Here is a 126,315-nt window from a genome sequence, read left to right on the forward strand (position 1 = left end):
GTTGTCATAGCAACGTGTGATGCGGTTCCCTCGTAGCTTTCCTTTCACTGCAAAGTTAACCTGAAACGAACTATAGTAAAGAATAGTTGAATCGCCTCAAGAATCCGCAGGCACTTGTATACTGGAGTGAGAACAAAATCCTGTAAGAAAATATAGTAAAAAATATTACTCATAAATAGGATTACATATTTTTATATCTCATTACATATTTTTATATCTCATTACATATTTTTCAGTTATCAGCATGGCAACACTAATTCATTTATATGAAATAAGTTCTTCCCTTTATTCGATTGAAAGCAGTTACTCTAACCCTAGTCCTTGAGTATAAAGATAATAATTGTTTAGTATAAGTTGATAAATAAGTTGATGAAAACCAAAAATTAATACAATATTCAATACAGTTGCTAAGTGACTATCTTTCTAGCCAACTCTACCGAATTTTATATATACAATGTACTTTAGAATCGAAGTAGTTTTGAAAAAATTAATTAGTGAAATATCGTTACAACAATACTCGATAGAACGATGCTTTTCAAGTCTTGTTTGGAAATGTTTACACTCTAGTGCTAAACTGATGCCTCTCGATATAATGGTAATCCCTCTACAACAATATATGTCAATTTTTTTGGTTCACAGATTATCGTTATATCAAGGTCTCGCCGTATTTTAAAACAAATAATTATTTCTATGCAGCATGAATGTAATTTTGCCAGGATAGATTTAGGCAAAATTTACACACAAATATATTGTATTCCGAAAATTATATAAAATCCCACAATATTTCCATTACTTAGAACAGGTATAAATTCTTTTACAAGATATACAGTTGACTGGGTGTTGTGAAGATATTTATTATTTTAGATGTTAAGTTTTTAAGGAAGGAAAAAAACTCATCTCTACCGGGAGTCGAACCCGGGTCACTCGATTGCCGGACGAGTGCTCTGACCACTAAGCTACAGAGGAGATAGAGATTTTCCTTCGCTAGAGCGTCTATATTAGCTGATCGGTTTCACCGTCCATTGCACGGTTCCGTTCGGCATATATACACTCTAGCGAAGGAAAATCTCTATCTCCTCTGTAGCTTGGTGGTCAGAGCACTTGTCCGGCAATCAAGGGACCCGGGTTCGACTCCCAGTAGAGGCAGAGATGCGTTTTTTCCTTCCTTAAAAAATTAACATCTCAAATAATAAATATCTTCACAACATCCAGTCTTCCGTATATCTTGTATTAACAAGTGGAGAGCGACATTCATGTCATATAAATTCTTTTGTTTTATTCATTGTAAATCTTATATGTAAATGTGAAAGTATGTATGTATGTATGTATGCTCTTTATACAAATCTACAGTTTTAAGCCAATCGTCGCCAGATTTTGCATATATACCAAACAGGACCGGGATTGAACCGTAGGCTACTACAGAAGTTCGCCAGAGCTGGGCAAATGCCCGAAATGGGCGAAAAACTGTGTGGCAACAATGGTTTTGGGGCATCAACAATCACTTTCGGAACGTTTACTTTGGTTACCGTGGTTCCCAACAATGCGTTTCAGACGTGTATATATGCCTTTACAATGGGGTTTGTCACACCTTCAATTCTGTTATTATAACAGTTTATTCCTTTATAACGGTTTTTCACTTTCCAATCCTCCCAGTAATTGAAGAAAATCCGGGAAGCGCCAGGTATTTCAGCTAGCCTATATACAGGGTGTCCTGTAAGTGATAATGCGGCCTTTATCTCATCAACCGCCCATTGTATACGCATAGTTTCAATTTAAAAAATGCATAAAAGGCGTTTGAATAATATTCGCTGCACAAGTTGGTCGTATGACGTCGCTAACAACAGAGAACAACAACTACGACGACAAAACTGGGAATAAAAATGTTCAACGCCATCTGATGAACTCAATGCTTGCCTCAAATCATCAACACTCTGGCACGAAGCTAAAAAATTATCATTATCTACCGACGTACGAGTTCAACTGCAAAATGACTCAGCACTGCTATAATTTTCACTTCAGTTGATCAAACTTGGCAATGGAAGAATTCCTGTAGAGACCCAAGCACTGGACTCATTACGTTCCCAAATGGATTTTTCCAGTTGTTAAACTCAGTTCAAGAACTTGCAGACAAAGTCTTCCCAAACATTGAACAAAATCACCGAAACCATGAGTGGCTTTGTGAGAAAGCGATCCTGGCATTCTGACAGTGTGAACAAGATCAACGGAAAAATCCTAAAAATTATTCCGGGAGACTCCACATCTTACAAATCGGTTGACACTGTCACAGACACAGCGCAGACAGTTATGTATCCTGCAGAATTTCTGAACTCTTTGGATATTCCGGGTGTGCCACCACACAACTTGACCCTCAAAGTCGAAGCAACTATAATGATTTTGAGAAATTTGGAGATACCGATACTCTGCAATAGCAACAGACTCTGTGTGAAGAAATTGCACAATTATATCATTGGAGCAACGATTCTAACTGGATGTGCCAAAGGAGAAGACGTCTTTGTTCCACGTACCCCAATTATCACTGAAGAAATGTCATTCACTTTCAAGCGATTACAGTTCCCGATTTGTTTAGCTTTTGCCATGACGATCAACAAAGCGCAAGGCCAGTTGTTAGTAGTTGCAGGTATCAACCTACTTGAGCCCTGTTTTTCACACGGACAGCTTTACGTCGCCTGTTCGCGTGTTGGTAATCCTAAAAATTTTTACATCTACACACCAGATGGACAAACAAAAATATTGTGTATCCACAAGCGATTGCCTGAAGTTTTTAATTAAAATATTTAAAAGTGAAAGTATTTTTTTCTTACTTAATGCAGAAATATTTTGATTAAGAAATAATTAATAAGCTATATATATGTAAATTTTTTACAGGGCGGGCAACGTCACCGGGTATCAGCTAGTAATGTCATAATTTTCACTGGTAGGGGTAAAAATATATCCAATAGAAATACTTACTCGAAAACTTTCGGTACTGATGTCCTTCCTTGACTATAGAAGCCGGCCTTTGTGATGATCGATCTTATTCTTCAGTAAATTAAAATAAGAGAAGCCTCTCTGTCTCTTGGCATCCACGAGGGATGATTAATTAAAATGGAAAAGAAATATAACACAAAAATAAATGTTAAAATGTCGCCTAACAAACTTAAAAACACTAACACCAACGAATAAAAAACACGTGCAAACATGTGGTTGATCGTTTGCTGCTTCGTCTTCCTTCAGCATCCACCTTTCTACGTCACTAGGTGTGACGTCAGCAGTGTGGAGGCTTTCTTATCTATAGGAGGGTGTTGATCCGGGTCCGCCTTAAACACCACAACGTTGGAGCTCCGTTCGAGGGAATCGCCAGGGACACCTCGGGACCGTCACCGTGAACCGCCCACGAGAGTGCTGACTTCTCGCCATCGCAGGTACTTATCCGAAACTCCAGACGTCTTGGGAAGGACCCTATAGAGTCGTGAAGAAACTTAACGATGTGGTTATTCAAATTCATAAGACTCTATCGTAAAATGCAAGGTGGTCCACCTCAACAGACAGGCTTCCTGCCACAACGAGTGACAAAGTGCGAGCCGCCGACTTGAAGACTGAATTATTGTCGGGACGATCAATTTTAAAAGAGGGGGGCAGTGTTACGAAAAATATCGGTAGCGCAATTTTTTGAGAGCCCCTCGGGATTGTAATCTCCGGTTGCCAAATCCGAAGTGTAAAGATAAACACTCGAATCTTCTATTATTCTTATAGATTGATCCGAAACGTCTGGTATGACCTCCAGACGGTGCCGCCACAAAACCGGAACTATGCGAGAATTCTAGAATTTTCGTCATGTCTATAACGATCATGCTATAGCCAGAGTAGGAGGTCAGTGTTGCTGTGACTTTATCCTCAATGCGAGATTGTGAATAATTGCAAATAGCTGTTTTCTGTGAGTAAACCTGCAAATTGTTTTATTCTCTGCTTATCTCCAAAAACTTGCGAGAAGTTATTCGGAACAATACTTTGTTATATTCCCAGACCGAAACTTTGCGCATTATTATGAAAACGCTTTTGACGAAAAATGACCAAAGGACTTTATCTACTGACCTGAAATTATGAACGAGTGTGTCTTCTACCTAAATTGTTCTTTACTTTCCTTTTACACACACACTACGAACACATACTTTCACTACTCTTGCCTTCATACGTCCGTACGGGGTCGTTGAAATTGTTACGTAAGAGGGAGCCTTAAGATTTGGCCTGGCCTGGAGAAAGCCGACTTGGACATTTCAATGCTATCTGAAAGCTATGAACCCAAAATTATCTTTAAGAAATTCATTGTGGCCCACCCTTTAAGCCATATATGGCACTAAACCCTTGACTCGTGGACCAAATGTGGCCCTGAAGGTTATCTGACGTGGATTACTCCCTCAAACCCAATTTTGTAAAAATGAACTAAGCGGCACATTTACAGATCGCGTAAATGGCCCGCCAACACAGTTCCAGAACACTTAAACATCCGTGGCACATTTAGAGATCCCTTGAGTGACATTATGTGGCACAATTTTAGAGCACTTGAGCGGCTTTCCCCCCCCCCCCCCCCCAGTGCGGTTCTACATCACTCAAGTTACCCGCGGAACATTTCCAGATAATTTAAGTGATCCGTGGCATAATTATGGATTATTTGAGTGATGCGTTGCACATTTCCAGAACACATTTCCATAGGTGCCAATTCGCAGACTTGAAAAATCTGTAGTTTATTCCGTGATGACACATTTCGCATCAAAGAAAACATCAAACAAATAAAATTTTATTTAGGGGACTTTTTAGAAATTTCGATCGGTGACCATATATAAAGGCCCGTTTTTCCAGGACGCATTTTTGGCTGTCCCGATTTTTTTAGCTACAATTAGCCACTACGCTTGCTTTTGGCATTATATTCGGCAACAATTATCAATTTTTCGTATTTGAGAAATCCTGATTTCCCATATTTTTCCTCAGGAAACGGGATCAGCCTGAAATTGCAAAAACTGAAAAGAGAATTTTCTTTAGGGATTTTCCATTCAAACAAAGCTCAGTTTTATGACTTCTAGGGATTTTTCTGTGAAGATACGAAAAATCGGAAGAATTGTATTTCCGACCGGAAGATTTTAATAGGGCTGAAAAATCGGAAGGCTTCGGGGTAAATCGGAAGCATTGGCACCTATGCATTTCCATATCACTTAAGCAGCCCGGACACATTTCCCGAGTGAGGTATATGAATTGACATCATCATCATCGTGCTCCCCCAACAATAATGACCATGCCCCCCAGACTTCCAAGTCTATCCCCGTCTATGGAATATACAGGGCCGGACTTGAGCTGGTGCGATGGGTACGGTCGCACCTGGCCGCTAAATTTTAGGGGCCGCAAAACGGGATAAAAATGTTTAATTATATTTTGAATTTAACTTGTTAAAAGTACGTAATAGCTTTAAGCCTCTGCCCAGGCTACCGTTAATGTTCAGAAATAGAACCTTCAGGACCAGGGCCGTAACTAGGATTTTTGCCGCCTGGGGCAAAAAATTATTTTCCCACCGCCACAACTTTAGAATTAGATAATTTTATAATGGTCTTCTTTGTTCCCAACTAAAATTGTTCCTCCAACTTTAGTTACGGCCCTGAATTCTTCCTTCAACGGACTAGGCTCCTTTCACGCGGATGCCGGTCCGGATCCGCATGGCCCTTTGACACGAGCACTAAAGATGTTCGCCCGCGTCTTTAGTTTTAAATTTGTGCATAAAAACTATTTTTATTTTTTTTTTTTTGCAATTTTTTTTCTCCTTCACTCCTGATTCAGTGCCTATAGGCAGCCTAGAGCCATTCTTTGGTGGTTTGATCTAGAGCCCCATAGAATTATGGGTATAAAGATGCCTTCAGTTCGATCCTCATAAGTAGTCGATGGGAGAAAATATCTTAAAAGATTTTTTTTTAAAAATCTGTCTTTTCAGAAAAATATGAAAGAAAAATTCCAAAAACATCCAATGTTCGAAAAATCCAACCGATGCGCCTATTGGTTGAATTTTTCAACTTTTATAAAATATCTTTTATAAAACTTTATAGCGTAATCCCGGCCTTCAGCCCGAATTACATTATAAAATTTTTATAATAATTCTTTTACAAATGCAATCAAATAGGCTGATCTGTTGCATTTGCTCGAAATGTAACCGATAAATTTAAGTGGTTGCTTTTTTTTCAAGTTTTATAAAATAACTTTCATAAACTTTTTAGAGTGAAATCCCATCCTTAGATTAGTCTCTTCTGAAACGTAAAATTTCATTTTTTTTTTTAAAGTTTATAGACTGAATATCGAGTAAAATATACTTGTAGGGGTATCGGGGGAACCACCAAAACTATTCAAGTGCTACGGGCCTACAAACGTCTTAATCAGGCCCTGAGTGAACGCCGTACGTGGATAACGTTGTTTAAGAAGAAAACGGAGGGATAGACGTATGTGGGTACATCATATTTGATGAACAGGGACCTTCATAAGGTGTTTTTAGGGGTATTTGTGGCAAATAATTGAAAAAACTCCGTGCAAAACCACATCTTTAAAAAGTAGCCAAAGATGCGGACGAATTCCACCCGGACACGCGTCGTGTGAATAGCTCAGTACAACCCAATGTACAAAATCTGTATGTGTGGATGCGGAGCCCGCACTTAGGTTTTGACACATGCGGACCCGCATGAACACTTCGAGAAGGTGCGGGCGCATGCCGCATCGTCTGCAAGGCTCCGTATATAAACCAATTGTTAAAACTTCTTCCGGACCCGTGTCCACATCCACATCCGCTCCGTGTGAAAGGGCCCTTATTAAAAGTTATATAAAACTAGCTCTAATACCTTGCGCTGCCCGGGTTTTCTTCAATGAGGCTTTTTGGATCACGTGATATCTCCATCTTTCTTTGAGGGGCATACAAACTGTGTCCCCCCCTCCCCAATATGGCGACTTCCTGCGCGCGACTCATGAAATTAACAAATCTAGATTTAAAGAAACGTAGAAATGGAAAAACAGTCGAATCCCGTTTTAACGAATACCGTTATAGCGAAAATCTCGTTTTAACGAACACGTTTCTAATTCCCCCAGATAAGAACACAGGAACAATGCAAAAACTTGGAATTCCTTTACAACGAAATTTCGTTTTAACGAAGTGATTTCTCCGGTCTCTTGGACTTCGTTATAACGGGATTCGACTGTATATATATTTTTCCTTTAAGGGGTGCTAGATATTTCGATTCCGACATTTCGCCCCCGTTGAACTTGCAAGTTATGCATCTGCCTGTTTCTGCTTCAAAAAATGCTTAGTTGAAGCTGTGGAATTTTTTCGATGTACTTTTTACCGGCCCATAATTAATTTTAAAATATTTTAATTTTAAAACCCACATGAATTCATGCAGTTGATATCAAAGGACCGGCAATTAGGTCTTTCCGCAGTTTTTGAAGAACTTCTCGGGACAGTTCTCTCCTGTTGCCAAACCCGAAATGTGAAGATATGCTCGAAGCTTCTATATTTGTCTCTGGAAAAACTCTTCTGACATTTTTGGAAAGTGGCACCACCAACTTGGTACTACGAAATAGAACTATATCTCTGGAAACTGTCTCTCGTGGGTTCCACGAGTCGATAAAAACGATGCACGGACAGAAAGAGAGTCACAGAATTGTTGGAGCGTATTTTCGGGAAATTGCTGCTTGTAAGTAATTGTGAATAGCTGACTGTGAATAAATCTCTGACCTCTGACGTCCTGTGCATTCTGTTTCATCCTGTGATCATTTCAAGGACTTGTGAGAGAAATTATTCCGGAACAATTTGGTGTCAGAGGTGGGATAATTCAAGGGCTTGAATGGTGATAACTAGAGGGATGGAAATGGACGAGATGAGAGAACGGCTGAACCAACTGATGTCTGTGGCGGGACAGATGGAAATGGGCATAAACTCGTCCGTCGCTGCCGTCAACTCCTCCATCGGCGAAGTCAAAGAAGATGTGACCAACGCTATCTAAGGGGCCATTCAAGTATTACGTAAGTAGATTTTCAGCCATTTTTGACCCCCCTCTCCTCCTTCCCCCCCCCCCCCCGTAAGCAAAATTTCGTCAGTAACTTAGAATATTTCAAGATATGAAATATTCTAAGGTAGAATAGGTTGGTAGCCTGGCCAAGTGCCGCCATCTTGGGACAGAGTGGGAGCCATGTTCTGGTTTGGTGGTGGCCAAGTGCCGCCCCGTACTCTATTACAAGGCGGCATGCGTGCATTTTGGTTCCCTCCTCCATGGCCCCTACAAGAGCCCGGGACAATTCTCATGATCTTTTGGCTTTTTCACGCTATAAATTTACTATAGAAAGGGCCGTGAGAAATCTGACTGGGTGGGGGGGGGGGGGGCTGCAAAAGATCCAAACCTAGGGGCCCTGCTCTAGGATGAGGGTCCATACCCTCACTCAGAATTTGTTCCACAATAGTCAAATGAAGGCAAAGAGAAATTTGGCTCTTCACTTGTCCGGCCCCTGGAATACCAGAAACACCTTTGGGGTCATTCAAGTATTACGTCAGCATCGATAGAGGGAGGGGGTTTCCCGATATGCTGACAAGGGGGGAGGGGGGTTTGATTAATGCTTACGTCATCAACCACCCTTTATGAAAATATGAAATATTTTTAATTGCATCTTACCCGGTACACCAAAAACGAGAAAAACCTTTCAATAGTTTGTGGGCACTTTAAGTAACATTCCCCCCCCCCATTATAATTGCCCTAGAGCCACTTTAGTGATCTCTAAATGTTTCGCGGATCCAAGTGATCTGGAAATGTGTCCGGGTCGCGTAAGTGCTCTGGAACTGCGCCACGCATCACTCAAGTAATCCGTAATTATATGCCGCTGACCACTTAAATAATCTGAGAATGTGGCGCGGGTAATTTGAGTGATGTAGAACCACACCTGGAAATGTGTGGTGCTCTAAAACTACGTCACATGTCACTCAAGGGATCTGAAAATTTGCCACGGGCCACTTAAATTCTCAGGAATTGTTCCGCGGGTCATTTAAGCGATTGTTAAATGTGTCGCTTGGTTTATTTTCACAAAATTAGGTTTGTGTGTGGGGGGGGGGGGGGGGAAGCCACATCAGATAACCTTCACGGCCACATTTGGTCTGCGGGTCAAGGGTTTACCATATAAGGCTTAATGGGTGGCTCACAATGAATTTCTTAAAGAGAAATTTTGAGTTCGTACCCCCCTAATAATAACATTGAAATTAACAGAAATCGATTATAATAACTACATATAAAGGTATTTTCTTTCGAAATTTTCATTAAAAAAAATTTTTTTTTCGTCTGGGGGGGGGGGCGACGCACGAGCCGCCCTATCCCCCTCCTCCCGCGTACGTTTCTGATCCTACCAATATGCGTTAGGAGGTAAGGGGCAGTGATGACGGAATTTTGCTGACAACGGGGTGGGAGTCAAAAATGGCTAAAAAATTTGCTTACGTAATACTTGAACGGCCCCTTACTGCTTAATTCTTCAGATTCAGATAATAAATGAAAGGATGTAGGAGGTACAGGTCTAATAGCTGAAATGATTTCTGGGTAAGCAACATTACCTTTGTTTTTGCTGTTGTAGCCCATTATGTTGGTCAAACAGAAACAGCAATCATCATGACTTGCTGGCTCTCGCCATAGAATAGCAAATGGAAGAGAGTTTATTTTACTTGGATCCATTTCCGTAAATGTTCAACACAAGTGTGACAGACTTTACGCAGGGCCTATTTCTTGTCCCGGTTGGCAAGTTGCTTACGAAAGTAAAGCCGGGTTTTCCAGGGAATAGGTGTTTTGCGCCGCGTGAACCGAACAGTATAATTTCACGTCGGCAGCAACGTGTTACCGCTACGCGTTTGTGTTTTCCTAGCGGGGCGCATCAGATCAGGGCGGCTATATTATAGTAGTATATGACCGTGGTTCCCAACTTCAAGGCGCGAATGCGAGCCGATCTCCCCGTTAAAGTCTCGCCACGGAGAGCAACAGGCCTACAACGTTGCAAATATTCAATCATTACACTTCACTCACAATTTGAAGTATAGATGGCATCACTGAAATATCATACACAACACTAGCTACACACTCAGACTGTTAGGTGCGCTCACTTTGTTCCAGACTCTGCCACGAAGCTGGGCTGGAAGAGATCTTGGCAACGGGATAAGTCCGGTGGCAGAGACCCTGGCGTTCATTCATTCATTGGTATATGGCCCTGGCATCAGCTACTCTGTCGCCTGCATGGTCCAGTTTGAAGGGAAGGGAAGGGAAACACGCAAGAGAGTAAAGAGAACATCGGCAAACTGCGCGGCGCACGATGCATTTGACTCCTCCAGAAGCAGTCTGCCAATCACGCCCAACGTAATGCGCTGTCATGAGCCGTATTGCGCTCTGTAGGAAAACAGTCATGCTGCTTTTCTTATTGGTGAGTGGACGGTGTGTCACGCTGTACGATTCACGTTTGCGCGGCACAGGAAACCTGCTCCTAGGAAAACCCGGCTTAAGCATGATATGCCTTTTTTATCAAAGCCGGTTATGCTACTCTGCCTTTTCTTGACAACGTACACAAATGTAACAAAAGCAGTCTGGGGTTATTTATAAAACTTCTGGATGCCATATTTCTGTGAAATAAACTAGCAAAATAAGCTTGTAATTTACTGCACATGCGCGAATGAAAATAGAGCACGATAATATAGAACATCGAGTGGCGCCACCCATAGCATTGTATTTTATATTTATTATCATCATTTTACTCAACAATTATAATTTCTAAAAACAATGTATTTTATTTAATCATATTTCACAATAATGTTATTAAATAGGCTCCCTCTGTTTTTTGATTTGTGAAAAATCTATCGGTGATGGGAAAAAACAAATGTAATTTTAGTGATTAGCATGTCTGATTTACTTAAGACCATCTGCCATTCTGCAAACCACAGATTCATGTTGGGTTGTGTAATCCTTAGCCGAGGTAGAAAAAAGTCACCAAAAAAAAAGTCTTCGTTAGTCGAAAAATTCGTAAGCCGAGTCATTAGTTATTAGCAGAGATATCAATGTGCTTTTCTTTAACGGAATATGGTCAGCCCTTTACGTGATTCATCCAGCGCGACACGCCGTCCACTCACCAACGATTGTTTTCCTACAGAGCGTAATACGGCTTACGACCGGCGCTTTACGTCCGGCGTGATTGGCGGATTGCTTCTGGAGGAGTCAAATGCGTCGTGCGCCGCGTGTTTTGCCGATCTTCTCTTCACTCTTGTGTGGTTTTTTTTCCCCCTTCCCTTCAAACCGGAGCATGCAGACGACAGAGTAGCTGATGCCAAGGCCATATACTATAACATAGCCGCCTGGATCTGATGCGCTACGCTAGGAAAACACAAACGCGTAGCGTAATTATGTAACACGTTTCTGCCTGCGCGAAATGGTCTAATTCGGTTCACGCTGCGCAAAAAAAAACCTATTCCTAGGAAAAACCCGTCTTTTAACTGGGGATTTCGCGAGCTATCCCGTATTAGGAATCTCGACATCCCGCATTATTCCCGAAGAAATATGGTCAATTTTGTGGTTTCTGCTGTTTTTTCTCGCTATCAAAAAACATGGCCGCGTTTCCCGCCTGACCTTCAAGCTCGGCAGGGGGCAGCACCAGCGCCCCTAGCAGCAGCAGCTGATCATCACAAAAGAGAAAGCAATTCGAGGGGAAAGAAGCCCTCGCGCGCTCTGGGCTTTCCTTTTCTCTCCGTCCTCCAATTTATATATACCTTTTATTTATTTATTCTCTCGTTTCTTTCTGGATAAATACCCCGTTATATAAAAGGGGGAATATTATTTATAACAGCCGCCACCAGAGATAAAAAATGAAATGGCCGCTGCCGCATATAAATCTCGCGGCTTATCGCAGGGATCCGTCTCGTCACCTCTTGTGGTGGAGGATATAAGAAACATCGCCGGGATTATTGTTGCTGATACCGTTACACAAAGATTTGCCTGAAGACGATGTGAAGAGAAATCCTGGGATCTCGTTAAACCATCAAAAAAGAAAAGTCATCGAGGCGTGAGTTTTGTTTTGTGCGCGGTCATGGAGTTCGAAGAGACCAAAGTGAATCCCAATCCGTGGACTGAGGCGAACTTTGTCTCCAGGTTGTTCTTCTGGTGAGTACACACTTTGTCCGCATTTAGAATTGCTTTTCATCCAATGGGTCATAGTTAAAGACGGACATAAGCTAAAATACCAGACCACAGAGTACGAAACTCTACAGTCTGCACGCGTGAACGTCATGCTGGACTCTCCTGTCTGTCCCGGGAGGGACAGAGCCTGGGTCGTGACTGGTCTGTCGGACTCTCTTCGTGAGGATCCAGGTTCGAACCCCGTTGACGGTACAATAGTGGTCAGCTGGAGCAGTGCCGTCTTAACGCATGGGCCCGGGGCCACAAGAGAAGAGGGGCCCCACAGGAATGAGATCTAGTTGAAAGTATTTGGAATTAAACACATAGGCGGAGATGGACTTGGAAGTCTGGGGGGGGGCAAGGTCATTATTGCTGGGGGGGGGCACGATGATGATGATGTCAGCTCATATATACATATATACATTAAATCAGTCGACTCCACCTTTGACGCTTGGGGGCGGGGGGGGGGGGGGCACTGAGCTGGAGTTGGTTTTTCTGCGGTTTCCAGCCTCGAGACGTGAATTATTCAATCATTACACTTCACTCATAGTGACTGGTGGCAAATGGCAGAGCACTACACATAACAAGCATTTACACAGAAACAAACCTCACGTCAGGTTTCACTACACGTGCACGCACATCCCAGCGTATACCAATTCGTTAGAGGTTCCGCAGAGGAATATGGACGAGGTACATGTATGGTTTAGTAGTAGTAGTAGTAGCCTCAAGACGTGAATGCGAACCGTTCTTCAATTTATAAAAAAAGTCTCTCCGCAGAGAGTGGGCGCTTTGGCAACGCAACCTACACGTAACAAGCGTTACACAGAAACAGTATGTAATGATGCAAAAAAAACATTAGTGTTAGGTATTTCTTTCTTCAAGCTCACCCCCCATCCCCCCCCCCCCCACTGAAATTTCTAAGTATTTCCGAAGGGGATCTGTGGACGCCTGTTTAAGAACTATTTCGGTCGTGGGCAAACGCAGTCAGAGCCACAACTGGAAGGGCGGGTCTGGTGCCCCCCGGGCGCTGCACTAAAGCGGGGGCGCATATAAACCCTTTAACTTCTCGTTCTACATTAAGGCGTGTATACACTAGCGCGCCGATCTTGCAACGCACGACCCCCTGCAGCGGTTCTAATCCGCTCGCGGGTACACAAACTTCCTTTGTGCTTCTCTCTTTCCCTTGTGTTCGTTGAAAAAAACCGATTTCAGGTGCGTCCAGTGAAAACAGCTCAAGAATCGTTCGCAACACCGTACAAATAGCTGAACAACCAATTGCGAATGCTTTCATTGCATGATCCGCGCGCTAGTGTATACGCGCCTTTACACGTGGTCATGGGCGGCACGCTGTTGGGGAAAGGAGGTAATTTTACAAATTGCTAAAATTTGCGTCCCATATTTTCCGGGACAGACCTGGTTTTTTCTGTTTTTCAGGATGCGGGAGCCATGGACGTAGATGATACGTTCGCCATGTGGCCCATTTCGTTACTTCGGGCACGTGCCTCAGAAAGAGCTTCCAGGATTAAAGCACGTCATCGACCACGTGGTCATCGGGACGACTTCCAGATAGACGCAGTGCCGTCTTAACGTATGGGTCCACCCGGGGGCCTCAAGAGAAAAGGGGCCTCACAAACATGAAAACTAACTGAAATTTCCGAGAATTTTCCAGGTAGGGCCTCAGAAGAAACCAATTGGCCCGGGGCCCATAATGCTCTTAAGACGGCTCTGGATAGACGTTTTTGGGAAGGTCTTAAATTAATTTTCAGTGATGTTCACTTTGGTAGAATGGATGGCCTGTGAACCAAATAAGGCCGCAACTAGGGTCGTGGGATCAGGTCAGGTCGTGGGATAAGTCTCGTGCTCCCTCACCAATAATATTGCCTTTAGCCTTCTGCCACTCGTTCTTCGACATTTAGAGAGTGCCAAATTGTTATTGTCTTTTGCATTTCCGGCCGTGTGGAACTGAGGGGTCAGTGGTATGTTCTTACAGATTAGAAACGAACTAAAAACGGCTGTACCGGAGTGACCTATCGATGGTCTTCGACCTGTAAGACTGAACAGAATCGATATCGCCCCCAGGACAGTCATTTCAACTTTTTCCAGGAGGGGGCGGGGCAAAGAACGTATACTTGACCGTATGTATTTATTTCACCTTGTTTGTCCATTTCTATTGTATTTTTTTAAAGCGTGGAGGGGGGGGGGGGGGGCTTCAAATGACGGGCCTCAATATCGCCGAAATTAATGATATTGATTTTTTTGGGGGAAATGTTACTTCCCGGTCTGTGGCGAGCCGTTATCGATCGGTTTTTCCGGCCCAACAGCTGACGAGTGTCTCTCTCTCTCTCGTCTTTCTTGGCAACGCTTCCGTTTCTCGTGTCGGTGGCGACGTGTATTTTTTTCGATTGGAACCAAGCCACAACATCCCGTAACCTTCAATCCAGATGTTCCGTTATCGCACCCGGGTTGTGGTCCGCAGCTGGCTCCTTTACCACGATTTTTCATAAACATCGGTACCGTTTTGGTCGTTCATTGAACACGTCAAATGAAAGTTTCAAAAGCGTTGTTTGATGGAAGCCCCGTTTTGTGAGCTTTAATTAATTGAAAGTAATTTTAGTTCCACGACTCGAATGGAATTCGTTCAAAACCGGGTATTTAAAGACCTTTTCGGAGAATTTTCGGAAAGGTACGAATTTTATCGTAATTTCCTTACGAGAAAAAAAAAGGCATTTGAACTAGGAAAGTAGCCCTAATTTACATTTCCTTTACGTCCATTGGTTAGGTTATTTTATTTGTGACTGTTTGGAAAATTAATACCTCATTAGTAATTAACCGCAATGTGTTTGGAATCATTAGTTGGCAAGTGCATGGCCGTTCATTTGGGTTCGAATAATACACGTTTCACTTATGAGTCGAATGGTGTCACTATCCCGGATGCCGCTAGGGTCATTGATTTGAGAATTCTCATTGACGAGCGGCTTAAGTTTTGTGAAACATTGTACAGCGGTGGTCAAAAAACTGAATAGAATGCTGGGTACCATACTTATAGGCCATAAGACTTGGTTGAGAGGACTCTCAACCAAGTCTCTTGTTGGCAACGGGGGGGGGGGGGCTTGAGCTATGAAGAAAAATTTGATTCCTTGAATATTGGAGGAACGCAGTCACTCTCGCCAGGATAGTATTTAGGGCGGTAGGTGAGCTTTAGCCGACCCTGCCTGGATACCTTGGTCATGATGCGTGGATCTCGAATGAGCATCATCCCTTCTGATCGCATGAAAAGATGATTACCAAGTGGTGACGAACATGAAGGTTGAATGGCTGAATCGTGTCACACCATAACCTTCAATTAATTGGATAATTAAATAGTAAATCGTCTGCACGGCGATCGGATCATTACCGTTTATAGAGTCAGTAACGTAAAGTGACATAATCCGCGACTTTAGTAACCACGTGGGTCTTGGTGCTGCTAATCACCATCTCGTTTGCTGCCCGCGTTTCCTGGAAATATAGTTATTACCTCATTTTCCTGTTGACAGAGTTGCGCATCCTCATCCTCGTCTTTTGGCGCCTACACTGGGCCGAAGGTTGTACAACATCCCTCTGGTCTAAGATATGGTTTCCTCAACGTGAGCGATGTCGTCTTTTGGAAAGGGGCGGTAAAAGCGCTGGTTGCAGGACCCGATTTCTGCTTGGGCAACATGGGCATTTGCCCAGGGGCCCCTCAAAAATTTATGACAGTATATACTTACTCAAATTCGTAAAATTTTGGAAAATCAAAGAGAATTTTCCCTAAATCCCATCATACTATTTCCAAAGTGCCCCTTATTAGCAGACCCATATTAAATACCAATTTCAATGTTATCCCAATTAGTAATAGAGTTTACACAGCATGCACAATGCACACCTATTGTAATATTAACTCCGTGACGAAGATATGTTTCAATGTGTCACAGTCTTTTTTCGATTCCTCAATTTAATATATTTTTGACTGAATATCCTCTTTAAGGAACGATGACAAGAAAGTTTGCATGAAATCTCCAAATCTTCATGAAGATCCTGTATATTTGCAATGCAAAATTCTATGCATCTGTGATCTTGCAAACACTTTTTCAGACAAACTGCAAAAAATTTTCATCCTTAGTTCAGGTTGGTGACACTATGCCACAAATCTATGTATATAAAATTGATTTTCTGTGTGTGTATGTATGTTTTCTGTACAAATCTACAATTTTAGATCGATCGTCGCCAAATTTTGCATTTATACCAAACGGGCCCCGACTTGAACGATAGGCTACTTTAAAATTTCTTCAGAGTAGGGCAAATTCCCCAAAGGGGCAAAAAACTGTCGGGCAACAATGGTTTTTGGGCCTCAACCATCACTTTTGGAACGTTTACTTTAGTTACCGTGGTTCCCCTAGCGATGCGTTTCAGACGTGTGTATGCCTTTACAACAATGGTCTGTCACTTCTCTAATCCTGTTACTATATTTATAATAGTTTATGCCTTTGTAATGGTTTGCCACTTTTTCAATACTCTCAGTAATGAGGCTTTTTGAATAGACGCCACAATCAGCATCACTTTGAGGGTCAGGCGAAGGATAATTCCCATAGAAATCAGTGTTAAAATTGCCGATTTTACTGTAGAAATGCGGAAATTTGGTGGGGTTTTCTGTCACATCAATAATTTAAAAAATTGTATTGAATTCTCGATTTTTGAAATATATTGAGTTCGCTTAGAGGATATACGAAGCAAAGGAGATTAAATAGGAAGTAACTAGCCCCTGACCTACTTTTGCGTTGGACATTCATGCAATAACATTGATTTCAAACGTTTATTTATATGTTCTCAAGCACGAAAATTAATGTCTCCGTATTGTCTTTTGATATTCAACTGCATAAATTCATATAGTTTAGTTGGTTTTAAATTAATTATGGGCCCGTAAAAAATACACCAAAAACATTCCAAAGCTTTAACTAAGCATTTTTGGAAGCTGAAACAGGCACATGACTAACTTGAAGTTCAGGGGGGGGGGGAATGGAAATACCTAGTGCCCCCCTAAACAATGGGAAAAAAATACTATATTCATTTCTACGTTTCTTTAAAGTCTAGATTTCTTTCATGAATCGCGCAGGAAGTCGCCATATTGGTTAACTTAGACACGGTTTGCATGTTTCTTAAAGAAACAGGGAGATATCAAGTGATCCAAAAAGCCTCGTTGAAGAAAACCTGGGCAGCACCGGGTATTATTATAGCTAGTGTTTAATAACGATAGAGGTTTAACCACTTTACGATCAAGGACGTAATGTTGCGTCCAAGCGCCAGTGGAATAAATTGAAAGAAGCCATCTTTGTTTTCTTTCCTCTCTCTACATCATCGCGAAGCTTTGTTGCGACCCTACAAAAGAAAAAAAAAGTAGTTCTTTTTGCCTCCGTGATGTATCCCTCTACTACAGCGTGATTCAGGAAAGATGGGAAAAACTTTAGGAGGTGGTAGTACACACAAAAACAAACAATTTTCATCAAAGAATGAAACTTTACGTTTCAAACGTGAAACGGAAACGCGCTAGTATGTTTTGAAAAGGGCCGCTCGCGAAAACGTTATTAAATGGCATTCCCGTTGAAATTTATCGGGAGGGGGGGGGGGAAGAAGCATGCAAATGTAACCTGGGGAAGAAGAAACCGTATGCAAATCTGCATCCCAGTGAATAAAAGGCGAGGACTCGGTATTACTAAAGTGCGTTACACGTTACACGTGTTAGAGCGGTTGCACGCTGGAATAACTTCACAGGGCTGACGTCCGCGCATTTTATTCTCTATGACGCATGCACGTTTGCGTTTCATGTTAGACCGTGCATTCTTTGATGACAATTGTTTGTATTGGTGTGCGCTATCACCTGTTAAAGTGTCTTCCGTCTTTTCTCAATCCACCTGTATATGCATCTAAGAGCGAAAGAGAACAGGTAGGTAAGGAGGGGGGGGGAAATGACATTTACTTCGTACCTGCTCTATTATATGTAAGTATCTTATCTCTCTTATTATACATCTCCCTCTTATACTTATGTACAAGGGGCCATTCACGTATTACGTCATCATCGATGGGGGGGGGAGAAGGTGTCCGATTTGCTGACTTTTGATGACAATGGGGGGGGGGGGGGTTTGGATAATGCTTACGTCATCAACCACCCTCTATGAAAATATGAGTTAGGATTGATAGGGGCAGAGCTGATGACGAAATTTTGCTGACAAGGGGGGGAGGGAGTCAAAAATGGCTAAAAATTTGCTTACGTAATACTTGAACGGCCCCTAATACTGTTTTCCTTTCATTTTTTTTTTTTTTACTTACTTTCGTTCCCTTTTTCCAACATGTGGTTAGGTTAGGATTAGGATTACCTGTTTATCACCGATTCTTCAAACAGAGATCCTCCGGATTTCCTGCAAATCGCTTGTAAGCGAGGCGGTTACGGAAATACGTTTCTCCAAACGTTGGGACAGCGTTGGATCATCATCGACAACATAACCAAAATATCAAAAACTGTTCTAGAGAAATATCATTCTTCGTATTAAAAGTGGTGAAATCATCAGTTTGCTCAAGTTTGTTTTGCAAGAAAAACTGTCATCTCTTTAGCTTTATTGTGTATCGAAGCTGAGATAACTCAAAAATTAAGATTTCGATGACATTATGAATGATTTTACTCCTATGAGAGTGCGACTCGTAAAGACATTAACTGTAAGATATTCCATGGAGAATTTTACAGTATATTTCTCATTTAAAACTGAAGTGAATGTCCTTTTGATCATGGTGTGTTGCAAAAAATCATCACCTGCGAATATAACCAGTCTTCCGAAAAAATCGTGTATTCCCCATGTATTGTATTTGCTGACGTACCAGACCTCGTCGACCGCAATCGGAGAAGGGGTGCCCAATTTTTATTTTGCCCAGGGCCCCCCATCAAGCAGGGGTGGGAACTCTGCGCCGTACTGCGCCAAAATTGACATCTTGCGCCATCCTGCTCCAATAGTGTATTTTTAAATAAGATGTAGGCCTACATAATATAAATAATCCCCTGATCCCTCTCCCCCTTTTCTTTCTTTGGTGGGAGTATATACTTATCATTATTTATTGTACAGATTATCTCCTGAATTTATATGCACATGACTTCAGCATAAATGTATGCTGACGGCCCTTGGAAGATTTAGTTTTTGATAGTTCCCCCTCCCCCTTCACGCCCTGGGCTCGCTCCCCCCTCCCCCCCGAAAAGCTCAGCTCCAGGCAATCGATCAAAAAATTTGAAAAAGTGGCAAAACAAACTTCGATCTGAAAGTAGGCAGTCTGCGTTCTACACTATCCTGCGAATTAATGATTGTTGAATGTTGTATGAGTAGCACTTGACCATTAAAGTTCTTAAACTTCTTAAGCACTCTGGGCGCTATCTTTTAAATGAAAAGCACTGTTAATTTTAATAAATCTGCACAAATGACATATGGCTTCACGCAACTCGCAAAGCAGATGGCGAAAATAGATGAAGGGGGTATGGGCCGCGCTAATACAGCGGCGATTGGGACCCCTACAAACCAGACACGACCCAGGCTCTGTCCCTCTCGGGATATAAGCCTTTTACCCAATCAGGTTGGGTCGCGCTGGGCGAGCGATTGGGACCCCGGCACACCAATTATGGTCATGGCCACAGTGTATTTTCGTTTTTCTTCTGCGCCAAATAGCCAAAATAGCGAATTTCGTTTCAGTATGCCCGGAATTCTGAAAAGGACACCAAAATTTTTTTTTTGTTCCTGTTTGCCGCGAAACGATTCTTTCCGGAGAAGAGCGTGCTTTATTCCTTCTTTGCTTAAACTATCGCCTTAATTTAAACTATCGGCCCCTCATCGGGCTTTCCATCGCGAAACCCCGATAATATCCGTGATAGTGAAACAGAAGATGGTTTGCGATGGTCTTCCAGCTTTAAAGCGCAAATGCGAGTCTGTTTCCGTTTTCCAAAAAAAGAAAAAAAGTCGCCCCTCTGGAAGCAGCAGACTACTGCAGTCGATCGTCACTGCATCAAATCCCGATATTTCGTGAAAAAATTTTTCATTCCGGAATTAATAAAAGAGCATGTCCGCCAAATTACGAATGCTAATTTAGAAACTAATAAAGAACCGAATTTCCACACCGTTAAATCGCCAATATTGCCAAATAACGAGTGTCAGACCGATAATCTCGCCAAATAACGAGTGTCAGGTCAACACCCCCTATAGATAAGATAGATCTTATCTATAGGGGGGTGTTGGTCAGGTCGCTGATCTCGCGAAATAACGAGTGCTGAATCGCCAAACATCGTGTTGATTCTTCCGAAATTCTTCTCTCCCATTTGCGATAATTTGTTTCCGAGTATAAAAAAAAATTGAAACTTATACAGAAAATTTTTGGCCCATTTGAAGTGCTGCTGTTGCAGACAGCAAAGAGTAAGCAAAAATCATCTTAAATACACTGCTGTGAAAAATTTTATGACATTCCACTCTTTGAAACAAGGTGTCAAAAGCCTGAAACACCAAAAACAAAAAATAAGCTGATGAAAAGTTGTTTGATAACAAAAGACAGTGCAGTTGTTTTATTTTGGAAAGGGGTGAGCATGGCCCCCACATCCTGAAGCAGGGCCCCTAGGCTGGGATCTTTTACGGGCCCCCGGACCAGACTTTTATGAGGCCCCCCTTTATGATGAATTTATAGCGTGAAAAAACAAAAGAATGATTAAAATCCTCCCGGGCCCCAGGGCTGGAGCCTTGTCAGCCCACCCCTTGTGGGGGCCATGGGGGTGAGGGTTAACGAAAATATTCTTGTAAGTTAATTTCGCTGCCCAGTTTATGCTCTGAAGCCTATGGAGCCATTCAAGTATTACGTAAGCAGGTTTTCAGCCATTTTTAACCCCCCCCCCCCCGTCAGCAAAAGTCAGCGAAACACTGACCCCCCTTCCCCCCGTCAGCAGTTTAGAATGTTTCATATCTTCAGAAAGGGTGGTTGATGACGTAAGCAACCTTCAAACCCCCCTCCTTGTCATCAAAAGTCAGCAAATCCGAACCCCCCCCCCCCGATGCTGACGTAATACTTGAATGGCCCCTATATTTTGCAGCTCCGAAATAGACTTCGTCACTCCCCACCCCTGCATCAAGTCAAAGTCAAGGCGTGTTGTTCGGCTTTCTTGTAATACATCAGCCTATAGAGTTAAGTTGCAGAAACGTCAAAACAAAATCATTTCTCTGTAATAGGGGGGCAGCAGAACATGAAAAGTCTGGGAAACACTCTGGTCTTGGGAGAAATTCTCTGGAAGCATTTCCTCGCAAAGAATTGATAAGAGAACCATCATCCCCACAGCCCCCACTTCTTCTGTCATTTGTGTAATAAGAGATGGATGAGTCGAGAAAAATGTGTACAAATAATTCCGGGTACCCGTATGGAGGTCCTGCTGAAGCAAAACGGAAAAACAGCTGCTGTGGTCTATTCTGTGTGTGCATTGTGACGTTGGAACGTCGTCCTTTTATTGTGGCGTCATTATGTTCCAAAAACGACAAATATATAAATATATATATATACACATGTAATATTTGTTTTTAAAGCTTATTAACGTACAGACAGACGTATTGCTTATATGTATTCTCGCTCAGTTGAGGAAACCTTTTTTAAAGTCTGTGTCAAGTTCCGCAAAAATAAAATGGAAGCGGTCACTACCGACCACACGCTGCCTATATATGTAGAAATTTCCACTTGTTAAATAAAAGATTCCTATCCAAAGACTGGTTATATTGTTGGAGATGATGATTACAGATAAGAAAATTTCAAATCTGCCCTCCACGGGGACTCTGGACCCCGGTCTCTCTTTTGCCGGAACAGTGCTCTACTAACCAAGCTGTGGAAACATAAAATATTTCTCCCTTGTGGAGCGTATATATACAGTCGCCCCCCACCCCCTTTATTGGACTTTTTTCTTTCAACACTCGGAAATGGTCATTCACGTGTATTGTTTACAAAATTTGAGTTGTGCATGTTTAGGGTGGCTCGCTAATGACATTACTGTCATCACTAGAGCCGTGGCAACTCCCAAGAGAGAAATAGTCACCTCGGGTTGTATTAACCTCTGGCCGCAATGTGCGCTAAATAACGCAACCATTTCTACGGAGACTACTGAAAAGACTATAAAAGACATTGTCACGTTAGCGAAACAGGTGGGTGCGAAACAGCGCTTGAAGAGAGCAAGCGCTTTGGGTTCAATGATATGGATACAGAGCAAGTCGAACAGCTAAATCAATTGCAATTCAGAGGCATTGACCGAGGAGGAATTAATGCAGCTTATACTGCTGCTGAAACTGAAGCTGTACCAGATGAAGAAGATCAAGAAATGGAAGGCAAGTTCACACACACACACCATGAGTAACAAACATAGCAGAAGGGCTTCGCACGTTCAAATCAGCTATAGATTGTTTTCGTGGCATAGATCCCTCTATGGTACGCTCTTGACGTGTAGAAAAATTTGTAGAGGAAGCCTTGTCAACATACTCCAACATATTATATGATATGAAGAAGAAAAAACGGCAAATAGAAATCACAATGTTCTTTCAAAAAACATCGCCAACAATCACTGCACCCTCTTTTACATTCCCTTATACCTCTGCGTTACTCTGTGCTCTTCTCATGCTGTTCAATAAACGAGATATGCAAGAAAAAAAACTATGGTTTTCGGTAATTCGCGGATTTCACGTATTCGCGGTCATCCCCGGAACGTAACCCCCCCCCCCTTCCTCTCCACGAATACGGGGGGACCGACTGTATATTGAAAGGCTCCGAACTAATAGCTCGTGAATGGCATAGGCCACCAGAATGGCGACATGTATGTAGAAATGTCCTCTCCACTTGTTAAATACAAGATTCCTCGAAAGACTGGTTATATTTTTGGAGATGATGATTACGATGAAGAAAGTTCATCTCTTTACTCATCTATTCGTATGGGCATATTTTTCCTTAGCCACCTCGTTGGGCATTTTGCCTGTTGTGGCGTTGTATTTGTACAGCTAAGTTGGTAGAGCACTCGTCCGGCAAACGAGAGACCGAGATTCGATTCCCCGAGGAGGCAAGGATGAATTTTCTTCCTTGTAATCATCTTCAAAAATATAACCGGTCTTTTGAGGAATCTTGCAGATGCTAAATGCTTATTTATACATATAACTTATATACAGGGTGTCCTGTATATAAGTCCAAGGAGAGGGAGGTTTGGATGATGCTTATGTCATCAACCACTCTTTATGATATGAAATATTCTTAATGGCATCTTATTCGGTGCGCCAAAAGCGGGGGAAAAAAACGTTTCGCTCGTTCGTGGGCACATGAACTAACATTCTCCCTATTGATAAATCCCCTACAGAGCCACTTTAGTGATCTCCAAATGTTTCACTGATCCTTCAAGTGCTCTGGAAATGTGTCCGGGCGGCTTAAGTGCTCTGGCACTGTGCCACGGATCGTTTGAGAGTTCTGTTTTACTACGTCGCGGGTTACTTAAGTGATCTTTGAGGCGTACTTCAGTGATCTTTGAATGGGAAAGTGATCTTTGAGGCGTACTTCAGTGATCTTTGAATGGGAAAGTGATCTTTGAGGCGTACTTCAGTGATCTTTGAATGGGAAAGTGATCTTTAAGGCGTACTTAAGTGATCTTTGAGGCGTACTTCAGTGATCTTTGAATGGGAAAGTGATCTTTAAGGCGTACTTCAGTGATCTTTGAGGCGTACTTCAGTGATCTTTGGATGGGAAAGTGATCTTTGAGGCGTACTTCACTGATCTTTGGATGGGAAAGTGATCTTTGAGTCGTACTTCAGTGATCTTTGAATGGGAAAGTGATCTTTGAGGCGTACTTCAGTGATCTTTGGATGGGAAAGAGATCTTTGAGGCGTACTTCAGTGATCTGAAAATTGTGCCACGGGCCACTTAAATGCTCGGGAATTGTGCCACGAGCCATTGAAGCGATTTGTAAATTTGCCACTTAGTTGATTTGTACAAAATTAAGTTTGAGGGAGCAAGCCACACCTTCAGTGCCACATTTCTATATGCAAATATTTAATTGTTACACTTCACTCATAGATGGCAGCGCTGAAAATTCAAAACACGACACTAGTTACACACTCAGACTGTTAGGTACGTATACACACCTCCGGCACAACTCAATCGGTAGTAAATTGCCCATGGCGATAGACCGGAATCGTGCCCGGTTTGAATGAATGAGTGAATCGATTCTTCGAGCCGTGAATGCGAACTGATCGCCTCGTTAAAATGTCTCGCCAAAGAGAGTACCTTCAATAACACAAATATACAATCGTCACACTTCACTCGATATTTTAAACATAGATGGCGGCACCAGCTTCGGCTGAAGTTGGTTTTTTGTGGTTCCCAACTTCGAGGCGCGAATTCGAGCCGGTCTCGCCACAGAGAGCAAGACCTACAAACAGTACAAATGTAATTCAATCATAACACATCACTCACTTCACTTCTGAAATATAGATGGTGGCACTGAAAAATCAAACACAACACTACACACGCACTCAGACTGTTAGTTACACACATAGTTACACTTCCGGCACAACTCACTAGGTAGTAAATCGCCCATAGATGGCGATAGACCTGAGTTGTACTCGGTTTGAAAGAAAGAAAGCACCAGCTTCGCAACCCCCCCCCCTCCCAGTCACCACAGTGGTGGTCGGCTGAAGTTGGGTTTCCTGTGTTTTCCAACTTCGAGGTGCGAATGCAAGTCAATCTCACCTTTAAAATGTCTCTCCGCAGAGAGCAACAGGCCCCACAACGATACAACTCTTCGGTCATTACACTTCACTCGTAATTTTAAAATTTGATGGCAGATGGAAGCACAGCACGTACACGCACATTCCAATGTGTACCAATTCGTTAGAAGTTCCGTAGAGGAATATGAACGAGGTGCATCTAATGTTTAGCAGTAGCACCAGCTTCGCATGTAACAGTAGATACGCATGCGCAGTGCACTGTTACGTGAAAAGTTTGTCCCCTCTAGTTCCGGCCGTGCTGAAAGCATAGGAGGCGAATGGGGAATCTCCCCCCCTCCCCATCATTCACTATACAGACCCTCGGTGATTCGCCTCCGTCCTTGAGAACACAGTATTCGCTTATGTTTTAAAGGGAATGAAACGGTAGTAACATAGCCGTTAATGGCGCGGATCCGAAGTGTTGTGTTGATTTATTGCGTAGGTTCGTTATGTAGACCCGTATTTTACGGGACAGAAAATTTCTTCCAGTACTTTTCGGTTCTTCGAGAGGCGATCGCCTGTTGGACAGTCCATGCCGAATTTCTTCTAAACCAGTGACAGTAGAACCTCGTTTATGCGTCGCTCAGTTATACGACTTCCACGTTTATGTTCGGTTGCATTTCGCTCCTATACATTTAAGTGTTAAAATAATTCATTTGTTCGACGCAAAACCTCAATTATTCGACGTTTTCAAAAAAACATCATTTATGTGCATAACATGCGCATGATTTTCGTATACAATAAAAACACGTTGCTACGACGGTTTTTTTCACATTGTCACCGCAAAAGCCATAAATTCTTAGGGGGTATTGATGACATATACGAAAATAGCCAGTGAGCTGGTTAATGACCATTTATAGTGGGACACTAGAGTGATTCGTATTTATTGCTTGTTTCTAAGAATACGCAGACGCGGCGAGCCCCACCCCCCTCCGCATAGAAAAACCAGTTTTTCAATTGTTTTGACGGCCATATGTCCTTTCCGAATTTTTCTTTCTTCAAATGTTGTCAGCGTTATTCTCAGAGGGTAAGAAAATCCACGCATTGCAAACATTTGGAAGGGCGCGGGTCTGCCGATGAAAGAAACATGCTGCACGCACGCACGCACACACACACACACACACACACACACACACACACACACACACACACACACACACACACACACACACACACACACTTCTTCCGATCGTTTCCCGTAGAATTTTCTTTCGTTGTGGTGCTTTGCTTGCTGGCAAATACACCGTTCGTAATGTCGACAAAACGAAAAACGCTTTTTCCAAAAAAAACTGCAAATTTTGGAAGAATTCGACAAATTAATGACGAAAAATGTTGAAAATCTTGCAAAACAGTTGAATATTCCCGTGTCAACTTCGTAAAAACTAATGCATAGGAAAATTCAGCTCGAATCGTGCTTATAATATTTTCGTGTTCGTCATTGTAATATTTTTTGTATGCAGTTTAGGAAAGATCTAAGCAACAAGATGGGTATTCTTCCTCCCAACCAAACCTCCCAATTCAACTGAAAGATAAACAACCTAGTCGCGGCAAAACCGTCTCAAAGAGAGAGTTCAAAACCCGTGTCAGAGCGCATCAGCTTTCTTCTTGTGTGAGTCAATGGATGTCTCTGTTTAGCCCGGTCTAATTAGCAAACTGTGACTCATTGATAAACACGTATGAGGAGAAAGAATGGCATTTATTAGAAGCCGTAAACATGCTTCGTCTCAATAATTTGGTAACACCGACTTGTAGTTACTCTGTTTGTCCTGGGAAAACGGAGGCGACGTTCTCCTGTCTAGCGACTTCTTTGACGATATCAAGAACGTTTAAAACCAGTCAATAAGCTGTTTCCGTGACACTAGACATAACAACCGTGCACGCATGTTTTTTTGTTTTGGTCCATCTACGTATTATTCTACATAAAGCGCCCGATGATGGTAATCGAATGAGTTGTGGATGAAGTAAGTTACACTCGTAGCGCGAAGAAGATCATCACAGTCCAAAGTGGCGATAGTTGTTCAAAGAATGAAATAAACACGTGATTCGTCGAATAAGACGGAATTAATTAATTGGTCGATTGTAAACGCCGGAAAAGCGCAAGACGGAAGAAAAAAAACCAATGCGCCTTTGTTCGTCTGGTAATTGAGAGCAATTAGGAAAGAGACTTGTCGAGTTCTTGGAAGTTCTTTCTTTATTTCGAAAAACTAGCTCGTAACGTTACGGGAGGCGTCTCCAGAAAGATCTCTGCATGGAGATTAGATATATCATCCGCATTTGGATGTGTCATGTTTCCCGGATGTTCATTAACAGCTGATTCCATCTTCCTCTCGTATATGAATAGGGTGACGTGCTCTTTGCGGGGCAAGATAACTATCCATATAGAAATGTCCTCTCAACTTGTCAATACAAGATTCATTGAGAGACTGGTTATTTGTGGAGATGAAGATTACAAGGAAGAAAATTCATCACTGCCCCCCACGGGGACTTTAACCCCGGTCTCTCGCTTGCCGGACGAGTGCTCTACCATCTAAGCTATGGAAGCAGATAGAATGTTTCAACCTTAGAGACCAAGCATTTCATTTCATTTCATTCCGTGCACCGCCCAGGCTCTATCGACCATTGTCAATTTTAGCCATTGCCCGGATGAGGGGCTGGGCGATGTCGGGTGCTTTATTATGCATATAAAATATAAAATACATGAACATTGAATATAAAAACAAATTAAAAAAAAAAAAAAACAGATTTAAATATTTCTATTATACAATATACAATTTATTCCGATGAGCTCTTCTGATGTCCTTTCCAGCTTTATTAAGCCCGAGCCCCCGTTCCTCTCTGTGGCCAAGAGCCAGGTCCTGAACCATGTTTTCCCTCATTGGCTTGTTGGCTCGGGTGAGCCCTTCGTGTCACATTGGTCCGACCAGGTGCCAGGTCCTTCAGCATGAGGGGAGGGGGTTGTTCGATTATTCAAAAGCTCCTCAGCTTTTGGTTGGGTGCTTCACAGTTTAAACACTGATCATTGGGACTTTGTTTCTTGATTACTCTTTCACTGGATCATCCTATTTGAAATCAGAGTCTTCCCATATTTCGACCGCTTCTTCTTTCTCCGATTGCTCTCCCTCTGTGTCGTATTCTTCGTCTTCTAATTCTTCTATTTCCTGGGAGAGTACGCTATCGACGCTGTCTTCGGCTTCTGCCCTTGCTCTCAGTCTTTCGCTCCTCCTCAGTTGTTGCGTTTCACGTGGAGTCTGGATGGTCTCATCCCTCTTGGTGTAGAGACCAAGCAGGTGGCCACATGCATATTGAAATGTCCTCTCCACTTGTCAATACAAGATTCATGGAGAGACTGGTTATTTGTTGAGATGAAGGTGGCCATCTGGTTGGCGTATATCATTCACGAGCGATTAGCTGATTGTTGACGCCGTCAATGTACGGTGCCTTTCAACATATATATACGTTCCAAGGGTGAAATATTCTGTCTGCTTCTATGGCTTAGGTGGTAGAGCACTAGTCCGGCAAGCGAGAGACCGGAGTTCGAGTCCCCGTGGGGGCAGTGACCAATTTTCTTCCTTGTGATCTTCATCTCCACAAATAACCAGTCTCTCAATGAATATAACTATCGTTGTGGTGTGTGGGGCAAAACCATTTTCTTTTTATCTTGGTTGTACAGAGCACGGGTCGCATAGAGCACAATTCGCACCATGGCCCCCACATAGGAGGGGCTGACAGGGCAGTTCTCATCATTTTTTGCTTTTCCACGCTACAAATTAATTACAGAAGGGGCTCGTTAAAAGTCTGACCCAGGGGCCCGCCAAAGATCCCAGTCTAGGGGCCCCGCTGCAGGATGTGGGGCCCATGACTCACGCACACACACGACACCTTCGGAGCCGTATGTGAAGCAGGGAGAGAAATACTACAACTACTATTTAACCGTTTAATGCATCTTCGTACACATTTCTCTGCGAAATTTCTAACAAAACAGTACATGCCGCAATGTGTATGTTCTGAGTGTTGGGCTCCCAGCACATTTATGTTATCAAAGTTGTTTTGCGTTCTTGCTGGTGCTGCCACCTGTCTTAAATATGTTGGAATATAGATGGTAAATGCTTGAATTTTTATTTTATGTAAGTATCGTGTTGAAGGTCTACCCGCTTTCTGCGGTGAGAATTTCTCAAATGGTAGACCGTCTCGCATTCACGAATCGAAGTTCCAAAACTGCAGAATACCAATTTCAGCCGGCCACCAACGGGGTTCGAACCCGGATCCTCACGATGCCCACACGACCGCACAGCTGCTGAAGAGAAACACTGCGGGCATCTGATCCAATATTCTGTCAATGGCCTCTTCGAACAGCTCTTGAATTACACCGTCGTAGTTACCAGTTTCCGCCATTCGTCTTGACGTGACGTGGTGACGTCAAGATGTCACAGAAGAATGACATACTTCTGTGGCATAGTGACGAGATGCGGTTGATCTCGTCACTATGTCACAGAATGAACATGCAGTTTTTTGAGAAAACACTTGGCATTGTAACATCAAAGAGATATCAGAATTTGTTCCGGGATAGCTAAATGATATTCGGTCGTGGTTTTTAGCGCCATCTAAATCTGTTTTTTCAACTACTAGTCTCCGGAATATTCGTGAGAATTTCCTGCCGATGCGTACAGGGAATCCCAAACTTTGTGCGTTCACCCCTGTCCGATTTCGAGACACTTTAGTCACACCCTAAATTTCCATTATAAATAAAAAAAAATTTTCCCCTTCGACATAGCGAGCAACCCGTGTGACCATACGAGACTACAGTAAAACCTCCCATAGCGGACACCTCCCTCCCCGTTAGCGGACGGGTTTTTGAATTGCGTCGTTTTTAATTTTTTAAAAAATGTTTTTGCATTTTTTCATCTGTGGGGAGGGGGGAGGCGCACGAAGCCCCCTATGCCCAGGGCCGCAACTAGGGGGGGGGAGCAGGTGGGTCTCGTGCCCCGGGTGCTAGACTCGAGGGGGCGCAAATTTCATTCTGAAACCTCTCCTTCAACATTACAAGGGGGCGTCAAAATGCGCGCTTGCCCCGGGTGACCAAGCATCTAGTTGCGGCCCTGCCTATGCCTCCTCCAGCTTACGTTTCTGATCCCACCAATATGCGTTAGGAGGTGGGGGAAGTGCTGACGAAATTTTGCTGAGGAGGGGGGGGGGGTCAAAGATTTCTAAAACTTCGTTGACGTAACACTTGAACCCAACTCTGGTACGCCCCCATGTGGCGTATCAGAGGCGAGATAGACGTGATATTATTGAAGTGGAACGCTATCGGATTGGTTTTCATTAAAAAAAAAGTCGTCGCATATTTTGTACGATGAAATCCTTCGAGTACTTCATGCAGGGGCGTAGCTAGAAATTTCGTTCGGGAAGGGGGAACAGAGTGAGAGAACAATCGATTTGGCCATCTTTTTTCCGCCATTTTCTCACATTTCGGGGGGACCGGGCGCGAATGAATAATAATAAATTCTTGCATTCCAGATTAAGATATGTTTTGGGGGTGCTTACCTGTGTATAAAAAGTTCATGGCTTGTTGAATCCTATTGTGAGTTTTGGTTAGCAGGAGCTTCCAAGAGGGGGTCGCTCAAATCCATTAACAGTCAGGGACTGATATGTCGCACATGCCCACTTATAGCGAGTAATTCTTCAACTATGGCTCGCGACCCAAACTTGATCGCAAGGGCTTGCGAGATCGGTCATTCAAATCCCGTGTACGGCAGGGATTTTTCAGCTTCTACTTAACTGTACACATTGGCGTACGCAAAGGGGTTCTAACCACCCCCCCCCCTCCTTTCAAGCCGGAATTATAGTGCTATTTTGTATGAAAAACACGTAACCCCCCTGAGAAGAAAGAAAAATTGAACCCCCCCCCCCGAGAAAATTTTGCGTACGCCTATGACTGTACATGCACCTCGTACACACATTCCTCTACGGAATTTCTAACGAATTGGTACATGTTGGAATGTGTGGGTACCTAACATTAAGTTCGTTCACGTCTACTGCTTGTTATGTGAGCTGCTGCTGCCATCTGCAACCAGTTTCCTCTAACCATGAGTGAAGTGTAACGATTGTAGAAATGTAACGATTGATTAATTGCACACCGCTGTAGGCATGTAGCTGTCTGGGGGGCGAGACTTCTTTCTGACGGTGAGATCGGCTCGCATTTGCTCCTCGAAGTTGGGAATCGCAGGAAACCAACTTCAGCCGACCACCACTGTGGCGACGGGACTGTTTAACTGTGGGGCCGCGACCCAAACTTTATTCGCAGGGGGCTTTCGAGATGAGTCGTACAAATCCACTTAAAGTCCTGGGGTTATAAATGCGTCACTGGTTTTCACTAAACTAACAATAGGTAATTTCCAAAAACTAGCAGTACCATGGGTCGCGAAGCTGATCTTGTTGTTGATTTTTGTGGTCGTTGCTGAAAAAGGTTAAGAACCCCCCCCCCCCCTAGATTAGAATACCAGGGCTCCTATTTTCTCGGTTTTTTGTCCTACTTCTCCTACTTTGTTTACCAAAATTTTTTCAACAAAATTTGTGTAATTGATTTTAATTGAAGAGCGAATCATCTATACAATGCCAAATAATGCAATTATGCAATTTCTGCTTTCGCAGAATCATTAATTGCAAAGTTATTCAGGGGGGGGGGGTGTATTTGGACCATTTGGTGGTTTATTAATTTTTCTTTTGCTCAATTTGAGAGTTCAATAAGTAGAGTATCGATTAAAAACTTACTTTTTTCCACAGTCGAATCCCATTATAAGGAATACCGTTATAGCGAAAACCTCGTTTTAACGAACACTTTTCTAATCCTCCAGATAAGTTTACATAGGAATAAAATGCAAAAACCTGGAGTTCCTTTATAACGAAGTGATTTCTCCGGTCTCTTGGAGTTCGTTATAACGGGATTCGACTGTATATGTTCCTGGTTGAATGCTTACTATTTTATGGTCTTGGGCAGTAAACATTCATCATTCAAAATTATGGCTCACATTTTGCCTATAGGTGTTTACATAACAAAGCAGGTGGATACATAGGCCGATTCTGGGTTTTTGATGATACCTATAATAGCATTCAATTTTCTTTTGTATTTTTAGGGCATGCAGAGGCATAAACAATATTAACAATGCTCAGCAAAGAGCTAGAAATGAAAGTGCTTCATTTGTCAAAAACGATTGCACTGGCATTGAGTGCTAAAATTTAAACAAGTCCTTTTAATAAAGGGATGGGCAAAATGCAGTAAAACCATCTGTAAGACCAGTCGAGGCCCCGGCTCTATCCCTAATGGGATGTAAGCCTTTTACCCCGAGGGGTTGGACCACGCTGGAGAGAGTTGGCTAAGCCAGGCCGAAGGGCCTGTGCTCCAAGCCCCCCCCCCGGTCCGGCGCTGCTGTCGCTGGACCCCTGCTGTCGTGGCTGATTGGCTTGAGTGAGCCCCCGGTTGTCTAGTAAAACCATCTGGTCCACCCTGACTTATATGTATCGGACCGTGTGGGTTCACCATTCGGCAACTATAGAAAGCGTACAGTCCATTAGAGGAAATTCTTACAGAAGTGCCCGAATATTGGGGAGGGGGGGGGAGACTTTTTTGGAAAGTGAGGTCTAGGTTTGGCAGTAAGGTCTGTAGAAAACTTGAGTGCAATGCAGTGCTGTCACATATGGAATAGAATATGTAATGGAACAAGTTTGACGAAGTTCGTCTTCTAAAATTGCTGCAACAGCAAGAGGTTTCAGTACCTCATCCATACGATGGGAAAAGAAATGACCGCCAATAAAAAGAAGCAAAAAATGGTAAGGATTCTTCTCGGGGGCCCCCCAGACTACACCCCTGTCAGCCCCACCCTATGTTGGTGCTCACATACCTGTCTTATTCACAACCCCCCCCCCCCCCGATCCTCATCCAAGAGCAAGACTCTTTCTACTTATCCAAATTTGAATTTAATCAAAACTAAATAATGAACAAAATTTTTTTAGAAATAGAATCGATTCCTAGAACCCTGGGTCAGTCACGTGTCCGGAAGAGGGAGGGGGATCATAATCACTCCCAAGAGTCTTATTATATGGTAAAAATAGGTCTGTTTAAAATACGGGACGATCCAACGAACTACACTGTAAATCGAACCACCAGACACATCACCCTGCGCTAGAGTTCGGTGAGCTTCCTTCTTTTGGGCGTTTTATGCATGGCCGTCTCAACATCGTTGGTTCCCAGCGTAGCCGGTCAATTTGTCGCGCTCAACTCGTCGCGCCTCAATTTGTCGCGGTACAAATTTGTCGCAGTGTCAATTCGTCGCGGTACAAATTTGTCGCAGCTCCAATTCGTCGCGATACAAATTCGTCGCAGCTCCAATTCGTAGCTGTACAAGTTTGCCGCCGTGTCAATTCGTCGTGACGTCAATTTATATATTACAGCGCAGAATCAATTCGTCGAACCGTCGATTCTTCACTGTACATGTTCCACGCGAGCTTGTATGTAGGTTTTTGTCTTACACGTGAAATAAAAACATGAACAAAAGTGTACACGCAGTTAACTGAAAATAATTATTTTTTGTCAATGCAGAAAGGCCATCGAAATTAACATTTACATAATCAATTACATTTAAAAGTTTAACTGCATATAAAAATTTAATTATTTGAAAATTCGGTTATAAAAATTTGAAATGTTAAATAATTGATTTTTGCTGTGATAAAATTTCAATATCATGTGGAAAAATTTCGGTTTGTATGATATTCCCCAAATTACAGTGAGCCTATCTTTAACGGTTAATTTTAATTTCGAGTGTCATGTACACGAAGTTACATACAATGGGCTAATTGAAAGTTTGATTTCATTCTTTTCACTCGAGAGTTGTTACTTTAGAGTTGAAAAAAAAAATATCAAAAATCGATTGACATTTGCAGTGGTGTCAGAGACAGAGATGCTGTTGGTGCCCAGGGTACTTTATGGAATGGGTATGAGCACCCAGAGAAATGATTCAGAAACCAAAATTTCCTACTTCAAGATCAAGACAAGAACCCTCCAGTTTCAAACACTTCTGGCATCCTTGGCCAGTCAAAGGTGCCGACATGAAGGAAACATTGAAGAGGGGGGGGGGGCTGAAAACCGCCATTCATTCCGTTTATAAGGGACTCAAACCCGTACTCAGGGACTCAAATCCCGACAAAAAGTGGGAAATGCGGCTTATACGGTGGAAATTAAAATTTAAAAATTTATTTGATCTCAATTTTTTACTTGGGGGAGCTCTTCAACATCCCTCACTGCGAGAAATGGAAATCCCGACAGAAATGCGGCTTATATAGTAAAAATTAAATTTTAAAAATTTAATGACTTCAATGAATACTGTCCTTCATTTGTTAAAAATTAAAACAGATGGGCAGGGGGAACATTTCCAATAAATGAGAAAAAAAATTAGTTCCATTTTTTACGCCTAAAGCAACTACCCTATTTATAAGATCACAACAAACATATGAATTTTAAAGCAATTCCAATTTGTCACGATGAAATGAGTCTGCGACAAATTTGTACTGCGACGAAATGAGCCTGCGACAAATTTGTACCGCGACGAAATGAGCCTGCGACAAATTTGTACCGCGACGAGTGTGTAGCACGACGAATTGACGCTGCAACAAATTGAATGCGACGAATTGTCCCGCGACAAGTTGAGCGCGACGAATTGACCTAGACCCGGTTCCCAGCAGGCCAAGTGATGTTCTGGGGCTTAGCCGGAATAACATCTTACATACTTACATTTCGAAATCATAGTAACAGATCTCATTGTACAAGCTCCCTATGGATATGAGGCGACGGGTCATGCGGGTTAAGACGGCCCCGGTTCTATGGACAGTTCTGCTGGAGATTCTGAACATAGTTACATTCTCCCCCCCCCCCCCCCGCCATATTTCACTTGAAAGCTTTTTTTCTCACAGAAAGCTGTCTCCTCCCCCCCCCCCCTTACCGCTTGTCGTTGCTCCCCCTTACATCTGATTTTCTGGCCCCCCCCCCTTAGAATATCACAGGACCGCAAGGGGCCATATGGCCCCAAGTTGAGAACCACAGATATAAATAATATTATAGTACTTGTATTTGTTTAGAGCTGTTTTAGGGGGGTGGATTCCACATATAGAGACACTCACCGTTGTGGTGCCAGACACGGCAAACATTCTGCAACCTAAAACCAATGAAAGTATTCATATCTATCGTATCGTGGCTGCGCATTCGCAGACAGATATTTTCATGTTAAAGAATGTATGCCGTGTCCCACACGACAAGTGTCTCAACATGTGAATCCACCCTAAATCCGAAGTCTAGAGTCTAGACACTCCGCCAAGTCCTTACGCACATTGTCCAGATTTCGGACACTGGCCACTTTGCTCGATTACCGACTAGTCTTGACTTCTGACATCGGTTAGTCAATGAATATGTTTAGGTCAAACACCTTTGGCCATATAGTTGCGGCCCCGCCCCATGGCCTCAACATCCTGGAGCAGGGGCCCCTAGGATGGGACATTTGGCGGGACTCCAGACCAGACTTATCACGGGCCCCTTCATAGTGAATTTATGGCGTGAAAAAATAAAAAAATGATGAGAATCGTCCCGGACCCCAGGGCTGGAGCCCTGTCAGCCTCCCCCCTCCATACCTGCTTTGCCTAGGATTCCCCCTTTGTGAAAGTCGGGCCTTGGTCCAATGGCTGGCCCCGACAGTTTGTGCACGTTTCAATTGATCCTACCCTGACGAATAGGAAAAAGCAAAGGTGTTCCTATTTACCTCGATTCTGGAAGGATTCTGTGGAAAGGTCCATGAAAATAAGGGGCCGTTCAAGTATTACGTCAGCAAATTTTTAGCCATTTTTGCCTTGTCAGAAAAACTTTATCTTTAATAAATTCATTGCGACCCACCCTCTCAGCCATACAATGATAAATCGCATAAAGGCCCTTGGCCTCCCGAACAAATATGGCCCTGGAGGTTATCTGATGCGGCCTGCGCTCCTCAAACCTAATTTTGTAATAATGAACTAAGCGGCACATTTACAGAGTGCTTATATGACCCGTGGTACAATTCCAGAGCATTTAAGCGACCCGTGGCACATTTTCGGATCACTTAAATGACCCGGGACACAGTTCCAGAACACTTAAGCGATCCGTGACACATTTAGAGATCCCTTGAGCGACATGTGGCATACTTTTAGAGCACTTAAACGTCCCCCATTGCGGTTATGCATCACTCAAGTTACCCGCGGCACATTCTCAGATTATTTAAGTGATCCGCGGCGTATAATTACGGATCACTTGAGTGATGCGTGGCACAGTTCCAGACCACCACAGTGGTCCGGACACATTTCCAGATCACTTGGATCCGTGAAACATTTAGAGATCGCTGAAGTGCGACTCTGTAAGGGATATAACTCCCAAGGCCATATTTGGTCCGCGGGCCAAGGGCGTTTATACGAATTATCATTATATGGCTTAGAGGGTGGGTCGCAATGAATTTATGGAAGATAAATTTTGTGAGTTCAAAGCCTTCAAATAACATTGAAATTAACAGAAATAATAATAAGGGGCCGTTCAAGTATTACGTCATCATCGATGGGGGGGGGGTTCCGACTACTGGCTTTTGATGACAAGGGGGGGAGGGGGGGGTTTGGATAATGCTTACGTCATCAATCACCCTTTATGAAAATATGGGTTGGATTCAGAGAGGCAGAGCTGATGACGAAATTTTGCTGACAAGGGGGGGGGGAGGGGATCAAAAATGGCCAAAAATTTGCTTACGTAATACTTGAACGGCCCCTAATTATAATAACGTATAAAGGTTTTTCTACCGAAATTTCAGTTTAAAAAAAATTGCATTAAAAAAATAAATTTTTGATCGTGGGGAGGGGGCACGAGCCCCCTATGTCCCCCCCCCCTCCAGTGTACGTCTCTGATCCCACCAATATGCGCGTTAGGATTCAGGGGGGGGGCAGAAGCTGATGACGAAATTTTGCTGACGAGGGGCGGGGGGTCAGAGTTTTGCTGACTTTTACTGATAAGGGGGATGGGGGTCAAAAATGGCTAAAAATTTGCTTACGTAATACTTGAACGGCCCCTTATCATCAAAAGTCAGCACATCGGAACCCCCCTCCATCGATGCTGACGTAATACTTGAATGACTCCTAACCTATTTTTGCTTTCTGAGAAATGGACTCGTCCAAACTTTTACTGCCTCACCTAACCTCCCATCCTGTCTCACCCATCAGTTTCTATATTGTATCATTACAAACAACAGTGAGCCAGCCCTTATCGTGAAGCTCGAGAGGAGCATTTGAAATCTATTTGATGGGGCGTCTAGGCTTGTCTTTTTCGTTCCCTCCTCTGACTAGAGTGTTGACAATCATCCCTCTCCCAGCCTTTTCACAATAATCTCATATATAACCCCCGTCCCCCATCTAGGTCGTCTGCGGCCGATTTGGCCGTTTGCTTGTAGAACCGTCTACGGCCGGTAAAGAATTAATGTATTAGTTAATTTTAGGACTTCCCTTTTCTCCGTATTCATATGAGAAAGAGAGAGGTAGGATACAAATACATTAAAACCTCGATAAGTCGTCACCTCAAGTTACCGAAAAATTATGACGGTTTAACCGGAGTTCCGTCAGTTTTAATGTGCGATGTTATGAAAATCGTATAAATTTAAAGTACATTAATATGACATTTATTAGAGTGTGAATCAAAAGAACAACATTTAATAAAATTTACAGATTGCAAAAGAAAAAATAATAGCACTTTGCCGCTGTGGTGGTAGAGTGGTTACAGTGACGGACTCGCGATGCGAGGATCCGGGTTCGAACCCCACAGTGGTGGTCGGCTGAAGTTGGTTTTCTGTGGTTCCCAACTTCAAGGCGCAAATGCGAGCCGATCTCCCCCCGTTAAAAAGTCTCGCCACAGAGAGCAACAGTCCTACAACAATAAATCATTCAATCATAACACATTCACTCATAGTTAGAAAAACTGGTGGCAGATGGCAGCACTACACATAACAAGCATTACAGAGAAACAAAAAAACTTCACGTCAGGTTTCACTACACGTACACGCACACTCCCGCATGTACCGATTCGTTGGGGGTTCCGCGGGGGGGGGGATGCATGTGTGGTGTAGCAGTAGTAGGTAGGGCCTCCAAAAAATGGCTCGGGGATCCATGATGTTCTTAAGTCAGCCAACTCGTTGGGCAGTTTGCCTGTTGTGGCGTTGTATTTCTTTTGTATTTACCTTTTTATGATCTCTTATTACTTATTGTGGTAAAATGTACTATTACACTTTGATTTATACTAGTAATTTTGAATTTATAGACTAGCAGAGCAACTATTAGAATATAGGTAGCTTTTCTTTTCATAACAGAACTCTATATTGCACATTAATGTTACGTGTACATCAAATTTAAAAAAGAGAGAGAGAGAGTTTAGTGTTTTAATTCTTCATCAGTAGTTCATGATACAACTACAGGGTAATCTCGAACACTTTTGGCGTGGTGGAGCGGCCCTGGGCAGGGAAAAGTAAACAGAAGGCCTCAACTTGGGAAAGAATGTCTAATTTTTTTTCAACAAAGGTATTTTGTTTAAATTTCAAGCCCTAAATTAGTAGAGCCCATGCTTTCTATGATTATTTATTATCCGTGCCCGTTGCACTTTGACTTAAACTTTATTAATTTGATTCTTCGATTTACATAATTTTGGATTTCCTTGCACTACGTGTAATCTTTGACGTATCAGTAAATTTTGGTTTTTCCGGAGATGCCCTGGGGGGGGGGGGCGAAGTGCTTACGTTGTTTCTTGCGACAGAGCCTGGGTGTCTTGCAGTTTCTCCAGTAGAGCCCATGCAGAAATGAGATCTAGCTTGAACAGTCCCCCAACGTTCCAAAAACCTTGGTCGGCAAATGAACTTCCCCAGCGTAACTTTCGTTACTTAAACTGTTCCGTTTGGGTGTATAGGATTTTATGGCGACTTTTAAGCATATGGCAATGCTGTTAACAAGCTCTTTTTTTTTTTTAATGGGAGCCATAAAAATAGTCTGTTCCTCTTTCTCAAACTTTTTCATAGTGACGACTTAACCGAAATAAGCGACGAGTAAACGAGGGTTTAATAACATTGTAGTCTGTGAGAGCTGGAAGGGTCCGAAGAAAAATGACGACTTAACGAGGTTTTACTGTAATTAGAATTCTTTCATTTCACGGAATATTAGATATTGGGGTTTTTTTTTCAACATTCAAAGTTGAAAAACGTTCCTATTCACCCCCATTTTACGCTGTTTCACAGAAGTCCCATGTTATTTTCGACGTTTCGTTTAACCGAAAAGGTTGAGAAACTCAAGATTAGACCGTTATATTAGTTCTATGTTATGCATTTACTAGTTTAGTAAAATAACGAGCTGTTTTCGAGAATGAACGAATTGACGCCAACTGAAACGACGTAGACAGACAAAAAAAAAATGAGGATCGATCGATCGGCTCTGATTTGATTTCACATTCAGCTGTCGTTAAAGTTATCTCGCATAAGTCCGTCCGATTTTGAATGGTGGTGTGCGCGTTGTGTATTCAGGCGCCAAATCATTAACCGACTTGGAATCTGTGTGTTTACCTTCAACTCTCGTACCCTGTTTGTTTCAGAAATGAAGTGAAGAAGGCAATTCCTTCTCTAACCAAATCCTATTTGATGCTGCTGCAAACAGATGCTAGCAATCGAGAATCAAGGACAACAGAGATCGACCTTTTTCTTCTCTTCCATATACATTAAATTCGGATGTAAAAGTATGTGTTATTCGAATGGGGGAAACCTACGTCTTCTAGGATAGTAGTTCCAAAACTGTGGGTCGTGACCCCCCCCCCCCACCACCACCACCAGGGGGGCCTCACTGAAGGGGGTCGCGAGGGAATTTCCAAAACAAAAACGTCTGATAAGAAATTTATTTCCACCTTTCTTTAACGTAAATAAAACTATACCAAACCAATACACAGTGGAACTTCGGTTAACGAGCAATTCGCATAGCGAGTAAACATTTTGAACGAACTTAGATATTAGTAGAACTTAGATTAACGAGCGACGATTCGCGTTACGAGCAATTGCGATTACGATTTTTGCTTTCGTTCACACACGTGTTATGCAGAGACCATTGTGTGTGAATGACATTCTCCCCAAAGTCTCCGGTAAGCGTGCCTCCCTCGGAAAATTAACACACGTGCGACTGTGAATATTTATGATACGAAACCAGATGTAGCATTGTAATCATGCGGACATGCGCTTGAAGTTTTTTTCAAGCTCTACTTGGAGAAAACTGTGGGCTGATTTGCCTTACTTAACGTGATTTTGAGGGGGGGGGGGGGGGCTAACTTATGAACAGGAGCCACTACTTGTCGAAGAGATTTTGCGCTTGGGGAAGACCATGGACTGGAGGTGCATGAGGATGGCATTCAAGAACTACTGGTGAAAAATGTCTAGGAGTTGACGGGAGATGAAGTGATGGATCTCTTTTGCACGCACCAGCAAGAGTTATCTCATCTGAGGAAGAGATAAGTAAGGAGAAGTTCCTCACATAAAATGAGATTAGAGAGATGTGTAGAATGTGGAAAACTGTGTAGAGAAAAGAACCACCCAAATAAAGCTGTAGCAGTGTGCGAGCAATGAATCTGTCCAACGAACACTGCAATTCCCCATTTCCCAGAAATCCTAAAAAGAGGCAAAAGCAAGTGTCATTGGATAAGGCTCTTTTTGAAAGTCACGCAAAAATAATAAGTCTGCAAAAACAACAGTGAGTCTGTAAATCGTCCTAAACGATAGTCCTCCTCCTCTCTCTCGTCGTTTTAGAGTAAATTAATAGTCAATTTTTTTTCTTAATATTATCTCGTGACTCCCCCCCCTTCCCTAGTTCATTCGCGCGACCCACACTTTGGGAACCCTTGAGTTAAAGGATGAATTGCTTGCCCGCCCTCTATGGTCCCCCTCTAGTTGTAGAATATGCAACATGGAATTCATGAAGACATCATACCTTCAGTCTACAATAAGTACAATTCAGCCATATAGCAAATCAGTGAAATCGATGTACCTAAATGCATAGGTGGAGATAGACTTGGAGGTCTGGAGGGGGGGGGGGGGCACGATGATGATGATGTCAATTCACATATATACGTATATACATAAGATCAGTCAACTCCACTTTTGCCCCCCCCCACGCCCCCCGTTCGCCCATGCCTAAATGATTTCCCATAACGCGTCACTCAATCAATGTTCGATTTCGTTGCTTGTTCCTGAATCAACGTTTGATTTTTTTGCTCGCCATTGAATCAACGTTTGATTTTGTTACTCGCCACTGCTAGTCTCCTTCAGTTGGGGTTTTTAACGGAACCGTGGGCTTTTTCTGATGCCAAGTCAAGACGAATACGGTGTTGATAAATCATCAAACTTCCTCGCACATTTGTTGAGAAATGTGCTCGAAATTCGGACAGGAAGCACAATCAAGGAAACTTCATGTTTGAAACAATTCCTCACTCACACATTATTTCTGAACATGTATACGAGCATATATCATAAAAAAAGATAGAAGGATGAAGAAACATTCTTATGAGGCTTGGGAATGATTTGTACGTCTCTGTACTGTAGCTCGTCATAAATAATAATAAAAATGAGTGGTGGTTATCAACGAAGGTGACTTTGTTGCGAGCTTCAAGGGCCTACAATAAAGCGCAAATTGCAAAGCATCAACAGCCCCGGTGATGTATTGCGCATCTTCTTTTCTCGTTTCTGTCTGATGAAATCTTATCATTGTTTTGCGATATAATTATTTATGTATTTTACGACGTGATAACCACGTTGTTTGGGCAGATATGTGTCTTCGTTTCCTTCCATGTTTCAATGTCACCGCAAGTCTACAGAAGGCATGGGCGGAGATACAGGGGGGGGGGGGAGGGCAATGTCGCCCAGCGTCAAAGGTGGAGTCGACTGATCTAATGTATATATGAGCTGACATCATCATCATCGTGCCCCCCCCAGCAATAATGACCTTGCCCCCCTCAGACTTCCAAGTCAATCTCCGCCTATGACAGAAGGCAACCATAACCTGTTTTTCCTGGCGATCTATTCGGTGCTCAGTGCAGCGAATAAGTTGGGGGTGCTCAATATGACTGTGCCTAACTAATATCTCGCTCGTTGAGCCAGGACCAAAACTAGAGGGGGGGGGGCTGTTCTGATGCCCCGTTTGTTGGACCAGGAAGAGCTCCAAATTTACATTATTATCTTTTATCATTATTAGTTTTTCATCCCAAATTACGAGGGGGGAGGTGGGGGGAATGCCAAAATGGATACTCGCCCCCTGACAAAATCAGTTTTTTGTTTCCAGCTACGGTCTGCATTGAGCGACATCCTAATCAAATCATTCTGTTCAAAAATTCACATGATGTTGGTCCGAATTTTTTTCCAATTTTTGTGAATTTTTTTTTGATCGGGGGGAGGGGGGTACCCCCTCGGGAGAATCTCCGGATTTCTGGATTCCAAACGTTGGCACGTCTGTATTATGATATAATTACAACTATAAAATATATATAAATATATATATATATATATATAAGAATATTCATCTCACATATCCGTCATATTTCATTTCGTAGAACTCATTTTAATGCACCGCAATTCGCAGTAATGCTTTTATTTCCTGCCATTGGCGATTTTTCAGTGATTTACGTCAAATTTACTTACCTTTAGCAACATTTAATACAGTGGTTGTCAAACTGCGCGTCGCCAACCTTTCTCAAGAGCGTCGCGGTGAGCTGGAGATATTGCTGTGAGCCTGTTCGGTGGTTTGGAGGGCTCTTTGTTAGAAGATTCTGGAGACGCGGTTGAACGCTGACCAAGGCAAGGAAGCCGCCTGTAACGAAAGTTTGAGAATCACTGATTTACAAAGATAATTAGCAATGTTTTGTATTTGAATCAAAATTTCCCGTATTTTTTTCAGAGGAAATATGGTCAATCTTTGTGTAGATAATTTTTTTGAAATCGATTTTTCTACTGATAAGTGGCATATTTTGACATATTTAAGAACAGTTTTCATTTAGTTCGGCTATAATTGGCAATGTGTCTATCGCAGTTTTCTGTTTTTTTAGATAAAATATGACGCTTTTCGCATAGACGTCATAATCATCATCTGCGTCCGTATGCGGAGATACGGGGGGTGGGGGGGGGCATTGCCCCTGCCCCTCCAGCGTCAAAGGTAGAGTCGACTGATCTAATGTATATATGTATATATATGAATTGACATCATCATCGTGCCCCCCGGCAATAATGACCGTGATCCCCCGAGACTTCCAAGTCTATCACCGCCTATCTCAGCATCACTTTGAGGTACAGGCTAATGATGCTCCCCACAGAAATCAATATTAGAATAGTCGATTTTTACTGTAGAAACGCTGACGTTTAATGAGGTTTCCCCACCACATCAATAGTTTTAAAAATTGAATTCTTGACTTTCGAAATGTCGAGTTAGCTTAGAGATACAAAGCCCAGAAAATTGAATACAGTCGAATCCCGTTATAACGAACTCCAAGAGACCGAAGAAATCACTTCGGTGTAATGAAACTTCGTGATAACGGAATTCATTAACGGTTTTTGCATTGTTCCTACGTAAACTTATCTGGGGGGATTAGTAAAGTATTCGTTTTTTTTTAAACGAGATTATCGCTATAACGGGATTCGACTACATAAAATAATTAGCTGGATATCCATGCGATAACAAACACATGTTAATGAAATGAAAATTAATGTCTCCGTATCGACTTTTAATATTCAGCTATGTGTGTGCATCAGTCCATTTATTTCAACATTTCTTTAATCAACATTATTTTGTTTCTTTCATGAGCCGCCGAGTAAGTCTCAATGTTGGTTACCTTGGATACGGTTTGTCCCTCAAACCCATCGATAAAAGAGAGAAATGTCAAGGACTATATAGTAAGGACTGTTTCATCTCTTTGATGTTGTGCTTGCCGACTTGGCACGGTGGGCGTGGTGTCGGAGGTGCCGTGTGACGTCACGGCCCTGCTACTTTTTCATAACTTTTTCATTTCATTAACATGTGTGTGTGTTATCGCATGGATATCCAGCTCAAAAGTATATCCAGCTAATTATTTTATATAGTCGAATCCCGTTATAGCGGCAATCGCGTTTAAAAAAAACGAACACTTTACTAATCCCCCAGATAAGTTTATGTAGGAACAATGCAAAAACCCTGGAATTTCGTTATAACGAAATTTCATTACAACGAAGTGATTTCTTCGGTCTCTTGGAGTTCGTTATAACGGGATTCGACTGTATTCAATTTTCTGGGCTTTGTATCTCTAAGCATAGACATGAGCATGCGATTGAGAGAGATTTTTCGTTTATTGTGTCGTTTTATTCAGAGGCGCATTTAACCAGCACCTCCTAGAAATAGAAGGCCTATGCACTGTTTGCCATAAACGTCATTCAGACTACCTAGCAAGTTTGCCACATTTTGAAACACAGCATCCTATTTCATTTATTCTTATTTTGCCGCAGAATCTTCCAGATTGGCTCACAAATACCGCGTAGTGATTGGATGTGGGGCATAAAAATCGCAAATTCTGAGCCCGATCATTTCTTTTCCTCACAACGATGATACTGACACGAGCAGGGAATTTTTTTCCCCTGAATATTCTGAAAGAAAATGGACTATTTACTGACGTCACAAGCAGACTGCGGAGGCCTTCTATCTCTAGGAGGTGCTGATTTAACGGTGGACGTTCAGGCACGCTCCCCGAGTCCCGATTTCTGAAGGGCCCCGAAAAATCCCAACTTTACACTTTTTTCTAATTTAAGGGGCCTCAACAGACCTTAATCCGCTTCTGGTTATAGTGTCTCAGGTATGCGCATGTAGTGTTTTTATAATCCATAAGCTAAAAGAAATGGATTAAATCCAAGCAGTAGTCAGTGAGTTATAATGTCTTTTGACATTAGCATTCAAAATAATAATTTTCACTTCAAACATTGTACACGAACCTCTCGATAACGGACACCGATGGGACCATAAATTTTGCCCGCTAATGGAGAGGTAGGATATGCTGTGGAACATCGTTTATACGACTTTTGCATTTATACGGCGTTTGGCTTCGGTCGAAATTATTATATGATTTGTTACTGTGTGTGAAAGATGGTCTCTCTGGGCGGTCGGCGGTCATGTCTGTCTGTCTGTGTGTGAAAGTGGTTCACCGGTGGTTGTGCATAATCGCTAATCATCTCGATAAAGGCAGTTTGGTTAAATTTCACTACATTTATCAATTTATCACTTTTACCAGCAATTATGAATAATTCCCAAATAAAGTTAGAAAGTGATAACATATGGAAAAAAATTTATAACCTTTTCGGTAGCTTCATTAAACCAATTAGTTATTTTTACCCGTACATGATCCGTACATTACGCATATTTTGCAATGAAAACTAAATTAAAATAATATAAATGTGAAGAAAAAATGAACGCGTTCATAATTACATTATAAGTCCTGAAAAATGTTGATTTTCTTCACACGTTATCAACATGTGCAGAATTCACCATCCTGACGATTTATCATATTTAAAAACACCAGCTTGGGATTAAACATAATCTTAGTTTAATTCGATAGATTCTCGGTTTATGAACAAAAATTCATAACTTACAGAGTTCGGGGGAAAAAAAATTAAGAGTTTGCCTGATTTTACTTATCGAGAGTGTCCGCTAACGGGGAGTGAAATACGGGGTGATTATAAAAAAACTATCCCGACATATGGGCCCCTACTTATCATACCATTCACAGAAACTGAATGAAATTTTGGCATAAGGTATTTTGAGGTATGCGCTCAAGAATGATATGGAAAACAACAGTGTCACTCTAACAGTTACGGTTACAGTGAGAAAATTTCGAAAATATCAAATTTCAACACCAAGTTTTTTGTATTGCAATGCGATCTCCATACTGAAAAACACTAAATAGCGTTGGAATGGCACCTGCAGCACGAAAATCCCCCGAGCTAGGCAAGTAAAAAGTAAAAAGGACTTTGCCGTGCACCAGAGCATTAATGTTCGTTTCATTCGTCACACCGTTTCTTCGGCTGAGATCTCAGCCTGATTAGTCCTCCACAAGGTCATGTGGAAAATTTGTGAAACACAATAAAATGCTTTATTTTATGCTGCTTCTCTGTCCTTATTGGTTGTCCTCACTTTTAGCCTATCTACAGCCGGTGATTTTCATGCTACAGTTCGAACGCTATTTAGGGTTTTTCACAATGGAGATCACATTCCAATACAAAAAACTTGGTGTTGCCATTTGATATTTTCGAAATTTTCTCACTGTAACCGTAACTGTTAGAGTGGCACTGTTGTTTCCCATATCATTCTTGAGCGCATACATCAAAATACCTTATGCCAAAATTTCATTCAGTTTCTGTGAATGGTATGATAGTTAGGCGCCCATATGTCGGGATAGTTTTTTTATAATCACCCTGCACATTAAAGCCCTATTCCATAGGACTACTACTTCACCAACTCTGGCCATATCGATATATTGCAATTTACTGCCATTAGTGAGATGGGCTGGAAGCGAAGGCGCTGTATATCGGTGGTCGCCTCGAGTTCGTTAGGGAAAATATCTTATTGATATCCTCCCTTGGGTTCGAACCCGGCACCCCGCCTACAACCTTCACGACGGCAGACGAGCATCTTACCCCCATGCCACTCGGGCACTATTCCGTGGGACTGGGGATCAGTCCACTAACGGAAGGTGTCCGTTAGGGGAGGTTCTTAGTGTATTAGGAATTTTCTTTATATTTGCTTCCCACACACCGGACGTCGGAAGTGTTAGGAGCTTGTGGGTGCTGGGTCTTGATCTTTACATAGGAAATTTAGATTTCTGAATAAATTGAGTTGGGTGCTTATACCTACACTATAAATTATCGTGAGTGCTCGAGCACCCCACATCACGCCCAGCTCCAACACCACTGGCTTCCCATGCTTTTGTGTTGCAGTTGTATTGGTAATAACGAAGTCAACACTTCTAGAAGCTGCACCTAATTAAAATGAAAACCAAAAGGTAATTAAAAATTATTAGAAAGTTCAGAGATGGTTGAAATTACGAGTTGGCTTCCAATCAACCCAATAAAAGATGACGTACGTGATTCAACTGAAATAGATGCGAGGAACAATATCCTTAGTGGAAGTTGCCTCCATAAACAAATGCTGTACCGACTCCAGCGCCTCATGCGACAGCCCTTGTTACATAGCCCTGGAAATATCACGTGATCCAAAAAGCCTCGTAGGTGGTAATTTCTAGAGGGTTAAGTGATTTCCGTGTAGCAGTTATAATCGGAACTATCCTAAGAGCACCATGGGGTCCCCCGCGCGAAGTCAGAGCCGTAACTAAGATTTTTGCCACCTCACAACTTCAAAATTCAACATTTTTATTATGGTTTCCTTTGTTTTCACTTTAAATTTCCGCCCCATAAATTTTTCTGCCCGGGACTGTTGCCCCCCCCCCCCAGTTACGGTCAAGTGATTCTTCTTTGGCTCTACCAGCAGAGGCGGACTTGACGGTGCGCCCGGGGCCCCGACTTTTAAAGGGCCCCGAAAAACTTTAACTCTTCACATTATTTTCTGAATTAAGGGCCCAATATTTTCTTTTGCGCCCGGGGTCTCGACGACTTTAATCCTCCACTGTCTACCAGGCAAATTTAAGTGCATGCTCCTCGAAAATTTCAAGTATATCTCATGTTTGTGAGGCCTCTTCTTCTCTTGAGGCCGCCAAGCCGTGCCCGTTTGGACCCATGCGAAGACGGGCACTGGGTTACAATGTGGAGCAGGAAGGGGAAAACCGCTTGACGGGTTGAGCTGGGTTTTCCTTGGAGTAGGCTTTTGCACCGCGTGAACCGAACTGGATCATTTCGCGTCGGTAGAAACGTGTTACATAATTACGCTACGCGTTTGTGTTTTCCTAGCGTGGCGCATCAGCTCAGGGCGGCTATATAGTATATGGCCCTGGCATCAGCTACTCTGTCGTCTGCATGCTACTGTTTGAAGGGAAAGAAAACACAGCAAAAATGAAGAGAAGATCGTTGAAACGCGTGGCGCACGACGCATTTGACTCCTCCAGAAGCAGTCGGCCAATAACGCCCGACGTAAAGCGCTGTCGTGAGCCGTATGGCGCTTTGTAGGGAAACAGTCATGCTGCTTTTCTTATTGGTTAGTCGACGGCGTGTCGCGCTGCACAGAAAATCTGCTCTTAGGAAAACCTGGCTTTAAAAAAGAGCTACCGATATGCATAGTTGCATATGATATGACCAGATGACACTAAAGCCGGGTTTTCCTAGGAGCAGGTTTCCTGTGCCGCGCGCAACGTGATTCGGCCAGCGCGACACACCGTCCACTAACCAGTAAGAAAAGCAGCATGACTGTTTTCCTACAGAGCGCAATACGCCTGACGACAGCGCTTTACGTCGGGCGTGATTGGCTGGCTACTTCTGGAGGAGTCAAATGCGTCGCTGTTTTGCCGATATTCTTTTCACTCTTGCGTGTTTCCTTTTCCTTCCCTTCAAACCGGAGCATGCAGATGACAGAGTAGCTGATTGCAAAGCCATATACTTTATATAGCCGCCCTGATCTGATGCGCCTCGCTAGGAAAACACATACGCGTATCGTGATTATGTAACACGTTTCTGTCGGCGCGAAACAGTCTAATTCGGTTCACGCTGCGCAACAAACCTATTCCTAGGAAAACCCGGCTTAAACGAAATTCTCCGAAAATTCTTGAGACGAAAAGAAAAAAAACTTCGGCCGTCTTGATAATGGAAAAAAAAAGTCACGGCCGTCCGTATTGTTTGTTTACTTTCCGTCAATAGCGTGACGCAAAGGAACGGTTTGGAAATTGACGTAAATTTTGGAGCTGATGTCAAAAAGCAAACATGGTTCATTTTCACGCGTTATTTCCGTCCATTGCAGTCCTCGAAGTAATTTCGTAGCTCATTAGTTTTCTATTTAAAATGCTCGTGTTTTGAATGAAAACTGTTATCTCGAGACGAAACTATATATACACTAAGTTATTCTGTCACGTGGAGTATGAGCAAATCATGATATTTGCTCAGAGCAGTGTTGCCCAAAGTGGGCATAACGGGGGTGGGGGGGGGGAATATATCCCAGGGAGGACAGTTCAAAGGAGCGGCAAATCTAAGGAATGATTGGCCAATGAAATTAGAATAGAATGGGAGAAGGGCGGCAAAATTTGTGTAACTCTCAATAAATCCGCAAGTGCCTAGACAGTTCGAAGCTAGGTCAGTGAGTGGCCAAAAAGTGATCTAGAGAAATTGCTAGCACGTGAGGGAGCAAGAGTGACCTAGAGCGTGTGCAAGCATGTGAATGACCAAAAGAGTGACCTAGAGTGTGTGCAAGCATGTGAATGACCAAAAGAGTGACCTAGAGTGTGTGCAAGCATGTGAATGACCAAAAGAGTGACCTAGAGTGTGTGCAAGCATGTGAATGACATACAGCACCTGTTCCCTAAAAGAGTGACCTAGAGTGTGTGCAAGCATGTGAATAACCAAAAGAGCCCCAAAACAATGTTTTGCATTGTTCTGCAACAAAACTTTGGTTGGTAATGTTCTGCGGTAAAAATCCCCATTTTTACACCTTTTCTTAAAATTCTTCCAGATTGTTCTGCGACATATGTCATAGATTTCGGCATATTCTGCTTTGGGGAAAAGAGTGACATAGAGCATGTGAACGATCAAAAGAGTGATCTAGGGAGTTTGAAAGCATGTGAATCACCAAAAAGAATGATCTACACAGCAAGGGACCAGGCCAGTGAGTGACCTAGAGCATGTGCAAGCTTTGTGAATGATCTAGATAGTGTAAAAGCATGTCAATAACAAAGACGGTGATCTAGAGCATGTACAAGCTTGTGAATAACCATAAGAATGACGTAGAGCATGTGTAAACAATCAAAAGAGTGACCCAGCAAAGAACTATGTCAGTGAGCAATCAAAAGAGTGACCTAGAGTATGTAAATGACAAAAAAAAAGTGACTTAAAGACACAAGTGTACTTGCAAGAGTAGGGAAAGGCCAGTTGGATTATTGCACAGGGTGGTGAATTTGAAAAAAGAGTGGTCAAGAAAATTAGACGAGGATAAGGGAAGGGTGGCAAAAATTTGTGTAGCCTGTGCGGGCAGCAAAACTATAAATAGGCCTCTCGTGGGGGGGGGGGGAGTAATGAATGCAATGCAGTAGATCCTACTTATAATTTGTTTCAAAAATTTGTCATGAAAAACCATTGTAAGCAAGAAAAAAAGCTTCAAAATTGAAAATCTGGATGAGTATTGGTAAGAAATGGGACCATGAAAATAAGTCGTACTAAGCAGAGAAAACGTTCTAAGTGGTAACATTAAGATAGATCTACTGTAGCCTATGAGATTGCTCAAGCAGGGCCATCTCAAGTGCATCATAGGAGGTAAGTGATTTTTTTGAGGGTCCTCTACCTGGCCAGAAATACTTGCTGTGACAGTTCATATACTTATCTGGCATATTATAACTAGATCTTATTATTATGAGGCCCGTGGGCCAGACAATGCATTAAGCGTTAAGACGACACCATGCTCAAGATGGGGTAGGGAGTGATGATGAAAAAAATTCTGAGTGCGAGGGGTGGATCAACAAAAAAAAGAAAAAGTTTAAGAAACGCTGGTCTAGAGCAGTGCTTCCCAAAGTGGGCAATGCCTTTTTCCTGAAGGAGGTGGTGGAATGATAAATGGTGGGAAATACGAGGAAAACTATGAAAAAACTAAATATGCTGTTGATTTTTGTGTTGCAAAAGGCAATATATTACAAATTACTACCGTCGGTAGAAATAATCAATGCAAATAGCCTGTTGATCAGAAAGTCTGCTGTCAAAACCAATAGCTTAAATACCACCATGAGTAATTTTAAAATTTTACCTCACGCTCCACTTCTTCATAAACTGATATATATTCATAGTTTTTCTGGTCTCCAGCTAGTAGATGTAATGCATCAAAAATTAGTTTCTTTTGCAAATTAGTCCATTCGATCGCATCCGTAGTTTGAATTTTAGAGACAAAATATTTTCCTGTGATTATTTTTATCTCTTACTCCTGATTTGGCAATCCTTAGGGCTCTGTGGGTTGAATAGATGCTCAAGGAATTGATTGACGCACTGGTTGGCTTTGAGAAGAGGGATGAAAAGCATGCCAAAACCTAATCACATGGATAGTATTGAGTCCATCATGGCACCAAGATAAGATGGACTATTATCACAAAAAAATGAGTAACTTTGCCTGGTTTTAATTTACACAAAAATTGTCACGTTTTTAAGACAAATAAATCACACTGGTCGAATGGTCGACGCGTTTCGGCTCTTCAATGGAGAGCCGTCATCAGGACCTCGTGGTCAGAACTCACACGAATGAAGAGTGATGTTTACGTCTGGTCGTCCGAAGAGTTCGCCTTTGTATTTGCTGCGTCCGAGTGGTCTTTGGATGCGAATTGGGGAGCCATCTGTTGTAAAGTGTTGAAAGTTTTTTCACGACTGAGGTTAATAAAGCCTGTCCAAGCTGACGAAATAGGTGGTGTGTTTCTTCCATCATTAACGAGGAAATTCTGGCATGTTCTGATGAAATATCCCTCGAGAAAATTCAATTCCGAATTGTGTGTTGCTTTTTTAAAAACAAATGCTTTGTCAAAATCAAAATGATGTGAATGTTGCCAGCAGTGTTGGGCAATAGCCGAATTATCCGTCCGTCCCTTCTCAACATGCCTTCGGTGTTCGAGAACTCGAATATTTAGATTTCTTCTAGTTTGGCCAATCTGGTATCTACTTCATCCCATGCAAGAATTGTGAAAATGGATATATTGGCCAAACTAGAAGAAATCTAAATATTCGAGTTCTCGAACACCGAAGGCATGTTGAGAAGGGACGGACGGATAATTCGGCTATTGCCCAACACTGCTGGCAACATTCACATCATTTTGATTTTGACAAAGCATTTGTTTTTAAAAAAGCAACACACAATTCGGAATTGAATTTTCTCGAGGGATATTTCATCAGAACATGCCAGAATTTCCTCGTTAATGATGGAAGAAACACACCACCTATTTCGTCAGCTTGGACAGGCTTTATTAACCTCAGTCGTGAAAAAACTTTCAACACTTTACAACAGATGGCTCCCCAATTCGCATCCAAAGACCACTCGGACGCAGCAAATACAAAGGCGAACTCTTCGGACGACCAGACGTAAACATCACTCTTCATTCGTGTGAGTTCTGACCACGAGGTCCTGATGACGGCTCTCCATTGAAGAGCCGAAACGCGTCGACCATTCGACCAGTGTGATTTATTTGTCTTAAAAACGTGACAATTTTTGTGTAAGATGGACTAGTTTTGTATAGATCAGGCAGACTACTTGTAGATGTGCAAGGATGTGCATATGCACCACCACCTGGTGCTCCTGTATGTCCATGGGGATTACACGGGACCGGATTTGCAATACATGCATTATTACAAAGGTTTTAACAACTGGCTGTTGCGAAGATATATTTTGGAAAGAGAGAAAATACAACTGCCCCTGCGGGGAATCGAACCCATGTCCTTTCACTTTTCAGGTGAACACCCTAGACCACTAGACTACAGAGCCACCGAATCTCTCAATCTTTCCTTGGAGCTCGTGAACACTGAAAGTTACTGTACATGGACGGCCGGACCAGACTCAGGCCAAGCTCACAACTGCTGACACTGCCACCAGATGGCGACTTATACAAAGATGACGTCACTCTCCGCTACCATACAAACGTTTTAACAACTGGCTGTTGCGAAGATGCATTTTGGAAAGAGAGAAAATTCAACTGCCCCTGCGGGGAATCGAACCCACTTCCTTTCACTTTCCGGTTGAACGCCCTAGACCACTAGACTACAGCTGACTGCAGCATCAGCAGTTGTGAGCTTGGCCTGAGTCTGGTCCGGCTGTCCATGTACGGTCCCTTACAGTGTACACGAGCTCCAAGGAAAGATTGAGAGATTCGGTGCATCTGCAGTCTAGTGGTCTAGGGCGTTCACTCGGAAAGTGAAAGGACGTGGGTTCGATTCCACGCAGGGGCAGTTGAATTTTCTCTCTTTCCAAAATATATCTTCGCAACAGCCAGTTGTTAAAAACTTTGTATGGTAGCAGAGAGTGACGTCATCCTTGTACATGCATTATTATTTACTTGAGTTGCCCTCTTGGAATAGAATATCTGTAATTTAGTTCAAGAAAGTTTTTGTATGCTTCAACGTGGAATGCCCATAATCTGCTCTGTCAAACTTTAAAAATGACTGCTTTTCTGTTTTCGCTATGAATTTGTGTCCAGGTGCCTATTAGGAAGCTGACCATGCCATATAACACATTTTTGCGCTATGGAATTATTACCATCTGCGTAACCTAGTCTGTTATAATTTTGAGGTGTCATTGTGTGAGTTAGCATCCACTTCAAAAAAGTTTCTCTCTCGGCACTGTGAGCATAACACTAAATATATGCATTTGGATACAAATACAATGCCCACAAAAAAGCAACTTTGCCAGACAAGGTGGGGGAAGGAAATGGGCTAAACATTCCCATATAACAAACTTTAAGAGCAATAAGTGTGTATAGAAAGGAAATGTGATGAGAAGCTGGCTAATTACTATCATCACTAGAAATAATAAATATAAATAGTCTGTTAATCAAGTCTGCTGTGGAAAATGATGGCGTAAAATAATAAAAAAATCAATTTAATACACTGATTTTACCTAGATACAGGCTGCACGAAATCACCTCACAGGCCAACGGTTTGCCGCCCGCCTAGTCTAGAGCAATGATTTTTAACCCAGGAGGTCATGGGATGGATGTATTCTAATGAGGTGCGGGTGAAAATCAAACGAAAGGAAAGTCATTGCCAGAAATCTATTTCATAATTGAAAAATTGGTAGATCTTGTATACAGGAGGGTATCACCCCCCCCCTCCCCCTGTAAAGAATAATCCAAAAGATCCATATAATCTGCACTGTACAAGGAAAGAAGGGAAATCTTCATACCAGCCTGCAGCTTGATGCTTGAACAAGCATCGTTTCCGCTCCGCGTAACAAAGAATGGGGTAGAACCACTCCGATTACAGTATTTTTTACTCTCGCAATGCCGTTGTGCTTGTGAGAAATTAATTTTTTAGTATTTTTTTCTGAAATCAATCACAAAAATATGAAATACTTTCATTTTATTATCTGAAAAGTAATTTTTTCTTGGGAAATAAACGACCAAATAAGAGTTTTTGTTCCCTACAAATAGGGAACTCGTTCAGCAATTCATGACTGATCGAACTTAATTTTAAATTCACCTATTAAATTGTACTCACATGGAAGAAGTTGCAAATCTGCTGCAGATGTCCGTACGTAATGTAGGTGTTGTGTCTGAAGAAAAATATGAACAAGATGTGGTGCGATTTGTTCTCGATCAATCACAATCGGTTATTGAGCAATATTGTTCCAGAAAACCAACCAATTTAAACTGACCACTGCAAAAATTATATGCATATGAGGATAATCAAAGCCATGGGGAAGCGAACATAACTGAAATTATTCTGCGCTTTTACAGGAATGGAAATATGTGCGAACTCCCCCCCCCCCCAATTGCTACTTGACCTTAACACTGTTTCTTCTTTGACAAATGGTTCCGATGATTTCTTGACATTGAACATGCTTCCATGCCAACTTTATGCAAAACTTTTAAAGTAGATATATATCTGTAAACACACATAGCTGATATACTTTGATATAATGCATGAAATCTCAATTTAAAACCTTGAATACTTTTTTTTAGGTGGTTGCTGCCATTCTTCAGAAAAGGCAGGGAAGGTCTGAAGGTAGAGGACATTTACGACTGCCCTTCAGTTGATACTTCGCAGAGAACGGGTGATATTTTACAGAAGTATGATTTGGTCTGTGATATGGTTATGTTTCGATCGTTTTTGTTTTCTTGTACTTCCATTTTGTATCCATGAAATGTTCATGTTTGTTTTTCCTCTCTCCAGAGAATGGGACAAAGAGCTTCGAAAGTATAAAGCGGGAAAACGTCCGAGTCTTTTGAAGGCAACCATAAGAGCGTTTGGGCCGTCATATGCCTTAAATAGTTTACTGGTACTTATAGAAGTAAGTAATACAATCACAGATAGTATACAGTATAAGTGACAATATTCATAAACAATGTGCACTGCATGTGTGGATCCAGAGGGGAGGGTGCTCTCCCCCCACACCACCCCAGAGCCAAAACATGAGGGAAAAATTTATCAGTCCCACAAAATACGGGACATTAAACAAATTTAAACAATAAATCACCCCTCACAACACATTGGCCTGTATCCACACCTGTCTCGGCTTCATTCAATATTGAATATGTTCACCTTGGCTACGTTTGCAACTGGAGATATATGCTGCCGCTTCTTTCCCAACTGATAGTGTCTGCCTTGCATTTGCAGCTGAAGATGCCGGCCTCTGTTTCATTCGAAACTGAAACCCTGCCTTAGCTCCATTTAAAGGTGGAGATATCTGTGTCTGCTTTATTTGCAGCTGATGGTATCTTTCTCAGCCTTTCCCAGGTGAAGTTGTCTACATTCCCTCCATTTGCTGCTAAAGATATCTGCCTCCATTTCAATTGCAGCTGAAGATGTCTGCCTCTGCCACCTTCGGTGCTGAAGATATCTACCTTCATTCGCAGCTGGAGATACTATCTCCTCAGCTTTATTGACAGCTGGAGAGGTCTGCCTCCTCTCATGCATGGATCCAGGGGGGGGGGGGCAGTAACCACCCCTCCCAAGAGCCAAAAACAGTTATCTGTCCTTTAAAATACAGGACAATTCAACGAACCTAAACAATAAATCACCCCTCCTAACACATCGCCTTATATCCATGCCTGGTGTACTTGAGTGCTGAAAGCCATTGGAGCTATCTTCTCAATTCTGTTGAACCTTGTTAAGAGAGAGTCAAAGGTACGCCCAAAAATATTATGCATTAGCTGACGTTGATTTGATTACGTCCGATGTCTAAACTATTAAGTGTTCATAGCTGCAAATACTTCTGATTTACCCGGAAGCCTTTTGATTTTGTAGCCTTATTACAATCTGATCGGTAAAAGATTCTGTTGATTTTCTGTATCTTTATAGAAAAATTCTCAAATTGTGCTTTGCCAAAATGAAAAATCACTAAAATAATCCCAGTCTTTGCAGTACTAGGCTGACCTAGGGTGAACTTGGATTTCAAATACGGGAAATTGCCAACTATCATTAAATATGATGCTGAAGTTGAGCAAAGTTGCCAGTTATAGCTGAAATCGCTGAAAATTTTTTGATTGTGAGAATTGGCGCTCTATAGCAAATCAACAGTGAATTAAAATGAATTCTTCTGGGGGAAAAAATGTTCGCCATGACAAATATTAGAGATAAAAAATATTTATAGTCATAGTTATATATCATAACAATAATTTGTAAATTGGCAAAATAGTTTCAATCCTTGATTTAAGCAGAGAACAAAAATTCAAGTAGGCTTCGTCTAAAAAATCGGAGATCCTTATAAAGGAAGTCGGGAGATGAAAATTACGTGAAATAACAGCCGTGTCCTGGTAAACAGGTCATATGGTCACTCTATGCAATCCAAGAAATTCCCTATTTTTCCCTTTCATTTGTATAGCATGTATTCTGCCGTGAAATATTTTGTCACGTGACAAACTGCTGATTTTTTGTCTGCGAGTATACTAAAATAAAGACTAGCTCCTCTAATAAACTCCTCCTCTGCCAACAGCCCATACTATATTGAAAACACTGGTTCTCATCTGATCACTGTAGTTAAGCAGCATCAGACGTGGTTAGTATTTGGGAGGGTGACCACCTGGAGGTGACCAATAGTGTGCTGTCAACATCACTTTTGTGTCCAAGTGATGAGGTGGTAAGATGACCGTAAAGATTGCTTTCAGGTCCCAGGTTTGAATTGGTGGGGGGGGGGGGCAGCAGAATATAGATAAAGATATTTTCTCCCTTTCCAGCTTGAGGTGACCATCTATAGATGACGCTTTAATTTCCGACCCAACTCATAATGGTAGTAAATTGCAGTTAATTTAATTAAGATTTAAGTTAATTAATTGCAGTTAATTTAATTAAGATTTAAGTTAATTAATTGCAGTTAATTTAATTAAGATTTAAGTTAATTAATTGCAGTTAATTTAATTAAGATTTAAGTTAATTAATTGCAGTTAATTTAATTACAGATTTGCAGTTTAATGAAGTAGCTCCTCTAATGATTATGATGTCCAATGTTAACAGCTCCTTCTGTCTGACACTAGGACTGCCATGTGCCATGATTTATTTCTGTTGGCTTATCGCGACCCTCACAAAGAAAGTGGAAAGGCACAGAAGAATTTTTTTAGTAAATATTTTAAGAATTGTTCCAGTAGCAGACATTTGAAGGTGGGAGAAAAAAGCTTTAACGGTCTGAACAACATCTTAAATTGAACTGAACCTAGTTTTTCAGGACAGGTGATTAGGGCTTCACTACTACTATTGTGGCTTTTTAAAAATTGGAGACAGGCTTGCATTCGCGCCTGGAGGTTATAAAACCACAAGAAACCAACTTCAGCAGACTATCACTGTGCTTCCAATAGGGTTCGAACCTGGATCCTCACAATGAGAGTCTAGCACGATGCCCACACGACCATAAAGCAGGTGGTGGCTTTACTACAGTGTTTGACAAATCCCAGGTCCCAATGGCGACTAAAAAATTGCTATTGGTGCACAAAATTCCCTACTTCTGACACTCAGACAGTCTGGACGGGATGGGGGGGGGCAGTTTTCAAATTCACAAACTTTGAGGTATTTGAATGGAATTATCCAAATTATATCACAAATTGCGGTACTTTTCATAATATACAGTTAATTCTATGCATTCCCTTGTGAAAGTCTTGCAGCAGAGGAACAGTAAATATGGTCAGTTGAAAGAAACTGACAAGGAACTGAGGAAAGGGACTTTTTTTTAATGTTACAAATTCTTTCACTACAGGAAAGCCATTGCAAAAGCAGCGTTACCCTTACATGGATCATAGCCAGAAGTGATGACATGAAAAAAGCATTGAGGGGCCTGAAAGTTCCTGGTCGTCCCATATATACAGGACTCAAGCGCATATGCAGGAGAGGGGAGAGGGTGCATTGCGTTGTTTCTTCCTTAAATAATTGGGGGGGGGGTGGAGGGCTCAGCCCTCTTACAAAATTTATTGAGGGGGCTCAAATGATCTCAGCCCCTAGGTTCTAGCACCTATGATCATAGCGACCCGATTAGGACATTGTGAACTGAATATGGAAATGTTTGTCAAAAAAATAGAGCTTTCTGATCTCTTACATGGCCTTGGAAGTTGATAATGATAACCTATAGGGGAGAAATGAGTGTGGTTCAGCCTTAGCTTCAAAATATGCAAAAAGAAAAACTTCGACATCCATGATTTTAATAAGCGGTGTTGACTGTATTAAGTGGCTGTACAAAAAAAAGAGATGTTCGAAAAAAGTGGTACATATAGTTCGGGATTAGAGGACTAGTTTGTAAAAGATCGTGTGTCTGCCTAAATTGGATGTTCGGGAAATATTGAGCAGCTCAACTGTATAGAAATTGTAATTATTTCTTATAGGTTTTTCTTTGCAGTTCTTCCTTTAGATGGAATGATACTTTTATAGTAATACTTCTGTTGTTTTTTGTTTTTTTTTGTCTTTCAAACGCATAGGAATGTTTCATCCATGTTTTTCAACCCATTTTGCTTGGCTATGTGATAGAAGGCTTTGCAAGCATGAGGGCGAAAGAAAGTTCATATGTGTACTTATATGCTGCTGGTCTGTGCTTTATTACGGCCATGTACGTTTTCACTCATCATCCTTATTTCTTCACTTCATTGCGCTTTGGCATGCGTTTGCGGGTGGCGTGCTGTAACCTAGTGTACAAAAAGGTATGTATGCCAATTTATTCTGTTTTGCTAGATTTTTCTGTATTTTGTAGAGGGACATGACACCTCCGACATTGACCTGGATCCGTGCCTGGCCAGAAAGTGGTGTACCTGCCGTGTGTTTTATGCTTTCACATCATTCTTTGGGAGCAGCTTTAACAGACCCTGAAGGGCCCACACATAATGACAGGCCTGGCAATTGCACAATACCTCGTATTCATTTATCACTAGCTAATATAAGAATCACCAAAATGAATTATTAAAATACTACGCATGCTCACAGCTGACACTGTAACAACACCATAACGAGAAATCACTCACTTAAGAAACAGTGAAATAAATAACTAAAGAGTAACATAAGCCACATGAATAACTTACAGCAGGTGCTAAAAGTGTCGGAGCAGTGATGTCACACAGCAGCTCTGAGACCACACCCACCAAGCCAAGGTGGCAAGCGCGACTTCAAAGGGGTGAAACAGTCTTTACTATGTAGCCTCTTTAGGGCATATATACATTAGGATTGTGAGGGGGATGGTGGTTCAATTTCCCTGCCAAGGTAGTGGAATTTCCTTTCCTAAATTCCTTTTTACATCGGTCAGTTGCTCTAAAAAACTTATGAATAGCGGAAAGTGACATCACACATTTTTAGATAAGTCTCCATCCGGTAGCAAATCTTATCAAAAATATATGGAGCAATGCTGTTGTGCATTTACTTTGTGTCTTGCATGCTCAAATTTGTTCCTAGACTAAGGCAATGAATCTGCTTATATGGGTCTCTCTCTTGCTCTCTCTCTAACAGTTTTCAATAAAATTCAAGATTGGGGGGTTGATGTTTGATCAATATTACTGCCACATCTCACTCCAAGCAACTTTTTTTTGTTCTCACAGACAAAGAATACCACTGTAGTGGTCGAGTGGTCATGGTGGCGGACTCACATCATGAGGACCTGTGTCCTAACCCCACTGTCACTGCAGTGGTGGTTGGCTAAAGTTGGTTTTCTGTGGTTCTCCCAACTTTGAGGCACGAATGCAAGTTGATCTCCCCATTAAAAGTCTCGCCACAGAAAGCAACAAGCCTACACTGTTACAGTTATTCAACCATTTCACTTCACTTCTGAAATATAGATGGTGACACTGAAAAATCAGACACAACACTATAAAAACAAACTCAGACTGTTAGGTGCATACACTCACACTTGGTAGTAAATTTCCTATGGCGATAGATCAGAGTTGTGCTCGGAGAAAGAAAGACAAAGAAAGCTCTATAAAAAACAATCCATATAAACTGGTTTAGATCATCAATTCCTGTATCGATCTGATTGTTATTGAAATACTTTGTGAAGAAAAAGTTTTTATGCAGTGTATGTCTCTCTCTCTCTCTCTATATATATATATATATATATATATATATTTTTTTTTTTTTTTTGATTGATGATAGGCTTTAAGACTGAGCCACTCTGCTCTCGGCAAGACGACTGTTGGTCAGATGGTCAACTTGCTTTCAAACGATGTCAATCGCTTTGATCAGGTGATCTTTCTTTCTGTAATCTGTATCACAGTTCATCATGACTTGTAAAGAAAACCAATGTGATGTAATTAATTGATGCTGTGGGTATTCTTTTGCGAAAAGACAGGCAAATAACAGACGAGGAGAATGCTAATACAATGCACATATTTTTTTGTTCTATTGATCATATTATTTATCAGAAATGCAAAGGGTTGATTTCCCCCAGCCTGCTAACTGGGGGAAAAAATTGTCAAAGCAAATTTTACATTCTAATGCATTATTTGTGAACATACTATACATATATTGAATTCCAGCTTATCGATATCACCTGTTACATATACTACAGCTATTCTAATCTATGTTGAGACAATATGCACCTGAAAACACATTGTGTTACATCTGCACACCACTCAAGAGGAATTTGTGAAGAAATGCTTGAGTGCAGTTGTCCGTGCAGTAGACATGTTAAAATCAGATAATGTGTAGCACAATGCTGCTATACACTTGTATGATGGTACCAATCAACAAAAAATGTGTGGATAGTGAAGTGCTTCTGCAATCACATAATTCTCAAGGCATTTAGACCTAGAAAAAGCAAAAAAATCAGTAACGCTGGCTGCTTTCCTGATCCGGACCAATTCGCATTCAGACTTTTTAATTGTTATTACTCCCGCCCTCCATCCCCCACTCTAACACAGACAAAGTACTGTGTCCCTTGAAGGAACTTGCATAGCTGACTCGTTCATGTGTTATGATATTCTCGAACAGAGTTTATATCAGTCCTACAGTGGCGATAGAACAAAATTGTGCTCGATTTAAAGGAAGTAGAGCTTTATATTAATACAGTGAAACCCCTTTTAATGGTCACCCCTCAGATGTGGTCTTCCCTCTTTTATGGCCAAATAATAATTTCCCCCTTGTATAATAAAAGTATTCATTTCTAACTCCTGATGAATGGTCACTCCTCTTCTACAGACAAATTGTTTTGTCCCTATGGTGTTGCAAAAGGGAGGTTTTACTGTAGTAGCCTTTTTGGTTTGCAGTCCCCTTTGTTTATCACCATGTTTTTTTTTCCATGCACCTGCAGCAAATAAGAACTTGGGCTTTCCTAACTGTTACAGTACAGTTAGGTTGGCAAAAGATAATGATTCAGATTCCCAAGCAATAAGTATAGGAAATATGTTCACCCTTTTAATAAACTATCATGCCACTAAATTATAGTATTTCTACTCAACTGACGCCACCTGGCAGGCGAGTGGTTAGGAAGCTGGCCCTTGACTGTGCAGGTTTGAATTCAAATCCCAATTTGGGCATGGAGGTCTACTACTACTACTACACTGCATACCAACTCTGTCATATATCGCCATACAGCAATTTCCAACCAGTGGAGTTAGGTGGGAAATGAAGGCTCCATCCATCGGTGGTCGCCCTAGGCTCGGTAGGTAAAGAACTTGCTTCTAATGTTCTATGCCCGGATTCAAACCCATGGACCTTGATGGTAACCTTCATAGTGGAAGACGAGCATCTTTACCACTGCGCCACTCGGGCACGGCACATGGAGGTCTACTAACGGTAACAAAAATCCCTGGGCAGATCATAAGCAGGCTGGGATGACTGTGGGCCCCTCCCCCCATAAGAAAACCTACACTTATTTTTCATATTTCCTAGAAATTTTGACAGTCTCCTGTTTGAAATCTGCAATATGAGAGAAGTTGTGGGGGGGGGGGGGGGAGGAACAAACTCCTTTTTGTGAGTATAATCCTTTCAAGGTCCCTGGGAAGTCTGCCCCCCCCCAGAGCCACCGAAAAAGCACACTACAGGATCATATTACTTTGTGGGTCAGGTCACAGCATCCCCAGTAAATGTAGAACTTACTTACCATTTGCCATTCACAAGTTGATAATGGGTTTGAACCCCATTGGCTCCATAGTGGTGGTCGGTTGAAGTTGCTTTTCTGCGATTCCCAACTTCGAGGCGCGAATGCGAGCTGATCTCCTGGTTAAAATGTCTCGCGACTGAGAGCAACAGGCTTACTACAATGGTATAAATATTCAATTATTACACTTCATTCATGATTCAAAAAATAGATGGCAGCACTATAACAATCATTGCACATAAACAAACTTCACATTAGGTTCTCTCAAGGGTAGCAACTAGGGGCCAGGAGAAGGACAGCTAAAGAAATCACCCTTTTCCTTCCAGTTATCTAGACACTTGGGCTGACTGTATTACCATGTACGCTTTAAATACATTCTATGAAGCTCAGTCCTAAAATTTTTTTTTTCCTTTTCACACAGTCTGTAATTTTCATGCCATATTTAATTGCCGGTCCATTGCAAACCGCCATCATCATTGGCTTCTTGTGGCAACATATAAGTTACGCATGTTTGGCTGGTGTCTCTGTGTTGCTTCTTTACATTCCATTCCAAGGCTTTATGGGGAAGCTGTTCTCGAAACTGAGGTTTGTATGTGTTTTATTATGCTTCATTTATATTGCTATGTATATTAAGGCTGGGTCTATGTAAGCTTTTTGTATTACTGTTAACTTTGCTCTGCGGTATTTCAAATCTATGCACTTTGAGAATCTGAAAGCTTTTTTCTGTGCCCCTGACCAGAAGGTCATGCCCCCATATCATAGAGCCAGACTCTTAGGTTGCAATCGCTAGCAAGCCCCTGACCAGAATTTTCTTTGTAGAGTACTTAAAAAACTTTATTGTTAAACAAAAACTGTGAAGAATGAAGGATGGCAAGATTCGTTCTGAGCTGGAGTCATGCCGGTTCGTTTTCCTGATGGAGGAAGGGGTGGGAGTTGCATGGATATAGTCCTTATGGCAACTCTAACCTAAAAATAAATCACAAATATTAATCCGAGAGGGGGATTTTTGAAATATTTATATTATTCATTTATTTTTCTTCAAATAAGTGACTTTCCTCTCCTATTTTCATAACAGGATCAAGACAGCTGTATTAACTGATGAAAGGATACGCCTGATGAACGAGATCATCAGTGGTATGCGAGTAATCAAGATGTATACGTGGGAGTACCCTTTTGCTAAACTAGTCGATATGATACGTAGGTGAGTAGTGGAGCAAAAATATTATTTTCTGATGTATATTTGCATATGTTACTGCCAAAGCCCAAAATTGGGCAGTTCACAAAGTGGCCGGTGATCCCTGGCCAGTCTGATAAAGAAAAAACATGATTTGGGATCATTGTCAAGGTGGTGTATTCTTTTGTGATAATTGTGTCCACATTAGTTATGGCAACCTGTAGCCGCAGTTACGATGCTGTAATAATGTTTTTCTCCAAAAATTTGACAGGAAAAACTGTATGTAATTAATTTTAAAGTTTTTTCTCTCGTCACGTGGAGCCAATCCAATACAGCTGCTATGTTTAGACATGTATCACAATTGGCAATAAAAAAAAATGGATTTTGCTCCTATTCCGGGCCATCTTACATCAGCACATTGAGCTTTAGCCAGGGATCTGCCAAAGTCTGAATCATTTCTGCAATTCAGACTTTGGCCAAAACTCTTGGTCAAATTGCGAAGTGAACAGCCCGTTGCAAATTAGCCACACTTCAGGCTTTGGCAGTAACATATATACAGTTGGATTCACTTGGACACAGATGATATGAATTTTTTGCATGTAACAAAGTTTTTCCCATCTCCCATGAATTTGATGTTGCTTATTTATGCTTATCAAGCCAATACAGGTATAATAAATATTTTCACTGTTTTTCCAGACTTTGTTGTGAGCTGGTCCAATTATATACTGTGAAAATCCCATGTAATGATATTACTCTCTAGTCCAGTGTTTCCCAAAGTGAGCAATATCGCCCCTATTGTGGGCTATAGAATGGTCCAGGGGGTGGTAGAAGCCACAATTTTAACACAGGATCTTATGGGCTCACTTGAGTTGTGGGGAGATGAGGGCAAAAAAATTCAGAAGAAAGGGGGTGATGATGGAATAAAAGGTTTGGGATACTATGCTCTAGTCTCTATGTAATTTTCATATGGTATTTATATATTACATCTATAACAATGCATGTCTCTAGTCCCTTTACTATAAGGATAGTGAAGGGACCCATGACAACTGCTTTTGGCAGTTATTCACAGTTTTTCAATTCCGTAAATGTTAATCTCTTTGCTAAATTTCTCAACCGTATTATACTGAAGACCTTGTCACGATGACACGGGACTGCCACGATGTGAAAATGAAGCCACAAATTACAAGAGTTAAAAAAAATCATAGTTTCACACTGTATATTACTTTTAAAGCTCGAAAATCGTTAACATACACATTACCTAGGTAATCCGCAGATTAACTAAAATGATCCATTAACACTAGAACAACAGAAGCTGTAATTTTGACTGCGAAAGCTACTTTGACATGCATTTACATCCTAACAGTTTATCTCAGGTTGTTGAAGTTTCATGACTTTCTTATCTTGTGGAGGCTCTTAAATTCCTAAAGTATGAATATTCTAATTTCTTAGTTTAGTGGTAAAATGAAGTTCTATCTAGAACAGTGGGAGCATCATTTTACCGCTATAGAGAATATGATATGATTGCAAAACAAGCTGCATTGACAGTCTTCGTTACCTAGGTAATGTGCACGTTTACTGTGTGATTTTGACAATTAAACAGCAAGTTATATATATTCATGAAGGTAAAACATAATTAATAATTTAGTTGATTTAGATGGTGCTCTATTGGTTTAGTTTCTTTTTTCAGAAAAGAAGTCAAGATGATTCGTCGAACAGCCATCTTAAGGGGAGTGAACATAGCATTGTTTTATGTGTCATCAAAAGTCATCCTATTTATTGCCTTCTTAGTCTTGGTGCTGGCTGTCGAAGAAGATCTTACACCAACACGAGTTTTCGTCAGCATGTCGCTGTTCAACAGCCTCAGGGTTTCGATGACGTTATTCTTCCCGAATGCCATCGCACAAGGTGCAGAATCTATCATATCGCTGAAAAGGCTTCAGGTAACTTAACTTCCTGTCATCATTTTTTATGCAGAGTTTTTTGTTTGACATGTATTTGCTCTGTCAAAGAAACAGCCGACTATCCTTTACAGCAGTGGTTCACAAACTTTCATCACCAGTTCCCTTGTCTTATTCATGGTTCATCTGCTGCACCTCAAAAAAAGTTTAGTAGATATTTCCTCATATAAAAGAACTACTTCAAAGCATAAATAGACACAAATCAGTACCTCCAGCTCGACACAATGCCCCCTGACAAAAGTTTGTGATATCCCTTGGAGCTGCAACACACACTTTGAGGAAACACTGCTTCACTGGAACAATCTTGGTTAGAGGGACATGTTTGACTGTCCTGAGAGAACATGGCGTAAATTGTTGAATGTACTGGTAGTGAATAAGCTATATTTGGTTCGCGACCCAAACATAAGTTGCAGGGGTTTCCCTAATGGGTCATTCAAATCCACTAACAGCCAGGGTCTCTTGAGCTCAAAGAAACACCCGACTATCATTAACTGAACCAGTCTTGGTCAGAGAGATTTGTTTGGTCCTTTGTGCTCTAACTGTCCTAGAACATGATATATTGTGAAATGTACTGGTAGCGGATAGGCAATATTTGAAATAGAATTAGTGAAATCTAGGAAAGAATCTATCCAGAAAGTCCATCTCTTAGTTGTGTTGCAGACTAAGTGGGGGGAATCTCTCTTCATAATTAGAAAATGTCATCTTGAGTCTGTCCAGACTTTTTCATTGTGGGCCTACTTTTGCGAAAATGTTTCTTATCATTGTTAAATATACAAATACAAAATTAGAAACCACAACAGGCAAATTGTCCTGGAGTTATCCTTAATTTTGTGGGAAGCGAAGCAATCCAGTTATTAATTTTGTGAAAAAGAAATGAAATGCCAAATTTATGGGTTTCATTGATGGGAACTCTGAAATTTATTCTTATGCTATTGTGAGAAATGCTCTTTTAGGAAATTAATTAGTTCATCTTGAATCGATTTAGTCATTTCCCCTTCACTGTAGAAACTAAAATTTGACCCTCCGCCGAGATTGAAACCTGAGTTTTTTGTTCTCTCTAGTGCCATGCCCAGTGTGACACACTGAATGAAACAAAAACTTGTTCAGGGGATCGGCTCAACACAGTTTGACTCCTTTCAAATGTTGTGGGTGATCTTGGCAGCATGTACAAAGGAGGCGCTATCAAGATCATATTTTCCAGTGACTCCACATGTGGCTATTGTCCGGTTGGAGCTGTGGCAAGGATAATTAGTAATTGGCATGTTGTTGTAACACCACCATGTAAACAGATCTTTGTGTTTCTTTCTCAATAAATTTATAATTTATTTAGATACTTTTAAGTTTGTGAAATAGTCTTTCATGCACGTTATTTAGTGAAAAAGTCCTTTTTTTTTATCTTAAATGTTGTGAAGGGTCTGGTTTTTTTTATACAAAATTTTCTGAAGGTTCCGGGAAAAATCAGGGGTCTGACTGGTTAATCTTCTTCCAGATTATATTCCATTTATTTGTAGTGTAACTCTGTGTTCTATAACTTAAATTTTCTATAACTCGAACGCCTCCAGAAAGTAAAGAAAGAAAGTAGTCTTCTGCAGCGGCTCAAAGCAAGCTCAGTTATATTGAACACCGTATTGGAATCGAATGAAAATAGTTTCATGATGCTTTTGATCATTTTCTGCTTTGTGTTTCAGAAATTTTTGCTTCTGGAAGAACAAGAGGAATCCCAACTTTTAAATCTTTCAAACCTTCGTCCAAAACTCAGCCAGTGTGGAATTTGGATGGAAAAACTTGTTGCGTCTTGGAATAAAGTATGGAGTTTGCATTTATATAATTGTTGATTTATCATTTAGCATATAATGACTTGACATGTGCATCAAGATTGAGGGCAGGAAGGAATCCCAGTTGCCATGGACATAAAAGTCCCTGCTCCTTATCCCTAATTTTGTTGGAATAGTCATAGCCTTTCTCTTAGCTATTTGCACTGTCATTCTTGTCTCCCCCCCCCCCCCACAAGCTATTAGAAAAAAAATTAATATTTTGGTAAAAATAAAATACTGTAAAACCCTGTTTAACAGACACCACACAGATGCGGTCACCCCCCTCTTTTATGGCAGAATAATAATTCCCCACTCCTTATATAATAAAAGTACGCATTCGAAACCCCTCTTTTAGGGACAAATTTTTTATTTTTTGCCCTCCCCTTTGAAGGTCAATCCCGCGTATGCCCCCTATAATGCTTTTATTATTAAAAAATGAATATAAAAAAGTGTATACTCCAAACATTTTGAAAAATGAGCTTGGTGTATTAGCTTCTTATAATATTTTATGGTTTTATATATAGCACGGTTAATTAAGAAAAATAGTATAGATTAACTTTAATAAATCAATTATGAAGAGACAGCGCTCGTGTGAATTATAGAAAAGGGATTATCAGTGCACGAACACATCAATGGAAGAATGGGGCAGTGGAGGGGAGTAGCGAGCATGAGGCTTACTTCGTTTAGCATGGCACCCCGCTTGTGTGATCATATGTTTGTTTCACAAAGAGTGACTCCGAAACAAGGTTTGACTGTAAATTTTAAGATTTAACGCTATCTGAAGTATACCTGCAATAATTATCTCATTTTCTTAGTCAGTGTGTGAGATCATTTTATGTAACTTTGACTAACTTTTTTTCCTTTCTCGGAAACCTGAAGGTAATAAATAAAAAAAAAAAGAAACTGGGCAGGGAAATTAATATATTTCTAGATATGTGGTGTTATGTATCTTCAAATTAGTCTTTAAATAGGATCGAGGAAAAAGACATCATCCTTTCAATTGTAGAAGATTAAGTTTTCTAGGGAAATAAAAGAGGCTATAGTCTCAATTCACCCTGTTTCATGGTCACTCCTTTCTGTGGTGGAATATTTCATGTAAACGATTCCAAAGTTTTTTGAGTGAAATGTAGTGAATGTTGATGTAATATTGGTCAGACCAAGATTTTGATTGAAATTTTCCTTCTTATTTTTGCGTAGGAAGGTGACAATACATTGCAGAATATTTCAGTTACTGTAAGACCGGGAGAACTCTTGGCTGTTGTTGGATCTGTTGGTTGTGGGAAGGTCAAGTGAGCTTCTTTCTTCTTTAAACAGATTCTTTTCTCAAAACTATTGAAACCTTGCTTATTATTTAAATAATCTGAAAAGCTGAATGACATTCCCTTTTTTTTCTTTTTTTTGCATGCTTCCATACACATATGCACTGAATGTCAATACATGGAAGTACAAGTACAACTTGATTTTTTGATAGCCAGACTTGATAACGACAGATACAGGAAATTGGCTAAGTGAAGAGATGTCAATGTTTCAGGAAAGGAAAATTCATCTCTGCCCTGAGATGAATTTTGAACAGAGTGAGGAGATATTGAAACATCGATATCTCCTTACTTGGCCAGTTTCCTTTATCTGTCGGATTAACAAGGGAGAGTGACGTCTTTCGTCACAAACTTAATCACTCAACTGGCTGAACATTGTTCCTCATTCATTTTATATTATTCATATAAGTATTTCCAATGTTGATCACATTGTTATGTGCTATATTTAGAAAACGTGTGGATTTTTAATGTATTTATTTTTTAAAATGTGTTTACAGACTTCTCTACTTATGTCGATACTTGGAGAGCTGCCGATAATTTCTGGGAATGTGCGTGTCGCTGGGAAGATATCATACGCATCCCAAGAACCTTGGGCATTCAGTGGTAATGTGAAACAGAATGTTGTGTTTGGCAGTCCCTTTGATGAGCAAAAGTATAAGACAGTGCTCAATGTATGTGCGTTAGATAAAGTGAGTATCTTATAATTATTTTTTGATTAGATAACAGTGTTTCGCACGATGCACCGAGATATTTCGATCAACCAATATTTATAGTTTTGACTGTTTAATTTACTCAATGTGTCAGGATATAGAGCAGTTTCCTTATGGTGATAAGACGTTGGTTGGTGAAAGAGGTGTGAGTTTGAGTGGCGGCCAGAAAGCAAGGGTCAACTTGGCAAGGTATGAAGAAGTATGTTTGTCATTAAGAAAATAATCTGTAACAAAAGCATGTGTGTGACACTGATTATGAACCTAAATCTTGTAGGAGCAGCAGCCAAGGACATCTCACACGTGTGGCTTTCTTCTTCCTGCAACACTACCTTGAATATGAAGGGAAAAAAATTGGCAAATATTTTTTGCATTTGTTTTGAATCATCAATGTCTAAATATATATTTCTTTGTTTTCTCATCCAGGGCAATGTATTTTGATGCAGACATATTTCTCTTGGATGATCCTCTAAGCGCTGTTGATGCTGCTGTTTCGAAACATCTCTTTGATAAGTGAGTACCAGGGTATGGAAAAAATCATGATTTTTTGGATTCAAATGAACTGAGTGCTTATTAGTTGAAACAAATCTTGTTAATCATTGAGAAAGCATGTTTTCATGTGATGTACCTGTTTTTTACACTTAATATATCAAATTTAATTCAGCATTAATGAATAAACGGAATAAACTACAAATGAACAATAAACAAACTACAAGCAAAAAATAGGAACACCAAAATTCTGTGCTTATGTAAAATGAAATTTCATTGAGCCCAAATTAAGTGCATGGATTAGCATTTCTCTTGTAGAGAAAAGTGCTTTTATTCCCCCTCCCCCCCTTTACACAGCTGGGTTTTTTTTCTCAAAATAGACTCATCCACGTTTCGACTAATCTTTCTTTTCTCTTTGTACTCCTTTTCTCCTCACCCTTTTATGAAACTTAGACTTGTTGTTCAGGTTTTTGCCTCTGACAAGGTCTTTCATTTTCTTCCTCACCCTTCACAAATTCAGAACATACCCACACTCCTTATAAAGGGCCATATTCAGCTGTTTTGGACATTATAGAGTGAAAGCGGATGCCTGTTTAGTGATTCAGTATCACATATGGTGCAAGGTTTCTCGATTCACTCGATGTGCAACCGAAAGATTATTCAGCATCAACTAAATGAAAAAAAACATTGTATTGACAAGAGACTGTCCATCCCTTTGGGATCACCTATTACAAGATCACTTATATTCCTTTTAATCAACAACTTCACAGCATTTCAGTAACATGCATACCATACTAGGTTACTTTTACTTCAATATCATTGAGGTTAATACAAAGGAAAAATGAAATTTAAATTTTGTGATTCAAATCAATGATTTTTTTTTTAATTTTTTAAATCAATTGGTGTACCTTGGCATACCTTATCTAATTCATAAACAAAAGACAGAATTTATTTCTTATCTGTTTGGCTGGGACTTGTTATAAGAAAACAACTCCAATGGCTGATTAACTTTTTGACCACATAATTAGAGCAGTCAAATAGCTGATTTTAAAGGAGTATTAATGCTAAAAAGATGCTCTTATATTGGTCAGAAAATAGTGAGCCGATATTGCCATATGGCGATGTGGCCTGTTTATCTTTCAGTCAGAAAATAGTTGTAATTGAAATAATTACTTGCGACAAATTCGTTCACTTTTCCAGGTGCATCAATGGCTATTTGAAAGATAAAATCAGGATTTTATGCACTCATCAGATCCAATTCCTGAAAGGCGCCAACCAGATTCTAGTGCTGAAAGATGTAAGTATATGTACGATGACAGTGCTTTTGTAATGAACTAGCAAAAATACTACTCGGCACTTCCCTCGTTTTCTTCATGTACTGGGGGCATAAGAGAAGTGACAAACCATTGTAAATGGATAAATACTTCTGTTGAGGCTTATGAACAGTTAGCAAATAGTTTTTTGCCCAGCTCTGGCAAACTTTTAAAGTATTAGCCTATCGCGTTCAAGTCAATTCCCGTTTTGAATATATGCAAAATTTAGGCAATGATCAGTATAAAATTGTAGATTTGTATAGAGAGCATACACACACAAACAGAAAATAAATTTTGTATTTATAAATTGGATGTGGTTATAAAATACTGTGATATTTCAGGGTCGATGTATGGCAATAGGAACATACCAACAACTCGTAAGTAAAGGAATAGATTTTGGGTCACTCATGGAAGAAGGCGAAGAAGAAAGGAGACAGAGGCTAGCTTCATTTGCATCCACTATAAGTGCAGTTTCCACTGATGAGCCTATACATGATACTCTAATGCCTTTATACGAGTCATCTCTGTCTGTGAACTCTGTGCAGTCTGATGAAGATCAGGTGAGTATCATGCATTACAACAGTGTCTTTTCTCGTTGTTTCCAGTTTTTTACAATGTATATCAATGAATGAAAAACACAAAGAAAGTGTATGCAGTGAAAGTCCACTATAATGAAAGCTGGTGATTGCTTTGAAAATTGTTGCTGGAATGGGCTCTCTGTTATAAGTGAATATCAAATTTTTTGGCTGTGTCAGGTAATAAATTGCAGCACATTTCTGTTTTATCTGCATTAAAATTCCATTTTAAATCATTTCTTTCTGATAGAGCAAATGAACAGGATTCCAAATACAGTCGGGGCTCACTATAACGATCCAACATTATAGCAATCATTCCATTACAACCACCATTAGGGCAAGTTCCAAATGTTTTCATAGAATGACTATGATATGTTTTCCTTTCAATATAATAACCCTCTTAATATGACAACCATTTTCAATGGGACTAAGGGGGTTATACTGAGCATCAACTGTACTTTATTTCAATAATGCTACTAAATTGTAGATGCACCTTATAAAAATTGGGGTGGAATTAACAGTACAATGATCATATCCATTTTGATAAAAACAATTCACATTCATAACAAGTGCATTGCAAAAAAAAAATTAATCCACTATAAAATTTAAATTATGGAACATGAAAAAAAAAATCTCAAGATGAAAAAGAATATGATGCATGAAAGAAAAATATTATCGCTTGTATTAGTTACTTCCTGCTTTAACCGACAATTAGAAATCATAACCCCCCCCCCCCCTTTTAAAAAGATGCCATATCTCTTTTAATGAAGTAGGCTTTCTTCCGATTTTCAGCAGGTGCAAACTAAGGGGTATAGGGAAAAAGTTTTCTGTTGAGAAATCATTTTTGCAAAATATCTGGGCTCGTTCAGTGCTAAAGTAATATGATTTTATAGTGGGGAGATACTTTCCACTTTGAGAATAATCCTACAGAGTTTTTACATCTGGCACCGTTGCATTGGTTGCAGGGGGGTACAGAAACTAACAGCATTGGTTGCAGGAGGGTACTTTGACCCCGACATTTTGCCTGCTCTTACCATATGAGTGAGAGATCATATGATTCTGTGAGTGACTGTGTGCATGACCAATTGACTGACCGTATGAGTAACCTATGAGTCTGTGAGTGGCCATATGAGTCCGTGAATGACTGTGTATGTGAGCAAGTAAGAAAGTGACCATGCACTCACACACACACACACACCTGGTCACTCATACGGTCAGGGAAGGTAAAATGTTGGGGGCCATGTATTTGGATCCCACTGCAACCAATGCAATGTTGCTGTGTTGCAAAAATTCAGTTCGATTTAGTATTCTCAAAGTGAAAAGAATCCGTTTTATAGTAAAAAGTATCCATTTTATAGTGGAAAGCATCTGTTTTATAGTGGAATACTAAATCCAAAAGAGTTTAATTAACGATTAATGATAATTAATCATTTCAGAAAATTCATTAAATTTAGTACTATAGTTAATTATCATTGATGAATTAGCAATTTTACTTACATTATTTTACTTTTATGATTAATTAACAATTGATAATAATGATTGTTAAGCATTACAAAAACTCAGTTGGATTTAGTATCACACTATAAAACGGATACTCAATGCGAATCATCCATTTCAAAGTGCAAAATATTCCAATTATAGTTCCATGTACCAAGTGCAAAGTATTCAAATTAAAGTGCACTTAATATTACCCATAAAGATTCCTCTGAGAAATTTCTGATGAATTTGTACATGCTCAAAAAGCATTTTACTGCACAAAGTAATAAAAAACAAAACTGTTGCGGCTTTTGATTACCCTGAGCAAAAAGGTTAACAGCAACCGTAACATAACAGTTATGTTATGGTTGCTAGAGGTATAATGACAAAAAGTACTGGATGTAGAATCCCCACGTAAGTTTCTTCACTTTTAGAACTAATAGTAGATTCTATCTGATGTAAACATGAATGTCTTTAGTTATGCCCTGTTTTGATTTTAAAGTGCTGCCATATATCTATTTGATTGAAAGTAATAGTTGCAGGTGATAAGTAATTTTTATGTTGCAGACCTTTCTGCTCGTTCTGAAGAAGCTTTTATCATAGCAGAAGCCAGATTGGCATACTCGTCTCAAAGTTTACATTGCAGAAATCATATGCTTGAGTACCACATAACGTAAACTGTGATTTGAAATATATGTATTGTTCTAATGAAATGTGTGCTGCCTAGTCACACCTTTTGGATTCTTGAAGCATAAGGCCAAAGAACAGATCTAATTTATCATCCTGAAAACCATTTAAAAAAATACCTAGTCCTATTTTGTAAAGGTATAAGCCAGGGGTTCTCAAACTTTTTCACCCTCAGCACCCTTTTTTTAAAAATCAAAGCTTATCCATGGCTCCCTAAAGCAGTTTAGCAGAAAAACTTTGTGAGGGCTGACATCTGCGGCACCTCTAACAAAATTTGGTGGCACCCAGAATTCCTGGTATAAGATATGACATAGTATGAGTCATCTGTGTTAGTAAACACCTGGTGGTCCAAACTAACTGCCATTTCTTTTTAAATGTTTCTAACTGACCATGTTATAGACTCATCTTCAACAGAAGAAGAATCTAAATAGCTACGTTGTACCAATGACTAATAACTGTTTTTCCTCCCAGATACAAAGTGAACAACCAGCCAATGATAAAGTCCCTAAGTTGGTGGATGAAGTGAAGTCTTCCGGCTCGATAAAATTCCAAATTTATAAGGATTACATAGTGGCTGGATCCGGTCCATTTCTGCGAGTCATGTTGCTCGTTTCATACGTTGGCACTCAAATTCTTTTCAATGGGTGTGACTATTGGCTGACAAAATGGTAAGATAGAAGACATGGACAAATTATAGTTGTAACTCATTCCAATCTCAAGAAGTTTTTCCAAGTCGGAATGTAGCCGCTCATTTCAAAATTCTCACATTTTTAATTTTTTCATGTTTCCCATTGTGATTTCCCGTGCCAAAATGCATCTAATGAATTGTCTTCCTGTTTCTCTTTTATGTATCGAATGTGCTCAGGACTGGGGAGGAGCAGTTACAGTATTATGTCCAGTCCTGTTACAGGAAATTCAACCAGAGCAATGAAGTCTTTGAGACTTGTGTGGACATCACCAAGAATTACACTATTCCTCAAGAGGAGTTCAATGTTCCTCTCAGATTTAACATTGTGATTTACACCGTGTTAGTTTGGAGCGTTTTCATGCTGTCGCTCGTGAGGACGTCTGCATTCTTCACTATGTGCATGCAAGCTTCCATTAACCTGCACAACAAGATGTTCCGGAGCGTCCTGCGTGCGCCAATCTCATTTTTTGACAATAACCCATTGGGTAAGCTCTTGTTCATTGTTGGTTTCTCTAAATATTCCCCAATGTCATTGAAATCTTGTAGCCCTCTGGCTAATTAAGCTTGAGACCAGAACTGTCAAAACTGAGCATTCTGGCGAAGATATGCTCTATGGGACCCCTACCATTCTAAAAGTTTCTCAGCATGCCAATTTACATACTTGAGCATTTTCTTCAAAAGGTTTATTCTAAAAGTGATATCCCATTTTCTGGCAGCAGTTCGCTAAAATTGTAATCTTAAGGTAATTCTCAAACAAATTTATTTTCAGGTAGAGTTCTGAATCGATTCTCTAAAGATTCTGGTATTATAGATGAAACATTGCCTCTTGCTGCTCTTGACACAAGTGTGGTATGTATTATGTGTTTCGTAAGGGAGAAATTATCATCTTAATTCTCCTTGTACAGAAGTCATGTGTTTCTTTCATAAAGAGCATTGACTGGTTATTTTCATTTTATTGTGTTTCAGATATTCTTCGGCAATCTTGGCATAATAGCGATAGTTGCCACTGTCGAGCCGTGGCTCTTGCTCCCAACTTTTGGTATAGGCATAGTCTTCATACTCTTGCGGAAGTTTTACATTCCCACAGCTCGAGATGTGAAGCGATTTGAAGGGATAAGTGAGGTTTTTTTTTTCAATTTTTTTCACACGGTTTTTGAACCAGTTCATAAATACGAGTAGATGGTTTCAATGATACGTTTTTTATTTTGCAGCCAAGAGTCCCGTGTTCTCGCACTTGAGTACGTCGCTGTATGGTTTGACGACAATTCGAGCGTTTAAGGCCCAAGGGAAATTTGAAACAGCTTTCGACCATTACCAAGACAAGCACACCTCAACGTGGTTCATGTTTATGTCTGTGACAAGATGGTTTGGTATCTATTTGGACTGGCTCTGTGTTTTCTACATCTCTGCTGTTACGATCGCTATGGTTATCCTGTCTCACGGTGATTATTTTTGTTACAATACTTTTTGTTACACTACTGTTTTTAAATTTAGCTAGATCTCATTTTTATGAGGCCCCCCTGTGCACTTGAGAGCCCCAGGCTGTGCTTGGGTGGGCCCATGCGTTAAGACAGCACTGCTCAAAGTAATCCCCAATTGGATCCAGCACATTTTGACACTATGCCTCCTTCCAGCTGTATGCAATGTATTAGTGGCAAAAATCTGGAATCTTGAACATATACAGTTGCTCCCACCCCATATTCACTGGGGTTACGTTCTGGGGGTGACTGCAAATACAGGAAATCCGTGAATAACCGTAACCATATTTTTTTCTTGTATATCTCATTTATTGAACAGCATGAGAAGAGCAGGGTAATGCAGAGGTATAAGGCAATGTAAAAGAGGGTGCAACGATTGTTGGCGATGTTTTCTGAAAGAACATTGTGATTTCTGCTCTTCGTTTCTTCTTCATATCATCTAGTATGTTGGAGCGTGATGACAAGGCTTCCTCCCCCAACTTTTCTACATGGGAAGAGTGCACCATAGAGGGATCTATGTCATGAAAACAATCTACTGCTAATTTGAACATGTGAAGCTCTTCCGCTGTGTATCCATGGTGAAATTGTCTTCTACTTCTTTATCTTGACCTTCTTCATCGGGTACTGCTTCAGTTTCAGGAGCAGTAAGTTTCATTAATTCCACCTCAGTCAATGCCTTTGAATTGCTATTAATTAGCTGTTCCACTTCTACATCCATATCATTGAACTCTTATCCTGTTTGTTAACGTCTCAATGTCTTTTATAATCTCTTCAGTTGGCTCTATAGAATTGGTTGTGTCCTGGAATGCACATTGTGGCCAAAGATTAATCCGACCCGAGTTGAGTGTTTCTCTCTTAAGAGCTGCCACGGCTCTAGTGATGACAGTAATGGCATTAGCGGTTCATCTAAAAATGAGCCATCCTAAACATGCACAACTCAAATTTTGAACACAAAACACATGAATAACGATTTCTGAGCATTGAAAAAAAATTTCCAATGAAGGGGGAAAAACTCTTAATACAGAAACTGTGAATGGGGGGGGGGGCATGCGGCAAATCTGACTCATTTCTGAATGTTTTCCCACTTTGGTAGTTATATAGGAAATAGAAGGTATGATAGTCTGTTTGTGCAACGTCTGACGAGTACTGTGGATGGTACTCCAAACTACGTTGCTGTGTGATATCCCTATCCACCTGCAGTCTGGCATTTTTGTGAGGGAGCAATACACTATTGTTGCAATATTGTCTTCTGTCTTATGCACACATTCCAGCTGCCATGAGTGCATGTCAGCTTTGATCATGTGGCCTATTACTGGTGTTAGTTGGCGACTAGGCCATTTTACTCAAGATTATCACCACTATTATCCCCCTCTCCCACTTCCCTGGGCAACCACTTTTGTGAAGAATCTTTTGCAAATGAGGCAGATTATTTGTATCCAAAATTCTAATTTACTGCCTGGACATTACACAGATGGAGGTAAATTGACAAAAAGTGCTGGATGCTGATGACAATCACTTCAAGGACTAACCATATTTATTTATTTATACAATATTGTTGGCCCTTGGGCCTATACAAGAGGATGCGATTGAGAATGACAAAGATATTGTTTGATGTTGGATAAAAAACTAGTGATAAAGGGAGATTCAACAATAGAGCTTGGGAGTTTGTTCCATTCACCAATGGTATGAGGAAAGAAGCTGTATTTAAAGCAGTCAGTGGAAGCAAAAATAGGTTTTATTTTAAGGGAATGGTCGAGTCTTCTAGAGATGTAGGATGGTTTGGCTAAGATACCAGAAGTATCCATGTTGAACTGACCATGGAAAATTTTATAAAGCAATGTTAATCGAGAGATGAGACGAAGAGTAGAGAGAGGGAGGAGATGAAGTTCATTTTTAAGTTCGGACACAGAAATGAAAGATGACCAGCAGTCGTGAACAAATCGGGCGGATTTATTTTGAATAGATTCAAGTTTGTCTATATTACTGGAGGTGTAAGGGTCCCAGATTTCAGCGGCGTAGGAGAGGACGGGGGATATATAAGTTTGGTAACAGAGAAGTCTGATATCCCGAGTAGAGTGTTTAAGATTGCGGCGGAGGAAGAAAAGTTTGTTAAGACACTTCTGGTAAATGTAGTCGATGTGTTTGTTCCAACGTAGGTCGGCTGAAATAATGACACCAAGGTATTTGATATGTGAAACTTGGGATAACGGTAAATGATTGATGGAGTAGGAGTATTCAAGAGGAAGAAGTTTACGGGTAACTTTCATGTGAACCGTTTTTGAGATATTCATTGGCATTTGCCATAGGGAACACCAGTCGGCGATGGAAGCCAGGTTATGTTGGAGAAGTTCTTGATCAGATTGATGGTGAATGATACGGTAAATTACACAGTCATCAGCAAAAAGTCTAGTGGTGCAGTTGAGGGATTGAGGAAGGTCATTGATATAAATTAGGAAAAGTAACGGGGAGAGGACCGATCCTTGAGGGGTCCCAGACTTTACGGAGGCGGATGACGAGTTATGATCATTAAAATGAACAAACTGTTTACGGTGTTTTAGGAAAGCCTCCACCCAATTAAGTAATTGAACGTTAAGGCCAAGGCGGGAGAGTTTGAGAAGAAGTTTATCGTGGGGAACTTTATCAAAGGCTTTAGAGAAATCTAGGAATACGATATCAGTTTGTAGGTTTTTATCAATGGCTTCAGAGAGGTCGTGGATGAAGAGGGCCAGTTGAGAGGTAGTAGAGAGAGATTGTCTAAAGCCGTGTTGGTTGGGGAAAAAGAAGCTGATGGAGTCTAAGTGGATACGGATTTCTTTTGCTACAATATGCTCAAAGATTTTACAGCAGGAGGAAGTGATTGCTATTGGCCTGAAGTTAAGGGGATTGGAAAGTGAACCCGTTTTGTGGATAGGAATAATTTTATTGATTTTCCAGTCGTTCGGGAGGGTAGCAGAATTTAGTGAAACATTGAACAGGATTAAAATATAGTCGGCGACTTCATCAGCACAGAATTTAAGAATAGAATTTGGGATGTCATCAGGGCCAACGGAATGGGGTTTCAGTTTTTTCAAAAGTTTTAGGATACCTTGTTTGGAGAAGGATATAGGGGGTGAGTTGTGGATAGAATCAAAAAAAGAGTATTGGGGAGGAGAGGGGTCTATTGAGAAAACCGAGCAGAAAGCTAAATTGAATTCGGTAGCCATCTCTGAAGGAGAAAATGTATATTTATTTGAACTTCTCAGGGAAGTGGGACCAATAGATTTAGGTCTAAGGTAACTCCAGAATTTTGTTGGATTGGTTTTTAAGTAATGGGGTAGAGAATGAGAGAGGTATCTGGACTTTTGGACGGAAATGAGGTTTCTGAGGTCTCGGGTGGAGGCTGAAATTATGGATTTGAGTGAATTGGATTTGTTAGTTTTATATTTGAAGGCGATTCGGCGGATTTTCCTCTTTAAATGAATAATATCTCTGGTGATCCATGGATTAAAAAAAGACTTAGGAGAAACATTTTTAATTGGAACTGTAGTTAAGCATTTGTCTATAATACATTTAAAAGAGGTCCAGAGGGTGTGGATATTGTTAGAAGAGGATATGGATAAGAAATCATTGAAGTGAGAGCGAAAAATATTTTGCATAAGTGGATAATTTGCCTTGTTGAAATTACGTTTAGGGGCGAGTTTGTAGGATGGGATAGAGTGGCGGAGGGAAAAGTTAATGACTGGGATATTATGGTCGGAGCAACCCTCAAAGATGGAGGTGGAAAGGACTGAAATTCGATTGGAGGTAGCAATGAGATCTAAGGTAGAGCTGGAGTAGAGGGTGGTTCTTGTGGGTTCAAAAATGGATTGGACCAAGTTAAATTTAAGGAAGATATCTAGGACTTTGTTATTAATTCCGTGATTGCCGGACAGGGATTCCATATTTTTCCAGTCAATGCCGGGAAGATTCCAGTCTCCGGAGATAAGAATAGAATGTGTGTTATAAAATTTTTCAAGAATAATTTCCAGTTGTTCAAAAAGGTGGAAATCAGGAGAGGGAGGGAAATAGACAGAAAAGATGGCAAGTGGGGGACAGTTGGGCTGAAGCCATTCGGCTCCAACAATTTCGAGTTCGGAATCTAATAGAATTTCAGTTAAAGGGATAGATTTTTTGAAAATAAGTAAGACCCCGCCCCCCCCCCCGAGAGTTTCTATCCTTTCGAAAAGCATTGTAATCGGGTGGCAAAATTTCGGAATTAGAGATTGTATTATTTAGCCATGACTCTGTAACACCAAGAAAATGGGGATTATGGATGAGTAAGAATGATTCTAGAAAATCAGTTTTGTTTATCAGGCTGCGAGTGTTAATAGTTCCCAACTGGTAGGTATTTTTTAATTTGGAGGTTGTGTAGACGGAAGGGTTGCTCGGGGGGAGTAGCCAAAAGGGGGTACCGAGGAAATATGGGAGGAGAGGGAGGGCATAGAAAGGTTCGAAGCAGTATGAGCGGGGAAGATGGGGCGGATATCATTAATATCGGGATCCCAGACATATTTGGTATTATTTATGAGTGCAAAATTGTGGATAAGTTTTACTTTAATGCCTTCGTCACGGTATTTTTGACTGGCTCTCCAAATTTGACCACGAAGCTTGCGTGTATCGAGAGAGAAATCTTCTGAGATAGATATGTTGCTGTTTTTAAGTTTCGAGGCATTTTTTAGAATCTCACTTTTTATTTTAAATTTATTGAATTTTATTATGGTAAGTCTGGATCCGTGGGTCTTTTTGGAACCTAATCTGTGACAGCGGTCTATCTCGCTAGGTGTAATATTTACGTCAAGGTGATCAGAACAGCATTGGATGATTTTGGATTCGAGGGTGGAGGAGGACTCGAAGTCAGATTCTTCAGGAATGTTTCGGAAAATCAAATTATCCCGTCGAGAACGATCCTCAAGATCGATGACTTTATTGGTAAGGGAGGATTGGAGTTCAGAGAGATTAGAGGAGAGGTCGTAGACTTGGCTTTGGAGTTCCTCTACTGGGGAAAGTTTTTCCTCAACTGCACTAAGACGGTGGGATAGATCACTTAGCTGATGACTGAATGAGTCCTGTTTTTGGGTGAGGAGGGTAAGTTTGTCAAGAATGGCTACTTGGGTGTCTTGAATATTACGGAGAATGGATGAGTTATCCGAAAGAGTCGAAGATTCAGACGAAGGATTTGATCTATTTTGAGAGCGTGTTGGGGAGTGGCTGACCCTAGGCCCAGGGTTGGATTCGATATCTCCCGCCAGTAGAAGCAAGCTAGCCAAGTGGGTAAAAAGGACAAGAGGGAAAAAGGGAAGAGGTTTTGAATGGAGCAATTTCGAATGGTGGTAACAAGGACCAGACCGAAAAGGGTTTTTCTTTAAAGCACACATATATTTTAAGTTAAAAATTGATGGTTGAGCAAAAAATAGAAACACACAGTACATAATAATTTTAAACGTCGGATGCAGGATCGACACAAAGAATATTAAATTTATAAAGATTAAATAAGTTGGTATGAAAATGTGAAGCGAACTAACCTGTAAAAATAGACTTGAATATAACATTTTTTTTGACGAAATGTCGATCCTGCATCGTGAAAGTCCATGGGTAGCGACACTTAAATACCAGCGGTGAAACGCCCACTTCGACAGCGAAATCCAGGTGGCAGCAGTAGTTGCGAGATGAGACCACTCTCGGACGAGAGTGGTCAACCAACTGATGGTAAACAATGACAAGAACTTTTTTTTTCATTTCCACGTTTTTCTAAATTTCTGTATGGCGATCATCTGCATTTGAAATTTAAATTTCTGTCGAAAATACCTTTTACTTAGTTGTTTGGCAACGAAATGTGTATCTGGGTCACAAGAACAGGTATTGCTCTTATCCCCCATGATGGCACATTGTCGTTTATCGAAAATGTTTGCCCTCACCTAAGTAAGCAAAATTTGTCGCGCCTAATATCTCTGGTCATTATAAATTTGAAGTCATTCGACAAAATTTAGTTCCTGCTGAACCTTTCTTAAGTGTTGATATTTTTTTTTGTTTCTTTTTTAATTGATATTTTCCTTTATGTATTTCCCGCTTTCCCTCACAGATCCCTCGTATGCTGCCAAAGCAGGATTGGCTATCGCATCAGCTTTACAGCTGAGTGGCAGTTTCCAGTGGGGGGTGCGACAGTCTGCCGAAGTTGAGAGCCAGGTGAGTTCGTTGTGTATTCCCGTCTGATCATGAGTCAGGTCACCCCTGAAAAATTTAGTGGATTAATGTTATTGATAGCATTATACAGTGAAATCCTTTAGGTGCATGTATGTATTTCAAACCCCTGATTAATGGTCACTCCTTTTTTATGGACAAATTTTTTTTTTTGCCCTGCCGGTGTATGTAAAAGAGAGGTTTCACTGTATTAGTCATCACTTTGAGGGTCCATGCATATTTTTCACTTTACAGTTACACGCAATAAAACAATATTAAAACTCTTTGCTTATACTAATGACTAGCTCTGTTTTACCTGCTTCATCCTGCAGTTGATTTATTATTGGTGTTGTATTATTGTCGTTTTTTGTTACCCAATGTGCACACATATCCCCCTCACATGCATCTTGTTAGAATTCCCAGAGGAGTCTCCAATGAATCTTGAAATATGTTTCCACTTGAGGATAGCGCTGCTGACAGTGGTCCAGAACACAGTTAACTGCTGGGAGTTATCTCTGATGGAATGCCTAAATTTTTGGGTCCCTATAATCATATTCCTTTCAAACAGGGTCGTCTTTATCCAGGTTAACACCCATATAACTCAGAATCTCAGCTTAATTCTGCTGGCAAAAAACTGGTTTTGGGGTGTTATTATGTAAAATTGACTATTAAAGCTGCCCTCACTGTGCTAGCTACGACTCAAAACTATTTTTTGCACAGTGGAATCTAGCGGTTGTGGACCAGCTTAATAGCTCACCCAGGTACGCTAAAAGGGGAGGGGGAAGCCCTCTTATGATGTTGCATAGCAATATTACCAAAATTTGTCCATCGAGTTAGGGCTCCTCTTGGCATTGCTTGGCTTGGGGAGGGGGAGATGCTGTTAAAATAACCCTTTTTTCAAATGAATTGGAGCAGTCCATTAATTACCATAAATTATTTCTGACAATAGAAAAGACAATAGAAAAGTTTTTAATGCTGGAGCACCTCTGCTTCCACTTATATAGCATCAACAGATTATTTTACATCTGACTTTTGACTATATACTGTGTCTCGACACTTGGAAAAGGGTTTAAGTTTGTTTTTTCCTTTCTAGATGACCTCTGTGGAACGTGTGATCGAATACAGCAACCTGAAACCTGAAGCAGATTTAGACAGCAAGCCAGACAAGAAGCCTCCGGCAGATTGGCCACAAAGAGGCGATATCAGTTTCCATGATGTTTCTCTGCAGTACTGTGCAGACGACCCTCCCGTGCTAAAAAACTTGAGCTTCAAAATTCTGTCGGAAGAAAAAGTGAGTCTTTTGTCTGGATGTCAATTTCAGTTCATATGTATGTCTGAATTCCTTCAGTTTTCTTATTACGTACACGTTATTTTCCCAGATTGGCATCGTTGGCCGAACGGGTGCTGGAAAAAGCTCCATGATCTCTCTTCTGTTTCGCATGACAGAGCCTCATGGAGTTGTTGAAATAGATCAAGTCAAATCCATCGAGATTGGTCTTCATGATCTCAGAAAGAAGATATCCATCATACCTCAGGTACGCTATGTTAATGTCCTCTGCTTTATGTGGTTGCTAGATGTATCATTCATATCCTTCTGTCATCAAGCATGCTAATATGCAAATTAATCTAAACACTGTTGCCCTTCAGACAACAATTCCTGTGTACACAGGGCTGTGCCTGAGTGGCATTACAGTAGAACTTCTGCTTGCAGACATAATTCTTTCCATAAACATGCTCGTAATCTGAAACAATCATCAAAACAAGCCTCTCCATAAGAAACAATGGAAACTCAGATAATTCATTTTACATCTGTCTCCTTCAGGCCAACCACGATTTTTTTCGAGGATAAAGTGCAGGTTGAGTTATTGTATGGAGTGTTTCAAAAAGAATCACCGATTTGAAATGTGTATATTACGAAAAATATTGAACATAGACAGTTAAGATTAATTTTAAATTACATGGCTAATCATATAGTTTCTTTACCAACCAAATCAAAGGTGCCTAATGTGTCCACCTTGGGATGGCACGGCATATGTCTATACGGTAGTCAAATTCATCCCAAACTTTTGCAAGCATGTTTGCATTCACTGCAAGTGGATTTCTGTGTATTAACATATTTTATTATTTTGTACGTTAGTACGAAACTCTGTCGGATGCGCTCCAAATTTTCATCTGACATGAGGGGACAGCCAGGGGATTTCCCTTTACACAGAAAACCTTTGTCTCGGAATTGTTTATACCATTGTCTAATGCTCTGAACAGTAGGAAGTTTAACATCAGGGTATTGTTGACAAAAAGCATGATGAACGTTGTAAAGGACTCTCTCATTGTGAAGCTTATAACACAAGACTTTCTGTTGTGCAGTTGCCATCTAGACAAACTCTGTAGTAGTGGCCGAAGGAAGAGCGTTAGCGCTACCTGTCAGCAACTACGTGAAACCTCATATATCTCTACCTATGCATTATTTGATCAAAACGGATTAAAAGCTGAATAGTTATGATTTTTTCAAATCGGATGATTCTTTTAGAATCGCACTGTATACTGTATTATTGTATTTGTGTTTATTTTGTAATGAAGGATATATTATTTTTGGAATGATGCAAAAAAGAGCAAGGAACTTTGAAATCCCCACTGGAATTAACACCCAACAAGAGGTTGACACAATCTTCCATGGACTTGTGCTATTATTGTCATTCCCGTAGTCAGTGATGTTTCAACTGAGGCCTGAAAATATGCAAACCAAGTTAATCATATAATCCATAGTTTTACTATACAAACATCCAACTACACTATCTCACATTGGCCGGCCCACCGAATTCCCAGATTTGAAACGTCTTTCAACATATTTGCAACAGGAGATGAAATAGACACCATATGCTGTAGCAGAACCTTGGGAAAAACTGGCACATGAGCAGATGCAAATCGATGTGCAATGCATCCCCAATCTCTGGAGATTCACACTCGTCTCATGCCATCACCCATTATTTAGGCGAGTTTTGCCAGGGATGACTAATTTTTCTTCATAATGTGCTTAGTTTTCCTGTTAAAAAAGGAAAAGAAAAAAGACTTGTTACATAAGTCAAAGTCATTGATAATGAATGCCAGCGTTATCTAAACCAAAGCAATGAATATTATGGAAGACATTAAAAACTTCCTTCTTCTGCTGGACAGGATTTATATTGTCTTAAATCATCATATTCCGATCATTGTTGTACATTTACAAATCAGGGAAAAAAGCTATGTTTAGTCCTTGTTCATCTAATCATTTGTGTTATGGTTTTAGGATCCTGTGCTCTTCAATGGACCAGTTCGAAGAAATCTGGATCCCTTCAGCGAGCATGCAGATAAAGAGCTGTGGCAAGCCTTGGATGAAGTGAGTTTTTGGTTAGAGAGACATCTATTTTGTCATTGTTATCCAATAAAAAGACACATGTACTACAGTACATAGGACAGACAACAGTATTGTGTGTCTTAAAATGTGTATAAACTGCCAAACTCAGTTATAACTACATTGAAGATTCTGCAAAATTTCACAGTTACAACCAATGTTGACGTTTTCAAGATCTTTTTGTTTGACAGAAAATGTAATCAGGTGTAATCAAACACTGTGCATAAAACTGTTGTTTCATTATGATTAGAGGTTAGAGGTTATGATCGAGAAAAGAACAAATATCTGGATCATAAATACGAGGCATCTCAAATTCTTACCAAAAACAAATGTTGCCAGTTGTTGGCGAAATCACAAATATTACTCATAAACAACCCTTCATGAGAAGTGTATGGATGCAGCAAATCTGCTGTGCTATAATTCCAAATGAATTTTAACTGGGAAAAAAGTTAAACATATGACATATGTGAGGTAAATATTAATAATAATATTCATTATTGCATAATTTAGGGCAAAAAATCAAGGGAAAATACAGTAATGTTCCATGGGGGGGGGGCGGGTTCATATCGATAAGGAACAAGTCAGAGTGTCAAACATGTAACAGATCTTTTTTGCAACATTATGCATCAATAGAACAACAGACAAGCACTCCACACAGAGTTGGGCACAAAAAACAATCCCACTTCATTACATGAAAAACCTCTCTAACACTCTTATTCTGTTAGGTTGGAATCGTGAATGAATGAACGCCATGACTCTGCCACCAGACTTATGCTGTTTCAGAAATCTTTTCTAGCCCAACAGTCGTGGTAGACTCTGGAATAAAGTGTGTGTATCTAACAGTTTGAGTGCCTATCTAGTGTTTCAGATTTTTCAGTGCTGCTATCTGTATTTCAAATCGTGATTGAATAATTGTACCGTTGTAGGGCGGTTGATCACAATGGCAAGACTTTTTGACGGGGAGATTGGCTTGCGATCGCACATCAAAGTTGGGAACCACAGAAAGCCACTGTGGCACCGTGGGGTTTGAAACTAGATCCTCATGATGCAAGTACGCCACTGTGACCACTTGACACCACAGCGGCTAGATTGAAATCAAATGCTTTCAGGAACAGGATGTCCATGAAGGCTGTTGAGATTGTCGTTACAGCCAATTAATTTAAAAAATATATATATATCACTTCCCTGTAAACGGAACAGGTCTCGATCAGCTATGATTTACATGTTTCTACTACAGTTGTATTGAATGGTAAAACCTGGAGCTTTTTTGATTTGATTGATACTGATTACACGGTAAGATTCTCTTTTGGATTTCTTCCAGGCATACTTAAAAGAAGCGATACAAGATCTTCCAGGGGGACTCGACACTGAAGTATCAGAAGGTGGAAGCAACTTCAGCGTTGGGCAGAGGCAGCTCATTTGTCTTGCGAGGGCCATTCTACGCAGGAACCGCATCCTCGTGCTTGATGAAGCCACAGCTAATGTAGATCCCAAGTGAGACATTTTTTTAAAATTTAAATTGTGAATGCTCTGTAGCATTCAGCAACTATCAATATTTCAAATTATAATTCTTACGTTATACCACAAGTTATCCAGATCTAACCCATTTGCCAGTCATCCATTGAATAATTCATGCCATGCCTGTTGGGCCCATTTGTCTTACACATGTGCAGTTCCTTATTTACAGTATCTTTGCACATAGATTTGAGAATTCAAGTATGAATTTACAGAGGCATAACTTTTTCCAACCTCAACTACATGGAATCTTTTTTTCATAGATTCTAACTACGATTTCCATAGTTTGTTGCAAGGTTGTTCCAATCAATAACTATACGGGAGAAAAACTATATTTGGAGCTATCTGTGGATGCAATAAAGGGTTTTAATTTTTGGGAGTGATTGAATCTATTGGAAAAATGTGAAGATTTGATTAGAATGTGGGTAGTGTCAATGTTAAAATAGCCATGGATAATTTTGAAAAGTAGAGATAGGCAAGCGATATTCGGGAGGTAAGTGGGAGGATATTAAGTTGCTGTTTGAGCTTGTGTGATGGAAACAGAAGACCATCAGTTTAAAATAAAGCAGGTAGATTAGTTTGGAAATTTTGGTTGGACAAGTTTGGAAGCATAGATGTCAGAGGTGGCGCGTGGAATATTTTAGGTTACGACGGAGGAAAAAGGTTTTTGAAGGCATTCTTGAAATATATAGTCCGTGTGGAGGTCCCAACGAAGGTCAGCAGAAATTATAACACCCAGGTATTTGTAATGGGAAATCTCTGTGATTAAAGAATTATTAATTGAGTATGGGAAAACGAGGGGAGATTCAAGGAGGTGAGTTTCATAAAAACTGTTTTGAAGATGTTTAAGGGCAGAGCCTTAAACATCACTGCATTGATGACTCAACACTTCACATTTGAAGCACCCATTCTGTGACAGAACCATTATTTAGGTGTACTCTGTCATCCCTTAATGTTTGACTCCCCTTGTACTCTACATGTTCATGTTGGTCAACGATATACTTTGAATCATCTGATAGAGTAAATGCAAGTCCTTGCCAAGGAAGACTAGCCATGCTTACATTTGCATTACAAAGTGTTGTTTAAGGTTTTTTTAATACTTTTTTCTACTTACATGGCCAATGTCTAGAATCTGGGTACTTCACATAGTGGCCAGCTTGAGTAGTGCCCAGACGTTGAACATTGGCTGTTCTAACAAGTTGTATTAATTATAATTCTGAATGATGATTTTTTGATTTTTTTTCTAGCACCGATAGCTTGATCCAACAGACCATACGCTCTCAGTTTCGCCACTGTACTGTGCTCACCATTGCCCATCGATTGCACACCATCATGGATTCGGATAGAGTTCTGGTACGTACCTTTCATGCTCAAGTTTTGGTTCTGTGGTCACAAAGCCATTCTTGGTGAAATTGTACATCAACTTAATGCATGGTGCTATATTTTGCAGGTTCTCGACGCGGGAGAGATAGTCGAATTTGATGAGCCGTACTCGCTGCTCCAGAACCGCAACAGCCAGTTCTCGCACATGGTCCAGATGACGGGTCCGTCTATGGCTCACCAGCTCCGTGAAGTCGCTTGCCAGGCTCACCTGAACAATCCGAAGCGTCGCAGGTACAACAGTCTCTGCCACAACAACATGGTGCAGAGTGTCGTCTTCGAGAGCGGCGACGGAGATGAAATCATAAACATGAACGCCAAGAACGAAGCATTGTCCTCTCGGGAAACCAATGGGATAACCCTGATCGTTCCGACAAGTAATGGCAAACCACAGCAGCAGCAACACACGAGCGATGTATATGAACATACTGAAATGACTTACTTATAGCGAAAACATTGACTCCGTTTGTGATCGCTCCAGATGCCAATGTATATATGATGCCGTTGTACGGTTTTTTACGCAACAGTATTCGTGCCTTGATGTAAAAAAATATCAAAGTATGTAAGTACGAAATAAAGTATATATTGATTATGGAGCGTTCTTTTCTCTCCCCCCCTTCCTTATCCAATCCCTCATTTATGTAAATACGTAAGGGGCCGTTCATATCACATCAAAATCGATAAAAAAGGAGAGGGTTCGGATTTGCTGACTTTTGATTGGGGGTGGGGGTTTTGACTGATGTTGCATCAACCACCCTTTATAAAAATATGAAATATTCCTAATGGCATCTTTACTGGGAATCCAAAAAATTAGAAAAACTTCCTCCCCCCCCCCCCAGTTTGTGGGCACCTGAAATAACATTCCCCCCATATTAATAAGCCTTCAAAAGATCTCTAGTAGACCTCAGCAGACGTCATCGTCACCCCCCCCCTCCCTCCTGTCTCACTTATAAGGGGAGGGCGGTTCGGCTAAACAGTTTTGTGTTCACTCAGTGTGTCACATGCGTTGTCCTTGGGGGATTTGCTTCACTCCCGTACACATAAGCGGATAGGATACATGCTCCTTGCAATGAATTCCTTAAAGAAAAATTTAGTTCTTAGCCTTCACACAGCATTGAAATTAACAGTAATTGATTATAATAATGTGCAGAGCATAGTTTCCCAACCTTTTTTGTCCTATCGCCCCCTTCTTCAGAAATATTTTTCACCCATCGCCCCCCAACGCAATATAACCCATAGGATCCTATGTTATAGCCGTAGCTTCAACCGCCCCCCAGGGGGCGTTAGCGCCCACGTTGGGAATCACTGGTGTAGAGGTATTTTCTTCAGATATTTTAATTTTTTTAAATACTCTTGCATCAAAAATACTGGAAGCGGAGGCTCAAAGGTTCGTGCCCCTCCCTCAATCATCTTTTCACACAGACGGTCATTCATACCATCGCTCATACGGTCAGGGCCGGTGTATACGGTCCCTCCGCATGCGTATCTGATCCTAATATGCCAGGGTGTCTTCTTTTTCAACCGCCACCCAAAATCAGCAACAAGATCAGCTTCGCGACCCGTGGAAATTAGTGAAACGAGTGGCGCAATAAGTGCACTTATAACAGGACTGTAAGGGGATTTTTTACGAACCATCTCGGAAGCGCCTGCCAATCGTGTTAGGAGGTGGGAAGGCAGAGCTGACGAGGGGGGTCAAAAAAGTCTAAAAATCTGCCGACGTTATTACTTGAATGGTACCTTATCCTCAGGAGAAACAGAGCAACAACGTAGGAACTGGAAGGATTAGGATTTTGTATTGGAGGACAGGAGAGAGGACCGTTTAAAAATTTAGTTTTATTTTATGACAAGGTATTTTCACTCTTGAAACTGGTACAGAGGGATTTCTGAAAACATTTTGAGCATTTTTCGAACTAGAATCATGCCTGTACTACGAACGAAACGGCCGAATTAGGACTTGCAGGACGCGCTGTTGTAGACAGCGCTTTGAATACAGGAAAATAATCATTATTGTTGATCATTTTCTAAAATTTATTGCATGATAACTACGATCATAACAAAGATTTCAACAGCTTGTAACATCGATTTTGAATACGTTTAATTTGGAGTTATTACAAATGTAAAATAAATTGGGCAAATGTAATATAACGGTTAAAACTTGATAAAGATATTTTTATATGTATAAAAAAAATATTGTTGGTGCAGTACTGGGACCCATAACCTATTAATTGAGTATAGAAAGGCTACTTGCTTGTTTAATATAGTAAGTGGTCCATTAATGGTAGATTTTTCTCATAACCTTGAGTCGTCCACTCAGTACATTAGAATCTACTTCTGGTAGATGTGCATCTTACTATCGCGCTAACAGATGGCGCTTTACATCATGTATACATTTTTCATTCTCTAAGTAAGGAATGACGTATTTAACTTTAATATTTGGTATCGCATTAATTCAAATAAATGAAATCAATATCTTGGATTCTTGATTTCAATTTGATGAAGAATTGCTTCAAAATAAAAATGTATTAATTTGGATGTAAATTTCATATTTAATAACCATTAAAATGTGATTTTGACATTCATCCTGCCATCTATTGAGGATAAATGAATCGATTATCTTCTTCTGAAATCGAGTAAACACATCAACAAACTTAAAATTTCAATCAATTAGCATTTGCGTTGCATGACAATTAATTTAAAATGCAAAAACTTGCATTTAATTTTCACTTTTTGCATAATTTTATAAAAGTTAAAATAGTTTTAAGGAACAGTTTATCCAGTGATAAAATTTTTTACCGTTGCCGTTGCACGCAAGGTTTCTAGATATATACACGCTCAATATCTGTGGACACAGTGAATAACAAACACACATGAACTGTGCTGGCTGCGTTGAAAAACGCAAGTATAGAATGTGCCTGGACCGAGACCACTTCACGAAACTATAAAAAAAAAAACCACTTTTTCCCCCAAATCAGCCCAACAAATGCCTTCTCTGAGTAAAAGCATGACTATTTATAGTGCATAATTATAGTGACTCATGATAATTCTCTTTCAGTTGTGGATATGGCATTTTGCCTGCAATAATCTGTTAAACGAGCTTAGATTTGACCTTAGATCCCGATTTTGACTTGAATTTTTACACATACAGCTACACACACTTTTACACAACAGAATGGGCCAAGTACTTGTGCTTACTGCTAAGACCGGTAGAACGGCCATCAAAAATTGTGCCGCGGGACCGGCGAATCAAGTTCCATTCAGCTCAGCTCAGTTGCCGTTGCTAGTTGATGCGAAGTACCGAGCACTAAGCTCTCGTCTTCTTGGTCTTGGTTTCTCTACTTGGGTAGAGATATTGATCAGTCAATGGCAAAATGGTTACTTCAAAACAACCACCAGTACATTTTTTTAAAAATTATATATATAACCCTTTATATATAAAATATTCTCACTAATACAAAACAATATCAATATACTGTTAACAGTTTTCAGGGGTTAAAACCATGGTGGAAAGAATAACAGGAGGTGACATCAGGCACGAAAATTGAAGCCGTTGTGGCAACCCTGTAAGGTCAAACAAACCGCTCTTTTCCCTATACTTAACATGTGTTTTGCCGGATCGAATTCTCTTAAAATATTAATAACTAAATAAATTTCAGCACCATGACTGTTTAATGCGTCTTCAGGTAATCTACATGATCTAATAAAGGGGAAAGATGATAAAAGTTTATCCTTGTATAAGGGGTTTTTATATTTTTAATTTATTTTTGAAAGGGGAAGATCATTTTTCACTCTCAACTCGTCATACGTTTTTAGTTCAGTGCCTTCAATTTATTTTAAAAATTCGATGTATCACATTAATGTCTATGGAAGTATGATTAATTAAAATAATATGAATCTCCAATAAAATGCAATTTTCATAATTTTTCTTTTAACTGTTTATTTTGCCTTTTTGTTTCGTTCATCATTATCATAGATCCGGGACATTTCGAAAGTGTTTGAAGCCCGTGGGCGCTCGTAGTAAGCTTTACATGAGGAATTTTGTTTTGTGAATCAATCCTGAGGTGCTCGAGCACCTTCTGACAGGGCCGTAGCTAGGATTTTTGCCACCGGGGGCAAACAGCATTTTGCCGCCCCCGTGCCTCAAAGTACTGGAAGTGCTCGAGCGTCCTCCGCCAATGAGTATTTATGGTTTTGCTGCCTGTAGGCTGAACAAATTTCGCCACCCTCTTCTTCCGTTCCACTCTCATATTCTTGAATACGTATTACTGAAATATATGCCGCCCATCCGAACCTTCCGCTTTGTAGATGTAGTATTGAGAAAAAAAATATTAAAAATAAAAAACTTTTTTTACGAGCCGCGATAAGCCATCTCTCTGGCCTATAGTATTTAGGAAAATAATCACTTGGGCTGTTTTTCCCCCCTCTTCATTTTGTACCTATTACTTTGCTTTTAAAGTGGTATGTGTACGAAAATTTGAAGAAAAAAAACCAGTTTCGAATTGAATTTGAAATCTAAAATTGCCTGTGCTCGAGTTTTTGTTGCTCTACCTGGACTGGAAGTATTTCTACAATATGTTAATATAAACAGCTGAAAGGCATTATATATACTAATGTTTTGCATATATAACGTTTTTCGCAAAAAAAAAGTAAGATTTTTTCAAACACCGCTTGTTCAAGTGTGTTTAAACATTGTCTCTCTCTCAGCACTGAGGTGTTACATGCTTTGGCATAATTTTTTTTTTTAAATTAAAATGCCGAGAAGGAATTTTGGGGCACAAGATATGGGTAAATTTCGGTTATTTTTGCAAAAAGTTCCACGTTGTTGAAATTAATATTCGAAAACAAATAACTACTAAAATTGTAAAAGCTCTCGTTCAATTGTATACATATATCCGCAGAATTTCAGGGGGGAAAATCGAGTTCCTAAAGTGAATAGTAAATTTTTAAATTATTTTTAAAAACGGGGTTGTTTCTCATAGGAAAGCATGGGAAGCCACGGTTTGTTTGGGCTTACTTGGTCCCTTTAATAGAGCGATCACTGGCTTCATCTGGCAACCCAGATTCCCCATGCTTTCTCAACGGGCGTGCTGGTCGTGTCACCTCCTGTTATTCTTTCCTCCATGGGTTAAAACATCTTCTCCCCCATCAGATTGCACTTACTTTCAAAAATAAATCTCGTCGATTGCAAACATTCCCAATATCTACAATATTAAACAAATCAGTTTCACAAAGTGATTAACACAACATAAGTTTACAGCATATTTTGCAATATATTTCCATTTAGACAAAAAAATTATATGTGTATATACAGGAAAAACTCCAACAATGTCACCAAAACCATTCAATATGATTTCTAAACATTTGACAAATATATTTAAAAAATATATAATTATAAAATAGAAAAATAGAGTATAAGGTTACAAATGGTCATCATAATTTACAGAACCTCAATACTCTCCTCAGAATCATATTATGTAACTCTTGAACATTTGACAATTATATTAGATTAAAAAATATTTGCTGATTGGGTCACATAACAAATGGTTATATAATTCACATAACGTTCATATCATATACCTTTCAATTAAAATTTAATTTCGTTTACATGAACTGATATATTACATGACTGTATTTACATGAACTAATCTCACTACACCAATGTTAAAAATGGAATTGACCGGTAGTGATTAACATTTCCAACATTTTACAAAAATTTGATGAAATTTATTTATAGTAATATTTATCTATACTATGCTGTGGTACATTATTAATAAAAATACAAGGTCTTTTTAATCATAACTTCAGTATGATTGACCATTATTGCTTGTTCTACGACAATTAAAATTCCTTTCTAAAATTTGTAACCAAGATATTCTTTGGTCTTAGCTGTGATAATTTCTGTTCAGATGGGTAGTTGGATGCTGAGCTGATAATATCCACTTCTGAAGCCTCTTGCTTCTCAAAGTACTTTTTGGCCATTTTCTTTGTATATTTGTAGATGGATGGAATTTGAAGATCAGCGTGCAGGTCGGTTAGTCTGAAGTATTTTGGAGCACCTGTGAATCTCCTGAGAATATAATTTTGATGTTTCTGGAGGTTGTAAATATTGCTTTTCTGAGCGAAAGCCCAAGCCGGTGCACCATATGTAAGAACAGGTCTGATAATTTGTTCATACATAATTTTCTTGTTCTTTAGTGATACATGTGACTTTGGGTAGCAAAAACGGAGGAGACTTTCCATTGCAATTTGGGATTTTTTTATCACTTGCTCGATATGATATTTGAAATTTAGGCGAGTGTCTATGTATACTCCTAAGTACTTAGTCACTATGCTTGGGTCAATCGCTTGATGTTCAATAAACAAGTAAGAATTTTGTGGAATCTCTTTGTTTGTCAGCCACATAAAAACACACTTTGAAACATTTAATTTGGCCCTATTTACTAAATTCCAGTATTCCACTTCTTCCATCAGCTCCTGGAGGTTGCTAAGAGCGTTAGAAGCTATCCTGTCTGTGCATATCATGAGGACATCGTCAGCATATAAAGATAAAATTCCTTTAGGCATCTGCGGATAATCATCCATAAAAATATTGTGTAATATAGGTCCTAAGTTTGATCCTTGATTGATTCCCGCCTTAATGCACTTTTTGGAAGAACATGCTTCTCCTACTTTGACCTGAAATGTTCTGGAAAGTAAGTATGATCGCAAAAATTTGATGATTATCGAGGGATAACCTCTGTTTGATCATCTTCAGTAGGAACTTCTCGTGCCAAATGCAATCGAATGCCTTGTTATAATCTAAAAAAGCTCCTACTGCATAGTCTTTGTAGTTTTTAGCTTCATGAAGACATTCCACAACCCTCACGAGTTGATTTGTTGTGCCGTGACCTCTTTTAAAACCAAACTGCTCGGCTCTGGCTAAATTGTGATCTTCTATAAATTTAATCAATCTTGCTGCAAATACCCTTTCGAATAATTTAGACAGACGTGGAAGAAGAGCGATGGGTCTGTATGAATTGCAGTACTCTTTTGGTTTACCTTGCTTCGGTATAACCATTATAATTGCAGTCTTCCAGTAATCTGGAAAGTAAACTTTATCCAGAAGTCCATTGAAGAAGTTAACAATTGAGATGATCATGTTTGGGGTAAGCATTTTTATTGCCTTTGAAGTTAAGCCATCAAATCCTGCTGCCTTCTTGGGTTTAATTTTTTTGATTATTTCCTCTAGCTCCTTGACGTTTGTGTGATATAAGATACTGGAATTATGTACTGGAATATCGTTGAAATATCTTTGCACTTCCTCATTCACGTCATCTACGAGCCCCTGTGGTGTATTGTTATTTGGGGAAAACTGATTTTCGAAAGTTCTTGCAAATTCGTTTGCTTTTGCTTGGTCTTCATATAATAGTTCATGCTGACTATTATAAATTGGTGGTAAAATTTGCGGGTTTGCTTTCATTCTTTTATACACGTCAAAAAGGGACCCATCCTCCGCTTTGGATTCTTGAAGCCAATCTCTCCATCTGTCATTGAGATATTTTCTATTAGTCTGTCTGACTTCAGACGTTTTCCTGTTATAAATTGTTTTGAAAGGCGGGAATCGCGTTTGCTGAAATTTTTTCCTCCATTTGTTTTTTTCCCTTATAAGCTCTTTTATTTCCTCTGGTAGTTTTAAAGGATGCATATTCTTTTCTCTTTCTGTTGTTGCCTCTTCTATGGCTCTTTGTATTTGTTTCGTTAATTCTTTCGTGGCATCGTCTGCTTGCTGAATATCGTCGAAATTATACTGAAGAATTTCAAGCTCTTGAAGATTACGTTGGTATTTCTGCCAGTTGATACTTTTGATTTTCATTCTAGATGAGTTGATTCTGAGGTCAACATTCAATTTCACTGGGCGATGGTCGGAATTCAGTTTGTAAAGCACCTCTGAAGTAATCTGATGATAAAATTTTCTGGTGATTGCAAAGTCCAGAACATCTGGTCTGTGATTTAGTACCTTTTAACAATGCGTGGGTATGTCTGAACTAATAACACTGATTGCATTTCTATCACAGTAATCTTTGAAGGCTATACCTTGTCTGGTGTTTATTCTGGAACCCCAGAATTTATTTTTTAGATTAAAGTCTCCCATGACAATACACGGGTTCTGTGTTTGGAAAATTTTTTTGATCAAATCATAGTCCATTTCGTTATTCGGCGGTTTGTAGATTGTTGCTAATCGCATGACCTTGTTGTTCCTTAAATGAAAGTCAATTACCAGATTTTCGACGTTACCCGAAGAAAATAAGTTGATTTTTTGAAAGTTCAACGAATTTTTTATAAAGATTGCAATTCCACCTTTTCTGCCAGATAGTCTGTCCTCTCTTAGGCACGTGTAGTTTGCCACCTTTAATCTTTTATATGGCTTGAGAAATGGTTCAGATATACTAGCTATATCTATGTCTTCGTCTATTAGCAACTCTTTGAATTCTGCAAATTCTTTAACAAGTCCATCCGCATTCCAATGCAGAAGATTTAATGGCCTATTGTCCATTTGTTTGCTTGTTTATTGCGGGTTACGTACTATTGCAGTGTTAATGTCTTTTTTTTTATATTAGAATTTTTTTCACTTTTTCAAAAGCAGATTCCAAAGTATTCATTTTAGATCGCCGGTCACTGGAACAGTTCAATTCAGTTAAACAGTTCCATACAATCTTCATCATTTCCTCCACGGGGATGCCTTTTGATGCATTTTTGATTAGATCTAACGTTTCTCTCACACCGTCATCCTTCCTTCCACCCTCGGTGTGACCATTTGCCACTTGTGTTTTTGAGTTTGAGCCTGAAGGATTCTGTGTGTTTTCACTGCCGAAATCTATCAAGTTAAAGTTTTCTTTCTTTCTTGCAAAACCTGTCGGCCGTCTGTTCTTTTGAAATCCCATTTGTCTTCTTCTGAAGTTGAATGCACTGGGACCTGCTGCATTTACTCTTGATTTCGGATTGTTGTTGAAGTTTCCTTCCCTATTTGCACCGAGATTTTTTTTGTTATTCTTGGGATTCTTGGGGCAGCCGGACCATGACGATATATGAGGACCTTTGCAATTCATACAAAATGCTTGACCATCTTCCTTTTTTTTGTACATAGATAAGTGAAATGTCCCTGACCACATTTCATGCATTTGGGGTCATTGTTACATTCAGCTTGACCATGGAAAAACCACTGGCACCTATAACATTGGATGATTTTTCCTTTTCGTTTGTACGGTTCGATGGCCACTTTGATGTTCATTATAGCTTCAATGTTGAATATATTCCAGAAATTCAGCGTTTTTTCTACTTCCTTCGAAAACATAGGCAAAGGTTTCTTATTTCTGAAACTAGTTAGCCTACTCATTGAAATAATGGTGAATTCAGTTAAATCCGAAAGTTCTTTTATTTGGTCCACACTGCACGATGAGTGAAAACCCTTCAGTACCACTCTCAGTATCTCTGTGCCGCGGGACCGGCGAATCAAGTTCCATTCAGCTCAGCTCAGCATTACGTACTGTTCAACCGCTCCAACATGTTGTAATAGTTTTGAATTCTAGCGCTGCCCTACAGCGCTGTAACTACAATATCAGTCTTTAGTATCATATGACGTCTCTGTACATCAGTGGTTCTCAACCTTATCGAGCCCGCGGCCCGGTTTCATTTGAGTCGAAGTCCCGGTTTAATGCAAGTAGTATAACTGAGGGTTTCCGGCTTCAATTTCAGAAGCCAGATCCTCTGGGTTATACTATTAATACATGACCAAGAGAAAATGAAACGCTAATCACTCTCGGTCCGGTATGAATGAGGTCAGGGCCCGATGGTTGAGAAACTGCTTTAGATCAGTGTTTCTCAACCGCCGGGCCCTGACCACATTTATACCGGGACGCGAGTGATTGGCATTTCCTTTTCCGTTGGTCATGTATTCGAACGGGCCTTCGGACTCACAGAAATAAATGAAACCGGACCACGTAGCTCAAAAAGAACCATTGCTTTAGATCATGCTTCGACACAAAAAAAAGTTAACTCGAAAGATTATACAGTATTTTGAAACTCACGCACACACATCAGTCCTTTCACAGCACTGATATCCTCTCAGGGCTGCAACTGGTGGATTCGGGCCGGGCAAAGCTTGTTAACTCTTTAACCAGCTTCGGTGTCAAGCACCGGACTAGAAGCGGGTGCGAATTACCCCCTTGAACCTCTTGGTAAACATTACAAGCGGGTGCCAAAATGCGTGCTTGCCCCATCTTATGAAGCGGCTAGTTGCAGTCCTGCCTTCATAGTGTGTCCCATACTTTCTATTCCATCATAAACTCCTCCAACTTAAGCAAACTCATAAAATCCTTCTTCAGAGAGATTTTCGAATTTAGCTCAACCCCCTTCAGCAAATTTACATTAAGAGGAAACTGTTGATGCTACAAAATCATGAACGTACGACCAAATATTCTCCTTCTCACGTAACCGAGTTCTTTTTATTTACTCAGCAGTACTCCTAATAGTACTGTGGTGACATTTGTACAGTTTGATGCGGTATAATGCAACACCCAAGACGTACTCGTGGAGGATAGATTCTTAGAATACGGGACTCTTTGCCAACGATCCACTGTCACGGGTGTATCCTTACTTTTTTTTCTGAAAGTTTGAGAATCATTTCATGCAAAATGAAAGATTCAACTGAAATTTTAAAGAAAATATGCAAATTCATTCCTGTGTGATGGCATGACATGCATTGTAAAAAAAGAATCCTATGTTTTAGGAGCACGCGTGTTCTTTCAGTCTAAGATGCTTAGCATCAAACTGAAAAGTCTGGACATTCTAAGAGCAAATCTTTTCCATCAGCATGTATCAGATACAGAAATGAAATGACCAAATCACAAATAGATAGATACACCTACGAATTCGACAGGGTTATGTTTAAGGTGGTATTGGTTGTATATATGCACAATGTAAATTAAAAAGATCTTCGGTATCTCTCATCTTAAGGCGAATTCTAATTCAGGGGTCGCTTAAGCGAGGGTGCAAAGGATGCGGTGCACCCAGTCGGCCGGTTGAAAGGGGCGGTACCGTAGACATTAGCTAAGACTCCAAAATTTTTAAAAATTTCACACAGTGAAAATTCATTCATTGTCCGGTTTCTGGAGTAACAGAAAAACCTTTGAAATAAATTTCTTAATGAAAATAACCTTGCTTTTTTCATACATCATCATTGATAAGTGATGATGGCTCCCCAAATTAAGTGCTGTTTTAAGGATTAAATAACCCATTATCTTGCATTATTAAGAACGGTAAAATAATCTTAAATCTCTCAAAAAACAGAAAAATCTGCTTCAAAAACGGGACGTATGGTGTCCATTATTTTGCACTTTGGCTAAAACAATGGTGTGCTGATTTCCTTCGAAAAAAATCAGGTTTATCTAGAGCAGTGGTTCTCAACCTTTGTAAGCCCGCGGCCCGGTAAATCTCTTTTGTGTAAGTGAAAGGCCCGGCCATACACACAACTAACGAGAAATTAATGGAGAAAATTAAACTGCGAATCACTGACGGCCCGGTGCGACTAGTGTTAGGGCCCGGTGCTGGGTCGCGGCCCAGCGGTTGAGAAACACTGATCTAGAGGTCCCCCTGACACTGAAGCCCTGTCAGCCTCCCACCAGGGTCGCCTTTAGGGGCAGCATATGAGGCTTCGCACCCGGGTGGCAAGTAAGCTCGAGCATGTGCTGACTCGAGCCGCCCCTGTTGTAATTTCTCAAAATTTGAAGCTGTTCATTTCAGCCTTCGGTCAGTTTCTGTGTTTTTTATGGCGCTCTACTTGGTGTTTTAAAAGCAGTACCTGGAACGAATTAAACGATTTTCCCCATAGAAATCCATATGAAATTGCGTTTCGGCTAACGAACCTGATTTTACTACCCTATCTAGGGTGGCCAGATGTCCCGGTTTTTCGCTATTTTTCGCCCTGTCTGGACGCCTGTGTGTCCCGGTTTTTTCTTGAGTACAATGAAATAGAGTTATTTTCAATATTTTTCCAATTTTAGCTACGTTAGATGTTATGGTAGGAATTTATTACATCACTGTTATATTTTTGTCTTGTTAATATTTTATTTAACCAAAGGACGCCGAACTCATTTTGAACCATTGTAGTCCCATCTCATCTTGGACTGAAATTCAAGAGTCATTAATATTTCTAGATTGCAAAGGGTGTACCAATATATGAGTCAGATGAGAAAAAATAATTCTTTTCGATGTTCCGCATAATAATAATGTATAATAACATTTGTTGTATGGTACGCCGTTTCTTACTTATATAAGTATAATCAGAATATTTCGTACATTTTTTTCTATTCGAAGTTGTAGGTAAGGAGGGAATGAAATAAAGGGGAGGGGGCAACTGTGTACTACATTTCTCATAGCTTTTATTGGCAGTATGCTTATTGATTATACCGATTGGCAGCAAGTGACTTACAGAAATATCAATTCAGTTTTAAAGGAATTGTATCCAGATTGTTTTGCAGGCAGAGAAATTTCGTGGGCTGTGACACTGAGCGTATAGATGATATTAAAGAAACCAGACATGCGCCCCCCCCCCCCATCTTCTGTTCGATATGGGATATAAGTGCGTTATCTTGTAAGGTTGGGATTGTCTCTTCTTGGGAAAAGCGTTTCAGTGTTAATCTAATGATTTCAATCGGGTTTATGTTATGCGCTTGAGCGTAAAGCACTGCTGTGAAAAAGTTTACGCTAAAATTCGGAACCCTTGGAACGAATTAATCAATAATACATTCATTCTTAGTGGGAGGACCAGGGCTGCAGCTAGATGCTTGGTCAACCGGGGCAAACGAGCATTTTTACGCCCCCTTGTAATGTTGAAGGAGAGGTTTCAGAATGGAATTTTTGCCCCCTTGGGTCCAGCGCCCGGGGCACGAGACCCCCCTGCTCCCCCCAAGTTGCAGTCCTGGGGGAACTATTTCGGTTTACGAACGGATTTCCGGAACGAATCATCGAGTTCGTATACCCGGGGTCAACTGTTCATAGCAGCACAGACATTATAATATGAGACTAAGAACACTTAAGTCTCCTCCTTAGTAATTTATGACTTCTCATATGAATTCTCATATTATGAATAACGCATCTCACCCTTCGCGGCATACGCTCTTCAATCACGTATATACGGGACATCTGACACCCATGGCTCCCATCCCGGCGTTTTACTAGTTTTTTCGCCTCTGCGCAGAAGTAGTGTGGTAATATTTCCGTAATACATTGTTAATTTGCAATTTGCTCACCAAATGAGAGTTTTGAAAATGTCCCGGTTATTATTGATGAATGTCTCGGTTTTTAACAACGATTTCCGGGATTTGTCCCAGTTTTACGGGCGCTTATCTGGCCACCCTAACCAACACCACCTATAGAACAAGGCCTCCGCACGAAGCTTGTGACGTCAATGAAGACGACCATTTCTCTTATATATGTATTGAAAAAAAAAAAGATATCGCATGCGTCGGCCTGCTGTATCCAATGGACGCCATATAATCTCAGCTCCAACCCCCTTTCCCTGGCTTACGCCAATGGTAGTTTTCGTTTCAAAAATTTATTACAGAAAAGGCACTACAAGAATAAAAATATGTACACATTTTAAGATAACTTTTATAATGTCTAACTTAATTGTAGGGAATATAAAATTGTGTAAACTTTAAAAAAGAAAAGTGTTAATGCAGACTTAATTCTTAAAAAAATTATTCAAATTTATTTTCGTCTCCATTGATAAATGATTGCATAAATTGTGATAACACTTGGAATGCTTTGGCAAAGTATAAGTTATTCCTCATTCCATCACGGAGAATTACTATTATTAAAGTAGTCCACATCAGTGTCACCAATACGCATCAAAATTCAATTTTACTCCTCCAAATTTCGTTGAATGAAAATATTATTTCAAATATTTTTAGGTAATTTTTTTTTCTAGTGTTATTTCTCACTAATAAAATACGTAAATACCCCCTCTCTTTACATTGAATTACAATGGAAAAACGAAGACATTTTAGATAAAATACGATTCCATCTAGGTTAAAATTGACCCAAGACCCCCTAATGAGAAAAACCGACTACAGAGACAAAAAAAAAAAGGACTGTTTTAATAAAACTCATAATAAATACATGTTCCTAAAGATCAGATGGGAAGTTCACAAGCGTACTCAGCGCCATCTACACATAAGAACGTAAACGAGCCAACTGTGAGAAAGGATTATAAAAATTATTTATATATTGTGATAAAACCCCTATTTTCTTTTTTTTTACTCAAAACCTGCGAAATGCTAAGAAAATCGACAAAAGTTTATTCGAAAACATGTAAACGATATTATTCTGAAAAAAGAATCATCAGTTGAAAATTTATTACGGTAATAGTGTACGAGTAGTTGTGCAAACCGAGGTTTAGCATACTTACCTGGCGCTGGAGATGCCGTGATCAAGAAGGCGGCTCTCCCGGGACGAGGCCTTCCATTGCACTCCGGTTGGCTGAATCCCGCCACATTCGCAAATTGCGATTGCTTGGGGCGCATAATTTTTGGTAGCGGGGTTAGCGTTCGCGCTGACCTCCCCTTAAGGAACAAGTAGAATAGGTTCGTTCTGTAGTGGCTCCGCGGCTACTCGAGGAATGAAAAATATAAAAGGTTAATGCCTTTTTAGCATATAAATAATAATTATTTTTAATACGCTGGCTGTTAAACAATTGAAATCGGTAACTTTGATAAATAAATAGACAATAGTTCGATATACGGGGCTACGCCATAGAAATTATATACCAGAAAGGGTTCCGCGATTCGAAAATGCGTTGAGAGCCACTGAAGTAGAAGTCTGTGATCATAGGCGGACTTTAAAGGCTCGAACGACACGATGATTATGTCAATTCACAACATGAATATACATTATATCAGTCAGATTTGCCACCTCCGCCCATGATTGCGTTGTGACCCGTTCCCGAGGGGTAGGTTTGATAACCATAAACGATATTTCTAGGCCGGCAAATTATCATGTCGCATGAGTCATGCCTCAGCAAATGATGTTCATCTCTTCGATGCTGCTAAATTTTTTCCCTTCGTGTAGCCCAATTGCGCAACCAAGTGAATTTATTTCTTTCATTAATTACAAATTTTTTCTGTTATTTATTTATGTATACACTTAATAAAAGCCCCTTTCACACATCACTATTTATATTTTGTTTTTAGTAATGCTACTACTCTAAATTTTGCGGTGCTGCCATACACCGCTAGTGACGGTTGTGGGTAAGAGCAGTGGGATCTTGCGTCCCTAGAGTAGTATCGTTCACTGGCCCAAGTGCAACAGAGCTGTTACACCCAAAGTTGCATTAAGGCCGAACACATACTGGGGAGTCGAACAAAGAGAGCGATTTCAAAAGAGAAAATACATCGATGCTCATCTCGATGTCCCCTCACATACTGACGATGCGGATAGAGAGCGAAAATGACCGCAGGCGTTCTGAAGGGTAAAGAAGAAAAGCCTTTGAGCGGGAAAAGTGACATCTCGCCAACTAGTAACCCTACCAGCCTGTTCATGCCAAATCAATCAGTTTGACAATATTGGAGGATTCCAATAAACCAGCGGTTCTCAACCAGTGTTCTGCAGAGTCCTTAGGGCCCCGTGTGAACTCCCAGGGGCTCCGCGGCCACTCGAGGAAAATAAATAAATAAAAACCAGTAAATTTGAAAAAAATAATTATTTATATTTTTGAATAATAAAAATAAGTCAGAAACTTTGATGAATAAATAAAAAATAGTCGTCTGGGGCTGCCATAGAAATTACGTACCAGAAAGGGCACCGAGTGTCAAAAAAGGTTGAGAAGAGCTGCAATAAACGCGTTAATCCTCAAAAGACTACAAGTTCTGATATATGTTTTCAATGACTTCTTGTATCAAACCGTTGTTTCGAATATTATTGCATAATATGTGTATAAAGATCTAAATAATTATTCTTTAATCAAGATAGAGAGGCAACAGAATTATTTAGACACTAAATAAAAATACATGCATATAATCCGCAGAAGCTAATTTCGATACTTTCTAAACAAAATATCACCGTTAATGAGATGAAGTGAGAAGTTATCCATACACCTCGATGATGAAACCGTAATTTTTTTATGGCCAGTGCATCATTATGAAAATGATTGTTATTAGCGATAAATGTATACATGGTCGTTAATCACAAATTATCAGTGTGGATCCATTATTTATGACATCCCAGAATTATAGATTCCTCCTATAAGCAGGGTCGTCTTAAGAGCATCATGGGCCCAAGGGCCAAATGATTTTTCTGAGGCCCTACCACGCAAAATCTCAACTACATCTCACTTTTGTAAAGCCTTTTTTATCTTGAGGTCCCCCGGGCTGTGCCCTGGTGGGCCCGTGCCTTAAGACAGCACTGCTTTCGTCCGGCATTTCTGTGTATAACCAATTTCAATGAACGCACGGATGATGCAATAAACTGGTTTCGATTTTGTGAGAAATACAGAGATACGTATTGTGTGTGAGATGTTCATTATTTGTATCAGAAAAAAGCTCGTGTCTCTTTCATAACAAACGGCATTCCAATTCAAATCCACGGAAATAACAGATATTCAGTACAATAAAATAAAAGAGAAAAAAACAGAAACCGTGTTTCGACAATGTTAGTAAGCGATGAGCAATCATCACGGTGTTTATCCGTTTTCCTAAAAAACGGGTTCTCAATCTCAAACATTTTCCACCCGCGCCGCCCATTTCCCTTATGAAGAGCCATTGGCGTACGCAAAGGGAGGGGGGGATTTGGGGTTCTAACCCCCCCCCCCCTTAAGCTAAGATTATAGTGTTATTTTGCCGGAAAAAACGTAAACCCGTCAGATGGAAAAACAAATTTGAACCCCCCTCCCCCCCCCCCCCGCCCAAGAAAATTCAGCGTACGCCTATGTGAAGAGCAGTTGTAAGCAAAGCATTTCTTTGAAAAACCTTTGTCAGGACCACTGCGAAGCTGCACCCCTGACAGAGGTTGGCGCGCACAGTTTGAGAACCCCTGCTAATCCATCAACGTGTTGACAAATCCAGGGCCGTCATTCGAGGGAGGGGGGGGGGGACTTTTTAAAATACACTAAAAATGGTGTATATATATATATACACTAGGGGGCTCTGCCCCCATCGCCTTTGGTGACCAACCCCCCACCCCTCCCTTTTTCTCATCACAACATATCTTGTTTATTTCGCCCCACTTCATCAGCGTACTATGGAAAGGGACATGTGAAAACACCAGCTTACTGAAAAAGCGAATTTTATAATAAAAGAACAAAAAACAAATGTGATTCATCAAGTACCCCCAGAAAACTTGCCCATGGGGGTCTCCAGACTCCAATTCGCTGAATTTTAGTGGGGCCCAGACTGGATTTATCTCGGGCTACCGATGTGTTGCAAATTTTACAATGTTAAACATAAAAAATCAATGAGATTCATCAAGGGACACCCAAAATGAAACCTGTCAACATTTCCATGGGGCCCCGACCTGGGGACTTGTCGGACATCTCCCCGGTGAGGGGAAACGAAAATTTTAAATTTTTATCAATTTTACAACGAATGAAATCCAGGGCCCCCATCCAGTAGCGGGGACCCAATACTCAGATATTTAGTGGGGGACGCAGACTGAATTCTGGATTTATCTCGGGCTTCCGCTGTTGCAAATTGTACAATGTTAAACAACAGAAAAGAATGAGATTCATCCGGGGCCCCCAAAGTGAAACCTGTAAACATGGGGCCCCCGACTTGGAAGCTTGTCGGTCATCCCACACTGCGATCGCCATGAAAATTTTCATTTGTATTCATTTTACCAACGAATAAAATCCAGGGCCCCCAACCAATTACCTGGGACACCAACTCGCATACTTTTAGTGGGGCCCCCAGATTGGCTTTATCTTGGGCTTTCGTTATTGCAAATTCTAAAATGTAAAATGACAGAAAAGAATGAGATTCATCCAGGGCCCCCAAATTGAAACGGTCCCCTGACTCGGAGCTTGTCATACATCCTCCCTGTGAGTGCCACGGCAAATGTTCCTTTGTATTCATTTTACCAACGAATAAATTCCAGCCCCCCCCCCGCCCCAATTACCCGTGACCGAATTTATAAATTTTATGGGGTCCCCAGACTGGATATATCTTGGGCTTCCGCTATCGCAAATTTTTCAATGTTAAAGCAGCAAGAAAACAACGAGATCCATCAAGGGCCCTCGAAATCAAACCTTTTAACATCCCCATTAAGGTATATGTGCAATCCCCCCGGGTACCCGGACCCAGTGTGTTGGGAGCCCTGGTGTTATATGTATATGATACATATACATATCTCCCGGCATGACCTCCCTCCCCCCATAAGGGCAGGGCTGACAGGGGCCGGAACGATTCTTATCACTTTTTGATTTTTCACACTATAAATTAACCACAGAGGGCCCCTGAAAAGGTGGTTTGGGGGCTCGCCATCTATTCCCTTGCTAGGGGCCCTGCTGTAGTATGTGGGAGCCTCTCGGTACATGCACGTAACTTGGTCCCGAATATGCTAGATGAATACTTGACCTAAAATCGTAACCGATTTCCGTGACTCAAAAAACGTCACCCACTTCCGTAACATAAAATCGTCACTAATTTCGGTTGCTTAGAAACGGGCCCTTTCCGAGTTTGCGATTTTATATTATAGAGTAGATATACATACATTGAGTTCATGTGTTCTTTGCCTGCCCCCCCCCCCTGGAAAACGTCGAAATGACGTTCCTGGGGGAAAATCTCTTGAAATTGTCGTTGAAATTCTAAGAATATGTTCAGTATTGAGTAGAAAATTAGTGTCGACCAGCAATTCTCAACCAATTTTCTGAGTCACGGAGCCCTTTTTAGTGTATAATTTCTACGACAGAACCCCGTGCGCTACGTTTTTTTTTTTTTTTTTTCATTTGGTCATAAAATTTACTGATTCACTTTACTTTAATTGAGTGAACGTGGAGCCCCCCTCAACCAGTGCACGTGGAGCACTGGTTGAGAACCGCTGGTATAGACAGTACATTGATGTGTTTATGGGGAGGACAGGGTTTTTCCGCCCCAGCGACTGCATAATGATTTATAGTGGTATATAACTTATTATTTTATAGTGGTTTTCCAGTTTCCGACAGAAATTTGCCACCCTTTACATTTTGTAGCCCAGGGCAAAGGCATGGGCATGAAAAAACATTGAGAGGGTTGAAAGTTGCCAGTCGTCCCGTGACGAGCCTCGAGCCCGTATGTAGAAGGGTGCAGTGCCCCGCTTTATTTATTCATTAATTGGGGAGGGGGGGGGTTCTCAGCCCCCAACACAAAATTCATTGGGGGGGGGGGTTGAAATAGCACTTTTAAAGGAAAATTATAGTCAATAAATTTTATGCCAAAAGGAAATTGGTGACATTTTCAAAAGCACTGTTTTTTGATTTTTACTACTTGGATCTAGAGATGCGAGGTGAGAATATTCCCGGAGAATGGGAATATTATCCTGGATGTAAAAATTGGAGAATAAGCGAGAATATTAATTTTTCTTTTAAATAATTTAATTTTTTTTAAATTGTGAAATATAAATCAGTTTCCATTACCAAAAATTGTTTTGTTTCAGGCTTAATCCCCACTCAATGACAACTTTTAGTTCGAGAATATTCTCCAGGTCATAATGAGATGTTTTAAAAGTTTGGTTATAAAGATTTCAGAGAAACCTTTAGATTAAAACCTTAAAAAATTATTTTAAAATTAGGTAAATTTTCAAAAATAAGTTCACAGCAAAAATTAAATCGAAGTTGATATATATTGATAAAGGAAGCTATTCTTACACAATCACTTTCATTCTAAGAAGATACAGAACTGTTTGCACATACATTTAAATTCTGTATCACTCACATTTCTTTAAAAGTTGTGCAATTCAGCCCTGCGTTGGTTCAATTTTCTTGCTTTCAAACTTTAATATTGTAGTTTACAAACTTCAATGTTCTCATCTTCTTGGCGGAAAGAGACGGGGACAGAGAATATTCTCTCAAAGGACTACTATTATAAATTACTAGAGAATATTCTTATCAAATAATTATTATTCTCAAGTTATTTATCGAGATTATTTATTATAATACATGTTATCTATCTATCTATATATATAAAATTGATTTTCTGTGTGTGTGTCTGTGTGTGTGTGTGTGTGTGTGTGTGTTCTCTATACAAATCTACAATTTTAGATCGATCGTCACCAAATTTTGCATATATACCAAATGGGACCCGACTTGAACGATAGGCTACTTTAAAATTTCGTCAGACCAGGGCAAATGCCCCAAATGGGCAAAAAACTGTCCGGCAACAATGGTTTTTGGGCCTCAACAATCACTTTCCGAACGTTTACTTTGGTTACCGTGGTTCCCTAGCGATGAGTTTCAGACGTGTTTATGTCTTTACAATGGTTTGTCACTTCTTTAATGCTGCCAGTTATGTATAATAGTTTATGCCTTTATAATGGTTTGCCACATTTTCAATACTCTCAGTAATGAGGCCTTTTTGAATAGACGTCATAATCATCACCATCATCGCTTTGAGGGTCAGGAAAAGGGTGATCCTCATAGAAATCACTATTAAAATTGCCGATTTAACTGCATAAATACGGAAATTTCGTGGGAGGGGGGGGGGGGGGTTCCCTGCCACATCAATAATTTTAAAAATTAAATTAAATTCTCGATTTTTGAAATATGGAATTCACTTGGAGATACGAAGCCCAGAAAATTAAAAATATGAATAATTTGCCGGATCTACTTTTGAGTTTGATATCCATGTAATAACATTGATTTCAACTTTTTATTTATATCTTCTCAAGCATGAAAATTAAGTTCTCCGTATTGTCTTTTGATATTTATTTGCATAAATTCATATAGTTTAGGATGTTTTTAAAATTAGTCATGGGCCCCGTAAAGTGCATCGAAAAAATTCCACAGCTTTAATTAAGCATTTTTGGAAGCTCAAACAGGCAGAAATAGATAACTTGAAGTTCAGGGGGAGGGAATCGAAATACCTAACACCCATAAAAAAAAAGAGGGTGGGGGGGACTATTCATTTCTACGTTTCTTTAAATTTAGATTTGTTTATTTCATGAGTCGCGCAGGACGTCGCTATATTGGTTAACTTAGACACGGTTTGTATGTCCCTCAAAGAAAGAGGGGCATGTCACGTGATCCAAAAAAGCCTCATTGAAGAAAACCCGGGCAGCGCCGGGTATTATAGCTAGTTACATATATTCTTGATAATAGTCTCTGGAAAGATTTTGGTAACTGAAGAATATTCTCTGCAAGCACTATTATTAACTTCAGAATAATTATTTTCTATATAAATATTCCCTAGTAATTTATGATAGTCCTTCCAGAGAATGTTCTCAAGGGTATTATATGTAACTACGTTATTATAAACTAGCTATAATACCCGGCGCTGCCCGGGTTTTCTTCAATGAGGCTGTTAGAAACACGTGATATCTCCCTCTTTCTTTGAGGGACATGCATACCGTGTCTAAGTTAACCAATATGGCGACGTCCTGCGCGACTCATGAAAGAAATAAATCTAAATTTAAAAAAACGTAGAAATGAATAGTCCCCCCCCCCACCCTCTTTTTTTTATGGGTGTTAGGTATTTCGATTCCCTCCCCCTGAACTTCAAGTTATCTATTTCTGCCTGTTTGAGCTTCCAAAAATGCTTAATTAAAGCTGTGGAATTTTTTCGTTGCACTTTACGGGGCCCATAACTAATTTTAAAAACATCCTAAACTATATGAATTTATGCAAATAAATATCAAAAGACAATACGGAGAACTTAATTTTCATGCTTGAGAAGATATAAATAAAAAGTTGAAATCAATGTTATTACATGGATATCAAACTCAAAAGTAGATCCGGCAAATTATTCATATTTTTAATTTTCTGGGCTTCGTATCTCCAAGTGAATTCCATATTTCAAAAATCGAGAATTTAATTTAATTTTTAAAATTATTGATGTGGCAGGGAACCCCCCCCCCCCTCCCACTAAATTTCCGTATTTATGCAGTTAAATCGGCAATTTTAATAGTGATTTCTATGAGGATCACCCTTTTCCTGACCCTCAAAGCGATGATGGTGATGATTATGACGTCTATTCAAAAAGGCCTCATTACTGAGAGTATTGAAAATGTGGCAAACCATTATAAAGGCATAAACTATTATACATAACTGGCAGCATTAAAGAAGTGACAAACCATTGTAAAGACATAAACACGTCTGAAACTCATCGCTAGGGAACCACGGTAACCAAAGTAAACGTTCGGAAAGTGATTGTTGAGGCCCAAAAACCATTGTTGCCGGACAGTTTTTTGCCCATTTGGGGCATTTGCCCTGGTCTGACGAAATTTTAAAGTAGCATATCGTTCAAGTTGGGTCCCATTTGGTATATATGCAAAATTTGGTGACGATCGATCTAAAATTGTAGATTTGTATAGAGTACATACATACATACATACACACACACACACAGAAAATCAATTTTATATATAGATAAATAACGGGAGAATATTTTCATCAACAAGAACTTATAAGAATATTCTCAAGGTATTTATAGTAGTCCTACCAGAGAATATTCTTGAATATTCTCCTCGATGAGAATATTCTCCAAAAGATTATTCTCGAGAATTTTACATCGCTACTTGAATCACATCTTAGCATCGAATGTTGTGCATCTGTGTATGAATCGTGGAATCATTCATATCCAATTTATAGTAGAAGGAGCAAAGCAACGTATATTTATTTCATTGAGAAAAATATAGTAACGTGTGTTAAATATATAACATCGGCGTTAATGTGTGGTTCTGCTGGAAAACGATCTTACAGGGAAGATGGGTTTCGTAGGACGGAATGCGATGACGTCACGAATCTCGGGGGTCAGGCTTTCTGCTTTTAGAAGCTATTGATACATTGCTGGTTGCAGAGCTCTGCCTGGTACCAGTTTCACGCTGAGCGAAACGGCGGTGCTTGGGTCCGCAAAAGTTGGAGGACCACTTGATGCACATATACTTCAAGCAATATGACAGCAATCTTATATATAAATGTGAAAGTATGTACAGGGTGATTATAAAAAAACTATCCCGACATATGGGCCCCTAACTATCATGCCATTCACAGAAACTGAATGAAATTTTGGCATAAGGTATTTTGATGTATGCGCTCAAGAATGATATGAAAAACAACAGTGTCACTCTAACAGTTGCAGTGAGAAAATTTCGAAAATATCAAATGGCAACACCAAGTTGTTTGTATTGGAATGCGATCTCCATTGTGAAAAACCCTAAATAGCGTTCGAACGGCAACTGTATCATGAAAATCACCGGCGGTAGATAGGCTAAAAGTGAGGACAACCAATAAGGACAGAGAAGCAGCATAAAATAAAGCATTTTACTGTGTTTCACAAATTTTCCACATGACCTTGTGGAGGACTAATCAGGCTCAGCCGAAGAAACGGTGTGACGAATGAAACGAACGTTAATGCTCTGGTGCACGGCAAAGTCCTTTTTCCTTGCCTAGCTCCGGGGATTTCCGTGCTACAGGTGCCATTCCAACGCTATTTAGTGTTTTTCAGTATGGAGATCGCATTCCAATACAAAAAACTTGGTGTTGCCATTTGATATTTTCGAAATTTTCTCACTGTAACCGTAACTGTTAGAGTGACACTGTTGTTTTCCATATCATTCTTGAGCGCATACCTCAAAATACCTTATGCCAAAATTTCATTCAGTTTCTGTAAATGGTATGATAGTTAGGGGCCCATATGTCGGGATAGTTTTTTATAATCACCCCGTATGTTCTTTATACAAATCTACCTAAAACTGTAGTTTTAGGCCGATTGTCGCCAGATTTTGCATATATACCAAACAGGACCGGGAATGAACCGTAGGCTACTTTAAAAGTTCGTCAGAGCTGGGCAAATGCCCGAAATGGGCGGAAAAACTGTCGGGCAACAATGATTTTGGGGGCCTCAACAATCACTTTCGGAACGTTTACTTTGGTTCCCTAACAATGCGTTTCAGACGTGTATATATGCCTTTACAATGGTTTGTCACACCTTTAATTCAAAAATCTCGCTCTAACGAACACTTTTCTTATCCCTCAGAGAAGATTACTTAACATTTTTAAATAACCTGGGATTCCTTTATAGCGAAATTTCGTTATAACGAAGTGATTTTTACGGTCTCTTGGAGTTCGTTATAACGGGATTCGACTGTATTACAAATTTTAAATAAATTGAACAGATACCTGTTAAAATTTAATACAGATATTCTATTATGTATAAAAAAATTATTTGTGGTTGTGGTACTGGGCCCATAACCAATTAGATGAGTTAAGAAGGCTACTTGCTTGTTTAAATTAGTAAGTGGTCCGCTAATGAAAGATTTGTCGGCAAATCGTCAGCTCGAAAAAGTGTTGGCTCAGTTAAAACCTACTTCTGGTAGGTGAGTATCGCTCTAACAGATGGCGCTATACATCATTTCATTCTCTAAGTGATAAATGCCGTATTTACTAACTTCAATATTTGATACTACATAAATTTAAATAAATGAAATCAATATCTTGGATTCATGATTACAACTTGATGAATTACTGCAAAATAAAAAATGTATTAATTTGAATGTAAATTTTATATTCAATAACCATTAAGATTTGATTGTGATATGCACCCTGCCATCTATTGAGAATAAATATCTCTAATGTTCTGAAATCAAGTGAACACACACACCATTAAATCTGAAACTTCAATCAACTAGCATTAGTGTTGCATAATAATTCATTTAAAATACAAAAAAAAACGCATTTAATCATCACTTTTTATATAGTTTATGGAAGTTGAATCATTTTGAAGGAACAGTTTATTGTATAATTAAATGTTACAACACGTTGTCCAAGTCGGAATGCTACCTTTCGGGCAATATATATGGCGCCAGACCTCCTGAAGTTAAATGAACCCTAGCTCACTGGACGTAATCAGTCGGGGCTAGTAAGGCCTATGAAGAAAGATTGTGTTTAGTGATGTCTATGAGAAGGGAAAAAATTTGTCAAGTCCGGTTTATAAAGTGGTCATGGGCTACAAAATTTTAGCCTGGTAATGTCTGTCTGAATAAATTAAAATATTTTCTCCCCTATTTCAATGATAAAAATGCCACCACAGCCTGTAAAGGAAAAGAGAGCATTAGACATCTAAATTATGATACATAAGTGATAAATTATTGCGTGTCAACCTACAAACCTTTATCAAATTGTTCAGTCAATACTAAACCAAATACACCAGATTCATAGTTCGTCCCCTGCATTCAAAATGGACATTATATTAATTTTTTTTATTTGTCTGATTTTTTTCATTTTTGTGAATAAATACAGTAGATTAAATAGGTGTGAGGTATTAGTGAATATGTAGGTGCCAGAAAAATTCAATAAGAGGATAAATACAGGGTGATCAGCGAATAAGCCCTTATTTCAAAATTAAATATCTCTACAACAAAGATCAATAAAATTATGAGGTAAACGGTACGTTTATTAGCAAAACTGTAAGAATGTTGTACAGAAATTTCGAAAATTTAGTTTTTTTAAAATTTAAAAAAAAAACAAAAAAACTGGAGATTTTGGGGTTCCGAAAATCCTCATTTGTGTGGAGAGAAACCACTGCATTCGCCTAAAGTTGCTGCGGTATGCGCCATGTGTGCTGACAAATTGTTCCAAAATTGTAACGTAACGTTCAGTAGTAGTCGTTTCCCGCACGAAGAAGGGGCCGATAATGCCTCTGGCGCATACCGCAGCCCATGCAGTAACTTTAGGCGAATGCAGTGGTTTCTCTTCACACAAATGAGGATTTCCGGAACCCCAAAATCAACAGTTTTTTTTTTTAATTTTAAAAAAACTAAATTTGCGAAATTTCTGTACAACATTCTTACAGTTTTGCTAATAAACGTACCGTTTACCGCATAATTCTATTGATCTTTGTTGCAGAGATATTTAATTTTGAAATAAGGGCTTATTCGCTGATCATGTAGGTGCCAAGTGGTTAATTAATGCCTAAGGCATAAGAAATTTATATACATATATACACAGAGTTTATAAATTTCCCCACGGCAAGTGGAAAATTTATTTAGGTCTTCTATATATTTTTTTCCTTGAAGTTCTTGGTGGAGGTTGTTCGCTATAATTAACAATTTCTCTAATATGGGCGTATTCAGATTCATTCATACGTTTGTATTGGTCCTTATTTATTTTCTTGATGTATTGAAAAATGTTGTTGTAACTGTGTATTCTCATTACGTGTGGAGTGTGAGCTTCTGACAGGACGATTCTGGTTAGGTATTTATTTGGTGAGAAATATCAGATTTAATATAGATTGCTGTTGTGAATTCTATCTTTCCTAATTCCTTGGTAACCATTTAATTTTATTTTCTGGCTGGGCAACAGCCAAGTTTCAGAGACAAGTAAAATATCGACCTGGTGAACGTATAGCTCTTCCTTTAGTTCACGTAAATTATTTTTAAGACCGTTGGCATTCCAGGCCATTATACACAACGGTCTTAATGATGCACTTGATGAACTAATTGTTAGGCTGTGTTAAAATGTGAATCAGAGCACTTGTAAAATATTCTCAATTTTTATTTGAGGAATGCCAGCCGCACCCAAAATAGTGCAAAAGGTTTCAGTGAGCTGATTAATTTCATTAGATTTTTTTTGAGGGGGGTATATTATTGACATTTCCAATTTCCGACGTGGGGAGAACAGATGTATGGTTGTGTATCTGTACATTATAATTTAGCTTGTTATTCTCAACAGGCTTTTCTAATTATAGTTCAGGTTCAAAGTAGTCAGTGTCATTAATTTCTGATACAGAGGTAATATTAATTCGCTCGGTTCTAACCGTAAGTTGGCGCATAACCATTTGAAAGGTTTCCCTGGCATGTCGCTCAGTTAATTCCATTTTAACATCATGTATTGATGGAATACAGGATTTATTCCTTGCCAGGGGATGAATGCCATGTTTAATAGTTTCATTCATCAATTTCTGCTTTTCTATATTTTTGTTCACAACCTCCATGTTGTCATCATGTGATTGTAAATTTTTGTTTATAGCCCAGTTTTTTGTTGTTGAGGGATTTATTGTAATAGGATTTTGTCCAATGATAAAGTCATCTTCATCCTCCTCAAGTTGGTGATTATTAGAAAGTGGCAGAAAATTAATTGAGGATGGCCCTTGGAATTCAGGTGGAACTTTAGAGAGTAATAAGCGTCCCCTGTTCTGATTTGAATTGGGCCTAGCTTTACATCCAGAATATGTAGATGTGTGTGGGCCTCCACAATGACAGCATCTAATTTTAGTTGGGTTGCCCTTATCACTGCATGCGATTTGGAACAGAACGCACATATCGGGGCGTTTCTGCATCTATAGGAACTATGACCGTAGGACTGACACGATGTACATTGAATTGGGCTTTGCAGGCCTTTATATCTCTCTATTTCAATAGGTATTTCAGAAAAGTTTGTAATATTGGCAAAATTTTTCTCTGCAACTGGTACCTCCACTAAGTATAATGGAAGCAATCTTCCTGTGTGGTAATTTTTCATGTTGCTAATTTTGATGGGACTAAATTTTTGCTTCTCTAATTCAGATTGAATGTCCTTAATGCTAATGTTGGCTGGAAGACCACGTATAACAAATTTCAAGGTGCGCTCTGATTGTGTAAAATAAGTATAATATTTAAATTTTTTGTCATCAAAATATTTTGTAATTGAGCGATGATCCTTTTCTGTGAAAACTTTAACTACAATAGTATTATTTGTTGGCTTTGCCTGTGGTGTAATCTCACAAATCTTTTTTGCTACAATGAAATCTGGAATCCAGTTTTTGCCCCAATCCGTTGAAATTATTGGAGGAATTTTATTGTTCACAGTGGCTGGTCTCGAAGCTGTTTCGTGGGTGCCGTTAACTAGCAAATTCGCTTGTTGAATATTAGATTTTTTTCCTCCTCTTAGTCACAGTAATAAAAATCACCATTATCTTGCTCTTCTTCAGTACTAGAATCAGTTAGAGCAACAGAGTTTCTCGGATTAGATGCCTGATTTGACTTATGCCCGTCTTCAAAAATTGTCATGGCACCTTTAACGGTTGCAACATCCGAAGTATTAAGTATTGTTGTGTCATCTGATGATTTTATGCCAGAGTTAAATTCAGATTCTGATTGAATGTCTTGTCGATTATTTGCAATCGAATTTTTTGCCAACGATTGATTAAGTGATTCTTGTTTAGACTTCAAGTTTATTCCTTTAGGAGGAGTATTGTCATTATGATTTTGGGCATTGGATCCTCCCTTTTCTGGTAGTTATGTATCAAAACTTTTTTCCGAGTCTCTAGACAATGTCAAACTAGTTGAGACATTATCTGAACTAGTAATACTTGAAGTTGTATTCCCTGACGATTCACTACTACGATTCTCATCCATAGTAGGTGTGGGATCTATGTAATTTGGTAATAGATGAAAGCTTGATGAATTTTCACCCATTGATAGTTCGTGACTAACAATATTTCCAGTTTTATTTTTTGTGTCATCAGAATTAGTTATTTGTTCATTAGAAATGTCTAAGTGAGAATGCTTAGAATTATCTGTACTTTCTTCACTCTCAGAGAGAGAAATTTTGTGGATTTCATTTTCCTTGTTTTTTCTCTTCTTTTTTTAACTTGCGTGGGGAAATTTTTGTAATTTTAGTAAGGTTATCAATGGGGGTTGATGTAAGATTCTCCCCATTTTTCAGAAATTTCAAAGAGATTACATGTTTACAGTGCTCAGAATTTAGAGAATCAAAGAACACTATTGCATTAGCAATAAATACATCAAAGGTACTCTTTTTTTCTTTCTTCGAAGCAATATCCCAAATCACATAGTCTGCTATTAGAGAATCAAATTCCAAAGCAATAGAGCAATCCTGACCGATGTGGCTAAGTTCGTTACTTAATTCGATTTGCTTCTTCAAGTAATCAACCAATATTATAACAAATTAATTTCTAACTCCCTCAGATTCAGCTGAATCTGCTGACAAAATACACAATTTCCTGACAATATCATGTCCCGTATTTGCAAATGGGCAGATACGACCCATTGTTGACACGCATAATCTACCACTTACATTGCTCAGGAAATCCAATTTTCATTATGCAGCGGGGGGGGGGGGGAGTATTTTGGGTCAGACGTATCACTTGGGAAAGGGTAGCACACAGCACTTCCTGAAATCACGGCACATGGTAGAGAAACAAGATCCACACTCCAGACACCCGATTGAAGAACCAAGAAGATCCCTCAGTAGCAATCCGTACCGAAGTTGCACACATGTGAGGAATGCCGGACGAATGCCCCAGTCGCAGAATCAGCACCGAAGAATTTGCCGTAATAAGTCCACAAAATATCTCAGTTGACCGTTGAGAACGCAGAAATCCGTATACTCGCGGCGGTTAACTTCACTAGCTCGGTGGCGTTATGAAACTAACGCATCTTCACACTCAGCAGAGAAGGAAAAACGTGACCGCTCGCCTCGAAAGCCATCCGTCGAATCTGTGTTCTTTTCATCCTGGTCTGAGCTGCATACAAGCCGGGTTTTTCTAGGAGCAGGTTTCCTGTGCCTCGCGCAACGTGATTCGCCCAGCGCAACACGCCGTCCACTCACCAATAAGAAAAGCAGCCTGACTGTTTTCCTACAGAGCGCAATACGGCTCACGGCAGCGCTTTACGTCGGCGTGATTGGCCAACTGCTTCTGGAGGAGTCAAATGCGTCGTGCGCCGTGGTTTTGCCGATGTTCTCTTCACTCTTGTGTGTTTTCTTTCCCATGAAGACGAGCATGAAGACGACAGAGTAGCTGATGCCAAGGCCATATACTGTAATATATCCGCCCTGATCTGATGCGCCACGCTGGGAAAACACAAACGCGTAGCGTGATTGTGTAACTCGTTTCTGTCGGCGCGAAATGGTCTTTATACAAATCTACAAATCTTTAAGCCGGGTTTTCCTAGGAATAGGTTTGTTGCACAGCGTGAACCGAATCAGACCATTTCGCGCCGACAGAAACGAGTTACATAATCACGCTACGCGTTTGTGTTTTCCTAACGAGGCGCATCAGATCAGGGCGGCTATATTATGGTATAGGGCCTTGGCATCAGCTACTCTGTCGTCTGCATGCTCCGGTTTGAAGGGAAAGAAAACACGAGAGTATCGCTCAAAACCGCGGCGCACGTCGCATTTGACTCCTCCAGAAGCAGTCGGCCAATCACGCCCGACGTATAACGCTGCCGTGAGGCGTATTGTGCTCTGTAGGAAAACAGTCATGCTGCTTTACTTATTGGTAAGTGGACGGCGTGTCACGCTGGGCGAATCACGTTGCGCGTGACAAAGCTCAACGCGAGCTCCTAGGAAAACCCGGCTTAAGAGTGACTTTTCCACCTTGACAGAGGAATTCTCAAAAGAACTAAAAAAACAATTCTCACCAAATTCAACAACGTTAAATGAACATGTCAACAAAATAAACAGAGAGGTAAGAAGCTTTCTAAGAGCACCAGTAAATTATGACCCAGATATATTACCACAAACAACAATACAGGAAATTGAAAATATAATCAAAAAATTAAAATCTAGAAAAGCTCCGGGATTCGACGGTCTGACATCTAAAGCAATCAAACTCTTAACACCCAACGTACTTATTTCACTCTTAAACCTATTCAACCTACTCTTAACTCTCTCATATTTCCCAAAATTTTGGAAAAACGCTATAATAAAAGTAATACCAAAACCAGGAAAACCCATAGAATTCTGCTCGTCTTATAGGCCAATAGCCTTACTTCCACACATATCCAAATTGTTTGAAAGAATCATCTCAGCAAGAATAATAAAATTCAATAAAGATAACAACCTGAATAGACCTGAACAATTTGGCTTCAAGGAAAAACACGGTACAATACATCAATTAGTAAGAATCACTAAATTCATACAGGAAATGAAACATTATAAAGACTACTCTGTAGCAGCCATGCTAGACTACGCAAAAGCATTCGACTGTATCTGGCATGCAGGTCTAATACATAAAATGATTAGAAGGGGATACCCAGCCACATTAATTAAATTCCTGCGCTCATATCTTCACAACCGAACATTCCAAGTTAAAATCAACGACACAATATCCAGAAAACGTAAAATAACAACAGGCATAAACCAAGGCTCAAACTTGGGCCCACTCATACACAATATATTTATGGATGATTTTCCCACAGTACCAAAAGGCATACTGGGGCTCTTCGCAGACGATGTCATAATAATCTCTAGCGATAGAAAAGACAGCAAAGCCATAGATAACCTACAGGAATTAATAGAGAGAGTAGAAGCTTGGAACAACTACAATAGAGCTAAACTCAATGTAGATAAATGTCTCATGATGTGGCTAACAAACAGAAAAATAAACACAAACTATTCCATATACATTAACAACCAAGAAATAAAACCCTCAGCAGAAGCTAAATACCTAGGGGTAATACTAGACACAAAACTATCTTTTAAAAAACACATTAAATATGCACAAATGAAAGCCCAAATAGCCACTGAAAACTTGCTTAGATTCTGCTACCCAAAATCACACCTAAGCTTAAAAAATAAAATATTAATGTATAAACAAATAATACGACCCATACTAACATATGCCGCACCAGCATGGGCCTACGCATCTAAAGGAAACATTTATGACTTACAAAGAACACAAAATAAAATGCTAAGAAAATTTTCAGGAGCACCTAAATTCTTCCGACTGACAGACTTACATCGTGAATTAAAAACTGAATCAATATATACATACATAAAAAAACTAACCAAAAACTTTCATGATAAAATGGAAGAAGACGACGAGGAACTAAGAGACCTCTCAAACTACAGAGAAAACGACAAACTCAGACACCTAAGACCAAGAAACGTAGCAACAATAACATATAAAAATGAATTCTAAACGTATCAATTTATGAATATTACTCTGAATACCTAAAAGTATAACACTAAACAAATAATAAACCTAAATACTATTCACCCATAACAAGTACAAAAATGAATAAATAAATATAACTTACCTCACTGTAATTGTAATACAGATGATAAATGAAGGAAAATCACTCGATATGATAATAAATAATCGCTTCAACCAGGAATAAAATATCCACCAGCATAAATATTAAACTTGTCCATATACACGGCCAATGACCTAAGTAAATATAACTAAAAATTAATAATCATGAAACCGCTAATCCTCAAGCACACCTTAAAATAAAGGGCAATAAATTAGGAAGCTTTTTAAAAAAAAAAGAAAAAAAAAAAAGGACATGAAGTCTTAAAGTTCTGAACTTAACGGTTAATTATACATCACAAATTAAAAGGGCATCAAATAAAATATGATAATATACTCACAACAAAAATCATACCCGCAAATATTTCAACATGGGCGCCTTAATTATTATTCAGATAAAATTAATCAAATCACAATGATAATACTCCTCTAACATAAAAAATGAAATGTTAAATCTATCATCAAAAATATTCAATGTATCAGATAAAATAATCTAAAACTTAACTTACAAAAATCACTAGCAGATGGCGCCATAGGGATATTCAGACCCATTAAACCACTCATTCTCTGGCCTCAGGATGACTATCTCCAATAAATACGGCTTACCAACATACAAAAACGTGGCCAACAGATGTAGCCAAAGCTGCATTAAGAGTCTGCTGCATCTTTCAAGCGGCTTTGGATGTAGCGCTACCATAAATGTATCCTCAAGAACAAGTAACACATTGTTTTAAATCATTATGTACCTAAGAACATCCTAATCTAAAAACTCATAATTAAAATAAACAATCAACTTCCGGTGCGAAATTCCACGCTAAGCCAAGGAGACGCATACCTCAGCGAGACCGCTTCAGGTAACTCACCTCAGGCCAATTAATACTATATAGATTAATTTAATTCAACGAGATTAAAATTCCCCAAAGTTCATCAGTCCCACAACGATCAATAGATGGCGCCAAAGATTTAGTATAATTAAACCCAAAGCCAACTAAACAATCAAAATATCAGATACCAATGAAAAATCTATTATCAGATAGACGAAAATAATACATATAAACGATCACAGCAAATTATACTGCTAGAAACAGAAAAGATCAACGAAAAGAACAGATAATTGAAACATCAATTGGAAGGCATCAGGGAAGAAAAAGATGCAATAATGACATCAGGAACCGCCTGAACAAACGGTTGAAAGCCATAGAATAATGGTGAATCGCCTGACGGAGGTCACGGCGTTACACCGTTGAAATATAACTATGGACCCTAAGTACCGCAATTAAGTAGAACCCCGCATCAAGCAACGGAGGTTGTCTTGTTACTGGGCTCCTTTCTTGTGAGGAAAAGGAAGAAAACCGGAAAACTAAGTCCTCTAGTCCCGGCCCTGCATCGAGCGGTGGAGATCGTGTCGTTGCTGGACCATGGGATAGAGTGAAATGAGTTCATGAAAAACTGGACCGAAAAAACGGCTAATCCAGAAAATCTCGACGAAGCACAGCATAATCAACAAAAATCCACAGAGAAGGCGGTTTAGATACCTCCCTGTGTGCACAGATGGCGGCATAGGGAACAAAATGAAAAATACCCATACTATTTCTGTAAAGAGTGCAAAGAAATTTATATTAGCCAAGAAATCTGCGCATATATTATATTTAAAAAGAAAAAATATTAAAAAAGAAAAAAATATATATATATCAAAAAAAAAAAAAAAAACTCAGATCAATACTTATTATAATCATATTTACTCGTAAAACCACAGATATCGATCTATTGTATCATAATCAGGATAGTGAAAAGAAGATATACTCGTCAATAAACATTGGAAAATCGACGAAAGTTACCCAAGGGATTTCAGAACATAAAAATGACCCCAGAAAATATCCCATGTATATTTACCCCATATATAACCGCATATATACTGTACATAATATATAATCAGGATTCTTTACCGTTACAAACAAGGACTTTGTCCTTAATTGAACTCAGGAATAAGCAATGATTTATTTTTTCGATCAACAAAACACCTGTCTAAAAACTATGTTCATTTATATCCTAAAATGAACATAAAGCCATGCTTATTTGCCAAATGCAACCCAAGACGGAGAAGATGTGGGGATAAGCCCCGGCGCTTCACATAAAAGTTCATGGTAATGGTAAAATATTTTCATAGATTAGGCTAGTAGCAAAAATAATTATAAAGAAAAAAACCATGGCTTGTGTGTGTGTGTTTAAGATTTCAGTAATGAATCATTAATAAAAATAACATACATACAAACATATATACAAGCATATACAGAAACACATTAAACATACACTTTTGACCTCAAGGGACATGCCTGTCCTTCCAGTAGGTCTACAGGGTTTCTCCGTAGATTATTTTTCTTAGCAACAGCCTATTATGGTTTAGGTCGGTTTATAATTGTTCAATATACAGGTTTTTTTTTGTATTTATGTTACAAAGAAATTTTACATACAGATGGATTGTATCATGTGGTTGTATTATTGTTGTAATATAGATTCTAGACTGGTATTCATAGAAAACGTGAATATATTGTTATTAGATCTTATGTAATTATTTGTATGATTGATTGTATGGTATAGGTTCATTATTTTTGGAACCGGTGTATCTATAACTCTTTTGAAATAACGTTTTATTTGTTTTTGGCACTTTATATATGTTATTTAATCTAGATGACGTTCTATTTTGTTTCATTTCTAACCAATTATTGTTTAAGAATGAAAGTTTTATTAATCTATAAACATAGTTTTGTCTTATAGTTAGCTTATGGCATTCTGTTTTGTTGGTGTTTATTGTGGTGCTTGTTATTTGGGATCTTATCTTGTTATATATATTATCTAGTTTTTGTATATCTGTTTGATATGCACCTCCCCAAGCAGTGATTCCATATGTTACTGTTGAATATATCCAAGCGTAAAATAAATCTTTTAGAAATTATTACTAAAGTATCTTATCACGGGAAATAAAAAATTAATTTATTAAGTACCGGAGCCGAAGAGTAAATAGATGATGAGAGATAACAGGGATGTCTCCTGGGCTGTGCCACCGGCACAGGGCACTGCTGTAAGGAAAAGTATTAAATCAGGAGTAAAGAGAAATATAATTGCAGAGAGAGAAGTTTCGAGAAAGAGGTGTTAGCGAATACCACCTGCTCTTTAGATGTAGGTGCGTAGCAGAAAGACACCTGCCATGTAGCGGTACTATCATTTTAGTATCATTCGATGTCGAAATGTGAGACCGGACGCATGTAAGAAAATGCGCTCCCGATGGGTCTCTGATGTATCATATAATTTAATCATTTAATTAAATCTCTCATATTAACGATGCTGTCTCTCCATCAAGAAACGTCTCATTCGTTCAGTCTATAGAGGGAATGTGTTTGGTGTCTGTAGAAACACTCGAACTATAAATTAATTAGTGCATTAATCTCTAGGAGAAAACTGATTTTTTATACATTTTATCTAGCTAGGAACAAACACGGTTGCGAATTTTCGGGATCACTTTTTCCACTGATGCGGCTCATACGCCACAGTGACGCGACGTAACCAATGTCGTCTCGCATGGTGAGACGTTTCAGAGAAACTAATAGAAAGTCAGCTGCAAACAACCCTGTTAGAGAAAGATTCCCTGCGACTCCGTAACCTAGAATTGTCCCTTACCAATCGATACTGGTGTCCTCTTGTAAAAGCAGTCGATTGACGGTGTACTAATAATTCATGGTTCATCCTATCCATCCCTTTAAATATTTTGAACACACCCGCGTTCACGCATCCAATGTTGTGAACATATTCAAAAAATGAAGTCTCTCTTCATAACTCACGCGTAGCTCTTCTCTGCACCCCTTCAACCAAGTCTATGTCCTTCTGTAGGTATGATGTCCAAAACCTTACAGCATAAGTATAAACCGCCGATCACGAGAAGAACACTGGCTACGTCACGTTACGTCACTTCGGACGATTCTATTATTTACTTTTAGGTAAAGCAACTGCCCATCGAGAATAACGCATTAGCAACGGCGCTTTCCCGTTTGGCGTCTTTTGCGCTATTTTGGCCTCCTAGAAATTTCACTAAAAGCGCCACGGCAGTGCTCTCGATAACATCGTCATCGCAGTGTTTTTGTTACGAAAACACCGGCTGTTCGACATTGTCGTTTTGAGGCATTGTCGCATTAGATTCACAAAAATAAGATCTGGTTGAAATTTTCCAGAATTTACGTGGTAGGGCCTCAGAAAAATCGCTTGGCCCGGGAAAGCCCGCGATGCTCTTAAGACGGCCCGGCTGCTCGAGCACTTACGGCACATTATTTTAATGCAAAAAAATTATTTTTTATTCCGCAGAAGGGGTCGAAAACTCCAGCCTTTTTTTAATAATCAGTTCCATGCATCAAGCCGAAGCTGAACGCTGCTCGTATAAAACATTTTCGACCATGGCCCCCAGAAGGATGGGCTACTACACCGCACACCAACTACGGTCACATATCGCCATACGGCAATTTCCAACCAGTGGAGTTGAGTGGGAAATGAAGGCTCCATCCATCGGTGGTCGCCCTAGGCTCCGTAGGTAAAGAACTTGCTTCGAATGTCCTATGCCCGGATTCGAACCCATGGACCTTGATGGTAACCTTCGTAGTGGCAGACGAGCTGAAGACGAAGGATGGGCTGACAAAATCCAGCCTATAGGAGAATTCTTATAATTTTCTTTTTTTTTTCCACAGTGTAAATTCAGAATGGACGGCCGGTGAGAGATCCCAGCCAGGATCCCTGCTGCAGCATGAGAGGACCATGCTTCCGATGCCCTTAAGCATGGCCCCCACATTTTGCAGCCGGGCTCTCAGATTGGGATCTTCGACGGGTCACTCTAAAATGAATTGATAGTTGTAAAAAATGATTAGAATCATCCAGGGCTGGATCCCTGTCAGCCCTGCCCTTGGGGGGACATGCCCTTAAGGTGGCTACAGACGTAACTGCAAACTTGACAAGCATATGATCACTACACCCTTCGAATTTTTTTCTGTATCAAATATTTTAGTTCAAAATATTAAATTTAATAAAAATTCAAATTTTTTAAATTAAAAAATTTAATTTACTTCCAAAATTTATAACAATTTTCGAGTATATCTTTTAACATAAGCCAACACAAAAAAAGGCGCAGCTCACTCAAGCGTGAAAAATACCTTGGCGTACAGAGAGAACCGATTTGCGCCAAGACGGCCTTTACTGGCAACCCGGGAAAATTTTTATCCTTTCCTCGCGCCGAAATGGACCCTTTCCAGAGAGTGGGGATTCGCGTAACTCTTCTCGTCATCTGAGAGCTATACCCGCTGCACATTCTCAGATTATTTAAAATTTAATTGATCCACGGCATATAATTACGGATCACTTGAGTGATGCGTGGCACAGTTCTAGAGCACTTAAGTGGCCCGGACAAATTTCCAGATCACTTGGATCCGCGAAACATTTAGAGATCACTAAAGTGTCTCTGTAGGGCACGTATCAATGG

At 39.9% G+C, this 126,315-nt stretch overlaps 2 protein-coding genes and 1 non-coding gene across 4 annotated transcripts; 2 read left to right on the forward strand and 1 right to left on the reverse strand.

Annotated features, from left to right (window-relative positions):
* Nucleotides 1-11,709: 11,709 nt before the first annotated feature.
* LOC149067760 (ATP-binding cassette sub-family C member 4-like) lies at nt 11,710-89,200 on the forward strand. 2 transcript variants are annotated; one of them, XM_089252219.1, is made up of 27 exons: nt 11,710-12,188; nt 54,921-55,028; nt 55,132-55,249; nt 58,857-59,075; nt 60,511-60,600; nt 62,877-63,040; nt 63,531-63,656; nt 65,317-65,569; nt 67,276-67,392; nt 68,599-68,685; nt 69,215-69,406; nt 69,522-69,616; nt 69,851-69,937; nt 71,114-71,210; nt 71,568-71,786; nt 74,436-74,632; nt 74,830-75,137; nt 75,422-75,501; nt 75,619-75,769; nt 75,864-76,094; nt 82,228-82,331; nt 83,419-83,616; nt 83,705-83,860; nt 85,609-85,698; nt 87,035-87,207; nt 88,476-88,581; nt 88,679-89,200. In XM_089252219.1, the coding sequence occupies exons 1-27, from the start codon at nt 12,115-12,117 to the stop codon at nt 89,054-89,056; spliced, it is 4,218 nt and encodes a 1,405-aa protein (XP_089108345.1). In that variant the 5' UTR covers nt 11,710-12,114; the 3' UTR covers nt 89,057-89,200. The 2 variants fall into 2 exon arrangements, with proteins under 2 accessions (XP_089108345.1, XP_089108346.1); XM_089252220.1 differs by lacking the exon at nt 11,710-12,188 and adding an exon at nt 49,971-50,532.
* Nucleotides 80,501-81,553, reverse strand: LOC149067761 (uncharacterized). Its single transcript, XM_089252351.1, has one exon. The coding sequence runs from the start codon at nt 81,521-81,523 to the stop codon at nt 80,501-80,503; it is 1,023 nt and encodes a 340-aa protein (XP_089108477.1). The 5' UTR covers nt 81,524-81,553.
* Nucleotides 89,201-103,043: 13,843 nt separating the features above from the next.
* LOC149067762 (U1 spliceosomal RNA) lies at nt 103,044-103,204 on the forward strand. Its single transcript, XR_016195307.1, has one exon. It is a non-coding gene; the product is annotated as a U1 spliceosomal RNA (small nuclear RNA).
* Nucleotides 103,205-126,315: the final 23,111 nt, after the last annotated feature.

Source organism: Pholcus phalangioides, unplaced genomic scaffold, assembly GCF_987345545.1.
Source record: "Pholcus phalangioides strain wild (caught in Gottingen) unplaced genomic scaffold, Ppha-v1.0 ptg000028l_1, whole genome shotgun sequence".
NCBI classification, from domain to species: domain Eukaryota; kingdom Metazoa; phylum Arthropoda; class Arachnida; order Araneae; family Pholcidae; genus Pholcus; species Pholcus phalangioides.

Coding starts and splice junctions, on each gene's coding strand:
- LOC149067760 (XM_089252219.1), top strand. CDS start 12,115: ATGGAGTTCGAAGAGACCAAAGTGAATCCCAATCCGTGGACTGAGGCG. Junction 71,787..74,435: donor TGCAGTCTGATGAAGATCAG/GTGAGTATCATG, acceptor TTTTCCTCCCAG/ATACAAAGTGAACAACCAGC. Junction 75,138..75,421: donor TTTTGACAATAACCCATTGG/GTAAGCTCTTGT, acceptor ATTTATTTTCAG/GTAGAGTTCTGAATCGATTC.
- LOC149067761 (XM_089252351.1), bottom strand. CDS start 81,523: ATGTGTGCTTTAAAGAAAAACCCTTTTCGGTCTGGTCCTTGTTACCAC.